This window comes from Talpa europaea, assembly GCF_964194135.1.
Source record: "Talpa europaea genome assembly, chromosome: 14".
NCBI classification, from domain to species: domain Eukaryota; kingdom Metazoa; phylum Chordata; class Mammalia; order Eulipotyphla; family Talpidae; genus Talpa; species Talpa europaea.
This window is the reverse complement of record NC_140082.1, coordinates 14,678,780-14,821,467: the sequence shown is the minus strand read 5'-3', so window position 1 is coordinate 14,821,467 and position 142,688 is coordinate 14,678,780. Positions and strand designations below refer to the sequence as shown.

At 49.3% G+C, this 142,688-nt stretch overlaps 3 protein-coding genes across 7 annotated transcripts in view; 2 read left to right on the top strand and 1 right to left on the bottom strand.

Annotated features, from left to right (window-relative positions):
• The window catches only part of SLC35E4 (solute carrier family 35 member E4), a gene marked incomplete at both ends in the record, with an annotated part of 5,645 nt that extends 2,296 nt beyond the window's left edge, over positions 1–3,349 (top strand). The window contains one exon of the mRNA XM_084253394.1: positions 2,916–3,349. Within this exon, the coding sequence (XP_084109520.1) occupies positions 2,916–3,349 (434 nt within the window). The remainder of the gene's footprint in view (positions 1–2,915) is intronic.
• Positions 3,350–17,001: 13,652 nt separating this feature from the next.
• On the bottom strand, positions 17,002–17,568 carry DUSP18 (dual specificity phosphatase 18; the record flags this gene model as incomplete). Of its 2 annotated transcripts, XM_084253268.1 has the most annotated exons (2): positions 17,105–17,293; positions 17,404–17,568. In XM_084253268.1, the coding sequence occupies 2 exons, from the start codon at positions 17,566–17,568 to the stop codon at positions 17,105–17,107; spliced, it is 354 nt and encodes a 117-aa protein (XP_084109394.1). The 2 variants fall into 2 exon arrangements, with proteins under 2 accessions (XP_084109393.1, XP_084109394.1); XM_084253267.1 differs by having other exon boundaries at positions 17,002–17,568.
• A 16,663-nt stretch (positions 17,569–34,231) lies between these two features.
• OSBP2 (oxysterol binding protein 2) lies at positions 34,232–139,973 on the top strand (the record flags this gene model as incomplete). Of its 4 annotated transcripts, none has more annotated exons than XM_084253866.1 (14): positions 34,232–34,860; positions 56,095–56,303; positions 120,211–120,464; positions 124,185–124,377; positions 124,952–125,069; positions 126,984–127,038; positions 127,272–127,418; positions 128,568–128,813; positions 131,296–131,416; positions 131,696–131,799; positions 131,871–131,966; positions 132,042–132,226; positions 139,317–139,546; positions 139,718–139,973. In XM_084253866.1, the coding sequence occupies 14 exons, from the start codon at positions 34,232–34,234 to the stop codon at positions 139,858–139,860; spliced, it is 2,730 nt and encodes a 909-aa protein (XP_084109992.1). In that variant the 3' UTR covers positions 139,861–139,973. The 4 variants fall into 4 exon arrangements, with proteins under 4 accessions (XP_084109992.1, XP_084109991.1, XP_084109990.1 ...); XM_084253865.1 differs by having other exon boundaries at positions 139,715–139,973; XM_084253864.1 differs by having other exon boundaries at positions 126,984–127,047.
• Between the last annotated feature and the right edge of the window lie 2,715 nt (positions 139,974–142,688).

The following is a 142,688-nucleotide window of genomic DNA, read 5'->3' as shown; positions in this document are numbered from 1 at the left end:
TGGCAGACTGGCTAGGCGACATGATTAGGGTGCTAAGGGAGCTTAAGAGGCAACAGAGTTACAGAGAAACAGACTGGAGCTAAGTAGAGAGATGGGTTTTGGATAAGAGGAGGCTTCTATTTCTAAATGCCCTAGAGGGAAGGCACCAGGCAGATTTAGACTAGAGTGTTACTGACTGATATAAGCTTCTTTCCTGAGAGTAGACTTCATGTGAGTAGGAGATGAGAGTCTAGGAAGAGGAACACCCAGGCTACCCTCCTACTTGGGTCAATTTTAGGCCAAGGGAGCCTATTTGGGGAGAAGGGTGATGGTACCTTCCCACTCACAAAAAGGCTTAGAATTAGGGTGCTGTTTTGCTGAGCTTATTCTCAGCTGGACTTACCTGTATCAGGGAACAACCTGACCTGATCCATCTACTCTGAGATTTCAGTATGGTGGGGGACACATCAGAAGCAGAGATCACAATAGCAGGAGACAAGCTCTGGACCCAAAATGCACACAGGCATGGTGTGGGTACTTCTTCTAAAGACCAGAGAAGACTGCCTAGGAGTGGAGGCTTGCACAGAGAAGTGAACGATCATGCAATAAAAGTAACAACAGTTACTGAACCCTCTCCATGGGCACGCACCATGCCCAGCTCTTTTTTCGGCCAGAGCAGGAAAGAGCATTGTGGGAACAGGAAGTCTGCTTTGTCAGGGCATGGGGTATCAGCCAGCAGGAGCAGAGTGTGGGAGGCCAAAACAGCCACTGTGGTGAGCAGTTAACTGGGCACCATGGCTGTGCTCAGCACTGCACACACCACTGTGAGGGGACTCTGGTCACCTTCTCCATGCCACACACAAGGAGACAGATAGAAAGAGAGGGTGACTTGCCTGATATCACACAGCTAGTGAAGAACAGAGATGGGGTATGCCAGTAGCAAGCTGAACAGGGTCCAGAGAACAGGCAGAAGCTCGGATGTGTTCAGATGCTGGAAAAAAAAAAATGCCTTTGGAGAAGGAAAGATTGAAATGGAGAGCTGGGGTGGGGAATGGAGGCCCTGGCACGGGAGAGGTCGCTGAAGAGGCAGGACAACAGGCTGGAATTTGAGGGGCCTTATGTGGGCTGAGTCCTCTCTGGCAGAGCATCATTGCAATTTCCTGGGGTGCAGGGAGGGTGGGGTACAGGGCTGGTGGGGGAGCTGGAACCTTCCTGTCTGACTATCTCACAGAGGGGGGAATTTTCCAAAGGTGAAGTTCACCTGAAATTTAAACTCCTTCCAGTGATTGTACCATTAACACGCAGGCCACAGGCAGGTTGTAACAATGCTAAATTTGGAGTGGAAGAGCAGGAGGCATTCTAATTATCTGCTCATTTCTAGAAATGCTAGAGCTGGAAGGACTGTTGCCTAGAGAACAAAGCCAAACATCAGAATGAAACTGAGAGAAAGAAGATTTCCTATTCTAAGCATAGCTTATGAGTAAGCATCTCTGTGACACTTTGGAAAGTGTGTGTCAGAAAATGCATAGTGCCTCAGAGAGCCCTGGGAGGGGGCCTGCATTCATTACTCATCTCTGCACTAAAACTTGGAGAAGGCCCCACGTCTTCATTGCCCTCCTGCCAACACTCACTATACCTGAGCTGCGGCTTTAATGATGGCACTATTTTTTTTGTGAACCATTTGGGCAGTATTGTGTACACACACACACACGCACACTCACACATGTGCAAGGAGGTGATAGGATCCCTGCTTTTCTTGCAAAGCTAAAAGGTTTCCTTTTTTTTTTTAAATTAATTAATTTTTTTTTCTGGGATCAACTTAAAAAATTTGTTTTTTTTATTTTTATTTAAATTTTATTTTTATATTCCCCATACAATTACAACCCCCTTATTTTGACCCCAAGCCCTTCTTTCCCCGCCCCCCCCCACCCCCATGGAGTGTCTCTAGTTCATAGTTGTTTGTTGATTTTGATTTTCACTTTCTTATAGTTATTCATTTTCCTGGTCCCTTATTTAAGTTTTCTAGATTCCTGCTATGAGTGAGACCATCCGGTATTTTTCTTTTTCTTTTTGGCTTATTTCGCTGAGCATGATCCCTTCCAGCACCATCCATGTTGCTGCAAATTGCATGTGTTTGTCTAAAAGGTTTCCTTTTCCACCTGGATTCATCTCCATAAGCCCCAGTCTTGACAGCCAAAGATGTGAAACTTATAAAGAGTGACAGCCAAGTGCAATCAATGGCTTCCTTGTTCCCTTATCATCTCAACCGTCATAAGTAAATGAAGCAATGAATGGACCCACCATTCTAACACCAACAAGTTATTATTTTAAAACTTTTTTTTTAATGTAAAGGCCATATTGCTTGTAAGTGGCAGAGCTGGGACCCTCTGCCAGCCTGTCCCTGCTATGGGGGTGGGAACTGCCCTGTGGGGTCCTGATGGGTACAGTCAGGGCTGACCCCAAGAAAGGTGGGAGAGTGCCGGTTGGCACAGGGTCTTCATAGCTGGTTAGGAACCTAAGACTTTTTCTCCAGGCAGAGCCTGGGGAGCCCTTGAAGGTTATTTTGTGGGGGAGGAGTTCTTGTTTCAATCTGTGGGAAGTGGGTGACACCTGCTTTATTTACTTTTAGTATACTCATTATTTTATCGCTTTACATTACTGAGCACTTATCTTAGAAAGGCTTCATGCAAATGATCTATTTTATTAGCATCCAACTTTGCATATAAAGGAAACTGGGGCTCACCGAGGTTAAGTGCTAGGTCACAGCTAATTCGAAGTGGACTGAGGTCACAACTCAGGTGGCCTGACTCTGGATTTCTGACCTCCGTGTAACCAAGTGGGGGAGTGGGGAGGATGGGCAGTGGAGGTTATCCTGGACTCTCAAGGCGGGGGGTTGTCTCCCCACCCGGTGCTGACAGCCGCTGTCCTGGTTGCAGGTGCCCTGCTGCAGGAGGAGAGGCTGGATGCGGTGACCCTGCTGTACGCCACCTCGCTGCCCAGCTTCTGCCTGCTGGCGGGCGCAACTCTGGTGCTGGAGGCTGGCGTGGCGCTGCCGCCAGCTCCCACTGACTCTCGCCTCTGGGCCTGTATCCTGCTCAGCTGCCTCCTATCCATCCTCTACAACCTGGCCAGCTTCTCCCTGCTGGCCCTCACCTCTGCCCTCACCGTCCACGTCCTGGGCAACCTCACTGTCGTGGGCAACCTCATCCTGTCCCGGCTTCTGTTTGGCAGCCGCCTCAGCGCCCTCAGCTATGTGGGTATTGCACTCACCCTTTCAGGAATGTTCCTTTATCACAACTGTGAGGTTGTGACCTCCTGGGCTGCCCGCCGGGGCTTGTGGCGGAGGGACCAGCCTGCCAAGGGTCTCTGAGACCTGAGGGAAGTTCACGGGCCACCTGGTACAGCCCCAGCCTGAGTCTGGCCTTGGCCAGTGACTGTGAGAAAAGTGGAGAGCTGGCAGCCGCCACCTCTGGGCCATGGTGGGGGACGCCCTTCCGGAAGGGTCACGCTGGAGGCTGGAATGGGGACTCCCAGAGACCCACCCCCGTCTCTGCCTGCCTCTCCTTGTCATAGGGCTTACTCACCACTGGATGGTGGGTCCAAGGCTGGCACATCACTGCACTTGTCAGGGTAATCATCACAATTAGGATCGACACCACTGCAAGTTGTTGGCCAAATTTTGAAAACTCACCAAGTTCGGAGGAGGCCGATGATGATGCTTGGTGGTTGCACAATCCTTCCAGGAAGCGGGGAGGCAGCTAGGGGGCCCAGGGATGGGCTTCTTTGCTGTGGGCTTCCCCGGGGAATGGGGTCATCTGTTCCAATTCCAGGTAGCTGCTGTGGCCTCACCCCTGGGCCCCCCAGTTTTGGGTCTTCCATCCTCAAATAAACTATTTTTGCTTGTACTCTTGTGTCATTCCTCAGGGTTACAGCCAAGGAAGTAAGAGAAACAGCAATGGCCCACTGACCTCTGGCCACCCACAACAACTAGGGCATTCTGCTTTACCCATTGTGGTCTGTGCAGGCCCCCAGCTTAGACCTGTTCCCTAAAATCTTCCCACTGGCCAGGCTGCCATTGCCCACCTTCTGGGTAGCGGCGCCTTCCTCTTTGATCTGGCCCCTCCCCTTCCTCTTTGATCTGATCCATTCTCCATCTGGAAGACTCCATCTTCCAGCCAGCCCCAAGGAGTCTTTCCAAATCACACATCTTCTATGGCTCCACTGCTTTTAGGACAAAGTCAAAGCTTCCTGCTGTGGACCACACGGCCCTCAGGCTCCTGTCTTGTTTCTCCCACCTTTGGCTCCACCATCCAGGCTCACCAGCTTCCTTCTTGTCCCCCAGGCCTGCACAGTGGAGCCTCCATACATGCTTGTTCCCCCTGTCTGGTATGCAGTTCCCTCTGTCTGGTATGCTGTTCCTTCGATCTGGCATCCTTTACTCTTCTCATGGTCAAAGCCTTGTCTGGGGGAGAAAACCCAAATATGGAACTTTCCTTTAAAAGAAAAGCCAAAAAAAGGAAGCCTGATGAAGGAAGGCTCCTGACAAGGGGCAGTGTCCAGGGCAAGGAGTTGGGTGACCTCACAGAGGAAGAAGTACCCAGCAGGGAGGGCCTGGAGACCTGGCCTTGCAGGGGAAGAGGGCTGCCATGTAAAGGGCCTGGGTCAGGTGTGCTAACCCCTAGAGCTAGCCCAGAGTCTCCCTAAACAGCTGGCCAAAACTCAACCTTTCCTGGGGTATGTGTACTTAACTCCTCCACCTGGTTGCCCATTAAAATGATAAGTCCCCAGCCATCCTGAAGTGGGGAGACCTGGGATCTAACTCTGCCCACCTCACTGTGCACCTCGGGTAGGTAGCCTGCCCTCTCTGAACCCCAGTTCCCTTATCTGAAAAATGGGGCTTTTGATGCCTATAGAGAGGATCCGAATGAGGAGCCTGGTGGTCAGGGCGAGGGGTGAGGAGGGCATGACAGTGCCAGCTAACTTGGTTTCTCTCTTTGGCTTGGTTTCTCTTTTCGGCTAGTTATCCACCCACTCTGAGGTTCTAGGCTGATCTGGAAAATGGCCATGGTCTTGGTCTTCCCTCTCTGCATGACTATGGGAGGTAGACCAGGCTGGGGCTGGGGCTCAGGGTCCTCAGCCCTTCCTTCATGTAGCCAGCATTTGTGGAGGGTTCCTGTGCTCCCCAGTGGGAGGCGGGACTGCATGGAGGCTCATCCCAAGCCTGGGGGAGGGGACAGTGATGGCCTGGGAGGCACCTGGCCTAGGGAAAACAGACACAGGGTTTTTGGGCACCAGCCTAGCCCAGACTGGGCTTGCGGAGGGGAAGTGGGCCCAGGCTGACTCACTCACTACCCACCCTCCCTGTGACTCAGAGATGCCTCTGGCCCAGTCCCAGCACCTCTCGACTCCACTCTGATGTTTGGTCAGGCAGAACAGAGGGACAGATGGTTTTGGGTGTGCAGACTGTCCTGGTGACTCAGGACGCTTCCCCATTCAAGGGGGCCCACGGCTGTAACAGGAGCCTCCCTATAGTACCTCACCCAGACCCCTGGACCCCATGGAATGCTTGGCTCCATAGTGAGCCTCCTGGGAGATCAAAGCCTGCCCTGGTGGTTGTGGCAGGGGACAGGGGCTCATTGGAGCTGTGCTTGGCTTTGGGGTTGGTTTGTCATCTGACATTGGGGTGACTACCTCAGGGTCAATGTTAAAGCCCTCCCTGTCACTCCTTGCAGCAGAGGGCACAGAGAGCACTGGACTGGGAGTCAGAAATCTGACCTGTCTCTCCTGGCCTGAGAGTATAGTTGGGGAGTATAGTGGGGATCACCAGGATAACTAGTGGGAAGGGCTTGCTGGGTGATTCCTATGAACCTGCCACTGTCCCTCCAGGCTCTCCTCCTGCCACAGGCAAGTCACCTCCCCCCCCTTCGGAACTTCACTTTTTGCATCAGTCCTTGCTGGGGACTTAGAGCACCAGTAGTGACCTTCCTTGCTTCAAATAATGCCCCACAGCAAGCTGAGTTTAGAGTCGGGTGACCCCAGCTCCCTCCACTTTCCCAGTCAGGACCTGAGCATTTTCCAGAACTGGTTTACAGATTCCCACAGGACTGGGCTCCAGGAGGGCTGGGACCACTGTCCTGCTCACAGCTGCCTCCCTGCACTGGCACAGCGCTTCGTGTGGACAAAGCAGAAGAGAATACTAGTCAAGAGTAGGCCGTCTGGAGTAAGATGTTGATTCAGATCCCCGCTCTGATATATGTACGCCGAGAAACCCTGGGCAAGGACCATCCCGGGTTCAAGTGAGACCCTAACCCAGTATAGCTCCTGGAGGCTGCAGGAGGTTAATGTGCCCTGAGTGCTGAGCAATAACGCCTGCAAGATATGTTAGCAAACTGACAAGCGCTGCAGACTGACCTATTACAGACGTCTCCCCATTCCCTCCCCAAAGCTTTAATGCTATACTGGCCACCCCCATTTCCCTAGCCTTCTACATCACAGTGAGAGCCCCCAGGGCATGCTCCTGCTGGGAGAGATGGAACAAAGCAGGACGGACACCCCAGCTCCCCACCCCCTTGCCCTGCCTTGGAGGAAGCCAGGGATGCTGGGTCTGTGCTGGGCATCCTGCCATCGTGGGCTCAGAACAAAGCTGCTGCCTTGTCTCAGCCCCAGCTGCCAGGGCACCCCTCCCATCCTCCCCAGGGGCCCTTGGATTGTCATTCCAGGGGGCCTAAGCAAACAAGGACTCTTCTTGCTCCCTAATCTGCTCCTAAATCAGTCTTGGAATGCCCAAGGCTCCACCATTACACGGTTTCTGCTCAGTTGTAAATACTTCCTGGAAATAACCCAAAATACTTAATGAAGGGCAATGGAGAGCTGCTATAGAGGGTTTGGAGCAAACAAGGGTCATGATGTGCAATAAACATGCTTGATAATGGACCTGCAGTTTGGCTGGGACATTATGTGGAGGAGACACAAGAGGGGCCTGAGCCAGGCGGCAGAGAGATGAGGGAAAAGCTATTATTGCCGCCCAGGTGAGCAGGTGACCACCCAGGTCAGCAGGAGACCATGGAGATGGTGTCTCCAGCATGCTCACCACAGAGTGGCATCGATTGTATTGATTTGGGGTAACAAATTACCCCCCAATATTATGGTTTAAAGCAATAGATATGAATTACCTTACAGTTTCTGTGGAACGGTAATTTGGGGATGACTGAGTGGAGTGACCCTGGTTCATGGTTTCCCATGAGGCTGCACCCAGTGTTGGCAGGTGCTGTGGGGCTATAGCTATATGAAGGCAGAATAGGGCTGTGTGCTTTAGGGTCAAGACCTACCTGGGGTTTGTAATGACATCTGCATCTCAACAGAGATCTTTGAGGGAAATTTCAGGAGCCTCCAATATACCCCAAATTTACCTTCTTCCTAGGTTTGCTGAGTGAAAAGCCACTCTAGTCTGAGCCTGAAATAAACTGAGAAAAGGACTTGGACCCTCTCAAGAGTCCCCAACCTCAACCTCCCCCACTTAGAATATGAAACCCTGGTCCTACCTACCACATCCCATTCTGAATATTAAATATATTTTAAAGGAGAATCCAACACCTTATTTTCTCAACTATGAAAGAAAAAAAAAACTTCTAAGGAATATACCACAATACCAAAATGTTGACTTGGTTACTGCTTGAAAATAGAAATACTGTGGTTGGATAGGATTTGCTTTCCTTTTTCCACAAATGAGCATGTATTTTTTTAAAAATAAATTTCTTAGCGCTCTAGTTCTGAGTAAGATAGGATAAATATAGTCTGTCTTTCCTCCTGAATGCAACTGAAAACCTGAGCAGAATGCATGAAGCAGCAATCTGAGGACTCTGAAACAGAAACGGTAGCAGGTAGATTGGGAAAGAATCAGAACTTGAGGTATAAATACTCTGGTGGCTGGTTTCCTGTTTGGCTTATTATTCCTGTGTCTCCTGGCCTAGTCTCAAAAGCAGTGTGAATCCTGAACTGTACAATGGCCACAGAAAGCCAGGCCTCCAAGGGAGCCCTGGCTTTATGGTCTGAGGAGTAAGGAGGAGGGCCCTTTCACATAGAGGGTGAGGGAAATCCTACTTAACCCTAACCCTACTGCTTTTCTCTGGCCCTGCCCCCAGGCAAGCCTCTTAAAGAAGGCGAAACTGCGCAGCCGCAGTGGCAGCTGGGAAAGCACCTGAAATTCTGTGGGGACTCCTTGTCTCTGAACCAAAGAATTGTGGCTTATAAGTGTGTATGTGTTGGGACAGGGTTGGGGGTTATGGGGTGTGTGGGTGATGGGGGGAAGGTCCATTGACTTTTTTCCATCACTTGAACTCAGAGCAGCCTAGTCACAGAACATATATGGCAGATCATGGAGACTAAAGGATCTGATTTTCCAGGAGGAGGATGTGGGGGTGCGCTGGGATGGGAAGAAGAAAGGTGATCTTGAAAACTGGATAGGCTGGAGGAGATAGTGAAGAGGAGGGAGCTTGAGAAATGGATTCCACAAAGTTGCTCGTGAACTTCTCTGCTAATATGCCTGGATGCCTAAGCAGTATTCCAGTGACTCTGAGAATTAGACTGTGTTAGGTAGAACACCCAGATTTCAGATTGGCCCCCGAGTGGCCAAAGTTTAGGATGGTTCTGTAAAAGTTTTGGAAACTGAATTGATATTGGAACTATGGCCCTGTTAAAAAATAAAATTCAACTGAGTAAAATTTAAAGATCTCATTGGCTTTATTCAATAATTCATGAATTGGGCACCGTTCAATCTAACAGGTATAAAAGAGCTCTGAGGAGCTGTACAAAAATGACTTTTATGGGCAGAAAGGAGCAAGAGTAAAGACATTAATTACACTAGGCAAAAATAAGTGGATTGGTTATTGCAGGTAACTTTCCTTCAGGGGATGGCTGGGGACTAGCAGGCAGATGACCTCACTAATGCCGGTCAGGTGATTCCTGACTGACTGGTTTAAGACCACATTTCTGGGAGAGCCAAAACTATAGTTATTTCTCAGTGTGATGATGTGGGCTTAGCATAAGTGACTTCTTTGGAGCCCTCTTATCTTGTTTTTCACAGACCCCAGGAGGCAGATCCAAACCTTATGTAAATGAGTCAATTGCCTCCTAAAACAAAACCTCAACATTTTCCATAGTATTTAAGACCTAGGGCCTTATAATATTCAAAATGTCCAGGATACAATTCAAAATTACATACAGAAAATCAAGAGTCTGAATACTGAGATGACCCAAGATGTTGGAAATACCAGAAAGACATTAGAACTAAAAGAAAATCTCAGCAGAGAAATAAAAGATACAGAATATAATCAAATAGAAATATGGGAATTGAGAACATGTAATAATCAAAATTTGAAAATATACTGGATGCCCTCATTAGCAGAATAGAACAGTGTGTGAATTGGAGACAAATCAATAGAAATTATCTGTGCCAGACAGAATGCTCACCCTTGCCAAAGATACCCATGCCCTATTCCCTGGAAAATATGAGCGTTACTTCACATGACAAAAGGCACTTTGCAGTTGCAATTGAGGTTATGGACTTTAAAATTAGAATTATCTGAATTATTGGGTAGGTTCAGTCTAATCACATGAATCCTTAAAAGCAGGGATTATTTTCTGGCTCAATTCAGAGAGATGCAGTGAAGGAAAATCAGAATATTCAAAAAATGGGAGGGACTCAGCCTGTCATTGCTGGAGGAGCCACAAGAACAACATTAGGAGGAATGTGGGCAGCTGCTCAGAGAAAAGACCGCTCCTAGTTGGCAGTAGAAAGTTGGGGTCCTCTGTCCTACAACTACAAGGAACTCAATCTGGTCAACAACCTGAATGAGTTAGAAAGGAGACTCTTGCCCAGCACCTCCAGTAAAAAATGCACTTGGGGGCCTCCCTGGTGGCACAAGGGGTTGAGTACAGTGCTGTGAAACTGTCCGTAGCCTCTGCAGTGCAAGTTCAATCCCCGGCCATGGAGCTGCCCACATGGCGCAAGAGACCTCTACTGACTTGCCCGCTGCACCCCTCAACCGTGTACTTCGGTCTACCTGCCTGTTCTGCTCCCCATTCTGTCTCTGGTGAATCCTCTCACCTCCCACACCTCTGGCCTGTACCCCAGTTCTTGTAATCATAAATAAATAAATCTTTTTAAAAAATGCACTTGACATCAGCCTTAGAAACACCTTGATTTTTGTCTTGTGAGACCTTTAGCAGAGAACCCAGTCAAGCCCAACCAGATCTCTGACCTACAAAAATTGTGAAATAATACACAGGTATTGTTTTAAGCCACTAACTTTGTGGTAATTTCTTACAGCAAAATGAGAATATTAAGATATCAAATATGAACTACAGAGAGGAATTTAAAAAGAAATTGGGCCATGAGAGTTTGTGGAACAATAAGATAAAGTGTAGAGTTCATGTTTTCAGACACAGAATTAGAAAATCTGGTACAAAAAACTCTGTTACATACCAGCTGAAAATGTCTCAAGTCTGTTGAAAGAGGATCAGTGAACCCCAGGCGGATTAACATAAAGAAATCCACGCCTAGGTATATCATAATCAAACTGCTGGAAATCAAAGACGAGAAAATCTTGAAAGCAGGAAGAGAAAAATGTGGTATTAACAATTGGGAAACAACCATTGTAATGACTGTGGGGTTCTAATAAGAAACCGTGGAGGCCAGAAGGAAATGACACATTTTTTAAGTGCTAAAGGAAAGAAGATCATCAATCAAGAAGTCCACACTGGTTAAAAGAATCACCAGGAAGAAAACAAAACAAATTCTCAAATGAAGAAAAGCTAAGAATATTCACTTCCAGCAGATCTCCTCTAAAAGAAATGTTAAAGGAATTTCTTCAGATGAAAAATAAGTGGTACCAAAGAGAAACTTAGAATTTAGAAGTAAAGAGAAATAAAAATCACAACTATTCTCTTACATTTTTTAATATGCATGTGACAGCTGAAAGCAAAAATTATAGTAGTATGATAGCATTTGTAACATATGCAGATATCCTGTATTTCACAACTATGACTCAACGGGATGGTAAAAGGATCGACATGGTGATATGGTTTTTACATTCAATGTGAAGTGGTAAGATATTAATTCTAAGAAATTATGAAAAGTTAAATATATATATATGTTATACTCTCTAGTATAACCTCTAAAAAACACATACAAAATTAAAATGGAATACTTTAAAATAATAATAGTGTAAAAGAAGGCAAGAAAAGGGAAACAGAGGAATGAAAAACAGAGCAGAATAACAGAGAACAACGGTAGACCTAAACCCAAATATCTGTGGTTATGGTCTGAAAATATCATTTAAAAAAAAAACTGGAGATATCTATATACACACACATGTATATATGTGTATGTATGTATCAAACTAGATCCAAGAGATCACAAAGGCAAACAACCAACACTCTATAGCATACAGTTAATACAAGAAATGCACTTATAATGATACAAGTAGGCTAAAACTAAAAGAATGTAAGAAGATATATCATGTAAGAAGTAAGAAGTGTCTATATACAGACACTAGTCAAAATAAAACTGGAGTGACTGATAATATTTCATGAAAGGGTCAGCACAACATGAAAAGACAACAATTCTAAATATGATGTGCCTAAGAACCAAGCTTCAAAATGCAGGAAGCAAAAAAGCAAAACTGAAAGGAGATGTAGATAAATTTGCTCAATATTAGTTGGACACTCAATACTCTTCTCTTAGTAATCCGTAGAAGAAGTAAACAGGAAAGCAGAATAATATACAAGAATTGAAACCACTGCAAATCAACTGGTCCTAATTAACAACTATGAGACACTCCATATGAGACACTCCACCTAAAATAATGTTTTTTTTCCCCTAAAGAAGACTTCACCAAGATAGAACTACATGATAAACTAAACATTAGCAAATGAAAAACAAATGAAATATGTATGTTCTCTGGCCATGAACTAGAAATCAATAACATAAAGATGGTTGTAAAATTTCCAATTACTTAGAAATTAAACTACACAGTTCTAAGGAGGTCATCTCCAGGGAAATTAGAATATATATATTGGTGGCAGCTTACAATGATTTGACTTATTATTTTTTCGACTTTACCATCATGCAACAGCAATAGTATACAGTTGAAACTAAACATTGAATTCTGTTCTTTTCCAGGCTGGTAATATGAGTACAATATCTCTTACAATACCAGACAGAAGCAGTGAACTGCAGCTCCTAGTTGGGCATGAGATCAAGAGGACAGACAGCCGATACTTGACAGTGTACTGGAATCTAAGTGTTCTGAGCACGAATAATGTAGGCCAGGCTAAGCCATGGTGTTCAGTGGGTTAGGTGAATTAACTACATTTTCCAATTATATTTTCAATTTATGATAGGTTTTTTGGGACATAACCCCACCATAATTTGAGGAAGATCTGTATTTTGAAAAGAATAAGAAGGAAGATGCAGCAAATCAGACATATATGCAATGCAGGTCTCAAATAAATAATCTAAATTGTCACCTTATAAAATTAGGGTGGGGGGAAGCAAGGGAAAAAAAGAAACATAAACTAGAAGAAAGCAAAACTATGCAAATCAATCAAATATAAAAGGGAAGAACAATAGAGAAGTGAAATAGTACACAAGGTTAAGTACTTGTTTAAAAAGATTTAAAAAGGGCCTCCCCAGTGGAGCAGCGGTTGAGTGCTGGGTTGAGAAGTTGCCCGCAGCCTCTCAGTGCCGGTTCGATTCCCGGCTGCTCCCCGGCCACCAGAGGAGGTTCCCACATGGCGCGCAGACCTCTCCTGCCGCCCGCTGCTCCCCTCAGCAGTGTGCTTCGGTCCTTCTGCCTGCTCTGCTCCCCGCTCTGGCTCTGGTGAATTCTCTCACCCTCCCGCGCTTCTGACTGTACCCAGTGCTTGTATAAATTAATTAATTAATTAAAAAAATTAAAAAGTGATAAACCTCTAGCCAGACTAAGAAGTAGACAAATAATCAGAATGAAGAATGAAAAGTAATACCACTACAGATCCTGGAGGCAATAAAAGATAAGGAAATACTACAAACAAGTCTACATGTATAATTTGACAATAGGTGAAATGGACTTATTCCTTAAAATGACAAACTGTTCAAAACTAACCCAAGATGAAATAGTCTTTAGCTATTAAATAAATTAAATTCATTGTTAAAGTCTTCTAAAAAAAAAAAAAGAAAGAAAGAAAAAGAAATTTTAAGGTCCAGATGGTTATACTGGTGAATTCTACCACTTCAAGAAGAAATAACACCAAATTCACACATCTCTTCCAGAAAACAGGAGACAATGCTTTCTAATTCTTCCTTAACTTAATAAAGGACATATACAAACAACCCATAGCTAGCATCATAGTTAATGGTAAAAACTGATGACTTTCTAAGATCAGGAAGAAGGCAAGAATGTCTATCCCATTACTCATATTCATCATCATACTGGAAGTCCTAGCCAGTGTAATAAAAAAATAAAAAAAAGAAATCAAGGGCATTCAGATTGGAAAAGAAAAAAATAAAACTATTTCTATTTGTAGATAACCTGGTTGTCTACATGCAGATAGCCAAGAAATTTACAAAAAATATTCTGAGAGTAAGTGAACTTAGCAAGATCACAGGATACAAGGTCAACGCACAATCAAGTGCATTTCTATATACTAACCATGAACAATTGGAAACTCGAATTAAAAAATATTTTTGCAATGCTTGCCTTCAAATGAAATCTAAATGAAATCTTTATTAGATTTCATTTGATAAAATATATTAGATTTGTATAATGAAAACTACAAAACATTGATGAAAGACATCAAAGATCTAAACCAATGGGGAAGCAAACTATGTTCATGAATCAGAAGATACAACAAGAGTGAAGATGTCGATTCTCCCCTAAATTGGCCACTGAATTTAACATAATTTCAGTTGAAATCACAGCCAGATTTTTGGGATGTTGTTGCCATTGACATGTTGATTCTAAAATTTACATGCAAAGGCAAAGAAACTAGAATAACCAAAACAATTTTTCTTAAAGGGAGAAAATTGGAGGCGTCACACTATCTGATTATAAGACTTACTATAAAGCTACAGTAATCAAGACAGTGTCAAAAAAAGAAAAAAAAACATAAAAAGACAGTGTTGTATTAGTGAACAGAAAGATACATATATCAAACAGAATAGAGTAGAAAAATAGACCTTCACAAAGGTGCAAAGGCAGTTCAGTGGAGAATAGTTTTCAACAAATTGAGCTGAAATCATTAAACAACCACATGAAAAAAACAAGAACTTCAACTTAAACCTCACACCCTATCTAAAAGGATCAGAGAAATAAGTGAAAATCTTAAACTTAAAAATATCCAGGAAAATCTTTGTGACCTGGGGTTAGGCAAAGTGTTCTTAACACATGGCACCAAACCAATGCATAAAAGGAAAAACTGGGAAGTAGCACTTCATCAAAATTTTTTAAATTTGCTTTGCAAAAGACAATTGTAAGAGACTAGAAAGACAAGCTAGACTGGAAAAAAATCTAACAGTAGACTTGTATCCAGAATATATGGAGAATTTTCAACATTCAACAGTAAGCTGAATTCAACAGTTTAAGTAAAACATTGATTTTAAAATGGGCAAAAGAATTGAATGGACTTCACCAAAGAGGGTAGGTAAAAAAGCAGTTAAATACACAAGAAGATACTCCACATCCTGATGATTAGGGAAATGCAAATTAAAACCACAGTGAGGTAATACCACACACCAAGTAGAATAGCATTGACATTACTAAAAATACTGCCAGATCCAGAGAAATTGGATCTCTTATAGTGGAATAGCCACTATGGAAGCATGGTAGTGTTTACAAAGTTAAGTTTATCTTTACCATCTGCAATTCTACTTCTCTATATAAACTCTAGATGAATGGAAATTTATGTTCACACAAAAACCTACACACAAATATTCACAGCAGTTTTATTCAAAATCACCAAAAAACTGGAAACAACCCAAAATATCCATCAACAGGTTAATATAAAACAAACTGTAGGGCATCCATCTAATGGAATACTACTTAGCCACGAAAAGCAACATGTATGAATCTCAAAAGCATAGAGTTTATATCCTCTATGAATCCGTGTCTACGACATTCTGGAAAAGGCAAATCCATAAAGATGGAGAACATTTTCTACCAGATGGTAGAAGTGATAGTTTGACTATACAGGGATATATATATGGGAATTGTTGGGGTGATGGAACTGCTGAGTCTTAACTATGGAAGTAGTTCTACAAATGTGTTACAACACATAGAATTATACCTATGAGGAACTTAATGGTATGTCAATTAAACAATTTTTTAAATGGAAACAAAATATACTCAAATAACTTTTTCCTTAAAACTGCTTTAAAAGAAAGCTTCCGTGTGGGTTTGTTCCAGGAAGGCTGTTTTGTGGTGGCTCTTCCACACCAGCCCTGGTGTTTGTGGATCTGTACATTCATCTGTAATATGAGAGGCTCAGTCACAGCAGTGATTTGCCTTCTCCCTCTACCCTAAAAGTGTATCCTTTTGTGGAAGAGGGGGTGAGGTTTTTATTTGGAGAGAGGGCATTTGGCCTCCACTGGACTCTGGACCCACAAACAGTTGTGCTTTTGTGTGTTTCATGTATTATCTGGAATAGAACGGGTCTTCAACCAGATCCTGAGACACCTGGGGGGTGTGAACAATCCTGGATTCAGGGCCTGCTAGTGGCACCCACGTACTTGTCCCTTTGGCACATGCCCCTCCCCAGTGGTGAGTCAGCCGGGGCGGGCAGGCTGGCTCTAACGGTCAGCTATCTAAAGGAGGCCTTTTGTGGGAAGCTATAATTGTGCTCCTGGGGAAACACTGCAAAAATACAATGGGGATTCCAGAAAGGCTTTGAAGTTTAGGCCCCCCTCTGAGGTAGGGTCTGAAAGAACTGAAACCATTTTTTTTCCCACGGATGCCTTTTTGGAAGAGCACTTTGTAAAGAACAAAAGGCTGTGCATGGGTGGGGAAAATACTGTTATGAGGAAGACTATGCTGACCTGGACCAACGGGGCTACGCCTCATTCATGAGCTGCCTGCCCCATGCCAGTCACCCTGCTAAGGCATCGCTGATCTTCACGACAATGCTGTGAGAAAAGGGCCTCGTTGCTTGGACAGATGAGGGAACTGAGGCTCCAGGAGGGATCAGAGACAGGGTGACAAGCCTAGGCTCCAGTCCACAGCTCCAATCTTCCAAGTCAAGGTCTGTGAGACGACCTCCAGGCCTGCTTGTAGGCCTGTTCCCCATATGTGCCCGGAAGAGACAACAGAAGCCACCCTTCATCAGACTGCTAGGGAAATGGCAGTGGTGCTTTGAGCCTTACCATGTAGAACAACACTCGAAAAAGGAGTTTTAAAAAAATTTTATACAGTGGAATGTTTTCTTTGAAAACTATTTTATGCCTAAATTCATTGTAGAAAACCAGAGTTGGGACCCTGTGGTTGAAAATGGAACCAGGCTGGCCTGTGCCACCCCAGCTCCTGGAGCACCGCTTGAAGGCTACTTATCCAGTAGGCTGGCACTTACTGTGAGGACCACAGGAGATGCCATGACACTTAAGGCTCCGGCTCTGGGTTCGGAAAGAATAAGTAGAGATTGAGGCAGACTTGTTCCTGGGTTAGCCGGCCGAGGGGAGGGCGGCAGGGGTGCTGGGCCTCTTGACCCGGGGAACCACCTGCCTCACCCTCCTCTCTAGCCAGCAGTCATAACCTGTCATTGATAACACAGGAAGCTGCTGTCTTCACCATCTTACATTTAGAAAGTTTAATCTTCAAAAATATGGATTACAAGGTTAAACCCTGTAGTGCTCTTCCTTCTTTCTTCCCCTTATGAAAGGCATAATCTGTTTTTTCTGCATCAACAAAAGCAGAATGCTCAAGTTAAGATCTAGGTGTGGGGTCAAGGGCAGATCTGTCCCTCTGACTCCAGTGCAGGAGGCGGCAGGAGGGTTCACAGTGGAATCATCAAACGGACCTCCTTCTCATAGATGTCGGGGATCACTCCCACAGGGGAGTTGACCATGTGCACGGTGTTCTTGCCAAACAGCTGGAACTCATAGTGGATGAGCTGCTCCCAAAAGCCACTGTTGGGCCGGATGATGGGCCGGCATGACTTGGTCCACGTATGGGCATCTAGCAGGGACATGGCATGGTACTTCATGAGGTAGGCGAGGCAGAGGGCGGCCGAGCGGCTCACCCCAGCAGCACAGTGCAGCAGTGTGCGGCCCTGCTTCATCTCCACACTGTGGATGTGGTCGGCGATGGGGTCAAAGAAGTCACAGAGACGCGAGATGGGCGTGTCAGCCACAGGCACCTGCAAATACTGGATGTCCTCATATAAGGTGTTCACCACCTCCACCGAGACGTTAATAACAGTGGTGATGTGGTTACTGGAGAGCATAAGCTTGTTGTTGGCAGCTATCCCATTGCTGATATACAGGCTGCCGGTGATCTTGGAGAGGCCACTGACCGAAGGCTGCCGGAACTGGACCGGGAAGGCACACGTGGCTGATGTCATCAGGCCAGTGGGTCAGCAGCCAGTGAGGCATAAAGACGGCATCTTTCTGCTAGGTTGTGTCCACGGAAAAACTGCAAGGAAGAAGAGGATGTTTAGTGGGAGGAGCCCAGTTGGTCCAGAAGGCCAACTCCCAGGGATTTCAGAGAAATGGATGGATAGGTCTATAGTGGGATTTCCCAATGGTCCTTTGACCATCACAGTGGAATCACCCAGGGAACTTACTAATTAAAAATGCAGATCCCCTAACCCACTGACTCAGACTCAGGGTAAGGTGCACAAATCTGCATTTTCAGCATACTTCTCAGGAAGTCTAACATGTGCTGACCTATAGTACAAAGGACAAGCCTCAAGCCTGGCACTCAAGGCCCCTTTGAGGGGGCCCCATATTTCTTGTTGGACAGGCTGAGTTGTGTCCCTCAGGCATGCCCTGGCCTGACTCTCCATCTAGGCTCACTCAGCCCTGTTCTCCTGGCTTTTCAAAATCTTCTCCTTCCTCCAGTCCCTCTATAGTGGGAACAACTTGCAGTGTTTCTCTCCTCAGTCTTTTGACTTTATGCTCAAATCATGAGACTAGAACCAGTGAAGTAGAATCTGAACCCACTGAGCTGGGAGACTCTGGGGATCTAAGTGAGAGAAGGGTCCCAGTGTCTGCTCTCCAAGAACTATCTCTTTGAAGACACAGATGTGCCCATGTGGAACTGACAGGCCATTACAGAGTGTGACAGCACTAACCTTGCTTCTGCACCTTGATGGGGAAGGGGGTGGTTGAAAGCTTCCTGGAAACCAGCTGGCATAATGGCAGACCCCAGACATAAAAACAGAGGTAGAGGAACCTCAGATGGGAGAGCCACAATAGCATGATGTGCGTGCAGAAGGGCAGTGCCTGAAGTCAGAGAGGGGCAGACCCCTGTCTTCTCCTAAAAAATCTCAGCACCCTCAGTCTCTCAAGCTTGAACACATCTTCGTGAATTTCACTGAAATAGGAGCATCTGGATTTAGATAAACCTCTCCAGGCCAACTGGCAGTCTGCATCAGGCACAGAGAAATGAGGTTGAAGTTATCTTCCTCTGTTTAACATATTTCACTGGCTACTCACTGCCAAGATGAGAGGGAGCACCTTATCTTGAATGTCAAGGCCATTAGTGGCCTGGCTCCTGTCCAGTGCTCCAGTCTACTATTAGCCTTCCCTACATTCTGAAGCGCTTCAACTAGACAGAGCCACTTGCAGTTCCTTATAGACATTTGGTCCTTAAAGACATTTGGAGCCTTTGCTTTTGCTGTTTTTTCAGCTTAGCACCCCCTTTCCTTCAGCAAAGGTCAGGTGAGCTTTGTCTTTCTGAGGGAAACCTCCTCCCTTGATAAGCTCCACCCTTGGATGCTGAGGGACAGGACAATACCCTTCCCCACATTTGATCAAGACCCTGCTCCAGGTTTTCTAATCCCTATGTGCTCTCCTTCCTAACACATGGAAGATGTGGTTTTTGCCTTGATCTGTATCAGCAGTGCCAAGCTCCACATCCCTACAAGTAGGTGCTTAAATATTTGTTGAATGAAAAGATAACTCCAACCACCACTACTGTGTCTTCTGATAGGTTTTCTGGGAAGGATGTTTCTCTAGAATTTTAGGGAGGGTCTGGGTGGAGGTGAAGGTGGTATATAGGCTGCTGGAGAGGAAGGATTTGCATAGGAAAATCCAATCTTTCAATGCCCCAGCGTCAAAAACATGAGGGTCACCACAGGTAGGGCGTGTGTGTCTGGCTTGCTCTAAAAAGTCATGTGAGGGCAAAGAAAAAGCGCCCCTTTCCCCCAAGCTGTAAGTCTAAATGCTGAGGGAGGCTCTGGAGCCTCATCAGAAAACCCACAGAAGTTGAGGGAGGTGCCCCGACACCAGTGCCCAGTGGGAAACAGCAATAAAGGGGACTGATGCTTCTCACAGCAACACACACTTTGTAGAGGAGATACTCCTCTTGAAGATGAGGGTAGTGATGAGAGTTATTTTCATGCTAGTCAAGAAATACTCAAGACACCATGGCCCCTCTCACAGAGCTTAAAGTCTAGTGGGAGAGTCAGATACCACACAGGCAGTTGCAGGCGCAGCAGAGTTGGGAAACAGGGATAACAGTGCCCACCTTCTAAGCATCTTCTGAGGATTTAAAGAGTAACCCAGGTAAAGTATTTAACACAGGGCCTGGCAAAGAAAGTCCTCTATAAATGATAAGCACTGTCCCTGCAGTTAGGGAAGTTAAAAGGCGGGGCATCATGGGAATAAATGGTAAAGGGATTTTGCTCTGCTAGGTGAGGAGGGAGGGAGTCAAGGAGATTGCCTGAAGAAATAATACAAAAATCTGAAGAACTTTTAGTAGGAAGGGGAAGGAGAAAAAAATAGCTACCCCAATTTCCCTATTTTACAGCCTATAAAGCCCTTGGCTTCTCTCACATCTGGTCCGATTTTCAGAGCTACAAATAGGGCGCGGTCTGGAGCTATTGTCTCCATTTCATACACGGGGAAATGAAGCAGAGAGGGGAAAGGACCCGTCTAGGGTCACCAAGCAAGCAAGGCCAGACAGCTGGTAGGGGAAGCCGGCAAACACTGCGGGGTGCTCGCTAATACCGACTTACAAACGTGGAGCAAAGTCCACGGATTGACGGGAGCGAGACGCCACCTCCAGGGGGAGAGCCAGGTAGGTTTTCTGGGGGAGCTGGCGTTAGACGACCGGGATTCTTCGCCAGCTGGGTGTCATGATCCCAAGGTCTCACCCGTCTCGCGCGGGCGGGCGGGCAGGTTCGTTCAAGAAGCAACCACGACCGAAGCCTCGGACGAGGGTCTCACGGAGAAAAGACCGGTCACGACCCGGGAGCCTCCTTCCCTGCCAGGGCGGAGCTCTGGTTTCCCCAGCTCTGGTCCCACATGGCTGGGACCACTCGGCCACCCGGGTCTTCGGGGGAAAAAAACCCAAAAAAACAAAACCGGGTTTCGACTACGCGCCCCGGAGCGGCCCCCCACGGACGCCCCCAGTTACCTGCCCTGCGGTCGCGCCCGGGCGCAGCATTCCGGGCGGGAAGGTCGGGTAGGCTGCGCGCTCCGCCGCCCGAGCCCGCCGGCCCGGCCCGGCCCGTCTCCAAGGCAACGCGCGCGCCGCACCATGGCGACCGCCGAGGGACAATCCTGCGGCGGCCGCGGCCTTCCGGGCTCCGCGCGGAGCCGCCTCCGGGCCCCGCCCCCGCGCGTCTTCCGGCCGCGAGCCGCGCCCGAGTCGGCGCCCGAGTCGGCCCCCGCGCGCCGCGCGCCCCCGGGCGTGGCTTCCGTCCTGGCGCGCGGCCCGGAGCTGCTCGCGGCCGCGGAGGACGCGGGGCCCCCGCCGCGCGAGCCCTGGGCCTCCGGGAAGCGGAGTTTCCCTGTGGCGTTTGCCGCCCAGGCGACCTCCAGTGCCGCCACCAACCCGCCCTCGGGCTTCTTGTCGCGCGACAGCGTCGCGAGTCGCCGTGATACCGAGTTAGGGGTTCAGCCCAAGATCCTCTTCCTGCGGCCGCGGGCCATGTACCCGCCGGTGCTGTTCAGGTGCGGCCCGGGGGCCCCCGCTCGTGCCCTGGGGGAGCCCGAACTTCCTCAGCGCCCCGCTCCCCCAGGCGGGCCCTGGACCCAGGTTCTTTGTAGACCCCTGGAGAGTCCGGACTTCCAGACCCGGCCCTGGCTTCTTCTCAGTCCAGCCCTTCCGGCCCGCGGGAGCCCGGGGGCCCTCGTATCCTCAGCCCAGACGCTCGGGAGTAGCTGGAATTCCCACCCCCAGCACACACACACCCCGAATCGCCCCCCTCCGCACTTTAGTCTCCTAGGCTTGGCATCGCCCGGGTCCTCGGGGCCCTTTGGGAGCCCTGAGGTTCCTTGGAACCAGGCCAGGCCCGGGTATCCTCACACCCGTCTCCAAATCGTCTGTGTTCCCCTAATTCTCTCAGCCTGGCTCCTGTCCCCACAAACCCCACCTCACCCACATTTTCTCCTTAAGTGACCACAGCTGTGCACAGTTGAGTCCCCAGTGACAGTTGTGAACTGCTCTGGGGCTTTTTTATACCTCTCAGGATGACTTTTCCTCTCAGCATCCAAGAAACACCTCCCTTAGTGTACATTTTCCCTGAGAAGAAACTACTCCCGTGCTCCTGAGACGGTTGTGAGAGAGCTCTGCCTCTCCTGAGAAACCTGGGGAAGTTCGTCCACTTTCCTAGAACCCCATTAAATTAGAGCCTGGCCTGGGCTGCCTCAACTGGTACCACTTTCCCCTCTCTCCTGCAGCTTAATGAATTCCAGAGAAGTAGCAGTGAAGAGGTTTTTACCCAGGAGCCAGTTATCTCGAGTGATTATTCACGACAACGTCAATGTACAGCGAATCTATGAGATGCAGGTAAAGCTGTACACATTTTTGCATTAGTGGGTGTCTGTGTCTTGATCCCTGTTCATGTTACTCTCCCATGCCCTGGAGGGGAGATCACAGATCTCAGAGGTGATCAAGAACCACTAGGTCCTCTATCTAACTCATGACCCGTTTTCCAGAGGAGACTGGGGTTATTAATTTGTCCACAGCTGTTCCTGGACAAAGGGAGCCAGAGAGAATGATTCCATGTCTCTTAGCTCTTGTGGTGGCATTTTTCCCCTCAAAACCCATTGCCTTCCTGTTCAGGGAATGGATTCCTCCCATCATCCTTAAAAAAAAAAAAAGTCTTGGGTACTAGAGTCTGAATTGGCATCAACACTTTTTTTTCCCCCTTCAGGGATTTCTCCCCATTTTCCAGAGGAGAACTGAGGCTCTTCCCCCATTTTTTGCTTATGGACATGGGGGTTTTGACCTTATCCAGAAGCCTTCAGAAGAAGGGGTGGGAAACTTCTGTGCTGTCACCCCATAGACCCTGATGGGTGAATTCATCGAATGTCTCTTGAGGGGCTTCTTGGAAGAGACTGAGAACCCTTTTCTTCCAGCAGAGCAGGCAGCTTAGAGTTGGGCTGAGGCCCCCTCTTGATGTTGTTCAACTTCCCTCCATATTCCAGAGCCAAATCTGGTTGGTCACATGGGATTCTGGCATTGAAGAGTGGAGGAGCCTTAAGAGGTAGTGCCAGATCCTTTTAAGGGACACAGGGGCCAAAAAGAAGAGCTGGGGCCTGGGTGTTTCTCCGTCTGTAAAATGTCCACTAGTGTGGTGTATGGCAATAGGACGGACTTGGAGGTGGGCAAGCCAGCTTTGTGTAACCTTGGCACTACTGACATTTGAGGCCAGGTAACTGTGGTGGGGGGCAGTCCTGTGCCTCGTAGGATGTGTAGATGTCCTGTAATTTCCTACAGGACCGTCTCATTTGTAAAATAGGATCTATCAGGACCCTCTCAGTTGCTGGTGACATTAACTGAACTTTAACTACTTTAAGCAAAATTGAGAGCGGTGAGTCTATACAGAGTCAGGACAGGTCCCCAACATTTGGGATGAGAGAAGCCATGGGATCCAGTCTTCTGCTCTTCCTCATCATTCCATTTCCACTCCTTTGTGCATGCTGGCATCATCATCATCAGGCTGACTGTCCCTGCGGAGCATGGCCACAGGGGGCCCTGGACTGTAGCCCAGAAAGGAATTGGCATGCTTCCACTGTTGCCCACGTGATACAAATCCTGGAGCAGGACTCCAGTTGACCCAAGTTGGGTCATGGGCCTTTCCCTGTGGCCAAATAATGAGGGGTATTATGACCGGCCCAGGATGGGCCGATCTCTGAGATACTATAACTGGAAACTCTTGAGTTGGCTTTAGATGTACCAGACGGTTATGCCATCCCTCAGCCTTCCAGAAGGTATTAAGCCCTGTGTTTTATGTACTCAGTGTTCATATTGTTATCCCATTTAATAGTTCAGGAAACAGACTCAGAGAGGTGGAGTAACTTCACTAAGATGACATGTACATTATTGCAGACTTGTAAATTTGGGTTTGACTGACCTAGATGGATGGGATGGGTCTATAGCACAGAATGTTCTCCCTCAAGGACAGAAACGATCTCCCCATTGTTTGTAGACTGAGCGACTTGCTGAGGGCCCAGTTTGTAGGGACTTGTGCATGTGAGGCTTGAATGGCAGCCTGGCAGTGCTTTGTGTCCCCCAAAAGTGCTCATTTAGGAAAGAGGCAGCTTTGACTGGCCACTGATTTCTAAGGATCTCAATGAGAATAGCTAAAATCTAACATCTTGGCAACCCTCTGAGCAGGCTCTAAGAACAATGGATTAACTGACATTCCTTTATTTGTTTATGGCTGTGGTTCTTAACTGGGGACAGTTTTGCCCATGAGGGACATTAGCAATACCTGGAGACAGTTTGGTGTCCCATGTGAGTGTGGGGTGATGCTACTGGCATCTGGTAATATAGGCCAGGGAAGCAGCTACACATCCTACGAGGCACAGGACTGCCCCCCACCACGGAGTTACTGGGCCTCAAATGTCAGTAGTGCCAAGATTGAGAATCCCTGATCTGCGATCAGTTCAGGCTTGAGGTGCAATCACTAGCTTCGGGAGCCAAAAAAGCCTGCTCTCCTGGGATGGCCCAGGACATGGCAAGTCACAGCCGCCACTCCTTGGTGGCTGTGTTGGAATCATTCAGGTCTGTGATAAAAACGTAGATTCCTTTCCACCACACAAGTGCTACTAGGCCAGAATCTCTGGGGTCTGTATTTTTATCAAGCCACTGAAATGTTTCTGATGCTTAGCCACATTTAAAAAGAACTGATTTGACCTGTGTGTTTTAGTGACAATATTCTCCATCACCTCCTCCCTCTTCATCCTTGTTCCCAAGATCCACCCAGGATCCACTTTTAACTCTGTGTCACCTAATCACGGTCTTGGTGGAGCTCTCCTTGGCTCATGTGTGCTGATTTTTGAGATAGCGCCCCATCTTCCTGACCCATATGGAAAGAGAGATGTTAGGGGCAAAATTAGGCTCCTAGGCTACAGACTGTCAAAAGGAACCAACCATAGGAATTATCTAACTCAATGTCCACACTTTACAAACAGGGAAACTGAGACACCCTGTGAATCAAATTGTTTATGGAGTTCAACTGGTACATTTTCCAGCACAGATGCCTCTTTTACTCTGAAGTAACACTTTCTGTTAACCTCGCCTCTGTTTTTGTAAGATAAGAGCGACAGACAAGAGCAAGAAAAAGATGTGCCACTTGCATGACCATCTGAAAAAAAAGTTCATCATAGACCAGCTCAGAAAGCTGGGGCTCTGGAGACGGGAATCCATAGGCATGCAGCCGTACCTGGATAGCATCCGGCTTTACATTTTACAGCACCAACGTCACCCTAAGAAGAAAAAGTGGTCGAGCTAGTCCAGGCAGAATGATCTGCCCCAGGCCACGATGGCGCTGGACTGACAGGAGAACTCAAACCTGACACTAGCTGGCCTACGTGGTGGTAGAACAATAATAAATGGCGACCAGCGGACTATGGAGCATACAAACCCTTCGCAATTTTAATGTTCCTTGCCTTATCCTGTCCCCTCTGGGTGACAGAGATCCCAATAGTTCCCTAGTTATCCCAGGGAGGAAGCCGAATCAAGCCCTCTTCCCAGCCACGTGTTTAGGATAGTGGTGCCTTAGATGGAAAGGGCTCAGGAGTGCCACTGCCTGGCATTCCAGGGGTGAGGTCAGACAGACCTGGGTTAAGTGCTCTTTCTGCCACCCATCAACTCATCAACCAGGTGACCTTGTAACTATGGAAGCTGTTTACTTCTCTGAAAGAATGGCAGGAGTGAGGGGCCCTGCCTCCCAGACCTGGCATGAGGATGGCAGTGTGACAGGCCGGGCCTGTCATTTCCAATGGCTCTTCTTATAACAGCTCCAGTTGGCTTCCAGCCCTGCCAGTCCCCACTCCCCTGCCCGCCCGCCCTCTCCACTACACCCCACCAGCCTCCGTGTGCCTTCACTTGTGCGGGCCCCTCCCAGGACTCTCACAAAAACTCTTCATCCTTCAAGGCTAATCTCAGTGCTGTTTCCCCTAAAGCTTTTCTTTTTTTTTCTTTTTTTTTTTTTTTAAAGATTTATTTATTTATTTATTTATCTATGCAAGCACTGGGTACAGTCAGAAGCGCGGGAGGGTGAGAGAATTCACCAGAGCCAGAGCGGGGAGCAGAGCAGGCAGAAGGACCGAAGTATACTGCTGAGGGGAGCAGCGGGCGGCAGGAGAGGTCTGCGCGCCATGCGGGACCCTCCTCCGGTGGCCGGGGAGCAGCCGGGGATCGAACCGGCGCTGCAAAGGCTGCAGGCAGCTTCGCAACCCAGCGCTCAACCGCTGCGCCACCAGGGAGGCCCTAAAGCTTTTCTTACCTCCTCTGCCTCCCGCCCACCCCTTTCCTGGCCCTGCCTGAGCCACATGGGTTTCCTCTCCACTCTGAACTCGGCTCATCTGTGCTCTGCCTGGTGTGTTTGGTTATTTGTCCCAACCCCTGATTAGACTGTACCATCTAGCAGGGACCAAGGATCTTCCAAGGTACAGTTCAGCCATCTGTGCTGCTGCCCCTTCCTGGCTCCAATAGAAAAGGCCACTCCTTGTACCCATGCCCCTTTCTGCACTGAGTGTGCTTAGTCATTTCTTATTTGTTCACACCCTTCTGACCAGGTTGTGAATGTCTTGGCAGATGCTGACAGATTCATCTCTGTAGCCACAATGCCTAGTAAACGGAGTAGTCACTCAATGTTTTTTGAATAACTGAGTGTCTTACTCATTATATTACTCACAGCTGCACAGTGCACACAGTAAGCACAGTGCACAGAGTAAACATCTGATACATATTTTTTGAGTTTAACAAAGCCCCTCATTTTACAGATGAAAGTAAGTAGACTGAGGCCCGGAGAGTGACCTGGTTGCCCAAGGTCATACTGCAAGTTAGTGGCAGAGAACTGGAAGCAGGTTTCCTGGCTGCCATGGAGTGGTCATTCGAGCACCGCAGCTCCTGGTGCGGGCCTCCTCTTCCTGCTGGCTTTCAGAAGTCCTCCCCAGGAAGGCCTCAGTCCTCCTTGACCTCGTCACGCCCCGCCAGCACTGCTGTCTGGTGCCACTTGGCAGGCTTTCTTCTAAGCTGGCTCAGTGAGCCCCAAGGTGCCTGGGGTGGGAGCCATACATTCAGGAAGTTTCCCTTTGAGAATGGGGCCTGCTACTTTTCAGTGGGGGCCACAACAGTCTGTTTCTAGATTCAGGTCTGTTTTCTTGGTGGAGTACAAGAGATTAATGATTTTAAACATGCAAATTTTATATGAGCAATATGACCACATTATCCAAAAAAAAAAAAAGTGAAAACCCTCTTACTTGATCAACTGCTGCCAGAGTTGGCCATATGGTCAATGACATGGCAGGGACGGGGGACTCTTTCCTCTCTTGGTGAGTCCCAGCTCCAGGCTGTTAGGCAGTGCCTTTGGAAGCCCGATTAGCAGACATGATCTGCAAGGGGCTCAGGCAGCTGGAGTTACAGGGAGCAGGGAGGGATGGGGAACGGCAGGGAGCTGGTCCAGTTGCTGCTAAAAGTGATCGCAAAGTTTTAAGATACCCAACCCATTTGTCCACTTATCCATTTATCCACTCACCTCTCCATCTGTTCATGTGGTTTGCAGCACACAAACAAAACACAGCAGTAGAAGAACTGGTTTTTTGGTTTGCTGTGACAACTCTCACTTTTCCTAGCCATCGTGGGGAAGTGGGGTGACCTGCCAGCTGGGAGAGTCTTTGCCCTGATTTGCTCTGACCTCCGGCAAGGCAACTCTCTACGCTGAGAGTTTGGTGAGTCTGAAATCTTAGAGCTGCCTTGTATGGTCTCCTCTCCTATTTTATCAATGAGTAGCTGAAGCAGAGAGTAGGGGATTGACTGGCAAGGTCAGAAAAGAACTAGCACTGGATCTGGGGCTGGATCCCAGGCACTGCTGCTCACTTGTAAAAGTGGAATGGGAGTAGGAATCCCGGCTCTGCTCACCACCTGGGATTGTGGGGAGGCCCCCACAAGGTAAATGTTGCAGAAGTGCTTTGAGAAATGAAGTCAGAGTCAGCATGTCTCAGAGGTGCAACCACAGTCCTGGCTGCTGGTCCTGGTCGGACCCCGCAGTGACCACAAGGGGTCAGCAGATGCTCGTGTGATCAGCTGGGATCTGTGAAGGCTCACGCAGTCCTTTGCTGAGTCTGGAGGTTTACCCCAGGTATTACAATGCAGAGTCTGGTCCAGCTGCGGACTTGGGACTCTGAAGAGCTGTGAAGACTCAGGGTGCAGAAGCAGGAGCTGTTGAGCCCCCCTATTTTCCCCAGTAACCTTTTTCTGGACTTAGGCCCACTTAGAATGTTTTGGAAGGACAGGTTCGTAAGATGAAGTTTATAGCGTTCATAAATCGTAAAAGTTCGGGTATAAGAGTCTATTTTTAAGTTTCATCATAAGCTTCACAGAATTTGCAATACCCCACACTTTCAGAACCACAGACTTTGAGACATTTGCTTAGTGCTCTTATTTGCTTCCCATCTTTTATGACACCACTGAAATAAGTGTCAAAATAAAAGACACTCAACAACAAGAACAATAAAGAGGATTTTATTTAATAAATACTCATTGACTTAATATTGTATGTCAAGTCTCCTAATATGACTGGGTGATGGAGCTGTGAAAGAAATCTGACAAAAATATCTGCCATCCTGGACTTAACATTCAACCAAGAGAAGATAGAAACAAGCCAAATAAATCATTTAGAAAATGGCCAGTGCTGTGGAGAAGAATAAAACAGTGAAGGGAGCTTGGGAGAGCCATTGGTGTATTAAGGGTATTTCAACTTTAAATAAATGTGGGTCACTGATAAATGAGAGATTTCAACAAGTGCTTGGAATATGGAAAAAAGATGAGAAGCCTTGAGGAATGAAACAGGTCAAAGATGCAGCCGAGAACATTCTCTTGCCCAACTAAAGAGGAGGTGGGGCCAGATTGTCTTTCTAATTGAAAGAACCCAGGGAGACTTTGGGCTCAAAGTCAACAGGTCACAACAGAGGTCAGAGGGAGAACAGAGGACTAAAATGGAGGATTTTATACTTTAAACTGGGTAGCGGGTCCATGTGTGTCTTGTATTCGTCACTTGCCTACTTTGATTTTTACAAGACTCTTTGGTATCCTACTCAGTAGTAAACATAGGCTCACACACCACCTGGGGAAGGGAGGAAGCAATAACTGCTGGAGCGCACTGCCCTACCTCTCTTGAGACTCAGGCTTCCAATGTGCGGGTAACATCACCTAGGAAGAAAGCAGTCTGACTCTTCTCTAAGGATACTGAATTAAATATCTGAGATCAGCTGGGGCTTGCAGTGTGGACACTGGCACCGCAGGACAGAGCCCTCCTTATCCTACTATTTGGAATTCTGCTCCACATGGAGCTTCCAGCTAGATGTTCTCACTTAGCAAAGGGAACGGAGGGAAGGCAGACCTAATTGTGTAATAGCAGGGGAAACCTGCATTCAACTCACTTTACAAAGTGCTTGCTAATGGGCACTATGGCCAGAAGGTGGCAGACCCAGGACTGGGGGGGGGGGGGTACGGATGGATGGAGGGGAGGCTCCTTCTGCATTCTGGGTAAAATGAGACACAAACCAGTGTCAACATTTGTATCCGTGTGGACAAACTTAAAAGAGAATTGACGTGGATTTTGAATGGAAGCCAGATGGCAGCTGGAAGGCTTGGTTCTTGTCCAGTTGGAGGTTGGAGGTGTGACCTGGGCTCAGATACTTGGGGACAGCAGTCCCTGCAGGGCTGACTCAGGCAGAGGGGATGGTTGGTACCAACTGTGCAGAGTGAGATTGGATTAACTGTCCCAGAACCTTCCATCCCACAAAGGCATGGGCTGCTTATTTTACCTTTTCTTGCTTCTGAGTCCCTCAGGGGCAAACTGGGAGGGCTTCTTTTGGGGGTGAGAGACTGGCATTTGGCTCAGGGTTCTATTGTTTCTATGCTCTTACTGCACAGGTGGACAGACGTTGGCCTTGAAAAACTTCTGTTTGAATCTTGGCTTCCATTTGTCAATGGTGTGACTCTGGGCAGAGGCCATTTTAGCTCTCTGAGCCTTGATTTCCTCTTGTGCAAACACGGGGGTGTCATACCTGGGCCTTACGGAGTTGTTGAAAAGGTAGGAGGTGAGATATGTAAAAGACCCAACATTTGTAAAACAAGAACATTTTATGGTCATTTTCAATCACACCCCCAAACAGAAAACAGTATCATCTATGCACATGTTCCAGCTACAACCATGTCAATAAGTGGCCATTATTCTTTGATCTGCTCCCTAGACCCCTATATTTTTTTTTAAAGCTGTATTATTTTAAAGCAAATCCAAAATCTCATACATTTCACCCATAAGTACTTCGGAATGTGTCTCTACAGATAACACAGGTAACAAAATTAACAATAATTTCTTTATAGTGCCTAAAACCCGTTCTGTATTGAATATTGTCCAATTGTCCCTGAAATGTGGGTTTTGTGGCTGGTTTGCTTGAATCGGGGCCCAAACAAGATTCACATATTGCATCTGGTTGATATGTCTCTTATTTCTTTTAAAAATTTATAACATTTTCCTATCCCCATCTTCTTCCTCCAGATCATATGTTTACTGAGTAAAAGAAATCATTTGAATATAGTTTCCTATTTTATGGATTTAACTAATTGACTCCCCTGTGACATTTAACATTTTTTCCTTTGCCCTGCATTTCTTCTATACTGATCAAGCTAGAAGCTTAGATTCAACTTTAGGTCCTTTTGGGGACTGGGAGAAGAAGTGAAAATACTTCACAGGCAATGTTACGTGTTTATTATTGGGTCACATCCAGAGGTACACAACATCCTGTTGTTGCATTTTGGGGGATGCTGGAATCAATCAGTACATTTAGCTGGTGTCAGCTCGACCTGTCCTTTATGTTGTTTCCCGTCAACCCCACCAACCACAGAGAGGCTGAGGATCATTGCCTAAATCCAGTCTTTCATTACGAGTTAGTTGCCAAATGGCCAAAAGGCATATGAAAAAATGTCCAACATCCATCATAATCAGGGAAATGCAAATTAAAACCACAATGAGATACCACCTTACACCAGTAAAAATGGCACATATTAAAAAAAACTAGCAGCTACAAATGTTGGCAAGGATATGGTGAAAAAGGAACTCTCCTACACTGCTGGTGGGAGTGCAAACTGGTCCAACCACTATGGAAAGCTCTATGCAGGTTGCTCTGTCTACTAAAAATGGAGCTACTGTATGACCCAGCAATTCCACTCCTAGGGATCTACCCAAAGGACACAAAAACATTAATACAAAAGAATACATGTACCCCTATGTTTATTGCAGCACTACTTATAATAAGTAAGACTTGGAATCAACCCAAATGCCCAAAAATAGATGACAGGGTCAAGAAGATGTGGTACATATACACACTGGAATACTATTTAGCAATCAAAAAAGATAAACTAAGGGCCTCCCCGGTGGCGCAGCGGTTGAGCGCTGGGTTGCGAAGCTGCCCGCGGCCTCTGCAGCACCGGTTCGATCCCCGGCTGCTCCCCGGCCACTGGAGGAGGGTCCTGCATGTCGCGCAGACCTCTCCTGCCGCTCGCTGCTCCCCTCAGCAGTGTACTTCAGTCCTTCTGCCTGCTCTGCTCCCTGCTCTGGCTCTGGTGAATTCTCTCACCCTCCCGCGCTTCTGACTATACCCAGTGCTTGTATAAATAAATAAATAAATCTTAAAAAAAAAAAAAAAGATAAACTAATACCATTCACAGCAACATGGATGGAGCTGGAAGGGATTATGCTCAGTGAAATAAGTCAGAAGGAAAAAGAAAAATACCGGATGGTTTCACTTATAGGAGGAATACAGGTGATCAGAGGGAAAAAAAATAATTGAAAAATCACAACAAAACAAAACAAAAATAAACAGACAACTATAAATCAGAGACATTCTGCAGGGGAGGAGGAGGGAAAAGGATCAAAATAAGGGTGGGAAGAGCACAAGGGACTATGGTGATGGTGCACAGGTGAATTGGTGGTGGAAATTCTATGGGGACTACACCTGAGAAAAGAAAGCAAACATCGTAAGAAAAAAATAGATTAATAAAAAAAAGTTGCCAAAAGATGATGCTTTCTTCTAACTGTGTTAGTCCACCTGTATTATTAGCGAATTCTTCCATAAATATTTTTCTCTTGTAAACTCTTGGGTTGTTCTGAGATAGTTTGGATAAGAATGACAGGATGCAGACATAATTCTTTCCCTTAATTATCAGTTTTCAGAATAATGAATTGGTGCTATAGTAACCTCCAAAGGTGACCAATAAAGTTTAAAATTTTTTGCCTTTCCCTTTTTGTAACTTTAGGAGCTTGTGGGTTTAACTTCTGGATCTGTATAAAGCTGATGTTTCAGCCCATTGCAATCATTATTCTTTTTGATGCTCAAATTAGTCAGTGGGAGGTTTTTAAGTTTCCCCTTAGTCATTTTGACATGCGGAGGTCTTGAATAGCCTCTTTACTTCCTGGCATGACAAAATGTCCCAGGGAGGCTCATTCTGCAAGTCTCCTACCCCAAACTGGGAGTTAGTCATTTCTCCCATGGGTAGAGTCAGCACTTGAAAAGCGAAAATCTCCCTGTGACTAGGAAGCCCGTTTTCTGTAGTTGATGGGCATTCCTGATAGTGCCTACCCAGCTCTCCTTCCATCTCCTGCCCCACTCTTTGTCATTATCCAGACAAAGTGTTCTCTCCTGATTTAGGACTTTGTGCATGCTGGTTCCTTTCCCTTCAGCACCCTTCTACCCACTGTCCTTTTTACTTAGCACAAACCTTGCCTGTCAATGATGTCTTCTTCATCTACGCTGACAGATGACTTATGCTCTGTCATCAATTTATTGCAGTCATCAGAACCTATCACTAAGTATTTCGCTAGTTGATTTCACTAGTTGATTTTCCCTAAATGCATGCTCCTGGTTCTACCTCAGACCTATGGAGTGAGAATCCTAGGGAGATAGAGATGGTAAACTGAAGTTCTAATAAACTTCCCTCAGGTGATTTGAAGTATTATTTTTTAAAAGCCACATAGTGAAGACATTCACAAGGGTGTAAGTGAAAAGCAAACATTCCACTCCATTCCCAAGTTGCCCAGTTCTCTACCCACCACTACCCACTACTCTTTACAATTACTTTTCCTTGGGGTGATTCAGCAAACTGAAGTTTGAGAAGTATCTCTACATTTATGAGATAGACCAAGATGGCGAGGTCTCTGCATTTTGGAGCCCACAAAATATTTCAGGTAACACCACCATTCAGGGGCCAGAGCACCAGGAAGGGGTCCCTGGGTCACCAGCAAATATGACAGGGACTTCTGCTTAGGGAAGTGTCTGTACCTCCTGTTTCTAGGGCCTTCCCGCCTGCTCTCCAGTTATCACTTCCTGTAGAAGGGTGGCTGGCCCCTGGTCTTGTCACCAGCAAAGATCAGGAACGGACTGTGGGTATAGGGAGAGTAGGATACTTTGGGATGAGCAGAGGAGAGCCTGCAGTGAGCTCTCTGCAACTGGAGAGGTCTGGGCAGATGCCCAATAGCCAACCTTTCAAACTGAATTTCCAATTATTTGTAGCGATCATCAACTTTTTCCTTTAAAACAGATTCCTTAAAATCAATGATGCTTAACCTTTCTGGAATCAGACTCCTTTGGGAAGCCCATGGAAACTTTGAACCTTCTCCCGAGAAAAATGCAGAGAGGCATAAAACTCCACAGACTATAGCTGAAGCTTCCCAGAAGATCACCAGCCATGAGTACCCAGGGACATCCAGCAGGTTCAAGTTAAGAACTCCACTTTTAGATGTGTTCCTTGTATTAAAACACCCGGCTTACAAAAGTTCTTTCCATATTCCCTTAGAGACCTTGAAGTATGTCACCACTTGCTGCGGAGTGCCCTGGCATGAGGCAGAGGCCAGCTGGACCCGGCCGTGAAGCATCACCGACCCACTGGGGTCGCCACGGAATCCCAGACAGGTAATGGTTGCTATTGGGGTTTGGTAAGCGGCCTGGCCTTTAGCGCCATCCCGCAGGGTCCCTGTCCTTTGGGCGCATGGTGGCTTCTGAGCACTCCATCTGCCCACTCGGGCCCCCTGCTTGCCAGCGTTTCAGAACGAACCCACCGCTGACGGGATGGGTCTCCGCCCCGCTTGCTGACCAGGGAGGGGTGCGTCGAGACAGGGACTGGCAGACAGCTGGGCCGGGAGCCGCAGGACTCAGCATTCATCATTGTTCCCCCAGCGCCTGGCACCGGCTGGGGGGCAGGCGGAGACGGTGCCCGAAGCATCCTCCTTGCGCCTGGCACGCCCGTCAAGCTCTCGCCCCAACAGGTGTTTCTAGGGCGCCTTCCGAGGGTCAGACCCTGAGCAGGGCGCTGGCGACGCACGACCGGGAAGGGGTCCAAGCCCCTCCGGCCGCGCGCCGGGAAGACCCACCCAGCCAGCGGGCACAGGCGGTGCCGGGCGCACCGGGCGCGGAGGGACCTGCGCGCCCCGCCTCGCGCCGCGCGCTCGGCTCGTGACGGCTCCCGGGGCCCCGCCCCTGGGCTCCCCCGCCCAACTACCCCCCTCCGCGAACTCGGCCGCGCTCTGGTCGACGGGTTCTATGGGGAAAGCGGCCGCTCTGTGCCGAGGCAGCGGCTGCGGCGGCCGCGCCCGCGGGCTCTCGTCGCTGTTCACGGTGGTCCCCTGCCTGTCCTGCCACACGGCGGCGCCCAGCATGAGCGCCTCCACGCCCGGCTCCCGGCCGGAGCCCAAGCCGCAGCCGCAGCCGGTGCCCGGACCGGAGCGGGAACCGGGATCGGAACAGGTGCCGGAGCCGGTCTCGGAGCTGATGGCAAGATCCGAGCCAGAGTCCCAGAAGAAGTCTGAGCCAAGACTGGGGTCCAAACTGGCACCGGAACTGTCGCTGGCCTTGGGGACGGGGGCAACACCCCGGCAAGAGCTGGGGACAAGTGTAGGGTCTGGGATCTTCACCAAGGCCTTATCAGATCAGCCACCAGCGCCACCAGTGGGGAGCGTCCCCTTGACCAAATCTGAGACAAAGCCCCCGCGACCGGGACAGAAGGTATCTCTTGGAGTTCCAGTGTCCATGACTGCCATGACCTCCACTGCCCCGATGGCCCTACTGCCTCTGGACAGCTTCAGGGGCTGGCTCCTCAAGTGGACCAACTACCTGAAGGGCTACCAGCGCCGCTGGTTTGTGCTCAGCAATGGCCTGCTGTCTTACTACAGGTAGGGAGTGCCGGCCCGGGGTTCTGAGGTCTGGAGGCAGATGATGCTGCAGCGATGGTGACACGGGACATCCAGGCTTGGAGGACTCAACCAACCTGTGGGTGTCTGGAAACATGCACTCAAGCAGGAGAAATGACACCTCTGGCCAACCTCCGAGGACTGGGGCTTGAGACCCTGCCAGGGGAGCCCCCTGTGGACTTGACCAGTGGCAAACTTGGGTTTAGGGAGTGAGTGGGAGGTAGAGTGAGGGAGTAATATGAGGCCTCATAGTCCCTTGGGGCTTTCTAGTTGTGGGATCTGGGGCAGCCAGCCAGACTTAGGGCATCTTTTAGGCTTTCTGGTTTAGGAGCTAAGATTATTGTGTTAAGGCTTGAGGGGACAGTCATCTTGTTCAGTCCTTGGGACCTACTCATGGAAAGGGCTGCCTGATCCTTCCTCAGTGGGTCACTAAGTTTGTGCCCATTTTTCCTGATAACCGCTGATTGCCGGGTCTAGGACTAGGTACAACAGGCCCGCAGTATCAGACATAGCTCCCATCCTGCAGGGGCCCATTTGGACATTCTGTGGAGGAAGAGGAAGCATCCGTAGTGACCTTTCTTATTTCAGAAACAATATGGGGGTTCAGAATTGAAGTTCGGTAGTGAGGTTGCTAATGCTCTCTTCCTGAAAAATTTGAAAGGGGCTTTCTCTCCATTCTTACTGGAATGGAGTAATTGAAATGGAATGGACTATTATCTCAGTATATTTCCTGGTAATGGTTGATTTAAGCTTTGAGGTCCCAGATCACTCTGTACCATTGATTCTTAAATCCGGGATATAGGGGTGGAGGGGTGCATCAGAATTCTTGAAGTGTTTATTGAAACAAAGTGCTACTGAGTGTCTGATGCAATGAGTTGGGGATTAGGCATTTTCTAAACAAGTCCCCAGGTGATGCTGTTCCTGATCAGTGTGAGAAGCTCTGCCCCATTGTCTTTGCAATTGGGAGGGCCCTGCCTCACTTGACTCAGCCAGGCAGCATCCTTCCAGGTTGCCGTCGTGCTCCCAGACTTTTGGGAACATGGCTTCTAGAGGGTGGTTGTCTGTGAAGCCCCTGAGACTTTGGGAGCTCCACTGAATTTGAATGATGGTTCCCACTCCCAGATGGGAATCACTGTCTTTCCTTCTTGATGGGAAGAAGCTAATGAGTTGCTAATGCATCCTTCTCCTAGGGTGTCTTGGTGCCCCTGAGTGGGCTGAGCAGAAATTTCCCAAACAATGTTTCTATCTCACTTCCATGGTCTGTCAGGGGTGTGGGATCGTCAGTGGTTTGCTGTGCCACTCTGTCTTCCTGAAGGCACGGGACATAACATGACATTGTTGGCTACGGACCACACACTCCATTTTACCTTACTCATTTCTTTCATCCTCATAACCACACTGTAGGGGGGTTCTGGGATCGTCTTGTACAAATGAGGGGTTCTGAGGTTTGACAGAGAGATGCAGCTGGTTTGAAGTCACTGGCCCAGTAGTTGATGTAGAAAGATTCTGGCCTGGGTCTTTTATTAGACTCCAAAGTCTGTCCTTGTCCCAGATGTGTCCTACTGCCCACTCATCCTTGAGTTTGGCATTTCTGAGTGATGCTGTATTTTATCAGGTACCACTGATCTGTAGGAGCCGGGGTAATATTTATGCGTATTAGGTCCCAGAGTCGCAAGAAGGCCTAGTTCTAGTGGAGGTAAAATCTGACCTCATGCATGTTTGTTTTCATTGGAAGAGCAAAGCAGTCTCACCTTGCTTGTATATAGACAGTTGGCATTTTAAGGTAATCTCAAATGTGCAGATTTCCAGGATAACTAAGAAAATTTCTTATTGCTTGCTGATAAACTTGTGGGAACAAGTTTATCCTCTCCCTGTCTGGGAGAGGAGGGATAGAAGCAAGTTTCTTGTGTGGGTGTTTGCATAGTCTAGCTCTGTAGTTTTGTTTTTGCATATTTCTAGATTCCAAGGTCAGTAGAAGTATTGCTTAACTTGCCTGAATGGAATGAATGATTCCTGGCATTTGTACAGCCCCGTGCTCCCCTGCGAGGCTCGCCACAAAGATGTCCTCATTCCCGTTTTATAGGGAGAGAAGCTGAGTCCAGTTTAACAAGCTTCAGTGTCTTACCCAGAGACACCCAGCTTGTGGGCTGGGCATAAATGCCACGAGAGATGAGTAAGTCACCATGTGCAGAAAAGGTCCTTCTGAGGCAGAGCCAAAATTGACTCTTTTGCCCTGCATTCCAGTTCTGCCTTCTGGAAAACACTGGTCTGTCTCCTGGGGCCTCTTATTACCTCAGTTGTTTGATGCCACTCTCCTGTCCCCAATTCTGTCTGAACCCCACCATTTAGAGCACTGGTTGGAGCTATGGACTGAGCATCCTCCAGGCCTGTCGCTCATAATCCTGCTACTGCAGGCTGGGTTATCCAGCGCTGTGTATGCCTCACCTCAGCCCCCTCCCCAGCTCTCAGTTCTCTGAGTGTGCTTGACTGGATGGAATAGAGATGAGAACCAGGTGCTTAGAAGCATAAAACAGAGGGAAAGAATTTTGAATCATCATCTTCTTTTCCTAGGGGACATGTAGAGTCAGGTTTCCCTGCTGCGTTGTTGTGGCTGATGGGGAAGGAATCAGCCATTTTTCTTGCTAACTTCCCTTTTGGAGAGGCCACTTTCTAATTAAATAGATAAACTAACAACTAAGTGAAACCTGGCATTTGGAGTGTGTATGTCACATTATTTCTTGTGCTCCCCCCACCATTTCACATACTGGTCCACATCCCCTTTTTATTTAGGTTTCTCTCATTGAGATGCGATTAAAAAGCTTGCTTTTCATTTCAACCATTTTAAACTTTTTTTTTCCATAAAGGATAGTATACAGTAAATTATTCTTTTGGGATTTATTTTCCCTGCATTATAACAGTCTAGGATGTGAGTGTACCTTTTTATCCATCCATTCTCCTCTTGATGGTGGCTACAAACCTCCATGTACAGGTGTTCTCTTGGGTGAAATCACTGGGTTGTAGAAAATATGCACGTTCACTTTACATAATGCTAAACTGTTTTCCAGAACAGGTGTATCAATTATGCTCCCACCTGCAGGGAGTAAGAGATTTTGTGGATGGACAGCCTTTGCAGTATTTCCAGCATTGTTTTGCTAATCAAATGGGTGTCTCATTGTAATCTCAACCTGTATTTCAATCCTCGTTATTTTTACCTCACAGAAAAACAGTGGGAGTTTGGATTTGAATTTTTTCTTTAAGCAAGGCTTCCTCAGGTACTTCCAAGCAAGTGCTGAGAAGCTGGATTTTGCTTGAGAAACTTATTGGACAGTTCTAGCTTATTCTTTTTTTTTTTTTTTATTCTAAGTGAGGAAGAAAGTATATGGTGCCAACACCTGGGCTTAGCAACTTTCCCATTATCGGGAATAAAAAAATGTTCTTGATAAAGACTGTCATGTATAGAAAGTATTTCTAGAAGGTGTCAGCAATTGTTGGCAGGTTTTTACCTCTTTCCAACAATGGGCTGGGAACATAAATGAATACAGGTGATGAGGCTCTGATGTCACTGCTTGCTGCTCTGGATCACATGTCCTGACACCAATAATATGGTGTTGTGCTCGAAATTTTTGGGGGGAGGTTCTGAGTTCCATTAAAAAATTATCTCCAGTTCTCATCTCATAGGGAATATGTAATTACGTGATACTAGGGAAGAATTCACAAATGACGTAGAATTTTCAAATGTGTTGGCCTCATTGTGTCCTGCAGCATACACTTTAGCCATGCTAGCAAAGTCCTGTCTGTCTTGTATGCCAGTTGCTGCTTTGGTGACATTATAAATGATATTTTTTTCCAGGAAGCAATTTCAAACAGAAGCTTTTGTTTTAATTTTTGTTTTGACTGATCTCTAGGTAGGAACGCTAAGCCAGTTAGCTAGGAAGGTCACAAAGAAATTAGTCTGGGTCTATAAGAAGGAAGTTGTAGCCCAGTCAAAGTGAATTTTGAAAGTCTTCCAGCTGAGGAAGACCCCCAAATAGTTGGTGAGCTGGAACATTTTGGGGTGGTGGCCAAATAACAGAACATAGTACACCAGAATGGATCCAGCACTCAATCCTCCAGCCACATCAACTCAAGGAGACAGCCCATGGCATGCTTGTGTTTTCCATGTCAGTTTGCTCCGAGTGTTACAAGGCAGGGAGAGGGGGACTCCAGAGCCCCCAAACGGGCCTGCTCTAAATAGGTTCTGCCATCCGCCGTATCAACACAGAAACATATGAGACTTTAATGAAAAGGAACTTTAATACAATTAGTAAACAATACAGGAAAGGAAAAGAATATAGTTTCTAAATCAAGTACCCAAAGTTACCTGTCCCCTCGTGGGTAAAAGTCCACCCAAGCAGGATTGGCCAGAGCAAGGCCCCAAAGCCTGCCACAAGTCTAAAGCACCTTTCAGTGGGGACCCGTAGAAAAGGATCAGAAACAACCAGACAAGTCTGGGAGGAAAAGAGCAAAATCAAAATCAAGATAAAAGCTGCCATTGTCACCTCCCCATGGGTCTCTCACCCACATCTGTTTCAACCAGTCCACGACCAAAAGGCAAGCGCAGTTTCTTCACATGTCTCTCTGCTCCATGTGCCTCCTCCAGGTCTCCTGGCTCCATCCTTCTTCCTCCCTTCTCAGTCAGAGGAGACTCCACCCTCCTTTGGGTGGGGCAGGGAACCTGGAACTTCCCCCTTTTCCTGGGGACCACCCTGTTACAAAAGGATGGAGACAGAAAAGGCCATCCCCTCGCAAAGTATCCTTGAAAACGTGAAGGGGGGAGGGCACGTCTGCAGGTTAAGCCATAGGGGCTCCATCCCATCAGGCAGCCTTATTCCATTTTAATTTGAAATGTCACTCAGTGTTTTCTACTCAGACAATAAGGAGGCTTCAGAGGAACATGCACGTGGGTCATTTGTGATCATTTGTTTGAAGTATATTTCCTTAACGTTTAGCGCAAGGATTTTGCGAGTTGGTCCTGAGGGTCCAGCAGCACTATAGCGGAGCCCGCGACACCAGCGTTCCCAGCAAGGTCTAGTGACACGAATTGTAATTTTCCTTACAAAATCTGCTCCTCCTCCTGACTCTCCTCTTTCTATGAATAGCTGAACACCTCTGAGTCATGCTGGCTGCCTCCTCACTCCCCTCCACATCAGTTGGAACTGCCAGTCTTTGCCTGTCTCGCTCTTCACATCCCTCCTCTCCATTCCTACGGCGGCATCAGGGTTCGGTTTGCCTTCTGTCAACGGGTCAGCCTCCAGCTCTGCCCTGGACGGCGCCTCCCCACCCGATCACCCTGGAGTGTCCAACCCTTCCCCAGGAGTGTTTTTCAACGGAGACTCCCCAGTGTCAGTAGTTCCCGGTGTTGTGTTTCTGCTGTTTGAAATACCCACGGTGGCCCCTGACTTATCCCGGACCACATCTTCCTCCTCTGGGAGTTTCCAGGTTATGTCTGTGGGCACCCTCGCCAAGGTGTACCCTGGCCAAGTTTGGCAATGACTTTGCTTGGTCACTCTGAATGGATGAGTAAATGAATGAGAATTGCCTGCTATTTTGCGAGATCTCAGAAAGCCGAGTGTAGTCATTCTTGTAGGGGCGAACCAAGAGCAGAATGGGCACCTTCATTGTGGATTCGGGCAGATGGAAGAGTCTTGGGGCCCTTGGTAGATCTGACAGGTGTTTAATGCTGAGTTCAGGGACCAGGTACAGGCAGACCAGCAAGCTGGGAGGCAGGCATGGGGGAGGCAGGGGAAGCTGGGAGGCAGGCAGCAACTGAGCTCCCCCAGCTGTGTGTCTCTCCCTCTCTCTGGCTTCTCTCTGGCATTCTCTCTCTCAGTCTCCCTTTTGCTTAATGATCTCTCCTGGGGTGTCCCTATTTATAGGTTCTCACACCCTGTGCTTGCTGGATTTTTAACCCAGGTGTCTGCAATTATAGTTGTGCATGCCCCGTGCGCATGCCTCTTGCCCCGGGTATCCATGTGTGCCCCATGCTCACACTTCCAAGCACTTTTTGCACCAACACGATAGTGCACCCAGGCAATGTACCCTGGAGGAAAGCAAGGCTGCAAGTGGTGGCCTAGAGGCTGGTGGTGGGAGGCGGGAAAAAGCCTGTCTTACTCCATTTTCCCTACAATACTAAACTTGACTTTTTCTTAATTTGTTTCAGTTTCAAAAACTTCATTGAAATAAAATTGGGAAGATAAATTGGAGATTGTCACTTAAGCCAGGAGTGGCAGAAAAGCAACAGTTATAAAATGTGGATTACCTGGATATATTTTGTTGACGGATTTGAATGTGTTGGAATAGTTTCCTTGGTGAACCAGTAGCCTGTTTCTGCGGCCCTAGTTGCAAGTATTTGTGCTTGTGGGCTGTATACACCTGACATGATACATGATACTTTGTAAAGTGGGGCAGGGGCTGGAGGGAAGGGGAGCAAAGATAAGCTTTTTAAAGAACTTTTCATGACTGCACAGATCTTTTGATTAGCTTCATGTGTGCCCTTGCTTGTGTTACACGCACAAGACCCTATGGGAAGCAGGCCATGGGTCAGAGGTAAGGCTTCCATCCTAGAATGTCAGAGCCACTTAGATAATGAGCCCTCGCCACTGTAGGTAGCCTGCGGTTGTAGAATAATTTCCCGTTCACAGACTTCGTGAGGCGTGCAGGCCTGTCGTCCTCCTATAAACAGGAAGAACTGGGAGCCCAGGGACAGAGCCGGGACTCAAACAGCCTTTGATTCAGCCCTCGCTAAGGTGTCCGCCCACCTCCCTTCCCGGTGGCTCCTCTCTGGGTCTCTGTGTCAGGGTTTTAGAACTAAGCCTGGGTCCAAGGATGAGCTGGGAGGCCTCACAGGACTTGGCATTGAGTTGTGCTCACAGTTGTGCTTTATTACAGCAAAAGGAGGCAAAGCACGACCAGCAAGGGGAAGAAGAATGTGGTGGGACAAGCAGGCACCAGCTCAAGTTCCCGTCCTTGGAGTCAAACAGGACACACTCATTCCCCCAGCAGGAATGTGTGAAATGTTCCCCACCCAGGGCGCTTGTTAAAGATTCAGAGCCCAGGGTTCGCACTGAGGGCTGGTCCTTCTCTGCCTGGCATTTACCCAAAGTCCAGACTCCCAGAAGGAACGCAGGTGTTCAGCACAGACTGCATTGTTTATATACAAGAATTTCAGGTGCAGTAATCACCCTTACCAGTTGGGTGGGGGGAGCCCTCTCCAAATCTAAGCTCCCAGATGCCAGCCAAGGACAAGCTTGGACTCACACCTTTCAAAGGATGAGTAATCTCAGTCCTGCTGTGTGAGTTCTTTTCTGCAGAGACCTGACCTTCTTTCTGCAGGCTTTAGTGATGTCAGTCAGGGGTAAGGGCTGGCACTCCCTCTGGTTCAAGGAACCTCACACCTTAACACCTGCTTTTGGCTTTGAGTGGCAGGGTGTGCCCCCTGTTTCCTCTCCCAGGGGAGGCGCGTGCCAGTCTCCCAGGCTGTCTAGCACACCATGGGGTCTGCTGTTCCATGTGCTGAGAGCCTGCTCTGTGGAGCCTCTAGCTACTCAGTTGCCCCTTTGTCACTCACAGATACTTGTGATCTGGATCTTTCCCAAGGTCTTGATGACTCAGGCTTTATGTATGACCTGGGTGCTTGGACCTTGTCTCTTGCCACACGGACCTCCTTTCTCCACAGGTACTTTTGTGTCTTTGGTAGAATGTCCAGTGTGAATTCATCAGCTGTTACTTACCTGTGTGCCTTCTCCAGGAAGGGTGTTACAGCAAACACACACCACTTCTGGTTGTGTCATTTGTTTATTTATTTATTTTAAATAACTGCCCATTTTATTTTATTTTTAAAAAAGATTTATTTTTATTTATGTATACAAGAACTGGAGTACAGGCCAGGGGTTAAGAGGATTCACCAGAGACAGAGTGGGGAACAGAACAGGCAGATCCACTGAAATCCACTGCTGAGGGGAGCAGCGGGTAAGACAGGAGAGTTCTGCTGTGCCATGTGGGTCAGCTCCCTGGCAGGGATTGAACTCATGCCACAGTGGCTGGCGATCGCTTGATAGCACTGAGACTTTAACACCTGCGCTACCAGGGGTTATGATTATGTCATTTATTAAGAGCCAACAATGAACAAAGCAGTGTGGGAGACAGACCTGGGTAGCATCTTCAAACCACTGGGTGGAGAAGGTGGCAGAAGTCTGCAGGAGTCCTGGCCTTGCAGGAAGAGGCCAGTAGGTGGGGGAATTACCAGGGGGAGCAGCTCCCACAGAACTGGGGATTCACATACTTGGCGCCATCACTTCTCTGGGATGTAGTTGGCAAACTATGTCAGCAGGGAAAGACAGGTCTGTGAGAAGGAAGTGAGGTCCCTTAAACCAAGGTTTAGATCTGCTTCTACCAAGGGGAAAGAAAGGTGGAAGAAATGGGCCCAGTTCCTGGGTGACTGCACTGAATGATGACTCATGGGAAGAAACACCTGCACGGGATTGAAATTGGCAATGTGATGTGTGGTGAGTCACATCCAGTCACCCCAGCGAGATGTGGCTTTAAGAGGCTCCTTTTGCAGTCTTACACACGAAGCGAGCTGTCGATGAGTCTTGGATTATGCCGGAGCTGCCTGCTTTTTTCTTTCACGTGTGACTCTTTCCAGCGTCTGTTTCTGTTTTTAAGAGTTCTCAGAGTCTGAGCACTTAGCTTCGCTCCTCCGGCACCTCATTACACGCTCAGCCACAGCTTTGTACATTAGATGCCAGTATAACAACCTTGGCATGTCGTTTGATCTGCATCCTGGGCCACTGCCTATAAAGCATGCAGAGGGCAGATGGCATTGCCGAGCTGGCACGGGAAACCACCAGATTGTGTTGTCCTCTGAAACAGCAGTGGGCGCTGTCTTCCTAAAATTATAGCATGCGACTTCCCTGGGTCCTACCCAGCCAGAGCCCTGCCTCTCTCATCTCTCCTTCCCCATGGCCTTGGCCCTTCTTTCGCCCAATTTGCCTGTTTTCCTCCATCTGCATACCACATGCCTTTAGTCTTCCCCTGTGGAGCTTGTACCCGCCACCCCCTTGCCCAACAGAGCCCTGCCCCTGCTATAACAATACGCGCTGGGCATCTTAATTCCAGCTGATCTCAGCACGCACCTGCCCGCGTTCCCTGTGGTGGACGGGACATACCCTCTGGACACCCTTCTGTCAACTCTGTCACTGGGCCCTGAACCTCTGTTAGTGGTGTTGGTCAGTCTCCCCCAACTAGACTGCGACATCCCTCTTTCCACCAGAGCACGGCCTCATCTCACTGGAGTGTTCCCGGGGTTGCTGGGCATAATGATTCTGCACACATCTGTGAAGAATCACATATCAGTGAAGTTGTTTTATAGAAAACACGCTTTGTCATTTTCATCTTTTTTTCCCCCCAAGATTTATTATGCATACAAGAGCTGGGGTACAGGCCAGAGATGTGGGGGGTGAGAGGACTCACCAGAGACAGAGTGGGGAACAGAACAGGCAGATTGACTGAGGTACACTGCTGAGGGGAGCAGCGGACAAAACAGGAGAGGTCTGCTTCGCTATGTGGGATTCTTGCTGGCCGGCCGGGATTGAACCCGCACTGCAGAGGCAGCGGACAGCTTCACAGTGCGGCGCTCAACTGCCTGCGCCACCAGGGAGGCCCCTGGTGATGAAAAATTTTCATCATTTTTGTGTGTTGTAAAAACCCCACACGCAGCCTGAACCACTGCTGTGGGTGGGCGCCGCTGGAGCTGGTGGAGAATGGAGGAAGGTATCTGTATGCCCTGGAGCTGTACGCCAGCTGGAAGGCACAGAGCCCAGCTTGTGGCGATGAAACATACTTGAGCCTTCCCAGCGTCCTTGTTTGCCCTGGAAAAAGGGGTCCTGATGGATGTTTGCTAGTGGTGTCCTTTAAAAAATATTAAGAAAGATTGTAGACAGCTGCTCTGAGAGGTCAAGGTGTCCCTGCTAAAGAACCCCAGCGTCCTTTTTCACCCTTCTATGTTTCGCATGGAAAGAAAAGAAAGCCAACTGGTTAGGAGTAGAACAGTGCAGAGTTATATATATATATATATATATATATATATATATATATATATATAATATCCAAAAGGGCAGGTTTATTAAAAGGAAAGCAGAGGACACTTGCAAAGACACAAGTGGGCAGACAGCTGCCCCCGAAAGGGACAGGTTTGTTAAAAGAGACGCCTGCATAGACACAGGCAGCAGCCTTGGGAGGAGCCGCTGCTCCTGTTTTGCAAAGGGAAAGGTTGGTAAGAGAAACACCCGCGTAGTCACAGGCAGGCAGGAGAGCTGCCAGAGCTTATATGTTTACGTTTCCTACAGGTCCGGACCTGTGTAGTCCACCAGCTGCCTTCCCACACTTTCTCTCGCCTCCAGTCAGCAGCCCTGTGAGGGGAACTAGAGTTGGCCCGAGCGCCCCCATTTTACAGATGGGGAAGCCAAGGTACAGAAAGCATAGTTGCTTTGGGTAAGACCTAACATGTCGCAAGCCTTCCCCTTCCAACATACGGGATAAATCTTGGAGTCTTTGTTGACGTGACCCCATCTTTCTTTTCTTTCACTAACTCACCCAGAAGCTTGTGTCCCAAGTACTGTCGCTGTGGCAGGCCCTGAATTGGGGTTGGATGTTGGGCTGTGAGGGAAGAAAGGAGCCCTTGGTTTTTACCTCAGTCAGGACCAACAGATATTTTCAGCAAGTATAGAGAAAGTCAGTGTTTCCTGTACTGTTAAGAAGGCTTCCTGCGAAACCCCAGCTTCAAGCAGTCTGGTAGCTCATGCTGACAGATTTGGTGGCCCATGTTGGGGGGGGGGGTGTCCCCCAATTAGTATATCCAGCATCTGTCTGATTCCAGGGAAGAGAGGTTGTAATAGCCATTTCTTGTGGCTTCGCCCCAGAATGACAGACAGAAATCCAGGGTCACGGGCCCTTCAAATTGGTTCTGTAGCCCCACTGAATGGTTGTTATACTCTAAGCTTTTTACATTCATTATCTCATGCAACACTTTTTTTTTTTTTTTCCAAATTCTCCTGTACTGAGCTGAGAAAAGTGAGGCTTGGGATGTTAAATGGGTTATCCAGGATGACACAGGGGTGGAGAGCTAGCTGGGCCCATGCTCCTTCTGCCACACCTGTACCTCCCGCTGTTAATTATGGCCCTAAGAGGAGGTCCCCTTCTCTGCCCATTTTCTTCTCTGTTGTTTTGTTCTCTCTTTGCGCCTTGGGCCATGAGTCAGAGAACTGCTGTTCACAGCTCCTGAGTTCATGGCTTACAGGTCCTACCTAAAGAGGCTGCCAAACTCTTCCTGAACCCAATTTCTATGAAGGAACATTTGATTGACACTGTTTGAGTCAACTGTCAACTTTGGATCAATCCATGGAGTCTGAGATTTGGGTCTGGGTTAAAAATGACTACCTAGGTCACCGAGTGGCCAATGCGCTTGTTAGGTTTAACACAAAAATATAGGATACCCAGTTAAATTCGAATTTCAGATAACAATCAAATGGATTTCAGTATAGAAAAATAAAATCTCAATATATTTGCATTCCATGCAATATTTGGAAGACATGTAGACTAAAAATTATTTATCTAGAATTTACATTTAACCGGACCGCCTTAATTTTTTCCCTTGTACTATATAATTTAGTTCAGGATTTTTTTTTTTTTTGCATCTGTATTTTATATTGAAATCTATTTCCAAGAGAAGGACTAGGCCAGTCTCACATAGTATCTGCTACTAAATAGGTAGCCCTTTCTTGCCTCTTCAGAAACTATCAAAAATATAGTGTTGAATATGTATCCTCAGAGGACTTTATTTACCATAGTAACACTTGTATTTAATGTGCCAGGCCCTGTCCTAAGCACTTACTTAGATGGGTGATTTAATTTCATCCTCTGCATACACCTTAGCAATGAAAGGACCTATTATTATTGTTCCTGTTTTACAAATGGAGAAGTGGGTCTGGAGAGGTGAAAAAGACTTGCTATTATTATTGTTCCTGTTTTACAAATGAAGAAGTGGGTTGGAGAGGTGAAAAAGACTTGCTCTTTCACAGCTAGTAAGTCGCATAGCCAGTTTCAAGCCCCAGCCAAGGGGAGTGCAGAGTTGCTGTTCTTAGGTACTACACAGTCAAGAACCGCTTTCCCTCCCCAAAACTATGAAAATAAATGTTTGAGTTAGAGGGTCATCTAATTTACCTTTTGCCTGTTTTAAGGTTCTGGTTGTCTAGCTACTGGATAAAAGTGAGAGAAACACATGAAAATACCCTCTAGGAAGAACAGTATTACTGTGTCCCAGTATTTCTTTCTCTCAGTCCCAAACTGTCCAATTTTTATTTATTTATTTATTTATTTATTTATTTATTTAAATCCTTTTGTTTTTAAAAGATTTATTTATTTATACAAGCACTGGGTACAGTCAGAAGCACTGGAGGGTGAGAGAATTCACCAGAGCCAGAGTGGGGAACAGAACAGGCAGACTGACAAAATACACTGCTGAGGGGAGCAGCGGGCAGCAGGAGAGGTCTGCGCATGATGTGGGACCCTCTCTGGGGATTGAACTGGCGCTGCAGAGGCTGTGGGCAGCTTCGCAGCCCAGTGCTCAACCACTGTGCCACCAGGGGAGGCCCTGTCCAATATTTAAGTATTATATTAAGATGTTTCCATCAAATCATATATATAAAGTCATGTCCTTAATAATCAGGGTCTAGCCATTGTTGGATTTTTATATCCTCTAGGCTGTAAAGATACTGGAAAAATAAAGCTCCCTCCCTCCACTGCCTTCTTTGGTCATTAATCCATAGTGTATCTTTTAAAATAAGATTAAAAATACATAACAAAATTTATCACCTTAACTATTTAAAAATGCAGAGTTCGGTCCTGTAAAATATATTTACATTGTTGTGACACAGACCTTCAGATTTTTTCATCTTGCAAATCTGGAACTCATTAAACAGCTCTCTCGTTCCTCCTGTCTCCCCCCATTCTACTGCCTGTTTCTATGAATTCAACTACTTTAAACACTTCATAAAGATGGAATGATACAGGGTTTGTGACTGACTTATTTCTCTTAGCATAATGACCTCAAGGTTTATTCATGTTGTAGTAGTGACAGGATTTCCTTTTTATTTCTTTTAAATATTTATTTATCTTTATACAAGAGCTGGGGTACAGGCCAGAGGCGCGGGAGGGTGAGAGGATTCACCAGAATGGACAGATGACCAAAATACACCGCTGAGGGGAGCAGCGGGCGCAACAGGAGAGGTCTGCCACGCCATGTGCGAATCTCCCTGGCCAGCCGGGAATCGAACCCGGCTGCAGAGGCTGCGGACAGCTGCACATTGCAGTGCTCAACCCGCTGCACTACCAGGGAGGCCCAGAATTTCCTTTTTATAAGATTGAATAATATCCCACTGTATGGCTAGACCACATTTTGTTTATCCATTTATCTACTAACGGAGACTTGGGTAGCCTCCACCTCTTGACAATTATGAATAGAACATGTACATGGAAGTCTCTCTTTGAGACCCTGACGCCATTTCTGCCTCGATTGAAGAAGCTTGGTGGGAGTCACTTTACGTAAGATTATTCCTCTAATATTAACGTCGGCGTGTATAACTCTGGAGACTCTGAAGGGAAGGAGGAGAATTCCTGAATAAATTACATGTGTCACTATCAGATCTGAGGGGGCTGCAATCCGTGTATTTAAGTTTGTAATTTCCTTTGGTGTGTTAAATTTCGACTGGAGCTCTGGTTTCCTTAACTGACCTCTAATTTGTGGCATTTCCATCTTTCACTTGGTAGCTGATTTTCTTTCTTGGAATCTACTTTGCTTAGTGTAATATTTTGGGGGGTATGTTTTGATGCCTCTGCATTTTTAAGCAAACCCACCACTTGTAAAAGTCTCTAAATTGTTGTAACATCCTGTGAACTATGGCTGCAGCAACAGAGATTGTGTGATGACTTAAAAAAAAAAAAAAAAAACCTGTTTCAGTACACTGAATTGTTCTATGTAGGAAGAATGTGGGTTTACAGGCCTACAACTGCACTGGAAATAGATCCAGTCCAGTGCCCCAGGGACAAGGTCTCATCTCTCTTCTCCTGAGACCCTCAGCTCGTGCCTCAGTCCCCTGGTGGCTTCCGGGGCTCTCAAAGGCCCCTTGGTCACTGAGCTCACTCAGCTCCACTGTTGCTCATCACTGCACACAGGGAAGAGTTTAAAATGCACTACTGATGGATTTTCTTTTTCTTTTTTTTGAGATTTATTTTTATTTATTTGTGTATACAAGAACTGGGGTGTAGGCCAGAGGTACTGGGTGGGAGGGTGAGAGGATTCACCAGAGACAGAGTGGGGAGCAGAACAGGTGGATCCACTTAAATACACTGCTGAGAGTAACAGTGGGTGAGACAGGAGAGGTCTGCTGCGCCATGTTGGTCGCTGCCTGGCCAGGGATTGAACTCATGCTTCTGTGGCTGGTGATAACTTGATAGCACTGACACTTTAACCCCTGCCCTACCAGGGAGGCCCCAGATTTTATTTTTCATTGTGGAAATTTTCAAACACATACAAAAGTTGAGATGTTCATACAATGATCCCGTGTCCCCATCACGTAGTATGACAAGTCTCACCCTCAGTCAGCCTGTGGCCTCCTCACTCTCACTTAATGAAGCCAATCCCAGATAGCTTTTATTTAGGTCTAATCATTCAGTGACACAACTTGGGATTCCTAGTGTTTCCTTATATTTAGATACAGGCCCTGCATTTGGTCAGGAATAACCACAGGCTGCACTACTGTGTCCTTCGCAATGCATGCTATCAAGAAGCATGTGATGTCCATTTGTCCTATTATGCGTGATGTGACTTTCACCATTTACTTATGATGATGTTTGTCAGATAGCTTCACTGTAAAACTAATAAATGTTACCATTATTAATTAATAAATAAATGTAATTATCATTGGGAAAGATACTTTACGCCTATTAAAACCCTGTTCCTTAGCAAACCTCCACTCACTGGTTTCTGCATTCTTCAGTGTTTCTTCCTTGAATCAGTTATTAACTTTGATGACTGCCATCATGTCTTCTACATTTATTAGTAGCTTTGTAATGCAAATGAGAGCTTTTTATTTGTTTATATTAGTATTAACTCATGGATTTTTATCTTAGCCAATGGATTCTTTTTTATAGCTATCTTTTTTTTTTTTTTGGATGCTCAAATTGTCCCCACCTTGGCTAAGAGGTGTTCTTTTAAACTGGTTCCTGTGGCTTTATGATATCACCCATCACTCTTTGAATACCTCTTTACTTTTTGGTACACAAATATATAATTTTTGTAAATCACAGCATTATATGTTCTTAGCCTAATGCTTAAGGGCCATCCAAGTTGTAGCTTATATCATTACTTAATTCCTTTTTATGACTGAATAATATTCCATTCTATGAATATTATTCCATTATATAAATATAACAAAAATTTTTTGGTCCATTAATCCATTGATGGATAGTTGGGCCATTTCTACTTTTTAGTTATATGTATAATGTTGTTACAAACATTAATGTACAAGTTTTTGTGTGGACTTATGTTTTGATTTCTCTTGGGTCTTATCTGGAATTGGAATTACATAAACATGGTAACTGTTTAGTCATTGTCTAGTGTTTTGAGTATGTCTCTTTGGATAATGTTTTTTCAATGGTTTATGTATTACATATGTAATATATATATGCACACACATAAACATATACACAACTTGTAATCTACTGCTTCTGCTGGTGATATTTCATTGTTTTTAGTGAAATATAGAAACTTTACCTGCCTTCAAGTTCCTTACCTTCTCCTAGTTATAGTATAATTGTCTTAAAAATTTCCTATACATACATGTTTAAACTCTATCAGTGCTTTCGTTTTTGCTTGTTATTGGATGGAGGCTAGGACTAAATCAACTCCCTGGATTTGCTCTGCTGCTTGTGTAATACTTACACGTGAATCCACTCAGCCAGCTCATCATCTCTAAGATCTCACTGAGTGCCAGATTAGAGCTGGAAGGGAGAAACAGGGCAGGTCCGTGTCTCATGGAACTTATGTTCTAGGTTGCAAGTAGTAATCACAATGACCAAGTAGCAAAGCATTTCTTCTGGGTGGATATTCCAGCATTTTCCGTGGAAAGAGCCCCTTGCTGGTGGCAGAAAAAAACTTGTTCGTTTTGGCTTTGTTGTTTACCAATTCTATGACCTGGAGCACATGATTTACCTTTTCTTGACCTCTTTCCCTTGCTTGACTGTAAAACGAGGCAACTACTCCCTCCTACAGATGCCAGCCATATAGAATATACTTGATAAATATTTGCTAAATGAATTAATGTCTGCTTTGCCTACTTTATTGGCCCTTATGAGGATTAAAAGTCATGTTTGTAACAGTCTCTCTTAGGAGGTGAAGTGCTATCTAGCTGCAAGTTGTACTGGTAAATTTGTTATGCTTTATAAATTACTGTCAACCTCTGTTTGTATAAAAATGTAGTGGCATGAATTTCAGTATCAAGAGAATGACCCCTGAGTCTCCTTTATTTCTAAATATTACATTAGAAATTTCCTTCCTGTAGAATTTGTAGCAGCATTTATTTAACATTTCTCAAGGGAAACTTTAAATGGCAAAGAATGAGGCCAGAAGCAAAACGAAATGGTGTCACATCTCATAGCGACAGTTTCATCTCCAGAGTCAAAAGTGCACCGTAGATACTTCTGTCTGATGGAATATTTCAGACATTTACAATGTTGAGTATTTTTGAATGGCACCGGCCAACTTTAATGACTTTTGATAGTACACATGTGAATCTGTCTAGGGTCCAAGGCAAGGCTGTGGTTGGTGGGGGTTGAGGGTGGGCCTGGTTCTAGTTAGTGATGCAGTTCCCTTTGGGACCTCCAGTGAAATGCCCACATCTCTGGGCCTCAGCCTCTGCATCTGCAACAGGGAGATGACCCTTTTACCTTTCTTAACACATCTTAGCTGGCCATCTAATTGAAATATACTCAGATAAGCCCTTAGGGTATGGTAGTAAGGACAAATAAACCAAGCTTGTTTCTTAGATTCTGGAAGGATCCTAACAGCAACCCCTTTGTCTGAGTTGAAGAACCAAAAACTACTGAGGCTCTAACTCTTCCAACTAATGGACGGTATAATCCAGCCTCTTGGTGACCACTCAGGAAGCCAGACCTCATACTCTGAGATTTGTCATCTCTTCTAAATCAAGAAGTGGAGGGGTAACTCAGGCTAGATGGAGCACCAAGAGCGGGAACCAAGGGGGTGGTGAGGGACTCTGAGCTTGTGCTCTAGATATTTCCTAGTTCAGTTAATCACAAGCTATATGGCATAGGAAGTGCTGCATTAACTGTTACAGGCATCTAAGTTCTGATTAATGTCCTTTCCAGAGACAAGAATGTGTCTGTGGTCACTGCTGAATATTATTTGACAGTCAATGTGGCTCACTTAGAAAATTTTGTTGTTGGGCCTCCCCGGTGGCGCAGCGGTTGAGCGCTGGGTTGCGAAGCTGCCCGCGGCCTCTGCGACGCCGGTTCGATCCCCGGCTGCTCCCCGGCCACCGGAGGAGGATCCCACATGGTGCGCAGACCTCTCCTGCCGCCCGCTGCTCCCCTCAGCAGTGTACTTCGGTCCTTCTGCCTGCTCTGCTCCCCACTCTGGCTCTGGTGAATTCTCTCACCCTCCCGCGCTTCTGACTGTACCCAGTGCATGTATAAACAAAACAAACAAACAAATATAATAAATAAATAAAAAAAAATGCCTCTATAAAAAAATATAAAAAAAAATAAAAAAAAATAAAAAGAAAATTTTGTTGTTGTCACCTCTCTTACTGTTAAGCTTTACTACAGGTGTTCCATATTTTGTCACTACTTGTTCTTAACACCTACCAAGTGTAAAGAAATGCCTTAAAACATGTCCTTGGAAAATGGCACAAGATATATGATTGTTTATTTATGCTGAATATGAACTCTGATATAAGTGGGAGGCCCTAGGACATGGCTTGGTTTGTCTGGCATCAGTGAGGCCACTGAAATTGCCCAAGGCTGAATGACAATAGGTGGTCTGGCTTGTTACACCCTCACCAGAGGCTTGCTACTGCCTCTTTGCAAGGCCCGGGTCTGTAGTGTGCTGTGAATGGAGTTTTAATTTTTCTACCATTTGGTCTGTTGAGCATATTTGGAAGGTCAACTTTCATAGAGAGGGCCACCTCAGTCACAGCTCACAGTGGGAGTGAAACCTTTTATATACAACATGAGAATTGTTATACTCTCCCAAAAAACTGAATTTTCAGGTATATTTCTAAATTGTAAGCGTTTTCAGAACTAACTTTAGTCCTTTTTCAGGACTAAACCGACTAAGCAGGACAAAAAGCGGTACTCTGCCTACTGGTGGAGAGTGGACTGTCCTCAGCACATTTACATAAAGAGCAAAGCAAATGTACTGGACCTTGATAATTTTAAGGAGTCTTTAATGCTCGGATACACACCCATCACTCTGTGAGTTCTTCCAAATGATGCAGAAAAGTAAAACTGGAAAATTAATCTCCTCCAGTCTTAGTGAAAAGTAACTCTAGTTATAATGAGTTATGGCTAAATTTAGATCTGGGTCTAAGTGACTAGTAAAATTTATCTGCTGTATTTTTATTTTCTGAAACTCTTTGGTTATTTCTCATAGCTTCCTGTTCTTGTTTCATTTTTACCTGCTGTTATTTCACAAATGATTGTTCCTTTTATTGAGGCTTTTCCTTCATCTTTGAGAACCCGAAGCCTATTTATATTCATTTTTTATATTGTCCTATAGTTCTATTTTGTCTGAAATGATTCATCTTTTGAGCACTGAAGTTACTGACTTCTTAATTAACAGTGGTTTTTTTCATGGATTTTGAATTTTAATTTTCAGGTTCCTCTGGAATGGGAGGGTCTCCCTTAGCCTGTACTCTTCTTGGTCTAGTGATTTCTAGCCCAGTACAGAGCCAGGCTTTATGATGTGTGCTTGAGGCTCTTGTCTTCCACAATGTCTGTAACACTGGGAATATCTCCAACTCAGTCATTGAGCCTGAGGGCAGGTGAGTTCAGGTTCTGGCCCCACAAGACATCATAGCAGCTATGACCCTGGGCAGAAGAAAGAAATGGCAGCATTATTATTATTTTTTAATTTTAAGAAGTGACTTCAACTTGCAGAGAAGTTGAAAAATAGTGCAGTTTCCATACTCTCCACTAAGCTTCCTTTAATGTTACTGACATCTTACATCACCAAATTTCATTTATCAAAACCAGGAAATTAACAGTTATAATACTATTAACTAAACCTCAGACTTTATTTCATAAGGTTTTCCATTGTCTTTTTTCTATTTTATAATCCAATTTAGAGTCCCACACTGCATTTAGTGATTTTCTATTTCCATAATTCCATTTACTTTTATTAAGATCTATCCCTTCTTCCCCATTTATTTATACCTTCAGTTATTTCCTTATATCGGAATGGACTCACGGTTGTTTCAGTCGATGGGTTGACTCCAACACAGTAGCTGCTGGATGGCTTCCAATTCAGCCCTGATTTCACACAGTGAAATCAGAAGCCAGTGGACTGGCTTCTGTCTTCCACCTTGTGCAAAGCACTTTCATCCCCCATTTTCCAAAGTGACTTATGGCCCCCTCTGCTTTTTTTCCTGACCTTAGATTCAGGAGGCCCGCTATTTCAGTTTTGGAATAAAAGTCTAAACCCTTAATGTAGCCTACAAGGCATTACATCTGGTCCCTGCCTGATTTTCTGGCTTTATTTTTCTCTTGTTTATTCTCTTGTTCTCAGCACTGTAGCCACGTGGGAACTTTCTCTGTTCTTTGAACGTTGTGAACTCTCTTTGCCTCTAGTCTTTACCCCTGCTGTTCCCTCTGCCTGGCACGCTGTTATCCTTCTCCCCTTTGTGAGCTAATCCATAGTGTCATTTTTAGTGAGTTGCTTGCGCTACTGAACACCTCAACAATCTCTAATCTGAAATGTCCTTAAAGTCAGAAGCAGCGAGCTTCATACTGACCCACCAGCCTACGTGCCAGTTTTGCAAATTAGAATGTTTTTCCTCCAAGTGTGAGATGTTAGCACCTGACAGCTGGGCATTTCTTCAGATGTAAAAACTATGTCATCTTGAAGGACTGTCACGAAGGCAGAAAGGAACCCATAAAGGTAGCAGCTATTCAGATGAAAAATGAATGTGCAATTGAATGTCGAGTCATTTGACTTTTGAACTGGTAGAATAAAAAGAAAAAAATTTCTTGAACAGCCACGGAAAATAAATGAGCATTAAAGGGCAGCAGAATTACCAGATGAACTCCTGCCCCTGCCGTGTTCAATGCTGACCAGTTGTTCTTCCTTTCCCAACATCTTCTGCAGACAGAGATTTGACATGTTGTGGAGGATTCTGAATTTTTTTTTTTGAGTGTCTTAGAACAGTGAGTTAAGTGGATCCAGTCATGATCGCTGGATCTCCATTTTCAGACACTGGTCACAGTTGGAAATGACCCACATTTCAGTCACTTTCTAGTCCCTTTAGTTTGATACCATTAACTCCACAATCTTGCCACCAGCGAATGGTCAGTCCCATGTTGAGGTAGCACTGTGTTCGCCCAGCCATCACTCCCATCTCATTCACTGTGGGACAGCAGAGAGTGTGGACCTTGCTCAGTTCTCAGGAACTCCTGGAAGTGGGTGCCTGTGAGTCTCTCCTCTGAAACGCCAATCTCAGTTTTAGTCACAGGCTCCTATACTATCCAACTCTGTGCTTCTAATACTTAGTTCAAAGCCTGGGATGGAGATAGATGTTCTCACTGCCTAGCAGGGCTGTCACCCCTGTCTATTTCCTGGTGTCTGCAAGGGCTCAGACCACAGCGAACCTGCCCTGCTCATGGCTCTGATCAGGCTCTTCTCCCTCTGAGGACAGACACAGCTTCAGAGTGCCCCTGACAACACACCCACCAGTCAGTCCCAATAAGCATCACCTCCCAGCTCTGATTCCAGGGTCTCTCCCGGCCCTGAGGGTCTGAGATTCTGAGGATTTGGCTTCAGGCTTTCTTCAGTGTAGAGCTACTGAGTTTGGAGCCTCACCCCATACTTTCTCTTGCATCCTACAGAAATCAGGATGAAATGGCCCACACCTGCCGTGGCACCATCAACCTGTCTACCACACATTTTGACACGGAGGACTCTTGCGGTATCGTACTGACAAGTGGGGCCAGGACCTACCACCTCAAGGCCAACTCGGAGGTGGAGCGGCAGCAGTGGATCACCGCCCTGGAGCTGGCCAAGGCCAAGGCTGTCCGCATGATGAGCAGCAACTCAGGTAGTGAACGCTTGGCACAGCGGGGGTATATGCGGTGTCGTGAGTCTGGAGAGAGTGGGAATTGAACGCACTTGGCAGGCAATGATGACCAGGAGATGTAGGGCTAGTCTAAAGGTCTGCATTCACCTTTCCTGCTCCTCACCTTGCAGTGAGATGCTCAGGTGTCACTTGGCTGGCTAGGCTTGGGGTGGAAATCTTTGTCTTGGGTAGGATGGTGTGTGCCTTTGTTTGGATAAATCTATGTTCCTGCACTTGGGCAGACCCTTCAGCTGCTCCAATGTTGCTCCAGAAGCAACAGTCAAGACCAGAAGTCCAGGACTGTGGCCTATGCCTCGGACCAGACTTTTCCAGGCCTGTTGTGGAGATTGAAAATCATTCAAGCAGAGATCCTGTCTCTGTCGAGGTGGAAGTCAGCTCATATATCCTGAGGCAGATGGTTTTTTTGTTTTACTTTAATAATTTTTTTGGGATGTAAGTTCTTTATATGATTAGTAAAGCAATGGTTTTAAAAATATATCCAGTATACTCTGCCCTTGACTCTTGTCCCCGGCTGCTTACTGTTCCCCCACCCAGAGGCAACCAAAGCTACCAGTGTCTCGTGTCTGTACATATATATTCAACAAGGTACTTATCTCAAAACAAATGCAGTCCTCCACCTTGCTTTTTCCCCCACTTAGCAATATATCTTGGATTTTTTTCTTTGTCAGTACACAGAAAGCTTCCTTTTCCTTTTACCGAAGTACAGTATTTCACTGTATGCATGTTCTACAGTTTCTTTAACCTATAGTTTGTTGGTGCACATATAGGTTGTTGCTTATTTTGCTCTGACACCGTGCTGCTGTGAATAACTTTGCACTTCATTTCACATGCGTACAAGTGTAGATGAAGTGTGTGTTCCCGGGAAGGGGGCTGCTCCGTCAATGGAATATGCATGTGCCATTCTGAAAGGTTGCCCGCCAAACTGCCTTCCACCCCATTGTGCATTGGATGCCCTCAGCAGTGTGGGAAAATGCCTGCTTCCCCACAGGTGGCAGGATGTTCTGTGGCTATTGAGACAAGAGTCATTTCTGACCCTGAGAAAGTTGCTATGTCTCTATGGGCCTCAGTCTCTTCATCTGTAAAGAGAAGGGTGGGCCAGACCTCTCCCTATGCTTCCATCCAGCTCTTGGCTTTGGTCAAATCAGCGAACATTTCTGCTCCCCAGCTTCCTCATCACTGGCACCCTTGCACAGCTGCTTGGGAGGTTACATGACGATGATGTAAGGAAAGAGTGCCCCCTGTAGGTGTCCCCGATGCCATTCATCCATTGCAGTTGGGGAGTGTTCCCCAGCGCTCATACACCATCCTGCTCTTAGCCAAGGGCAGGCAGCGCGACAGAATCATCCATGGGAGGCCAACGACAAGGTGTTTTAAAGGGAAAAATTCTTTCACTACCTTACGATGCCCTACCAACCACACGAATGTCCCTGATGTGTGGTGCAGCCCTCGAGGGCTGTGTCTGGGAAGGCAACGCCCCTCCCTCCAGTTGGGGTTGTGCCTGGTGGGTGTAGAGGGACGCACCCTCTGAAGCAGTGTCTGTGCAGCTGGCTGCTGAGGCAGTGGCCCTCTTCCGGCCTGCCCCGTCCAGCTGGGGGCCACTCGGTGCTCCCAAGACCCTGCAGCACTCCCGGAGCTCACCCCTCAGCTCCCCTCTGCCTCTGCTCGCTGCAGAAGAGCCTGTTCCCTTGGGCTCTGAAATTTGGCCTTTTGAGGTTTGTGAGTTTTATATTTGTAGCCTTCACTTGCCAGTTGCCTAAAATGAACAGAAGGAGGAACACCTATTTCTAGGCCACAACATTTTCATTATATAAAAAATAACCCCTAACAGACCTCTGTGCCGTATGTGCTGTTGTACATTAACCTTCTGGAGGGAGTAGATGTAATGCACAAGGCGCAGTCCTGCATGAACTCAAACTTTTATGAACGAGGCACAGTTGCTCCGCAGAGGTCAGAGCACCTGGCAGGTGAACTCGCACAGTGTAAGGAAGCACTCAGTGCTGGGCAGGTGGGCAGAAAGGAAGGATTTCAGGGAAGGCTACTTGCAGGAAGTGAAAACTGAACTGGGTTTTGAGGGATGGAGAAGACTTTAAAATGGAGGTGAGGTGGGCAGGGAGAAGGGAGGCTGTCCAGGCAGTGGCAGCAGCTAGAGCAAGGGGTCGCTGTGTTCCCAGACTGGGGGTTCCTCTGAGCCTGGGACATTGTGTTGAGTTGGAGGCAGCTTCCCTCCCCCTGACAGTCAGCAGGGGAGGTTTGGGATCAGCCTGGTGGGGGTGGCTTCCTTGCTTGCTTCCTCCCTCAGGGCCGAGGGGGTGGAGCTCCCCAGGATCTGGCAGCACAGAGCACAGAGCTCCAGCCAGATGGTGGTAGATGGGAGGGCTGAGCAGGAGGGGGGAGGGGGAGCCCAGAGCACAGACGCTGCCTACCTGTCCTGGAGGCCAGACCTCCTTTGGTCATAGCTGCAGATGCCTCTCCCCCCAGCAGAATCACCTGCTTTTGCCCCAAGACTTTGCATCTGGGTGGTTTGAATACCTGGGTTATTTGGGTCCATTTGCAAAGGGATTTGGTTAACAGCTGCTGCTGGGCTCATCCCCAGGGAAAGGGCACATTTGCCCCTCCCCCCACTGCAAAACAATTATTTTACACATATTTCAAATTGCTACAAGGATTTGAAAGCCGTGAAACATTATTTCTGTTAGATGCCCCATGATTCAACAGCCTGTTGTTGAATTTTGTATTCCTTTGTGCACTGGGGAAAGTGTTCCCGCTCCTTCTCACCTGTGTATTTGAGATCCGGATGCTCTACTTCTCCTTGCCTGCAGTTTATTTGTCCTTAATTGTGATGCCTCAATATTATGTCACATTGCCCAGCACCCGAGAAGTCAGAAGCCCACAGCCCTTGCAAAACTGACATTGCCAAAGTTGTTGAAATTTTCTTTCTGCTATGTGGAAAAGAAAGTTTTCTTTTAATCTTTTCATAAAAATCACTAAAAGAAAGGGACTTTCATCAAAAATGTCTCCTCTTGGGCCTCCCCGGTGGCGCAGCGGTTGAGCGCTGGGTTGCGAAGCTGCCCGCAGCCTCTGTGGCGCCGGTTCGATCCCCGGCTGCTCCCCGGCCACTGGAGGAGGGTCCCACGTGGCGCGCAGACCTCTCCTGCCGCCCGCTGCTCCCCTCAGCAGTGTACTTCGGTCCTTCTGCCTGCTCTGCTTCCCGCTCTGGCTCTGGTGAATTCTCTCACCCTCCCACGCTTCTGACTGTACCCAGTGCATGTATAAACAAACAAACAAACAAGCAAACAAATAAATAAATAAACATGCCTCTATAAAAAAAAAAAAAAAATGTCTCCTCTTACTCCACTTACAGGTTTGTCCTTCATTGAGAAGTTAGGGCCTACTTACTTGACATGGTGTTAAAACCCTATTTTTATTTATGAAATAACAATACTTTTTGTTTTTAATTTGTATGGAAGAATAAACTGCAGGCAACCCTCTGTTGGAGCATTTCATCAATGCACTTGCTATTCCAGCTCGGGAAGAGCTGGATACTAAGTCCTGCAAAGGTGGTTGGTCATGACCAAGGCATGAGATAGAGATTGGCCCTGGGAATTGCCATCCTCCATCCGTGTGCCTTGCCTCTGAGAAGAACCATCTGGACTGCCCCAGGCAGGGCCCCGCCCTGGCATTTGGGCAGCAGGCAGGAAGTTCAGGCTTCCACCCTCTGGCCATTTCTACCTGGTCCCTCTCCCTCTAATCCAAGGATCATATTGGATTCCTGTGGTGCTTCCAGTTTCTCCTTCCATGTTTTCCTTAGGAAAGGCAGGCGGGCGCCTCAAATCATTTGCCGTGCTCATGTTTTTTAGATTCAAAGGTCAAAGAGTCAAATGTCTTTTTATTCTTTTCACAGTTGAAGTCTCTGTCAAGAGGGTTAATTCTCCTCCCTTCCAGATTCTGGGAATATGTGTGTGCTGTAATTAGGAACACACTCGATTAATATGCAGCCATTGATAGGCCACGTTTGCTTGCCTGTGGTGAGACCTTCTGGCCCAGACTATATGCAGGGAAACTAGGAGACCCTTCTGAGTCTCTGAAAGAGGCCACTGGGCTGGCCCCCTGAGTCAGTCTCATACCGCCACAGTGAGAGGTCTCTGCTTTAGATCAAGGGGGCGCTGGGTCTGAGTCACAGGGCCATGGGCACTCTTGTCCTCTGTGCCTGCACAACCATGATGGCCAGCAGAGGCTTGAATGAGGGCTGTGCTTGTTTTGATAATTACCCTGCTTTTGTTGGTTGATTCTAGATGGAATTTTCTCTTTTCCTTATTGCTGCTGCTTAGAAAAAAAATGAACCCTGCTATCCTTAGCCACTGTTTCATGGGGCCAGCTTGTCCTCTGTTCTGTGCCCAAAGCCTCCTTCCTTCTTAACCTTCTACCTGCTCCCCTCACTCACACTGTACCTTGTCATGTGGCAAGCCTCCTTCCCCACCCCAATTCCTTTGTTCTTTCTCCATGGTTCTTCCTCGGCCCAGGGAACTCTTTCCCCTCTGCCGGCCTGCCCCATGGTGCCTGTCCCCTCTGCTGGAGCTGTTCTGCTGGACTCTGGCTGCTCACCTCTGATCTCCTGGTACTGTGCTGAGGTGAGGGGACCTGACTAGCTCCTGGTGGCCAGTTTGGCCATCTGCTAGGACTAACCCTGCCCCATCTCAAGGCCTAACGCCCTCCCCTGCCATGTTGCCATTTGCAGACCCTCACTTCTTGTCTCCATTGCTGATATTTCCTACATCTGTCTTCAAGCATGAAGACCCTCATCCCTTGAACCCTCTTTCCTCTTCCTGTCTACTCATCCCTCCTGCCAGGCACCCCCACTCATGTGCCCTCCATGTAGCTCCTGTTTTGCTGGCACTCCTGCCATTCCTGGCCTCTTGACCTTTCAGTATATCCACCTGCCAAACCCTAAGCCAGGGTCATCCCACTGTGTCCTTTGGCGGGCTTCTGCTGAGACGTGGTGGAGCACTGGAGACAATGTCTGCATCCGAGTAGGCCCTGCCCACTAAATGATCATGTTCCCCACCCCCATGCCCACCCTCAGTATGCCAGGCTTAGGGAGTTTGGGGGCAGCAAGTGTGCAGAGCTATGAGTGGCTGATGACTGGGGCCTCAAGTGATGTTTGGGCAGCTGATCAGGGGCCCCTGTTGCTAGGCTGCAGATGGGCAGGACGCCAAGACAATGGAGAGACCAGACCTCATAACAAGATCCAGACTTTCAAGATAGTCCTTTCTTATTCTCAGATTCGCAAGCCCTTCCTTGTGTGCTCCTAGGAGAAACTGTGTGAGGAAGGGCATGGAGTTTTCTGATATTCTGATGAGGAGTCAGGCACACCCTTGATTTGCTATTTAAATACCTTCTGAAGTGTGGGTGTACTTAGAGAATGGAAAACTTGATTTGGTGTCTGCCGCTGCCCTCTGGTGGCTGGATCCAGGTCCTTCTGAGGGAGTGCTGGCCCTGGCAGGGCTGGCTTGTGCGCATGTTGCTCATTGACAGTCTTTAAAGTCCCTCTGGGGCCATCAGAATGTGGCATCTTTGGGGGGAAGAAAGTATCAGGAGATGAGCTTCCTTCTAGGCAGCCTCCTCCGTCTGAGAGGCACAGGGAACCAAGACCAGGGCTGTGCCCACTACCAGCATTCCCCTCTCCATGCCACTCACTCACCCAAATCTGGGCATCTTCCTGCCCCTGCTGGGATTTGCCCTCCTCGTTTCAGTCCTCAGCTTCAGCAGAGCACTTGGTCATGGAGCTTGTCCTCAACCCTGGGCCTTGTTCCCTGTCACACCCCTTTTGCCTTCAGCTGTGCCTGGACACAACACTTGGTCCGTGTGGCGCGCCGTCACCAGACCCTGCTTTCTCTCCCCACAGCCTCCTCCAGACCCTGTGGCTCTGGCTCAGTGATCTGAAAGTCAGAAGCTGGACTTTACTGGCTGCCACAGCAATGGCCTTCTTTCTTAGCCTTTCCCACCTGGCCTGGCCCTGGGGTTTATCCCTCTGTCCAGCCTGGAGCAGGCTCTTCCTCTCTCACTTGATTGTCTGGCTTCCACCACACCTACATGTCCTCCCCCTATGAGGCCACCCTTCCAACGGTGGGACATCCCAGGAACCAGGCAACCCTGGGCTTGAATCCTGCCTGTGTCATCTACTAATTGGGTCACTTTGGCAAAGTTACTTGACTTTGAAAACGTCTAAATCTGATTAGCAGCATCTTCGAAAAACTTATCTGCAATGGTAAAAGCAAACTTTATAATTAGTGGTGAAAGACTGAATGTTTCCCCATAGGATGGTTGTCCATCCTCACAACACATAATCTTCTTCACACTGGAAGTCCTAACCAGTATAATAAAGCAAGAAAAAGGAATCAAAGATATTCAGATTAGAAAGGAAGAAACAAAACCATCCCTATTTACAAATAACATAATGGCTATGTAGAAGTTCCTACTCTTCTACATAATACTCTTAGAATAAGTGAGTTTAGCAAGGTCACAGAATATGAGACCAACACACAAAGACTAATCACTTTTCTATATGTGAGCAGTGAGCAATTGGAAATCAAAGTTTAAAAAATCATTTACAAAGCATCCCATGAAAGACTCAGCTATAAATATCACAAAACTTTTATAGCATTTGCATGCTGAAAACTGTGAGATGCTAATGAAAGAAAAGACTGAAATAAATCAAGAAACATACCATGTTCATGAATCAGAAGATTCAACAGAGTAAAGATGTCAGTTGTCCCCAAACTGATCATAGATTTATTACAATTCCAAAAGAAATCCCAATGATACTTTTTTTCAATACAAGCAAGCTTATTGCTTATACTTCTAGTTTATATGTTTTTACCAAAGGGCAAATGACTAGAATAGCTAACACAATTTTGAAAATGAGGAATAAAGTTTGAGTTAATATCCAATTTTAATACTTATTACAAGAAGCAATAGTCAAGACAGTATGGTACTAGAATTGGAAGACATGTAGCCTAATGGAAAAGAATAGAGAATTTAGAAATGAGCCCACACAAATATGGTCAGTTGAATTTTGACAAAGGTACAACAGCAATTCAATGAGAAATGTTAGCTTTTAAAACAAGTAATGTTGGAACAGTTGAAAATGATTGACCAAACTCTTGTGCCTCCATACAATGGAGTGCTACTCAGCAGGAACAATGAATAACTATTGCTAGATACAGCAACTCTGATGAAATTCAGAGACATTTTACTGAGTGAAAGAAGTCATTCTCAAAGGGTTGTGTGATTCCATTTATATGGTGTTCTGGAAAGGCAAAGGCTAAAGGGATAAAGAACAGATCAGTGGTTGTCAGGTGTTGGGGTGGAGGGAGGGTGTGATAAAAAGTTATAGTATGAGGAAGTATTTTTTGGAGGGAAGGGTGACAGAACTGCTCTATCCTGACTGTGGAGGTTGTGTCATGAGTCTGTGCATATGTTAAAATAAATAGAACTGTGCAACAAAAAAGTAAAATTTACTATATGGTAACTTGAAAATAAAATGCAGTTTTGACTTACATCCCTACCCTCTGGATTTGTCCAACTTTCCTTCCACTTATTGGTACCTCATCTTGCTACCGGGCCAGCATGCAGGCTGTACCTCTTGCCTGCCAACCCTCTTTCCTAGTAACTAGTGGCTTCCCATAGCCAGCTTCCCTTTAGGTCTGCTTACCCTGTAGGGAGAAGCCAGCCCCCTCCTGGGCTGATGCTTGCTCTCTGCTATCCAGCTCAGCCTCCTCTCAGGTCCCAGGGTCCCAGGACCTCCCTGGTGGTATAGGGGTTATGTCAGTGCTGTCACACTATCACCACTGCAACCTGAATTCAATCCTTGGCGAGGGAGCTGATCCACATGGTGCAGCAGACCTCTCCTGTCTCCCCCGCTGCTCCCTTCATCAGTGTATTTCCATAGATCTGCCTGTTTCTGCTCCCCACTGTGTCTCTAGTGAATCCTCTCACCCCCTGCTCCTCTGGCCTATACCCTAGTTCTTCTTCTTCTTTAAATATTTATTTATTTATTTATTTATTTATTTATTTATTTATTTATTTATACAAGAACCAGGGTACAGGCCAGATGCGAGGGAGGGTGAGAGGATTCACCAGAGACACAGCGGGGAACAGAACAGGCAGACTGATAAAATACACTGCTGAGGGGAGCAGCGGGCGCGACAGGAGAGGTCTGCTGCACCATGTGGGACCCTTGCTGGCTGGCTGGGATCGAACCGGTGCTGCAGAGGCTGCAGACAGTTTCACAGCGAGGTGCTCAACCACCTGCACTTCCAGGGGAGGCCCCTACCCTATTTCTTCTATGCGTAAATAAATAAATAAATCTTTAAACAAATTTTCTAAGACAATGGACACTAGCCTGCTTGGTTCAAAAGGTGGCTCCCTTAGCAGTCTAGGGGCCTAGGACAAGTTGCTTGCTGTCTTTTTGCCTCAGTCTCCCTGTAAAACGGATTTAGCAATAGAACCACCTCTTAGAGGTGCTGTGAGGATTAATTTAGGAAATTCATGAAAAGACCTCAGTGCAGGTCTTGGCAAGTGCTCTTCAAAAGTTATAGTTACTGATAATAGTCACTTTGACAACTTTAAGACAATATAGGCTCACAGGACCCTCTGCCATGATGAATCTGAATAAGAAGTGTTGGGGCATAGCTGCATTTTATTTTCAAAGTTCCTTGGGTAAGATTGCCAGATTTAGCAAATAAAAATATAGGTCACCCAGTTGAATTTGAACTTCCAATACACGACACATATGTTTTATTATTTAAGTATGTGCCATGTAATAAATGGGACATATTTAAACTAAAATTTATATATTGCATATCTGAAATTCAAATACAACAGGGCTTCCTGCGTTTTATCTACCTGCATTTACCCCTGTGCTGCCTGGGCGAGTTTGACAACCAGCACACCTGGGGATTCTGTTTCTGACTCCCTAGGTTGGATCTCCCTGTTGGAAAATGGCAAGTATTCTTTCACTCAATACAGGGGGCACCCGAGGATGGTTTGTTCTTGGTCTTTGCTTCTAAATTGATATCTAAGGAAACGCTGGCAGATTGGCCACGTTGTGATATTCCTCTTGGTACTTGTGAGTCATTTTCAGATCTCCGGGTCCTTCTCCCAGAGAAAGAACAGAATACAGAGAGGCGACCTGACCGCTCTCTCTTGGACCTTCTTCTGGGGCAGCTAATCCAGCTCCTCAGGGATTCCCTCTCTCTTGCCCTGCTCTCCCAGGCTGTCTTGCCCCCACATTGATGTCATAGCTCTATTCTGATATCACAGCCCAGCTTGGATTGACCTCAGGTAGCCCATATTCTTCCCTTAGTGGAGCACCCAAGGCTTGCATTTGAGCAGGAAGCACGGGGCTTGGGTGACCGGTGGCCCTAGAGGCTGACCCCAAAGAACAGCTGGGCACCCTGCCATCCTGTTGGTCCAACATGAAAACCCTCTAGAAGGTAGGACTTTGAAGGCCTTCATCCTCCTTATTGGTTGTAGTCTCCCACATTGGAAATAAATTCCTGAGCAATGTGGAGTTGTTCTGGCTCTGTAAACAGCTTCCAGAAAGCTCTCTGCCTTTGTGCCTCGGTATGCAAGTGGCCTGCAGAAATGGTGGTCTCCCCTCGTCCACTCAACCGACTTCACTTTCTAAAATGTTGAGGGACATTTTTCCTTAGTGCTTGGAGCACCCCAAGCATGTACTCGGCTCTGGTGGGCTCTTCTGTGGCCACCTTCTGTTCCTCACTTTCTGAGAGGCTGGTGCACACAGGGGTATGCTCCTCTCAGGAAAAAGCAATTAATTCTGATCCCTCGTTCCCAAAGAGGAGAAGCCCCTCTTCCAGCCCATTAGAAGATGTAATGAAGTGTCATGTGAGTTTATTAAGTCAGCAAAATAGTGACTGACATGCATCAAATAACCTAAAACCACATCTCTACCTTTGGTGGCCATGGGGTGAGCATAATAACATCTTTAGGGTAGCCCCACCAAGATTCTGATCTCATGGTCAAATGACACCCAGAAACTCCCATTTTTAATAACCATTCCCATTCAGGCTCATGATGGCTCCCCACTTGGGGTGCCCCCCATGGATCTCACTTTGATGAGATTGCTTATTGCTGCTGACTTGATTCCCCATTTCCATATTTTCCATGGAATGGGTGTCTAATTCCTTTTTGCTCACAAATATTTATTTAATGTGCTAATCTACAGAGACAATAGGGGTGGTGTCAGGCATTCACTAGGCATGTTGCTATCCAGCTCCTAGTCCGCATCGTCCAGGTGCAGGTGCAGCCTTTTTCTCTACCAAGGAAGAGGGACTGCATGTGTTTAGGGAGAGCTCGCTCCTGTCCTCATTAGAGTCTCTCTTCACGGAACCTCGCCTGAACGGAGAGAGTGGGAATACGGTGTGCAGTATTGGTCATTGAAACTGATGATGGTAAAGGGTATAGCTGATCAAAGGGATGGGATTCTGTTTCCGGGGTGGCCCCATGGTGAACTTTTAGTGGGACCCATTGAATGGGAGGACAGCCATTGTTGCTCAGTGGGGCAGCAGCACAAGGTGGGTATTCCTTGGCTGTGAATTCAGGCTTCTCTGAAAATGTCAAACAGCCTTTCCGACGAGGAAATGTGGGTTTTTGGTTTTGCGCCCTTAGCATTCGCCAGTGCCCAGTGTCCCTGGAGCCCCAAACAGTCTCCGTATTTCCCTGCATGCTCCGGTCCAGGTGGGAGATAGGACACATCCTAGCCCTTGGTCCTCAGGTTTGTGCTCACCCACACCCTCCAAAATGTGGGTGGGTCACCTCATCTCCCCTTCTCTGCCTTAATGCCTTTATGCTGGTATCTTGGTCCTCAGGTCAGGACGCATCCTGAGGGCTCATTGCAGGCGGGGCCAGCTGCTTTACTTGGCAGCTTCAGAGCACCTCGCCTGCAGTCATTGCTCAGTAACGTGCGTCAGTTGAAAGAGGTGCAGGGGAAAGACTCGGGAAGGACTTTGGATTCAAGGGTGCTGCAAAACCCTGGGGATGTTGTGGCGGTGGAAATTGAAGACATAAGCAGAAGTGGGCAAAAGAGTCTGGGAACCTTTGCGTGCCTGCCACCCACGGCAGTGGTTCCCACCTCAACAGCGCCTCCGCCTCCGCCTTCCGCCCCTGCCCTGTAGCCAGTTGCAGATGTCCTATCACTTCACCAGTCATTGTTTCGATGGGATCTTTAAGAGAGCATTCCTTTTAAAATTTTTTACATAACCAGAGTACTGTTATCACATCTCCAGCACTCACCGTGCATTGGAATGAGGTTTATTTAAAGGGGTCACTACTGTTCCTGGTGTCCTCCAGAGTGTGGGGACTAGAGAAGTGACTTCGGACTGACAGAGGGGCACACATGTGCTTTCAGCAGAGGCTTTATTCAGAGCCTGAAGAACTAAAGGGGACTTTAACAGCCCTCAGCTGTGGAGAATTCAGGCTCTTCTCAAGGAAGTAGGGCTTGGCTTGAAACAGGACGTTTGGAAAGATGGAGACTGGCTTGGCCTTGCCAGGGGGCCCTGCAAGGGGAAGGTGGGCCCTGAATGGACGTCAGTTCCCAGCTATCTACATTAGCAAAGGCAAGCGCCTCCAGCAAGAAACTTAGCAAAGCGATGATGGCGTTTTGTTCTCTAAGAGATGTTGACATTTGGGATGATACGATCTTTTGATCCTTACCCTATGGCAGGGGCTTACCCCCAGCAGACTCATGTCACCTCGAGCTGGTCCATGGGCCACCAGCAAGCTTGAACTATGTGCAGAGTTCAAGGAGACTGATGTTTTTTCCTCAGAGAACCGAGTTGCAGTGTTTCTTATACAAAATCTTCCCATAGTCCTCTCTGCCTGCCAGTGAAACCCGAGAGCCAGTCCAGAGATGACCCATTATTTCAGTAGAAAAATAAGCATTCTGAAATTGGGCCAGGGCGGGGGGCGGGGGGGAGGGGGGAGGCATGGGCTTCACAAAAGGATTATGACAGAATAATTTGACCAAAAAAAGTTACTGTCAGAGTTGGTACAGTCTTACCTTCACAGTGGCTTAAAGCACCATTTTTCTGCCAGGGCAATTGCCGGGATTATAATTGCTTCCTTTGTAACTAAAGGGCACAATAGCACGTTCCTGGATAATTAACAGATTCTGAAGCCTTGTGCCCTGTTGCTATTTAGTGTTAACATGCTCGTGGCTCTGTGGGCACAAACATGGAGGGGGGTGGGGAGGCCAGAACTTGTGACCTAAACCAAGGCAAGCAGGGCTGTGACATCTTCCTGGGTTGTTCCTGCCCTTCATTGGCCAGCCTGAACTCTGATTTGGAAATAAACTCTGAAAGGTGAGGGTAAGGTAGATGTTGAGTCTCGGCTGCATGGTGGTGTGAGGAATTAGGCTCAGTGACAGGGGTGCTGTATTTGGGGTCCCGGCTTTGCTCTGTAACAGTGTGACTCTGGATGAGGCCTTCAACCTTTCTACGTCTCCATTTCTTTGCCTGGCAGAGGGAGGATAATGTCTGTATCAAGGGGTGTTTGTGAGGGCAAAGGGTAGCGATAATAAAAGAGTGCAGAACAGCTCTAGGTGAAAGGGAACTGGGTAGCAGGGGCCTACCAGACACTGGCTGTGACCACCACTTGCTCGCCCTGGTTCTTCAACCCAGATCCAGAGAGGACAGTCCATCTGTGTGTGATGTCCTCTTGTGGGGATGTCAACTCATTGCCCTGGAATCTCCTTTATAGATAGGGGCCTGTATACTGATGAAGATGATGATGATGATGATGATGATTATTTTGTGAGGCACTCCATTCAGGGTCTGTTGGTGGCAGGGAACAAAACCCCACTTAACCTGTCTTAAATAAAAGTAGGAGCTTATTATGCTCAGATGGAGGGGTACAGAGTCCTGGAGGGATTGGGGTGTCAACTGCCCCTGGACACTCTCAGTCTGGGTCTCTCCGTGTCTAGCTGTTTGCTTCCCCTTGCTCACTGGCCTCTTCATTTCTCTGTGACATCGTTCTGCTGCCCTGCCTGGAGGTACATGGTCTTGTGGCTGCTGCCTCTAGGCCCAGCTTCACATTCTTGGACAGGAGGCCCTGGCACAACTTGAAGTGGGCACCCGGCCCTGGTCCTATCAGATGTGACCAGAAGGATCAGGCTCTTGCCTGAGGGGTGAATGTGTTTAGTGAGGGAATTTGAAATCCTACCCCCTCTTCTGGGTGCTTCTGAGATGCAGCCTCCTCCCCGGACTCTTTCTGGACCTCCTCCAGTCTTCATCTATTGGCCTCTCACTTCACACCCGGGAGCAAGAGCTGAAAAGAGAACAGGGGGGAGGGCAGCCTCTGTGTGGGCCCCCTGTGCCCTGCGACTGCCCCTTGCCTGTGTCCAGATCAGACCAGGGCATTGTGGTGAGACCAGTTCTGGAGGGAGGTCAGACCAGCAGGCAGGTCTGACCATCAGTTGTGGAAGAAGTTCCTTGGAGGACAAGATAAATTCCTTCAAAGTAGGGGCGAGAGGCAGGAAAGTTCCAGACACCCCTCATAATCAGACATAGGGTGGCTGTGAGCCTGGCTGAGTGTGTATAGGAGGAGGAGCTCCCGGAGGTCATTGCTGACCTCCTTGTCACTGGCAGGGATGTCTAATGATGAAGGTGGGCCCCTCATCAACCCCTCTGTGGGGTTACTGCCATTGCGGGGCCATCGCCATTGGAGTAAGTGCTCAGGCATCATGAGCCAGGGGCTCTCATTAGAAAGCAGCATTACCCAGGACTGTTCAGGCAGAATGTAGGGTGTCCTGAAACATCTCTGCCTTTTAAGAAAAAAGCTTTACTGTTTTGTAAAAATAGAAAAAGAAAAGTGCACACCATAATGAAAAGGGGGAAAAATAATCTCCTGAATACTAGGAAGCCAGATGCAAATACTCTTAAATCTTTACTGAGCTGCATGCCAAATATTCTTTATGCATATGTTGTACATTTAGACCAGGTATATAATTTATACCAGTAGGAGAATTTCTCATATTCAGTTTTGTAACTGGTTAAACTCAACATGTGTTGGGTATTTCGTGCTAATAAGTGTATATAAGTATATATAGCTGTATATAAGTATATATAACTGTACATTTGTATATACTTAGATACGTATATATGTAATAGCACATTTTCTAAGTTTGTATTATGGAAACTTTCTAACAAATTGTGTATATGCACATACGCACACTTATATAAGTGGTTCCATGTTCTTACCACTCACCTTTCAATAATTATCAATTTATGGCCCATATTATTTCATCTCAGCCCCATCTTTTATTCCTCAATTGTTATGTTTTTATTGTGATAAATACACATAACATAGAATTTACCATGAGGGACATTTAATCCATTTACAAAACTGCAGCCACCACCTCTGTCTAGTTCTAGAACATTTCATCACTCCCAGAGGAAACCCCTCACCCACTAAGCAAGCATGTACTCCCTATATCCCATCCCCCTTTGCTCCTGGCAATCAGAAATCTGCTTTTTTCATTATTTTAAAGCAGATTCCATCTGCAGACATTTTATCGTATCTCTCTAAAATCAAGGACTCTTAAAAGCATAACACCTGAAATAACCCTTGTTTACTATCATCACCTGTTGAAGTAGCTAATTATAAATCATTTTAAATAGTGTACAATGTTCTATGGACTGAATAAAGCATCACTTAGTTAAACATTTTGTAGTCATTCGGGTTGTTGGCAGGGTTTTCCTATTGTCAAAGAGAGCTCTGGGATAAGCTCCCCCCCCCCCCGCCCCCCAGGTGTGATTATTTCCTAAAGGTAAAGAAAAGGGGTTGCTAGGTCAAGTGCATGCCTCCTCTTTTGATAGTGTTGCTGATTTTAACTCCCCTTAGCAGAAGATGAATGGCGTGGTTCAGGGAAGGTACTCCCTGGAAATATTTGCAAGTCAATCCTTTCCCATAGCTCGTGGAAAAGTGCCACTACCCTGTCATTTATTCAGAAATGCCCGGTGGCACTGGGCTCAGGGTCTCCCAGATGCCATCACAGCTCAGGACCATCCATTGGTAACTGAACGAACGAGGGGTGGGTGGGGAGTCGCCATCGTGCCCACAGTGACAGCCCACGCCGCCCTTCAGCTGAGGGAGGCCGCCAAGCTGTCGGGGAGAGTGATGGCAGCGCGCGGAGAGCAGGAAGACAGACAGCCCTGTTAGGGGAGCCGGGCTGGTTCGAAGACATGCTCATCAGTCTGGAAGCCAGGGATGCTGGTGGGAGGAAATCGATACTCTGTCTTTTGGAGGAGAGGAAGGAAGAGGGAACTGGTGAGAAAAATCATCCTCCGCTATTCACTTAAACTTGATTTCCTAGGCTATTAAAAACATTATAGTGACATGAAAGGGAATTTAAAAGAAGAAATGAAAACATTGACATTCCTTCAGGGCCCCTTCACAGCACACACATACCCACACACAGCTGAAACTGGGGCGACCAAGAAGGGTTCTCTTCTCACCCGCTCCACAGCATCAGTATTCTGGGCTGTTCTGCAGCCTTGCTTGTCACTTTCCATGCTCGCTTCTATTCTGCTGAGAGCCTGGGCTGTCCTTTGGACACTTGAGCAGCTTTCTGTTCCAGCCTGTTCTAAATATAACACCCCACTGAACACCCCCACGCGGCAGCTCCCCTCTCTTCTGTGATCCTTTCCTGGGAGAGTTGTATTGGGGTAGGGATGTGGGTGGTATTGTGGCTCTTGATTCTACTGTATTCTAGCTTAGGTGTTTTCAAGAAGGGGACGAGTGTCCCATAGGAGGGCATAAAACCACGCAGGTGTAAAGGGATACAGCATGAGGATAATTTAGACAAACAAAATCATGGTTTTTTCAGATGGGGCATCTAATCATAACAGTTTGGGGTCTGGCTTGTGGGGTCTCTGAGGACCCAGAACTATCTTCCACTCACTGTCTGTGCTCCATCCAGGACACCTGCCTCACAGATGCTTCCCAAGGCTGCACTGCCCCCCACGTGCTCCTGGAGCATCCCCAGGAGCCAGGCCTTCCTGCTCTGTGGCCTTGGCCTCCCTGCAACTCCTGGGTGCACTTTTGCTATGGGAGCTGGACAGAAATGACTCAACTTGACAGGAGTCACATCTTGCCCTGCCCTGGGAGAGCTGTAGAAAGCAAGGAAGTGCTTTGGGGGGACATATCCCCAGATTCTTTCCAGAATATGGTAGAAATAGAGTCCAGCCCTGCCCTCAGCTCCTCTCTTATCCTACATAGTCCCCCCCCCACTCCTCAATGACACAGAAATCCAGTCCATCCCCACCCTTCAAGCCACCCTTACTCTTTAGTTCCTTTGCTCATCATTTTTCCCTTTGGATGTGCATTTCGTGTGTGCCAGCCAGATATCTCCTTCACGGTAAAGCAAGACCTGCTCATCTGTTGGTAGTCTGTTTAAAACCAAGTGAAGATGCTGGAGCTGAACGATCCTTCAGGCTGTTTTCAGCCCTTAAGGAGCTCACAGCTCCAGGTGAGCAGAAAGGGGGGTGGTTGTGTAGTGTTACAGAAAAATTGCCAGTCACCCAATTTTGCTTTCTGTTGCCAATGCTTTTGCAATAAATATGCCCCGTGATCTGTCTCCTTTAGACGGATGGCAAAGTGCTTGTACAGAAGTAGGCCCCAGGGGAAATTCAGAGCCGAAAGTCTCCCCAGTGAGCTGTATAGACCCTGCTATGTGAGCATGACGTGGGGGATTGCACAGGGTCGCAAGTCTGGCGTCTTCCACATTCTGCTGTGATGCACCAGAGCACAAAGTGCCATTGAACCCTTGACATTTAGTCCCTTTAGCATTTGAGGGTATAACTTCCGAGTCCCCTCATTTAAAGCAATCACAGTTAATTCCACATATGAATTTTATTATAATGTTTAAAATGCTTTTTTTCCCACTAATACGTGCACACAGGAGAGTAGCTTGGGAGCATTTGCAGCATCTGCTGCTGCTCCTGGAGGCCGCCATTCCTGCATTTGGTTGATGCTGTGGATGTGGAGAGGTCATTGCCGGAGCCTGGGGTCCCTTGGCCAGGGCACTCCCCAGCCACCTCCCAGCTCTCCCTTGGAGCCTGCCTCTGCTGGAGACATGCCGGCCTTTGGTTTCTTTGTGTAGGCTGCCCCTGACATGGGTTGAAGCGTTCTGGCCTTGGAGGGAAGGGGACCCACTAAGGTTCCCCATTTCCTCTCCCTACACCCAGGTGCCGTGGCTGGCAGTGGCAGTGCTGAGTGGTGTGCAGGCCTTGGGTGAGGCACCATCTCAGTGAGTCAAGCCCTCTCCAAGAGGGAGGGGCATATTCCTAGTCCTCGAACCTGGTCCGAGCTCAGTGTGAGGAAGGGGTGATGCTGTGATGGGTGTCTGTCAGCCCGGGTGCAGGGCCTGCCACACGGGCGGTCTCAGCACATGCTGGCTGAGTGCAGGGGCTGCAATCTGAAAGCAGACTCTTGCAGCTTCAGAGCCCTCCCTTGCTGCACCCTGGGTAGGAACACAGTGAAGCTTAGGAACAGGGTCGGTGAGTTGTTATTAGGCAGGAACACCCAGGAATAGGGAGCTTCACTCAGAAGCTAGCCCAGGAATTCTCCAGGCCATGCTTGAAAAAAGTTAATGCAGCTTTCCAGGAGCCCAAGTGCTCTCCTGTTCCCTGGAATAGCAACCATTTTATTACATTGAGCCTGAGGGAGAGGGAAATAAAACATGTGAGTTGGATTTTTATTCACTTTGGTGCTATAGTAGCCTTCTGTTGAGAAGCTTGAGAAGGTGCTCTGCAGTCACAGATTGAATCTTGGCAGAAGAAACTCTGCCTCATGCAAAGGGCCTCACCATGTGCGGTGGGATTCTCCAGGGAACAGAGAGGTGGCCCTGCCTGCATGGTGGACCCTGCATAGGCCTTGTACTCACTCGGGGAGCAGGTCTCCCCAGTGGGGGAGCATGGGGGTTGCTGCCCGGAGGTCTGCCCACGGAAGGAGCCCCATCATCTTGGTGACTTGCAGAGGCTGTCCCAGCTAGAGGGCATGTGCAACATAGGATGTCTTGATGGACAACCACCTTTTATCTTCAATGCATACCTTTAAAAAAAAAAAAGTACTGAGGTTTAATTGGGATGTGATAAACTGCCTATATTTAAAGTGTACAATTTAGGGCCTCCCTGCTGATGCAGGGGTTAACATCTCAGCACTATCAAGGCATCACCAATCACTGCAGCATGAGTTCGATCCCCAGCCAGCCAGGGAGCTGACACACATGGCGCAGCAGACCTCTCCTGTCTTGCCCGCTGCTCCCCTCAGCAGTGTATTTCTTCAGTCTGCCTGTTCTCTTCCCCACTCTGTCTCTGGTGGATCCTCGCACCCCCTGCATCTCTGGCCTGTACCCCGGTTCTTGTATAAAAATAAATAAATCTTAAAAAAAGTAAATATGGCACCTTGATGCAGTGCCCTTCCTCAGCCTGGTGCTCTTCCCCAGTGTTGCCCTTGGCCCCTGGAAACTTGCCTCATGGGCCAGCCAGCAGGTGGCAGAGAGGACAGCTTGAGTCTCAGCTGTGATCACTTGGGACTGTGTCAATGAAAGTTGTCTTCTGTAGAAAACTGACTTTCTGTAGAATGACTGTCCTCCCACAAAGACGCCTTGGAAGCAGGGACAGCATTTTCCGAATTAGCTTTAGGTGTTCACAGTGCAATCCAGGGCCTGGTCTCCCAGAGCTACATCTGGGGTTGCTTGTTAAAGTGCTGGAGGCGAACATCTTTGGTTTTCATTCTTAAAAACCAGAATGGGGCCTCCCCGGTGGCGCAGTGGTTGAGCGCTGGGTTGCGAAGCTGCCTGCAGCCTCTGCAGCGCCGGTTCGATCCCCGGCCGCCAGGTGAGGGATAAATAAATCTAAAAAAAAAAACAGAATGGCATCTCCAGAAACTGACATGTATTTCTGGGGATTTACTTAATGAGAAAGGTGTCTTTCAAACACTTGAGAATGAAGGAACCATTCAACAAGTGTATTTTAAATTCTGTCCTTCTGGAATTTATTTTTGTGCAAGATATGATTTTATGTTTTCCAGAAGTTTATCTCATTTTCCCAACAGAATTCATTTTGTTTTGAACACGCTCCTCTCCTCTGAACTTTTTCAGTTCCTGCACTGGTTTCTTGAATTCTTGTCAACGTACACCACATTAGAGTGTAGTTTGACAGCTGGTAGGAAGCTCCCCCGCTTAGTCTTTCAAAGATTTATTGGGATCTTTCTGTTCTTTGTAAATTTTAGAATCAGCTTGCATCTTATTTATAACATCCCATTGGGATTTTGTTTGGGCTTGGACTATAATAGTAGTTTAATTTTTCCTCTCTGTGTAATGAATGGACTGTGTGTAATCCCTTGAATAATTTTAAGCATACACCTGGAACAGCCAGTTTCTTACACATATTACTGCTTAGTATTTCTGAGTTGAAAACGTGCTTTCTTCCCAAATTTTTAGAGGTTAGTATATTTTAAGTTAGTATACAATAAATTTCCACAGCACACTCCCCTGTACCAGATAGTGCTAGAGGGGGAGGATTCAGTGTGAATAAAACCAATTCCTGTTGCCAGGGACCTCACTGCCTGCAGTGGGGAGGTAGATGGATCAATAAGAAATTGTGGAATGTGCCTGATGCTTTACCCTGGCAAAGGAAGCACAAGGAGAGGCACCTGGTCCAGTTTGGAGCATCAGGGAAGTCTTCCTGGAGGAGGTGGTGTATAAGCTAAGACCTGAAAGGCAAGGAGGAATTATCCTGGTGAAAGTGAGTGGAGGACCAGTGAAAACAAGGCCCAGAGGTTGACAGGCCCATGGAGGTCCAGAGAACCAAAAGACAGTTTAAAGTTGGCAGGGTAAGGAGAGGAGGGATGTCCCAAGATGTGGGTGGAGAGACCAGAAGGGGTTGAATCATACATAATGAAATCCCTTCCCAGTCAGAGTTTCTGCTGGATACCAGTGGTTGCCAGTGGAACCTGCCACTCATCTTTGCTCCTCTGACTGTGTCAGATTGAGGCAAAAGACAGTGTCTGTGGGGCCAGTGGACCAAGGTGACCAGTGGGGAAAGAGCGTTCAGTCTCCGTGTCCTGTTTGTTTTTCATGGTGTCTGCCTGGATCTCAGCAGTGTCGTCTTCCAGCCCCATCACCTGGGACAGTAGAGCTAAGCCAACTCCCCACCCTCTTAACCCCAGATCTCCTTTTTTTTTTTTAATTTTACATTTTTTTTAATTGACTTAACATTGGTTTACAGTGTGATGCAGAGGTATAGGGCGACACCTCTTCAGATGTATGTTACCACACTGCCCCCCACCCCTTGGTGGGAAGAAGTGCACTGTTAGTGAGGAGGTTTAAAGGGTGCCTCTCCCATATAGCATCAATACAAGTGGCAGTGATGGCAGTGGCGGGTGGGGACAGTTTGATCAGCTAGCTGCAGAGTGTCCTTGCCTACCAAGTGGGGAAGTGTATGGTAATCTCTTCTTATCTCCTATTAATTCCAAAATTCACTAGATGCAGAATGCCACCCATTTCCCAGGGAAGGTCATCCTGTGCAGCGTGGAGAATCGGTGGCAGATGGTGAGCACAGAACTGGCCTCTATTGCACTGTCTCCTTCCACTTGGGCCCTCAGTCAAAGGACTGAATGTGCTCTGGGGTGACTGACAAACCAGCGGAGACCTTTTGAATGATTCAGTCTGACAGATTTAGAGAGGAGCGTAAAGTGATTTTGCTGAGCATTTCTGGCTCAGAGCTGCAGAGCTCCTGCAAATTACACATCTCCTTTAATGCAAAATTAGATTAGCACTGTAGCTCCCATGTAATGAGTCTGTAATGCCAGGAACCATGTTAATTAATAAGTTGTAAATGTTGACTTTTGATTCAGGGCTTCTTGGAGAGTGAATAATTAATTTTTAATAACTTTGGACGAGTCTTGATACTATGTGCCGTATCATGGAAGGTCAAAAATCATTGTGCCGTTAGCCTACGCAGGGGTGTGCTTGAGTTATCTCAGAGGCTAGGCATCTCCCAGACTGTGCCCATAAGGACATGCTCAGTCCTCGTGTCGAGAGATCAAGCACCAGCTTTTGACATTGCACCCTCTTGGAAAGAACTTCACTATTTTTAAGCTTAAACGGAGGCTCTTGAATGGTTTACGGTGCCAGCTCTGAGATGTGTCCTGGAGGTTGTGGGAGAAGTTCTGGAAGGAAACCATGACCAGAGCGGGCAGGCCTGAGGCTGGCAGGCAGGTGGCCTGTGCCCCTGTGCATGTTGAAGATGGGATTTGGGAGCCATGAAATCAGCTTCTCTTAGAAACAGGGTCTAGTGCGGGTTGCACATCTCCCACTGTTTCCGGGAGGCACTTGCTAACACAAGTGAGTGGGGTTTACTCTGCATTGACTTTACCGACTCAGCTTAGATACTTGGCAGAGAGAAAATCAAATTATAGAGCACATGAAAATTAGAGGGAAAAAAGTAAGAGCCCCAGTACAACCCAGTGCAGCCTGTGGGGTTCACCACATAGAACAGGCCTTTGCTTAGGCTCCTGAGTCCTCTGGAGGACCCTATGGTTTGATCGGTGGTGGTTTGGGTACAACCTTTCTAGAAGGCAGCACCACCATCCAGAAGGTGGACCAGAGCACAAGGCAGGGTGAAATTTCTCTAAGAATAGGGCCTGCCTTTGAGATTTTTTTTCTCTGTAACAGCTTTCCCTCCTCCTCCAGTGGAAACTCTGTTCCCATTTGAGAGTACAGCTTAATTTTATTTTGTGCCATGTTATTTGGGGATAGGAGGGATTATGTGGGAGATCATGTGTTGTCTCTTGTGCACCTCTCTGTGCATGTGATGATGGGTGGCATTACAAAGAACCAGGGCAGCGGGGGTGACAAGTCTCCATGTTACAAAATGACTGGACTGCAGAAGGAGGCCCCTGGCCATGTGCTTTGTTACAGTGGCCCATTGGGTGGGGTGGGGCCCTTGGCCTGTAGGCAGCGGTTGTCTGCAGGACACATGGGCTTATCCCTGTGTCCTCTCAAGTTCACAACCTGCATGCAGACATTTCCAGATTCAGTTAAGACTTAGGTTATGTAGCCCAACAAAAATGGGTGGCACTCCTGTTGGTCCCTTTTTTAAGGAGAGAGAGAAGAGATAAAACAAGTCAACACGTTGAAACTGTCCCCCATCTTGCAGTGGTTTTAGCTGCTTCTCCAGTTTCCACACACACATGATCCATAATGGCTTTGGAAGAAGGGGAAAAGGACATGGTCAGGTTGGTCTTGAGAATTAGGATCTCCAGGTGGGCGGGGAGGGGTTAGGGGAGAGAGAATGCTCCAAGCAGCTCCTGCCACTGCTATGTCACGTACTCTCATAACCTGTGTGCCCATAGCTTCAGGCAGTATTTCAGGAAAGTATAAACCGGAACTCCAAAGGAATGTAGCAACTTGCATTTTAAGAAAAAGTGAATGAGAGGGGATGGGATGGACTAGGGTGGGGGATTGTTGTCATTTGAGATGTAGCTTGCTGAGAATCTGCCGGCAAATGTGGTTAAGAGTCATTTCCAGACCGAAAAGCTTTTGCATCAATTGAAAAATCAGGTAAGGGATGTTTCTACTGTTATTGCTGTGCTTGCTTCGTTGTATCATGTGGCTACCCTGAAACCAAGAGGAATAGGCTCTGTTGAACTGGTTTTTAAATTCCATTGCGTGGAAGGACTTTGATGGTCAAAGTCATGACAATCTCTGTTTAAGCACCGCCCTTTTCCTGGTTGCAAGAGCTTGTATATATTGGGGGACTTTGGATGAGAGCAATTCTGTCTCTTTACCATGTCCATGCCACAGTCTTGTGAAATATGTTGTCAATCTTCATTCTACTTTTCGAAGAGGGAAGAACAACTTGTGGGATGACAGAGCCTCAGCTAGTGCAGAGGCTCAGGGCTGAGAGGTTCACAGCCATCTCCTGGGATAGGGCCCTGGCCAGTGGGGTTTCAGGAATCTTTGTAGTAAATGTTTTAAGAGCCCAGCTGGTCTTTCCTGTCTCCAGATTAATGGGTAGACAGCTTGAAATGACCAAAAATACAGCAGTTGAGTCAGAGGACTGATGGATAGCAAAAATTCATAAGCATTTATGAAAACACCAAAATAAAAACCTTAGGAACCACATGCAGGAGCTGCAAATCACTGTGGTTTACATGATAAGGAAATAGTTTTTGAATGCAAATACTTTTTTTTTAATCTGCCATCAGCAGTATTGTTTATGGAAGAAACTGAGGTTATAAACCTTCCTGCAAATGCTTCCTGCAAACACCTACTTATAGGCCCATGGGTAAAAAGTTTGCACTTACTTATTTTTTTAATGAATAGTCCCTTTAGGGTTTAATTAGTCTTTGTGTGTATGCATGAATCATTCATAATCTGGGTACACCAGTACCTGGCAGTTAAAGTTAGATGAATAGAAACAGTATTTTCAACCAAAAATGTAAAATACTCCTTGGCCAATTATCACAGGTTGGCAACATGTTTTATAGTGATAAAAGTTGATTGGCAGCTGTTTTAAGTTTTGGTTTGTCTTCTTGCCTGTTATGGAAAGGTAGGATGCCTGCGCATGGAGCCAGGTGGGTAGCAGTGTGGATGCTTGGAATGACTAAGTGATGTATGGTACTGGCAAGGAGTGCTCTGTGGGCTCAAGGAGGTGGAGACAGAGGTGGAGGCAGCAGGCAAAGTGAAGAGCTGTGTCCTGGATGGTAAGTTTCTGCTTCATATCCATCCCATATCACCTGCCCAACACTGGCCACTGTGGCATTTGGGAGCATTTCTGGATTAAGGATTCTGCAGATCCAGTGGATGGGCAGGAAATCGAACACCAGGTAGAGGGTAGTAGAGCAGAGGCTCAGAGTCCATTAGGGACAGTGAGGGTCATGGGGCAAATACTTGAGACATCATGACCAGAGGGTAGAGCTGTCTCTAGAGGGGCTGGGAGATGGAATGAGGGGTGGGAGATGCCTACCTGGGATGTCCCAGGCTTGGAAGTTGAACCTTACTTGATCAGTTGCTGGGTGGTAGCAACTTAGGTTCATAACAGGGACAATGACAGGCTCTACCAGGTATTTTAGGAGAGCTGTGGCCAGAGAGCAGGTTAACAGAATAGGAAGAGGCTGCCCTGGCTAACCAGGGAGAAAGGAAGAGAGCCTGGTCCAGTCCCCAGCAGGAAGGAAAGAATGGCTAAGGAAGTGCTTATGGAACTGGGCTAGCTGGTTGTGAGGAGGAGGAGGGGACAGGACAGACATGCTGGTGTTTTCAGGGCACAACAGGGAGCGAAATGCTGCTGGGATGGAGGACAGTGTGCATTTGGTTAGGATTTAACAGCACATTGATGGTAAAGGCCATGTCCAGGAAGCCTGGGGTGTGTTACTAGTTGTGAACAGCAGTGCAGTCATAGTCTGCCCACAGCAGGAGTGTGTCGTGAGAAGGTCAGAGTGAGGGCTCTGGGCCCTGGGGCAGCACTTCCTCCAAGACCTGGAAGAAGTGTCTTCTAACCTTTGTGAATGAGAATCAGTAGAATGTGTTTTAGTTTTCAGGTTTCTCCAGAACCTGGAAAATAACTGAATAATTGATCTGAAATTTTAGATATTGCTATATGGCTTGGATTGTTTCTGTTAGTTCCAAATCCTTTTAGGGTCTTCAGTATAAATGGGGATATACCATGTCAGTGGGTATGATGGGTGTGTGTGTGTGTGTGTGTGTACACTTCACTGGGTCCCTCACTGGTTTCCTGAAAGGTGAGAATGCAAGCAAACTGGTGATTGCTGAATATGACAATTAAAATAATTAAATTGAGCAATAGTTTGTCAAAATATTCTCAAGAAATTCCACTCCAAATGAGGGAATGCACAAAGAAAGACTTGAGAATCCCCTCATAAGTATCAGCATGTCTGCTTGGCAAAGACAGGGTGTTTGGAAAGAGGTTGGGCACCCTGCCCCCAACCTGATGCCTAGGACCTTTGCAGAAAGAAGCCCATGGTGCCTGGTGCTACTGGCTCCTGCTGACTTGCTTCTTCTCTTTGCATTTTGATGGCATACTACTTAAAAAAAAAAAAAAAACAGAACAAAACAAAAATACAAAAACTCTTGGAAATAATTTTCAAAGGAGAAAAAGAAAGGTAAGTCAAAAGATTGTGGAGGTAATGGTTTTGTTTTTTCTGAAGCAATCACGTGAATAGTGGCACTTCCTGATATGAAAACTGCAGGATCCCTTGCCCCACCCCCCTCCCCATGCCTGCCACACCTCCTGAACTGGAATGCTCACCCCTGTGCCTGCTGTGCCCTTCATGAGTGTTTCAGTTCTGCACTCTGTGTAGCAACCATCACCCGTGAATGTTTAAGCAGAACCCCCATGCCTGCCCGGATAGCACTTATTAACATTGACTGGAACTTATTCCAAAGTGTAAAAACAAAGATGTCTTTGGACTTGAATTAGTGAGGCAGAAAAATTTGTGGTTTTTAAAAGAAGAATTAGGCAATAGTTGCCCATATAGTCCAGTGTAGGAGGATTCCACTCCTACACTTCAGAAAGGCCTGGGGGAGGCCATGAAATGGGCAGGGATTGGGGTGATTGTCTAGTCTGTAGATTCCCTCTGCTGGACTAGACCTGGGCAGTTATCTCAGACTTGGAACCAGAGGGCGCCCCAATCACTCCCCAGTCCCAGAGGAGAAGGGGAGATTCTCAAAGGGCAGGGGTGAGAGTGGCTCAGGTCATGTGGCTGAGCTGTGGCAGAGGCAGTCAGAACCTGGGCCCCCAATCAGCCCCGGGCTTACCTGGGTGGGGGCAAAGAGCAGTGGGAGGGATTTGAACAGAAATGAAAAAACATGGCAGAAAGGCATTCTGCATGATGTCACCTGGCTCCAGTCTGTTGGTTGATTGATGTGCTGGCACCAAAGATGTGCAGGGAATTGGATTCCAGGTGGGAACGGACTCCACAGTCCTCTCTCCGCTACTTTCCTGAGACATGCTGGTCTCCAGCTGGTTAACTCTTTGCTGCCTCAGAGCTGTGACAGTGGAGGAATGAGCACTTGCGCCAAGGGCCCCTCCCTCTCCCGGCGCAGGTGAAGGGCCAACCCTCTTTGGCCTTGATTGGGCCCGCGATAGTGCCCTAAGTGGCGGCTCGGGTTGCGGGCCGTGCTCGTGCATTTTAAGAAGCTAAGCTGCGTCTTCCGACGTTCGCCAGGGTCCCGCCACGGAGAACTCGCCTTTGTGTAGCCGGCTGGGCGGGAGGAGAGCGCGGATCCCTGCTGGGGACCGGGCTGGAGGCGCGCGTCCGGGCCTCCGGGGACGGGCGGGTGGCCTCGCACGGCGCGCTGCGCTCTTGGAGAGGATCCTTGGGGGCGGAGGCAGCCTCGCGCGGGCAGGGTGGAGGCTGGAGGGATGGGGGCGCGGCGCCGCGCCCCGGCCGTGCTCTAGCGGACCCCCCCGCGGGCCGCGCGGGGCGCGAGCGCCCGGCCCGGGCTGGCCGCTGTCCGCGGTGCTGAAAGGGCGGCCGCGGCGGGGAGGCGGCCCCGGGGCCGCGGGGCTGCACACGCCCAATCCGGGGACCGCCCTCCGCCGCCCGGGCTCGGCGCGGCGGTGGCTGCCGGCACTGCACCCGGCGGGACCCGGAGCGCGGCGGCGGGAAGGCGGCGGCTGCAAGAGCGCCCACAGCCTCGGGACCAGCCCCGCGTCCACACCCCGGAGCCCCTCGCTGGTGTGAGTTGGAACAGGGGGAGCAGGGATGCGGCATGGGATCTTTTGGGCTTTGAATTTTTCCTCCTTTGTAAATTTCTTGAGCAGCTTAGATACTGAGCAGCCCGCAGGGCTCAGGGCTCAGGGCTCAGATCTCTGCCCCGGTGCTTCCTAGTCCTGGGATAGGGGCAGGCCCCTCTGCCCTCACGAGCCAGGGAACAAAGGCTTTCACCAGGAGTCCGAGAGCAGTCACGAGGCATGTTCTCCCCCCACCCTAGCTGCAGCCCATTGCATGGCACCGGGAAGGCTGTTGCCCGGGGTTGGTGTCTCGGGTGATCCCTTCCTTCTATGTAGGGAGATGGCCCTGGGCAGCCCAACTACTGGAATTCAGTCCAGACAGAAGCCAGCCATCTTTTAGCAGGTATGGTAAGTTTCAGCCTTCCCTGGGCTTGCAAGTGAAAGGTGAAGCCCTTTCCCTGCTTTCCTTAGTCTCCGTAGGCACCCGAGCTGCCATGACCAGGACTTCAGGGATGATGGTCACTTCAGTGCACCAGCTGTCATGAGTGAGCTGGACTCAGGCAGAAGAGCTCTGAACAGGCACTCCCTGCCTGTGTGTGTGTGTGTGTGTGTCCTGTGTGTGTGTGTGTGTGTGTGTGTTTTCCCAGCACGCAAAGGGGAGCTTAAACTCCGGTGGTGCTTGTCACAGGAAAAGCCTTTCTCCAGCTGGCCTGTACCTCTGAGTAAGCAGTTTGGGGTCACGCTGAGAAACAACCCAGCAAGAGGAGGCTTGGGCTTCCTTGGTCCCTAAAACTGTCCCCCTCCTGCCTTGAGCCATCTGCTGAATGGGGAGATGTGTTTAAACTTGATGGGTCACCTCTGCCTTCGAGCCTACCAGCATTCCGTTCCCATCTCCATCACCTGGCAAGGTCAGACAGAGAGACCTCTTGGCGCCTAAAACCTGAGGGGTGGGCTCTTGGGGGAGAGGGGCTTTACTACCTAGACTGTTGGTGTATTGGGGGAGGTGAGTGGGTAGTTGAGAAGTGGAGGTAAAGAGACCATCCTTTAGGTCCTTGTGCTAGATTGCAAGCCATGGGAGGCTCCTGTTCTAACTTGATAGATATAAATGAAGCTTTGAATCTTGACAGACTCATACTGGAGGGCTGGGATGTGTATTTTGTTCCATCTGTCTAGCCTAAGTTGTGTGCATCAGAAATGTCTCTGGTGGGCAGCTTCCTTGGTCACTGAGTGCCTGATGGTACCGATGAAATGAAAGAGAGGAGGAAAAGATATATGAGATGATGTGCTTGTTTTAGGGTCAGTGTGAGCTGCAATGGTGCTGCAGTGCTGATGGAAATGCATGCCAAGAATGTGCTAGCATTACTTGTATAAAGCAGACCGCTTGGAACCCAGGTGCCATTTGTCTGTCACCTAGTGTTCTATAGAGAGGAAAGGTCAAAAGGGGGAGAGTATAATAACTGCACGTCTGACACATACTTGATTTACGTTATTCTACCTAAAAGTATTTTTGTACTAGCTAGGTAAGCTTTTTCCTACCACATAAACACTTTGTGTTTTGGCCAGATGAATGAACCTCTTTAGAAAGTAACTATCTGGAAGGATGGTTGACTCTTAACTGTACTTTGACACCCTTGCTAGTTTGTTCCATTAAAATATGAAGTTCAGAAGGTGGAATGACAGCTAAGCTGGTCAGCTAAGCAGTGGGTACTTGCTTTTGTTTTGAGAAAACGTATATTTGAGCTTTGCCTGCTTGTTTGGAAAATATATTTGTAGCCCCAAAGTTTTCCGTAACTTGATCAAGTTGGGGTATATATGTGTGTGTGTGTGTATGTGTATGTGTATGTATATATACATATGTATATGTATTTAACATGTTCTAGACCTGTAATGCAATCAGGCTACCTATTTTTATTCATAGTCTGAGCAACTTAAAACCTACTCAATAATTAAGGTGGGCTCAAGTTCTCCTCTCTAACCAAGGAAGATCGCATTTGGGAGTTGACCTAGGTGATAACACAGTCCTAGATCTAGCTCATGGTCTCTATTCAGGAGTTCTGTACTGGTTGTATCACACACAAATTTGCATTTATGCATAATTATAAAATGTGTGTGAAAAATGTGAACAAAACCTTTCTGACTGGATTTCTCAAGGTCAAAGCAGAAAATAAAGATATTGTGATGAATATTTAACAATAGAACAGATTTCATTTTCACAGAAGCAATTGCTCTTGGGCTCCTGCTAGAACAGTGTTAAGGATGGCGGCAACAGCTGTGTTAGGTAAAGGAGTGAAAAGGGAGACCTGGGTTTGAATTCCCATGTTAGGCCTCATTTAGCCTCTCAGAGCCTCAGTTATATCATTAGTAAAGTGAAGAATGTAATACCTCTCCAGTATGTAAGCTCTTAGCCAGCACTGTAGGTGTGCAGTGCTCCTCTTAATGTCTCCACCACTGCCTACCTCCCCTGGCTATCGGAGGAATGTAATAAGCATGTTGAGACCAAATTCCCACACATTGGTGTTTATACTCATGAGGGTTGAAAAGGACTCAATAGTTTGCCTTAGGATAGCCTGGCTGTGCTAGATGTGGTGTTCCCAAGTTGGGGTCCCTGCCTGGCCAGTGGCATGGCTTGGGCACAAGGACAAGGGAACTGTTCCCTCCAGCAGGAATGAGGCCTAATTGTCAAAGGCCATGAGGGGTCTCTGGTCAGAGAAACCCCTCCCAGGGAAGGATTTGTGGCAGGGGAGGTTTTATTCAGGGGAGAGGCTGCTGCTGTCACTCCTGAGGTTTCTCCCTCTTATACGGTGTTTCCCTCCGATGATGTATGTCTTCTCCTCCTGCTTATGTCCCACATTCCCCATGGTGATAGCAGCTAGCATTGGGGGGTGGGGGTGGGGAGGAGGAGCTTACTTCAGGCCAGGCTTCCCGGTAGTAACTCAGTCATCACAAGCCTGTGATGACAACCATTACCATCCCCACTGCACAAATGAAACTGAGGCTCAGAGAGGTTAATCACAGGTGCCGAAGGTCTGACTGCAGCACCTAGTGCTCCAGCACAAGTATGAGCCTCACAGATGAGCTGATGGAACAGAAAGGGGGAGCAGCACACCCACAGTCACCCTGACTGCCAGGCTCACTGTCCAGTGTTCCTTCCTGAACTGAGATGACAGCACCCGTTGCTGAGTGGCAAGAGGAAGAAGCAGCAGCAGATGTTAGGTAGCAGGTAGATGGTGGCAAGAGACATTAGGGATGACATTGAACACCTGCAGTCTTGTGCTAAGAGTTTACATACCAGATGGGTGTTACACTCTCCTTTTCACAAAAGCTAAAACTGACGCTCAAAGAGGCTAAATGAGACTTAACGTGGGATCTCAAATCCAGGCAGGCAGAGACACATGGAGAGGAGTTAGTGTCCAGGGCTTGCTCTTCCTGGCCTGCCAGACCATGCCATCTTCACCCAGGTCTTGTGAGCCTGCCACAGGCACAGCAGCCACAGTGATAAGTGGAGCTGGAAGGCGGAAGGGCCTTGGAAATGAACAAGGACAAGGTCTCATTATATGAAGCGCCTGTGACTCAGAGAGGGGGAATGACTTGCCCATGAAGGGGAAGAAGGGTCTTTATTCCTTTCCTTTACTCCTCCCAGGGCAAGAACCCCCTGATGCACAGCACTAGCAGTGCCTCTCTGGGGGAGCATGGGGTGTCAGAAAGGGTTTCCTAAGTCCAGGGACTTGAGCGGATCTAGAGAGTCCCAAAGGTGGACAGCGCCCTCTGTCCCTGGCTCCCCTGCTGGGGATGCAGCTCCATCTGGCCTTTGCTGGCACAGGGTTGTCATTTACAGATTGCATTGATTTCCATTTTCCCGGGTGATGTAATTTAAAGGTTATGAGGTTGAGTTTCTTGTCCCTTGGCTTGAGACCTTTCCTCAAAAATGCCTGCTGATAGCAGTCTGGGTACGAGGCATTGATAGAAAAAGACATGCTTGTTGCCCATAAACTTGAATTATTTACGAAGCTTGTGGATCTCTTCTAGCTGCCCTGCACACACATCCCGCCTCCGTGGTGACTTAATGAGCGTACCCATGAGCTTGCTTTTTTAATTGAACGGCATTTCATGATGCTAAACCAGTCATTGCTCCTGTAGGCACGCTGCTCCCCCTGGGCTGCCATTTTCAGTTACTGGCCCCATCTTCTTCTGTCTCCCTCCCCGAACCCCAGCCCCTGCAAGTCTCAACTCCTTCCTCTCCTTGCCCCCTGAGGCCATGCCCTGTCCATTTTCATGCCACATTTTCTCTGGATCTTGTTCCTTCCCCCAGGCATGTTGCCACTGCCCTGATTCAGTTTCTCATTATTGACTTTTTGCAATATCCTTTGACCCAGCTGCCTCCCTGCCTTGAGCGAGCTATTTAGACTTGCCCCTGCTATATGCCTCAAGCAGATTCATCTCTCCGTGATGCTGGTTCTACTCTTGTCATTGCTGTCCTAATGAACCTTCGCGGGCTCCCTGCTGCCACCAGCATGAGGGCAGACGCCTCGGCCCAGCCCGGGAAGGCTTTGTAGGCTAACCCAGTTCTCTGCACTGCAAAACACAGAGCCGGAGCCTCTCACGGCCTGCACACCCTGCGCTCCCTTGAAGCGCTCTTCCGTGTCCATCTCTTCATGCCACTTCCCTTCTTCACCTCCTTCCAGGACCAGCTCCAGACCTGCCTCCTCCAAACTGCTTTCCTCCTCTGGCTTTTCCTTCCCCGCCTGGACCCCGGCACCCCAACTCAGTCATCCATTCACAGTGATCGGCTGATGCTCACTGCCCATCAGCTTCAGTGCTTGGCACCAGTAATGCCAAAGGGAGCATCTGGGTTATATTGTGTCCCCTCCCCTCCCCCCAAAAAAAGAGCTGTTGATGTCCTAACCTTCATTACCTGTGAATGTGACTTTATTTGGAAACAGGGTCTTTGTAGATGTTAGCAAATTAGGATGAGCTAGTGAGGGGGTCCTTCACCCACTATGACTTATACGATAGGGACACACAGAGGAGAAGGCCTTGTACAGGCCACAGGAGAGAGTTATGCTGCACGAGCTCAAATGCTCCTGGGCTGGAGGCTAGAAGAGGCAAGGAAAGATTCCTCCCCTGGCCTTCAGAGGGAGCATTGCCCTACTCACACCTTCACTGTGGACTTCCAGCACTCAGGACTGTGGGAATAGATTTCTGTTGTTTGAAGCAATTTGTGGCAGCCCTTCCCAGCCCTCAAGGTGCTGACGTTTTGCGGAGAGACAGAGAAGATCATGAGTCAGTGTGGTGAATGCAGAAGAGATGTGTGAGCATGTAGTGAGAACCCGGAGGAAGGGCCCTCTTCTGAGTAACCTTTCATTCCCTCCTTGGGGTGACACCTGTCAAATATGGTTCCTTTGGGGAGAGGATGCCCACTGCCAGGCCCAGAGGTGAGGAGGCAGCCATGGGAAAGAAAGGCAGGCATCTCAGGCCAGGTGAGCAAAGACATGGGAGGGAGGGAACAGTGGGGCGTGCTGAGGCCCACAAGGCATTGGTGGGCTGTAGTTTGCCAAGGAGTTTGACTTGAACTGGCTGCTGTAGATATCAGGGAACAATGCAGGAGAAGTGACAGGGAACAGATGGTATTTTTAGTAAGTTATCCCCATGGTGGCGTGAAGGATGGATTAGAACAGGTAAATGTGGAAGCTGAGAGCTTGGAAATGAGCTAGGGGGTTGGGGTGGGGGTGACTCACCCCCCATGTAGAGAAGAGAATATAGATTTGCAAACTGTTGTGAAGTTAACATCACCGGAACTTGGAAATTCAGGGTATGTAGGGGTTCAAGGAGAGGCAGATAGCACAGGGGCTGACCCTCAGGTTCCCAGGCTGGTGCCTGGGCACAGAAGAAAGTTTCTAGAGGGGAAGGTTGTTGTGAGGAAGCAGAGGAGAGAGGCTGGACTTGGTGGGAGACAGGAGGGTGGGGGCCATCCAGGAGCCAGCGGAGGCCTGGAGCTGGGAGAGGGCTGCCGGGGATGCTGACGGCGCAGGTGGGGACTGGGAACAGGGAGATAGGACAGGGAGCCATGGGCGTGGGGGACATTGCTTGGGATCCAACATGGGATGGAAAGAGTGGGGGTGACGCCTGGCTCCTGCCTGGGAACAAGGACAGAGGAAGTTAGAGGAAATTGGGGGTGTGGCAACAGGAACAGGAAGCAGGGGCTTTCAAAGAGGGACAGCTGGTGTGACTCAGGCCTCTTACAATAGTAAGAGGCATCAGGCAGGGCCTCTGCACTGGGACGACCCTTCTGAGCAGGAGTGTGCCCTGCGCTTCTTGTCTTGCCTGCATCTTCTGTCTGCGCTTGCCTGGGAAACCCTCTCTTCCCCTCTGGCTCCTCCTCTCATGCCTCCCTGGGCCATGCAGCTTGGAGCAGACCTGGGGAGGTGAGCACAGGTGAATGCCTGGGCACCCACGTAGGCGGCTTCTCCTGGGCCCACCCTGAGCCACAGCCGTTATTCTCCTGGTCGCTGGCGTGCGTGGCTGCGAGCCTCTGCCTGCAGCCCAGCGACCGAGGGTGGAGTGAGACCCGCAGCCTGCCAGGATGATAGGTGCTGCATCTCCTGCCCCCTACATCTGGTTGTCTCTGTGTCCACTCTTTGCAGGGCCCATCACCATGGGCGGCTCTGCTCCTCCGCCTCGTGGGGATTGTGCCACGGGTGCGCCAAATGATCCAGCCCCTGTCTGATTGCTGCCTGCCAGGTTGGTCTGTGTGCACTGATGTGGTGGCTTCTCTCATGTGACTCCTGGGCCCTCCTGGGCCCAAACTCACCCGTGATGCACCCCCCTTCTTACCTGACCTTTCTTTCACCAGTAGAGTCTTTTGCAGTGTCTCATAGGTTGCAGCACAAACAGGAGTTGATTCTGGTACATCCTTCCCAATTGCAATTCATTGTTTTATTTAGGAAATAGAAGGTTATAAAATGGTTAAGTGGCTCTAAAATATGTAACATAAAATTTGGTCACTTGTCATCATCTCCCTCTGGCTCATTACTTATCACCCAAGAGAGATACAAACTCATTTTATTGACAGTGCTTTTCCAGATCTTTTCACCTAGACTTACACACACCCGTGCACACATACTCTCATGTATATAAATGAGATCGTGTCATGCATATTGATAAGTAGCTTGCTTCTTCCTTTATCAATACATTTTGGAGATCTTTACATGTCGCTGTAGGAAGACCAATCTAATTTTTAAAGTAACCGCATGTAATTTCACGGTGTATCAAAATTTATTGAATCATTTCCCTCCTGATGGACAGTTGGTTCTTTACATTTTATTACTATTCCAAAGAGTGCGGTGGTGACCCTTCTTTTGTGTGTTTCTTTGTGCATGTGTGTAAGCTTTTCCTGGGAGTGGAATTGGTAGGTTATAAGAGCATGCACGTGATAAATATCAACAGTCACTATCAAATTGCCAGCCCCAAAGAATGCATAAATCTAGATTGCCAGCAGAAGCTACCCCATCATTTTTACTCTCTGTTACTCTGATGGGTAAATATCTCCTTGTTCTGTTTTGTATTTCTCTTATTACCCGTGAGACTGAGTGTCCTTATATCCGTTTACTGACCAATCACAGGCATTTTGTGACTTGTCTGTTCATATCCAGTGCCATTTTACTATTTAGAAATTTGTGGGGTTTTTTATGTTGATTTATAGAGCTCATTCTAAGTTATGGTTATTTCTCTGTTGCTCTAAGTATTTTGCAAGTATTCTCTTTGTTACTTATCTTTTATGGTGGCTGTGGTACTACGGTACTTCCAGACATTTATGTTGTGAAATCTATCAATCAGGGCTTATTTTTTTAGTAGTAAGAAAAAACTGGAGCTTGGAGTTTTAAAGTGTCACATTCTTTTTTTTTTTTTCTTCACTTTTGAAATCACCTTTATTTTGATTGCAACCACACAGTTTTCTTAGTTACTTAATATTTTATTTGTTCCCATTTGAAATTTCATAGTTTTCTGCATAGAACATTGCTGCCACTGTCACCCTGCTACATAAGAATATTATAAAATTCAAACTAGGCCTCTCTGATATCCTAAGCCCTAGAGCTATCACTGCCATGGCCTGAGTTCGATCCCAACTAGGGAACTGACCCACATGGCACAGCAGACCTCACCTGTCTTTTCTGCTGCTCCCCTTAGCAGTGTATTTCAGTAAATCTACCTATTCTGCTCCCATTCTGTCTATGATTAATCCTCTCACCCCCCACACCTCTGGCATACACCCCAGTTCTTCTATGCAAAAAAAAAAAATCAAACTATACACTAAGATAATCCCCTTTCTCATATTCAGTTTCGTGCATTAAAACAACATTGATTTAGAAAAGCAAGTGAGTCCGTTGGCAAATACCCAATTCCTTTTTCTAAGAAGGATGTTCCAAAACAGTATACAAACACTAAATTTTGTGTTAATGCTCAAAAACAGTCATGCAGGAAAGGTACTTCCCCAAAATAATTTTGACCAAAGGATGCATATGTAACCATCATTTTATTGGACATAAAGGAAGGTAATTAAATTTTCCATCCTAATGGCTATGCAAACACACGGCAGAATAACAAGTTGGAATCTTTAGAACTCTCACGCAACAGGTATTGGCCTGTCATACTCTTCTTCCAAATTACATTAAACATTAACAGCAGATATATTAACTTCCTTTAAGTTATTGAGAATATACCCTCTGCTGGCTCAAATCAAAATTAGAGATTTTTTTTAACTGAGGTAACACAAACCAGGGGGCATGTTAATGTTACACTGTGATAGAAAGACAGCTGCACACGCAACACAGATGCCTTTAATTGGCTAATTCCAAAACCAAAGTCAACAGGGTAAGCAAATTACAAATGAAAGGCATTCACAATGTGGGCAAAGTTATTAGGGCATAAAGCACGGAAGCTATGCCAACAGTGATCTTAAGGAAAATTTTCATGATTAGAAAATAGCAGATTTAATCCAAAGGAAACCCCCCAAAACAAAAATAACAAAGTATAGGAACCATCCTCTATGTAACAGCTTTAATAATTTTAAAGACTGATTCCAGGAATCTTCCTGCATAATTTAGTAGTGTATAAAAGACTCTGCTCCTTCATAATTTTAGCTGCTTTTCTAAAGTGTTGTCTACTTAACCCTTCTCCAGCCTGTGCTTGCTCTTTGACTTTGAACAAACCCATTAACTTCACTGAACTTCAGTTTTGCCAGCTGGGTAACAGCAGACCCTCCTGCCCAACCTCACCCCTGCTGCTCTGTGGTCCACGAGAGAAGCTGCCATTGGCAGGGCCTCACAGCTGTTCTGAACTTCACCGTTCAACTCATTCTCCCATGGACATTGAGACCCCTCTCCAACACAGGCCTGGGCCAGGTCCTTAGATGTCGCCCCCGATGTAGTCCACCTGTCATGTTTTGTTTTGTTTTGTTTTGTTTGTTTGTTTCCACCTGTCATGTTAAACCTGGCGTTTCATGCTCTACCTTTCTACCCCACATTATAACTAAGTTTTCCTATCCTTCAGTGATGCTTTCAATGGCTGCATAATATTCCAGCATTGATGTAATCTAATGTCTTGAATCACCAGCCAACTATTGAGCATTTGGGTTTCCCATTTGTGCTATGATAATGATGCAATGACTGTCTTTGTACTAAAAAGCTTTTGATTCTCTTGAATTACTTCCTGAGGAAACAGTCCTAGGAGTTGAATAGTGAATTAGGGCAGCAGAGGCATTACGATGCCTTGACAAGCTGTAATATCGCTTTATAGAATGAGTGTGTAGCTGTTCCATGCCACCAACAATAAATGAGTGGGCATGGCAGCTTCACGGGAATTGACTGGCATTAGGTATTAATAATTAAATACATTTTGAGCATTTTGATATCCTTGAGAGAGTACCCACCTTAAGGCTGCTTTCATTTGTACTTCTTGAATAACCTACAAAGTCTGCAATAGATTTGTATTTTTGATTCCTTTTGTTGTCACTTTTTTTTTTTTAAAGGGAACAACTGAAGACTAAACAAATGAATAGTAATTCCTTGGGAATGAAACCCAGCTCTTTGTCTCTGTGGATTTGTTAGTGAAAGTGATATTTAGACTTCAACAAGTGAAAGGCCTTGACCAATAACTGACATTATGGGACCATTTGGGCCAACCAGCTCTTGGAGCTGAGGGACGGAGAAGAGGCCAGTATCCTCAGAGCTGCCTACTTGGTAGGATCTGACCCTGTTCTCTACAGGGTCCTCCAAGTAACCTGATTCTCGGGCAAGCCGTCACTTCCAAATGCATGCATAAGGGTGCCATGCAGACTCTGGCTCACTGTGGGGTGAAGTCTGCCAGGCTCAGTTCTCAGAGAAGTGATCTTTACCTCTTCTGAACAGGGCACATGTAGGCAGAGTCAGGCCTAGGCATCATCCCTACAAAAATCTGTCTCACTCTTGCCTTTTAAAACTGATTCAAATGATGTGCTCTCCCCCATTCCATTTTTCTGATCTAAAATAATGACAAGTTGAAAATTTTTTCCCTCGGAAGTTTATTTTAATTGCCTAGCAACACATTATCATAAATTGCACTCAAATTAATTCTTTGGCTTCAGTGCAGAATCATTTATTAATGATGACGGCAGTCAGCATCTATGCAGAGCTATTTTTAGAACACTGCTGTTTAAAAGGGCTTCATTCTTAAGATATCCCCATAAGGGACTTGTGTGCAACAGACCCTTGGAGAACTTATTCTCCAGAGAACACAGAAAAGGTCAGTGCCTCTTCTCCGTGGCCCTAGCCCCTCATTACTGATGAGCCTGAGCCTAGTCCCTAAGTGCCCTAACCCCCTAAGTCCCACAGTGGTTGAAGGTTATGACCAACCCAGGCCAGGAAGCCCCCATCTGATCATGCTCCTGTGGTGCTCCCAACCCTGTGCTCACCTCCTTGAGATTCCATCAAGTTCCGGTCAAGGGCAGACGTACAGAGTGGAAGGGGCTGTCTAGTGGTTGGGACTATGGGGAGGGAGCAGTGGAAGGCTCGGGAAGGTAAGAAGGTGTGAGTGTGTAGGCTGGACCAAGTAGGGCTCCTAATGAATGATAAAGTTGTTTTCACCAGGCAGCTCATTGGTTGATTAATTGATCTGTTTATTCCCATCCTCATTCATTTAGCACACACCTGCCATGTGCTGGGTGAGGCTGCAGACTGAGAATAATGAGAAAAGGCACAATCTCTGCCCTCAAGGACTTCACAGTCTGGTGTGGAAGATAGCCAAGTTAGTAGGGACCCACAGCAGGCCCCCCTAGATCTTGGGCTGAAAAGAAGTCCAGGGCATCCCAAGAGCAACTCGAGGAGATTCACCTGTGGTCCTGTCATCGCCCTCTCTGCGTGTGCAGAGTTTTCATACAGTTACAAATATGTTGCGTGATTTGCCTTTTTCCCCTTGGCCTTCCTTTTTTAAGCAGTTTCTTATTTCTACAGTCCACACGTCTGTAAGCGGCAGGTAGTTTGAGCGGCTCCCGGCTACTCCATCAGCTGGTGAAATAAACATTCGTCTGCTCTTAGACTCTAGGCTGTGTCCAGGTGTAATACATGGCATTGCATGCAGGGCTTGTGCTCCTTTGCCATTGTTCACTTGTGGTAAGTCCCAGAGGATTCTTCATACACCCCGTGGGCTGCAGGGTATGGGTGCCCTGGAGGATGGGTATGGAGATGCTGCCCTGTGTCTCCCCCGCCCCCAGGCTTCTCTAGTTTCCAGGGACTTGCTTCTCTATCGCCTCCTGTACTGGGATGCTCAGCAGATCCACCCACCCCACCATTCTCTCTCTCTCTCTCTCTCTCACACACACACACACACACACACACACACACACACACGAATTTGAGTTGAGTGTATGTATGTCATATTAGGGAGCAAAAGAGGGAACATATCGGAAACCCAGTCCGATTAACAGTGTTCTAGAAGCCAGTGGAAGTGGGGAGGCCGGCCTGTAGGAGGCTATTGTAGCATCAGCAGCCCCGGTGGGACGTGACTAGGGAAGTGGTGCCAAGGACTCTGAGGTGACCACACTAGTCCTGATGTGGGGTCAGATAGGAGTTGAGAAGGCAGACTGCAGCGGCCTCCAGGGGGCCCATGCGGGGTGTCTGGGGTGATGGGTCTCAGAAAGGCGCAGAATTAGTGCCCTCGGTTTTAGGAGGTCACGTTTAGGACATTGGGGCCTGTCCAGCTGGGGCTGTTTGGCAGACAGTGTCAGACAGGAGTGCCTATGGGGGACAGGAGCAGGGTGGGGGTTCAGTTTCCCATCAGTGGATGGGAGGGAAACTTGTGACGACGCCCAGGACAGCCGGCAGAACCGCTGGAATTACCCACCTGTCAGGCCTCTTGGCTGTCTCACTGTTGGGTCTACTAAGACTTCTCTCTGGTGTATCATCACCTTTAAGGACAAATTGGCACCTTGGGTTCAGGTTAAGCTTTGGGCTCCTGGGTTATAGATTTTACGTATGAGCAGAATCTGGTCATTGTTTCTCATGACTTACAGTGTAAAATTATTATGTGGAGAGGAGAAATAATGCGTGGTCTTAGCAGGACTGCATGATTTTTTATTTTTATTTTTGTATGTGTCTCTACTGTTTTAGTTTCCTCCCTGAATGTGTCTTGTTCTCTGTCACTCTGGGGATCAATGTTGTGCTTAAGGGACCCCACAGTGCATGGTTCAGAGCGTGGCCTCCCAGGTCAGCCAGAACAGGCTAGTTATAAGCCCGGTGACTCTTGGCAGGTCACTTTACTTCAGTGAAGTGCTCATTAGTGAGAGAGGATGCTGGTGGAGCGACCAAAGAAGGCTCCTCTCTGGGGGCCAAATGAGGAAATGCAGGAGCCGCTCAACCCAGGGGTTGGCACTTGTCAGCCTTTCGTCACTGGTAGCATTTGCATCATTATTATGCTCTTCCTGTTGTAGCCAAAACACCAAGGCCCGGGATAGTTAAATGCTTTCTAGCTCCTGGGCCAGTGAATCTGACATAATTGCTAACACGTTTGCTAAGGAAGGATTAATTCTCTAAGTGAAAGAAGTATTCAGTTGTTTCAAGGGCCCAAAAGGGAATTATTGACCCAGGACCACCCTCCCGGCGCCTATTTCATGTTACAACAGGAGCTTTGTTATATATTTGAAAACCTTTAAATTGGGGGCAATTTATTCGGTCTCAATAAATTACATTTGATAAATTCTGTTGGCTGAGCCCACGCGAGGACGGTGCTGGGGAGTGTTTTGTCTGAGATGGGGCAATGTTGAAAGCCCAGCCCCAGGGCTGTGATTCTGTAGCCAAGTGGGAAAGACAAGTCAGATAAGAGAGTGAGGTGGGCTGGGGCCAGTGAGTGGGGTCCCTGCAGGCGTGGACTGCCCTGCAGAGACTCTGTGTTCAAGCCAAGGCGGCAGTGTGGCCAGAGCAGCGGGAGGGGAAGGGCGTGGGGCTGACTGGGGAGTCTCAGAGGACAAGAGGGCAGAGTGTGACGTAACTGTAACTGGAGCAGGGTCACTTGGGCTATTATAATGAGGGTAGGTCATGAGGGGGCTCAGGGGGGTGGTGAGGTGGGGATTGAATTCCGAAGAACTGCTGGGAGGTTCTGCAAGAGACCCCTGACAAGGTGAAGGTGTGTCAGGCCCAGGGGCCGCAGTGGGCGTGGAGGCAAGGGCTGGAGGTCCTGGCAGAGCTGTCAGGCGTGCTGATGAGCTGGGGGTGACTCTCAGGGTCCAAGGAGGCAAGGATCACAGCAGGGTTTCTGTCCAGAGCCAAGGGGAGGATGTCAGGGCAACCGCAGAGCTCGGGAGGGCTAAAGGAAGGTGGAGCACAGGGCGGTGGCAGGGGCGTCAGGAGCTGGGGTAGGGGCAGCTGGGTGTTGCATGCCCGCCGGGCATCCGTGGAGAAGTCCTGCAGGCCGCTGGGCAGGCACGTGGCGCTCACAGGGGGATCATCGGACACAGTTGTCCCCACGTACCCCCGCCCTGTGGTGGCAGCGCCAAGGGCGCCAGGCGCCCCAGGCCCCGCCTGTTGCCTTCCCGAGGAGCAGTGTCCAGGCGGCCGCAGGTGGCCAGACACAGGTGCCGCAGCTGCGTCAGCAGAGCCTGCGAGAGCCGGTCCCAGAGGTGACCCTGGTTTCCCGGAATCACGGCGGGCTCGGGGCCACCCCCTCCCACGTGCTGCGGCTCTCAAGGGCACCCTCCCTGGGCAGCGAGGCGGCGCCGGGCCCGCTGCTGCAGGGGGCGGCCCCTTGGCTCGGAGTTTCGCGGGAGAACGTGACGTTGCAACGGGGAGCCCGGCCGGCGCGCGCGGCCCAGCGCCCGGGGGTGCGCTCCGGAGCGCGGGCGACGCGCAGGCCGAGGCCGCGCGCCCGGGGGATGCGCGGGGGGGGGGGGGCGGCGGCTCGCGCGGCTCGGCCCCCGCGGCGGCCACGGGGTTAACGGGCTCGCGCGCCGGGCGGCGGGCGGGCGCAGAGGCGCATTGTGGACCCGCGCGCCGGGCCCCGCGAGCGCCCGGCGCCTCCGCCGGGAGGCCCGCCGAGCTGCTGCGCGCGCGCGAGCCCCGGGGCCCGGCGCCATGTAGCGCCCCGCGGCCCGGAGGCCGCCCCGCCGCGGGGATGAAGGGACGCGGCTGCTGGGAGACGGCCTCCGTGCGCGCCTTCTGCAGCTCCGGCTGCCTGAATAAATTTAAGAAGGGTTAGTGCTGCCCGGCTTCCACCCGGGGCCCGACCCCCGGGCGCGCCGCCGGGCTGGCCGCATGAGCAGCCCACGCGCGCCTCCGGGTCACGCCTCGCGCCGTGGGGGGCGCGGGAGCCGCGGGGACCCCCTGGCCAGGGCCCGCCGGCGGGCGCTCGGGAGGCGCTTTGCGGGCGGGGCGCGCGGGCGAGTGGGCTGCGTCTTGCCGAATAATCTCTGCAGAAATGAATGGAAATAGAATCCAGAGTTTTCTGGAGAGAAGGGGGGACTGGAGAGCGGCGGTACGTGCGCAATCCACCCACCTGCCCCTCCTCCCCCGGTGTCTGCTCGGGCGCCGGCCCCCTGGAGCTGGGGCAGAATTGTCTGGCCCACCTTTCTGGGGCCACCCCTGGAGGGGCTGTGTTCCAGGCATGGCCCAGGCCTCTGTCTGCGGCGGAGCACGAGTCCGTGTAAGCGACCGCCTGGGTTTGTGCAAGGGCCAAGGGCCGAGCAGCCCTGTGGATGCTGCCCAGGGTGGGGGGCCTGAGTGACACCTTGGGGTTTGCAGGCATTTCCCAAGAACCCTTTGTCAGCCCTGGGAGGTAAGGGGGGAACTTTGGCTGTTTTAGGGTTGCCTGCCCCCTAAGCTCTTGCCTTGGTGCTTGAAACCCTGATCAATGAAGATTTTGCATGAGTGAAACTGTGTTTACCTTAATGAGTGTTTCTAATTTGAAACCAGGTGGGGTGGGGTGGGGGATGTGTAATAGGATTCTTTGGCCCTGTAGACCTAAGGGACACAGAGGCAGTTAATTGCACTGAAGAGCAATTTACTAGAAGCAACTCCTTTTACAAATGAAAGCCCGCTGACCAGTGTTACGCCTTGTCATTAACTTTGCCTGCTGACTGGCCACGCTAATGGCTCTGTAGACCCCGGCCCAGGGCAGACAGACATCCTTGAAGCTGCAGATTCCAAGCCCAAGCCCCAGCCCCAGCCACACTGAACCTAGACACCATCCAGGGTCCTAGGGCATTTGTGATGTCAACATATAAGGTTTATTTCATGAGGAACTGACACTACAGTTGTCTTAACCATCTTTTAAAGAAACTTGCGAGTGAATTTTGTTCAAAGTAAGTCATCTGGTTTTAAAAGATTGGTCTTCATTTCCAGATTTTATTTTGGATACGGTGTCGTTTCTAATGACGTTTTCTTCTTTATGCAGAAGCTTAAATGATGTTCCCATTGTTGATTTGGATGGATGTTGGAGTTGGTTTTTAAAAAAAGTGAAGAAAGTTTATGCATCAGATGTAAAATTATTTTTCTTCTACTGGTCTTCCTGAGGATTTTCTTGGTTGCTGTGCTCTCAATTTGCTTCTCACAGGGAACACCAGGCCTAGTATTCCCTTGTTTTTTTCTTGGTTATTGGCAGGAGGGAAGCTTTGCCTGGAAGTGAGTGTGGCCAGAGAAACTGACCTCAGGAGGGGTGACTGGCTTGCCAGGCCCCTCCCCCCAGGCCTTGCTTCTTACTGCCCCTGTCACTGCCCCACACTGCTCAGTGGAGTGAGGATGAGGAGCTCAGGAGCTGGTGTTGGGCTCAGGGTCTGGAGCAGGGCTGACAGTGCTGGCAGGGGGAGGCCCAGCAGCCGGCACTGGGCCTCAGGGTAGGAGAACTCATGGACAAACTGCGGAATGTGTCCTTCACGTGCCCTGTGTGAACCAAGCCAGAGGGAGTTTTTAGGAGAAACTGGGATCTCCCAGTTTTTAAATGTTGGCCAAAAGACGTTTTAAACATCCTGCAAGACCAAACAGACGCATCTGCTGGCAGATCATGTCTCTGAACTTGGCCAGTTGGAGAGAGAGGTGCCAGAGTGGCTGAGGTGGGGCCTTCAGAGGCCTGCTTAGCAATCAGTTTTGGAAGGTGGCTGCCTCCCAGACCTTCACACTGTGGACATGGCAGATGCTGACCTGCGCCCTTGTCCCCAGCATGCAAGCAGGGGGAAACTGGCCTCCTCTTCAGACACAATGAAGGGTGTTGGAAGAAGGCCACCCCATGCAAACTTCCCCTTAGAAAAGGATGCCAGTGAAATTAGGCCCACAACCCTGGACCTAACTTTGTGCAAGTCGAAGGGGGAGCTGGGTTGTAGCCTGCCCAGGGTGGGGGAGGGATGTGTGACTAGGGCCAGGGTCCAGGCAGTATCATTTCCATGGCCAGATAGCATTGAGCTTACGAGCTGTTGCTCTGGGGGGGGTCCCACAGAATAGCCAGGGTATCAGGGGAGTTGAGTTCTTGTCATGGCACTGCTGCCGGGCTCATTACCATGGTCAAGTTCCTATTCCTCTGTGGCCTCAGGTACTAGCCCCCTCCCCACCCGTCCACCCTTCCCACTTCCATTCCCCCTTAAATGAGGGGAGGAGGGGGCCATACAGGGTGGACATCCAGGGTTAGGCAGATAGAGCATCTTTGCACCGGCTTCCAGCAACTCAGTGGTAAGCATGCACTGGCCGCTGGCCAGGTACTTGAACGTTCTGAGGGCCTGTTGTTTTTTGATGAGGGAGTGCTTGGCTGGTTTGGCATCTTTGAGACCTATGACAGATACCATTCTCTGAGAAGGAGCCTCGCAGAACATCCACTGAGAATTGCAAAAGGTTGTAGAGCCCTTCAAACTCACAGGTGGGGTTCTTCGGGGGGTGGCTGGTCAAGGTGTCTGACCTCGTGTCCCTGCTTTTGGCCTCTGCTGGAGTCCTTGGGAAGAAGGACCTCGGTCTGAAGGAAGGGACTGGCTCTCTGCGCTGGTCACTCTGTGTGAGGCGTGGCCTCCTAGTGCCCAGGGCTTAGCATCTGCCACCTCGCCGGCCCTGGCATCGCACATGCCTGGTCTAGCCTCATTCTTCCTGCTTAGTTAAAAGTCCCTGCTCATCCTTCACATTTTAATCAAAGTCATCGTTGCGCTCCCTGTACCCATTCCAGTTCATTCTGAAGTTCTTCCAACAAAGGATTCTGGGTTTCACCTGCATCTGTGATGTGGTCCCCACCCCAGCACTCATGCGCTGTGCATAACTGACATTCCATAAGCAGCCCCCTGGCATAGACGTGACAGGAGGGAAGCACCATCTGAGGCTAAAGTGCCATCTGAGGCTGGTGTTTTCTCAGGCGGGGGTCCTCAGTCGCCCATTTTTCCCCTGGGGAGCTCTCCTGGTTCACCTGGAAGTCTCCTGACTCAGGATTGAAGCAACCTGTGAGTCTGGCCTGCCTCCTGCCTTCTCTCTGCTGGTCTTGCTATAGCAAGTGGTTCTTCTGGAATACTGGGGAGCTCAGGTGTATGTGTGGGGGAGCCTCCTTGGTGAAGCTGGAAGGTCAGGAAGAGCTTCCTAGAGGGGGTGAGCCCAGCTGGGCATTGAAGGGTGAGGGGCAGCAGGTGCTCTTAGGTTTGAGCGAGGCATCAGGACTTCATGACAAGGGCAAGAGTTGGGAGTGGCCCCTTGAGTGGGCTGGATCAGAAAGACAGGTGGGCAGGAAGGGGAGTGAACCCTCCTGGCTCTGGAGTGTGGCCTGTGGGAAAGAAGGCTTCAGGGAGGCACTGACCTTACTTATGGCCCAGGGAAGGGAAGGACATTTTGCCTCATGAGTGGTCACAGTTACTTGGTTTGGCGCATGTTTGATGGCGGCAGGTGAGACGACTATCATCTGTATCATTGTACAGATGGGGAAACTGAGGCTAAAGGAGGAAAGGTGGTTTCCCAGGATCATTCTGGCAGGAATGGGAGCAGAGCCTGTACCCTCTGCCAGCAGTCACCACGTGTGAGTGGGTGGAGGGTCAAGGGGCAGAGGAAGGCGGCAGGGAAGGCAGTGACTGAGGATCTGCTGGACTCTCGAGGCGCTGGCCTGCGTCAAGGCCACAGTGGGTGGGACCAGGCTCAATTTATGGGAAAGAACCTGGTCTGGTAATATGGGGCATTCCTTATTGAAAGAGACAGGAAGTTTCATTTATTTTCATGCTTTTGAGTCAGGGTAAGAGCCATAAATGGTTAAGAGAATTTATCTTTTCCCTTTAGTAGAAAATCGGAACAGTATTCTCTCTGCTGAGAACTGTCCCAGCCACTGTGTGGAGCCCATCATGTCCACAACCAGTCCAGAGGGGCTGAGGGCGCTACAGTCTGGCTCACTTCATTCTCAGCACAGCATCCTTCTGACCCCCCCCCCCCCCACCAGGAAGAGCCCGTGGACTGTGGCGCTGGAGGCCTGACTCAGAGCCCAGGTGGTGCAGACATGCCCTGTAGAGAACATTTGAGAATATTCACAAAGCTTGAGGCACACGGGAGCCTCTGAGGTTTGAAGAAAGGTGCTGCCCAGGGGCAGAGATGAGGGGTGGCTTGGGTGGACAAGGGTGTCCCAGATTAAGGGAGCAGAATATTAGGGTATGGAGGAGGAATTCCCACATGCCTCCAGGCGGATATCACTGTGTGGGGCACAGGCGGACAGGTGAGGAGAATGGAAAGCTAGAGGCTGGAGGCAGGGATGCGGAAGGTGGGCGGAGCAGGCTTCCCCTGCACCGGGACTGGCTGCAGAAACCAGCTGTGGCCCGCAGGTTTCATGCAGGCCAAGGCTGAGCCTTCAGTCACCACTGAGGGGACCTCTGTGCTAGATTGGGAGAACTGGGAGAGAAGAGAGGGTCATGCTCGGAGTGATATCTGCCTCGGGACAGCAGAGAACAGGAGGCAGGCCATACTTGGCCATTCCCCCAAGCAGAGTGACAGCAAGAAGGGGAGGCGCAGCACAGGGGTAATGAGGCTGTGACGGGCGCTGGGCTGCCCTAGAGAGGGTTCTGTTGTCATGGGTGACCCCAAGGAGCCTGGAAACTGTAGTGCACTCTCCAGAGAGCTGGTTCCCTTGCCATTCACAGGTTGGTGTACAGGGTTGCGATGGTGCCCATCTTTGGAAAGTGCACCCCTTCCTTAAGACTCTTACACTTATCCTGAAGCTGTTGTAATAGGCTGATTTTGTCAGAGTGATATACTCTTTGTTCCCACTTGCTGGATGTGTGTTACAATAAAAATAAATCTCCAGTGTCTGCTGTAAAAGGGGTGGGTGCCACTCAGGTTGTACAGTGCACAACCTGCTCAACCGAACACAGCAGCCCTGTTAACATGAACGTTTATCATGCTCCACATTTGGCTGGCCCTGAGGATAGCATAATAACCTCTTCTTCACCCAGGTGCTAAGCCAAGGTGGGTTAAGCTGCATGGGGCGTGACACAGACCAGAGTGGGGGCAGGACTCACAGTAGCCCTGGACAGCTGGGTGGAGAGACCTCAGAGTGGCCAGTAAAATGGGGAGAAAGGGCAACCTGAGTCTGGCTGTATAAGAGCCCAGAAGCACCACCCCCTGCCCTGGACTGAGAGGTTTGCTCCAGTACATCTTCCTCTGACCTCATCAGGGAGCTGTCTGCGCACAGCCCCACCCCTGCGGACGACAGTCCCTCCCCTGGCTCCTGGCTTCCCGTGAAGCCGTCAGCTCAGACCTGCCGCAGCATCTGACCAACTAGATGAACAGTACGAATAAAGATGAAGTGATGGGCTTCAGGCTGCCAAAGAGAGATTTCCTCTTTCCTGTTTCCCTCTGACGGCGTGCTGACTGATGGCACCTGATGCATGCCTTCAGAAACAGTGCCCGCGCAGACTCGGAAGGAGGCCAGGGCCTCAGGAAGCCAAACCCCTCCCGGGCAGCTCACCAGCTGCATGCCTGTGGCCCGGTAGGAGGAAACTGGCCAGAGTGTTTCTCCTTAGAGGCTGGAGCCCACGGCTGGCCGAGCCCCACCCCGCCCCATATCCCTGCCCCCGGGATATTTTTATATCCAAAGCTGTGCAGTTACGTGGGGTGCGGCCCCTGGAGAATGACTCTCAGCCCCTTAACCGTTGGGCAGCTGCTCTCTCTGCCTGATGAAATCCCACCTCCAAACCCACTCCTCTCTCCTCCCTGGCCCCCGGGGTCAGTTCTGGGCCAAACTCTAGGCCCATCTGGGCCAATTCTCTGTGCCCTGTGCCTTCATTATTTCAAAGGTTACTTGGTGTTATGACAACAAATCCAGATGTTCCAAATCATGATGTTTCCGTGACTGCACTGCCCCTCATGTTGCTGTTTTTAGGTCTCTATTTTGGGGGTCAGTATTTTTCCTTACATGAACATCCTTTTTTACATCATTGAGATACAAAAAAAAAAAAAAAAACAACCATTTTGACTGGTCAGACATCATGAGCACATCCCCACAGCTTACCCTGAGCCCGCTGGATGGCTGTGGGACGCGTTAGGCGTCCAGTTTCTTCCCAGATTGTCACCAGAGCCAAACTGCAGCCAGAGTGTCTTTGCCACATGACATTTTTCCTTGATGTTTCTTGCTGAGAGAAATTCCCCAGAGTGTGATTGCTGGTCCAAAGGGGGGACGGCCTCCCTCTCGCACCCCCGTCACCCTACGCAAAAGTGGCCTGGTCCACGGTGCTCTCGCCGCTTTGGACATCTACTCCCCCCTCCCCACATGAGGCTCACAGCATTCCGCGTGGTTTTTTTTAACCCGGCATGAAATTGTGCCTTGTTAGCCTTTTAATTGGCAGTTGACTCACCAAAAAGGAATCATTTCCTTGGCAAGTTTGGTTATGATTTGCAGCTACCCTTGTGTGAGTCATCAGCTGCATCTCCTGCTCTTGTGCGGACACCCAAAGGGAAGCATTACACATGGCGCCTGCTTATGCCAGAAGTGGCTGGACCCCAGCTGGGCAGGACTTGTTGGGACCAGTACTACTCTGCTTTTCCTTGGTAGGTGGGGTTTGTGGAAATCGTCCCTGGAACTGTTAATCCCTGCATCACTCTTGGGGCCCCTTATTAAAAAATTATTTAGCATTTCAGGACGGAGACAGCTGAGCATTAAACCAAGCTGGGAACCCTCTGGCTTGGGCCCTGCGTGACTGCACAGCTCCAGAGCCGTGATGGCCGCCCTCTCCTCGTGGCCTGGAGTCATCTATTTACAAGCCGGCAGTGTTGGGAAGTGGCTTGCTCACTGTGCTGAATCCACCCTTTTGCCTCCCCCAGGGCCACTCCAAATGTAGAGTCAGGTCCAGGGGTGGGTGGCTTCTGTAGCTGGTGACCAGCTGCCCGGGGCCCTGCTTCTGCTCTTGCCTGACGTTGGCGATGCGCTTCTCCTCCTCAGCCCCGGAGTTAGTTGTCCTTTCTCCATGGCCGTTTCTGTGGCCCCTTGTACCTCGCTCATCCCCTAGACACGCTAGCGGGCGGAGAGCTGGCACTTTGGCTGATCTTTGCCTGCTTTGTCCAAGCAGAACAGGAAGCCTCTCATCACCCTGCTGATTTTCAGTGTGAGCTTCCATCTTCACCCACATCTCTCTCACCTTCCCTCTGCCCGCCCCTCCTCCCTGGCCGCCTGTTGCTTGTATTGTGAGAAGTTGGCAAACCAAGTGGCAAATAACTGTCATGGCTCTCGGGGTTAACTGGACACCTCAGGCCTGTCTTCCTGGTCTCGGTGCCGATGCCTCCTCTCAGACTGCAGAGGCATCTGGGGGGTGGGGGTGTTAACTTCACAGGGGGCTCTGAAACATGGTAGTTTTCTGAAAGGACCTCGTGGCTTTGCTTAGGAGGCAAGGTGACCCCCAGCGCCAGTTCCGGCCTGTGGCATTCTCTAGGGCACCCGGCTGACTGGCCAGCCACCTGCAGTAGCAGAAACTGCATTCCAGGAGTTTCTCTCCAATAATTGCAGAGTTTGGAAATTTCTTAAATGGTCCTTGGCTTGATTCAGTTTTACTCTCCTGGGAAATGAGATCTTACACTCGTGGTTTTCCTCACATTTTTCAAAGCTTGTATCAGGAAGGTGTCGATGTGTGAGTTCTCACATTGAACTGAAAAGGGTTTCTTTACCCACAGAAAGCAAAAGCACATGGTCATAGAATCCTTGACTGTCACAGTTGGATGGGATCGGTACCGACTCCTCTGGTACAGACAGGCAGCCCGCAGCCTGGGAACACACAGTGCACGGTCAGGAAGCCACGGAATCGGCCGTCCACTGCCAGAGATGGAGATGACAGTTCACAGTCCCACAGTGCCATGTAGCTGTTAAAATGATCTTTGACTTTTTTTTTCCTTTTCTTTCGTACGTCAGCTGTTTTCCTGGTGCTGGTACCATGCTGCCTTCAGTCCTTACTAATACATGTTGGTATCTGTAGGTCAAGTCCCCCAGCTTATCAGGGTGTTATTATATTTATTTCCATTTTACATATGAAAACACTGAGACAAAGGAAGTTCCACGGCACAGCATACTGCTCGTGACCCCCAGGTCTGGGGCTGTTTGAACGTGGGCAGTTAGAATGATAGCTCAGTCTCAGCCTCTGACTCTGCATCCTGGACCAGCGGTGGCATCCAAGGTTCTTCTCTGTTGACTCACATTTGCTCCACCAGCTGGTAGTTTTAAAATTTTACCCCATTCTCTTTCTTTGCCTGGCAAACAAAAGGCAAATACATTTTAAGTGTAACCTCCAAACAAGGTTGGCTCATTTAAGATTTTATCCTCTCTTGCCAAACTTGAAATATTTCAAGGAGAGTTTCCAGTGGATAGTTACCACCAGCTTGATGTCTTTGGGCAACCCATTCAGGTAGAGATGCAGAGGTGGTCAGGGGACCAGCTGCCTGGGAACAGGTGGGACACGGCAGGGCAGGTAGCCAGGGCCAGCAGCCAGAGCAGACAGGACAGGACAGCCCAGAAGCCCCACGAAGTGGTGATGATGGGAGTTCCCGGTTGATGTTGGCCAGAGGATGAGAGTTGAGGACTTAGTGACCCCGAGGACCTGCTGTGTCCCCAGGGCTTGATATCATAACTGGCACACGGTGGGTTCACTTGTTGAGTGCCTGTGACTAAGGAAACAGCAGATCAAAAATGCTAAATTGAGCTGTTGTGAAGTCAGACTGTCATCAGTATTTTGAGCAATGCTGTATGGAGGGTCAGGGACAAAGTCCCACTGTGTATGTTTGAGACCTGGTCTGTTCCATCTTGGAGTGTGGTTATTTGTGCCCAGGCCGTGATGCAGAAGTGTGGAAATCACTGAAACCAGAATTGCTGCTCTTGCAAACAGTGCTGAAATGTATATTACCACACATCAGTCTTTAGTGGTCACATCTGCACATGTGCATCTGCTTGAATATAGAATAAATGACTAAAAACTGGATCAGTCGGTAAATATCCTTTTTTTCTTTTAAAATCAACTTACTGATATATTATTTAAATACTATAAAATGAGCTCATAAATGAATAAAATGTGCACTCCTGGGTAGTCACCACTCCAAACAAGATTTAGAAGCACACATCTGCATCAGGTAGAGCCAGTCTGCCAACTTTGTTCTTCTTTTTGATTACTGTTGTGGCCATTCGTAGTCCTTCTCTATATAAATTTTAGATTTGGCTTGTTTATACAAAAAAAAAATCTGCTGGGATATTAATTGGGATTGCATTGAATCTATAGATGGTTTGTGGAGAATTTATATTTAATAGTATTGAAATTCCCAGTACATGACTAAATTTATTTAGGTTTCCTATAATTTCTCCTAGCTATGTGTTTTTCTGCATATACGTTGTTAAATTTTTAAGTCGTTTCTGGTTTTGATGCTTTTATAAATGGTATTAGCTTTTACTTTTCTAGTTGCTCATTGCTCGGATAGAAAAAGACTTAACTGTTGTATAGTGACCTCTCCTACTACCTTGCTAAATTCACATGTTCTAGTGATTTTATTTTAGATTTTTTTTTTTTTAGACAACATGTGATCATGTTGTCTTCTTTTTAACTTAGATGCTTTGGGCTTCTTTTTCTTGTCTGATGGCACTGACTGGCACCTCCGGGCAAAAGCTGAATGGAAATGGTGTACCTGATTTTCTTTTTTTATTGTGTCATTTTGGTAATTTATTCTTCAAGGAATTCCCCATTTCCTCAAAAGGGTCAAACTTATTGGCATGTTTTATATAATATTCTTTTAAAGTCAGTTAACACCTGTAGTGATGATCATTCTTTTATATTTGTATTTTATGTAATATAACTTTTTCCTTTTTTTTTTTGTTTTCTATTTCATTGATTTCTGCTTTTTGCCATTTTATTCCTTCTACACACTTTGAATATAATTTGCTCATTTTCTAGCTTAAGAATGATGCTTAGATCATTAATTTAAAACCTTTATATTTTCAGGGGGTCTCCCTGGTGGCGCAAGGGGTTAAGCACCGCACTATGAAGCCATCCGCAGCCTCTGTAACACGAGTTCGATCCCTGGCCAGCCAGGGAGACACCCACATGGCACAGCAGACCTCTCTTGGCTCTCCCGCTGCTCCCTCAGCAGTGTATTTTGGTCCATCTGCCTGTTCTGTTCCCCGCTCTGTCTCTGGTGCATCTCTGGCCTATACCCCCACTCTTGTATGCATAAATAAATAAATCTTAAAAAAAAACCTTTATGTTTTCTAAAATAGACATTTAAAGCTATGCATTTTCCTCCAAGCACAGCTTTAACTGCATTCCACATATTTTTTGATAAGTCATGTTTTCTTTATCATATATTTCTAAATATTTTCTTTCATTGTAATTTATTACTTGACCCATTAGTTACTTGCAAGTATGTAGTTTAATTTCCATATGTTTGGATATTTTCCTGATACCTTTTTGTTATTACTTTCTTTTTTTTTTTTTTTAAGATTTATTTACTTATGCATACAAGAGCTGGGGTACAGGCCAGAGATGCAGGGGGTGAGAGGATTCACCAGAGACAGAGTGGGGAGCAGAACAGGCAGACTGACTGAAATACACTGCTGAGGGGAGCAGCGGGCAAGACAGGAGAGGTCTGCTGTGCCTTGTGGGCCACCTCCCTGGCTGGGGATTGAATTCATGCTGCAGTGGCTGCCGATAGCTTCATAGTGCTGAGACTTGCCCCTCTAATTAGAGGCCCCTCTAATCTTTTACTTTTAACCCACCGTTATCTTTACACTTAAAGTGTGTTTCTTGCAGACAGTATATGGTTGGTGGTTTTATCTTTTTTTTTTAATTATTTAAGGGAGTTTTATTATACACAGCATAAAATGAGTCTTGCTTTTTTATATGACCTGATAAATTCGCGGGCTTGAAATAGTTTTGGGGGAGGTATCATGTTCCCCACCCTCATGGCAGTGATTACTGAAATGGTTTGGCTTAAATCTGCCATTTTGCTGTTTGTCTCATTTAGATTTTTATTATGTTTCCCCTTCCTGCCATCTAAGGTAGTATTTTTAGCATTCATCTTCTTTCCTTTATTAGCTCTCTTTTCTTCGTGCTTATCTGATGTTTTATATTATCCATCTTTAACTCGTTGTGGTTTCATTTAAATAATATACGGCTCCAGCTGCCACCTAAGAGCCTTCCGATAAGGTGCTTCACTGCCCACACCCATCCTTTCGGCTGCGTCCTTTTTGCTTTTGATTCTGAATTAAACCCTGCCGTTCACTTTTACCTTGCTCTACAGTTATTCTTAAGTGACATGTGAAAGTGAGAAAAGCAGCATTCTTTGTATTTTCTCACATATTTACCTTTCCTAGCACTCTTCACTCCCTTGTCTGGATCTGAGTATCCATTTCGTACCATTTTCTTTCAGCCTGAAGAACTCTGGACCTCTCTTGTCGTCACAGGTCCGCTAGCCACAAATTCTCTCAGGTTTTATTTGTCTGAAAGTATTTTTATTTCACCTTTCATTTTTGAAGGACATTTTTGTGGGCTGAATACCTTTGGGTTCTTTTCTTTCTCTACAGAAAAGGTGCTGCCCTTCGTCTGTTGGCTTGCGTGCCCGCCTCCTGGCACATCCCTTCTCAGGGCCTCGGGAGCCAAATCCCAGAATCAAAGCTGCCTACCAGAGGACCATGGGTGGGGACCCTGTCTCCCAGGGACTTCAGCACCCTGACAGTTAAGGGGTCCAAAATTGAGTCCCCAGCATGGGAGTGCAGTGCCACCAAGGGACCTGCCCGGCAGAGTCCTTAGTGGACGGTCACATGGCCTCGTGTTGTTAGAGGGCAGCGGCTGCTGCTGCTACTGCTGGGGCCTCTGCCGGAAGCCCACCTGGCTGAGAAAGGGGCCCTTTGACAAAACAGGCCATTCCAAGACCCTGCAACTGTCTGGTCCTAAATGACCTGGGATGTTCCTCAGCACAGTTCCCCAAAGGCCTCATGGCGCCCTATTGGGCCCCCCCCTTTCGGGTGGTGGGCCTGAGCAGGAGCCCAACAAGGTCTCAGGCACAGGGTGGCTGGTCTGTTTAAGGGGTGCCCCAGCAGACTACCATGGAGCTCATTCAAAATGAGTCTTGGGTGGAAACTTGGCCCAAAGTTGTTGGATCTCTGCAGACTGCCTATAACTCAAGCCCGCCTCTCCGTGGGGTTTCGCATTTACCAGATTGTGTTCTGGCGCCCTCACAGACTGCGGGGGAGCCTAAGGCGGGAGAGAGGCCCTGCTCTCAAGCCTTGCTCTGAGACAATGTTTTTTCCTCATTCTTACCTTCCCGCCACTTCCTCCTTCCATCTCTGCTGGCTTTTCCCTCCCCTGACCTCCTCGAGCCTCTCCCTTCTACCGCTGCCTCCTCCTCCTGCTCCACCCCAAGGTCCCCTGGGCACTATTTCCTGCCAGGCTACAGCTCCTGCTCACCAGGAGTTGGCAATTAGAAACCCCCCTTTCAGTTTTTAGGAACAGTTTGTCACCTTCATTTTCTTGATAAATACCATCATGGGTTAGAATTTCTAATTTCTGTTTCTTTTAGAAAAACTATTTTTTTACTAATTTAGTGATTGTTGCTTCTTCGTGCTTTCCTGTTCCCTACAGAGCTTTAAAAAATATCTTTTACCTTAAATATGGATCATTTTTATAGCTAGGTAACAGAGGCCAATGTGTGTGGCCTGACTGTGTGCCAAGTACTTGTTGAGAACTTTCCAGGCATTAAACCCATTTTACAGATGAAGAATTGAAGATTAAGATGTCAGTAACTGCAGGTATTGGGGTAACAGAGGGTCTTCCGGTCTGCCCAACTCATAAAAAGGGAGAGGTTGTCTTTCTGGGGCAGTGAAAAGGGGGCTGCTATATCCCCTCATTTAAGACATGACTGCCTGTCAGCCTTACCAGGGAGAGTATGAGATCCCGACTTAGCAGGGACTGTGGGTGTCTTCCGTGCCCTTCCCATAGAACTCAGCTGCCCCTCCCGTCGCCCCCCCCTCTCCCCTCAGTCACTCCACTGAAGCCAGAAGAGGTGGGAAAGAGGATCTTTGTAGGCACTGCAGCCAAGGCTTGACCCAGGAGGGCAGGCCCAGGGGCATCATGATGTGAGTCATTTCACACTGGATTCCTGATTAGCCCAAGAGGCAAGGACACACAAAGGAACAGCCTGGAACCAGACTCTTCTAACCCCAAAGCACCCCTCCCTCCTCCCTGCTCTTGTCTGTACCATCCCCCACCACCTCTGTGTCGTCCATCCAGCAGGTTCCATTAAGCTCCATCTGCACGCAGGGCTCTGAGGTGTGGTCATCAGGGCCCATCAGGGCCCCAGGGCTCCCAGGTGGTGGGGCCTCCCTCCCCTGCTGCCTAAAGGCAGCAGTCCCCAGGTTAGAAGCGCTTTTGTGTGCTCACATGGGCTTCGGATGAGTTCCAGAGATAAGCAGCTGTCTTCAGGCCAGGAAAATGTGAACTGATAGTTTCCAGCGGCCCCACCTACCAGTGCTGGTGCCAGCTGAGAGGGAGCAGCGGGTTCTCATGCGTGGATTGCCAGGCCTGCTTTCGAACTTAGTCCCACTTGCCTTGGCCTTGAGACAGACGCTGGCGGTGAGTGAAATGAACCAGTCACACCGGCCAGACCCCTTGTTTGTAAAGGGTCCCTCTCAAAGGTCAGAAATCATCAGCCGCAGAGCTGTTAGCTGAGTGCCCCCGGCAGCGGTCCCCACCTGTTAGCTGAGTGCCCCGGCAGCGGTCCCCACCCTCCAGCGAGCGCAGAAGCTCCTCCCGCAGTGTTGCTGCCTGGCCTCACAGCCATTGCTGCTGACATCACAGCCTTTAACTCCACAGGATACGGGACAGCTGCCCACAGGTAACAAGCCCTCGAGCCTGGAAAAGGCTTGTAGGTTGAAGGCAAGACAAGAATGTGTGTTATGGGGACAAAGGCCAGACTTCAACATGGAACTCAGGAAATTAATTTCTGAAATGTTAGGATGACTAGCACATTTTCCCCTTTTTCTGGCTACCAGAAGGCAGTGTGGACTTTGGAGAGGGGACCCCTGGATCCAGATGCCAAGGCACCATGCCCTCCTCCCTGACTCACACTCCTTGGCCTTGGTTCCCTCATCTGAAGAACTGGGGGTTCAGGGGGAGCAGGAGACAAATATGGATACTGGGGCAATGGCTGTGGCTGGAGCCTGGCATTCTGGGATGTTAAAGCTGGGGGAGGGTGGAAGGGATCTAACTCAGCAGCTCTTGCCTTGGCTGCAGAATGAAGTCTCCTGGAGAGGTTTTTTTTTTGTTTTGTTTTTAAATATTGAGGTCCCCTTCCCACTAGGCGGTTCCATCCCCAGGCCTGTGGGGACTTTCTGATTGAACCAGAAGCAGGCAGACTGATGGGTTGGGGTGTAGAACCTGCAGTGGAACCTGCAGAAGTGAGGTTGCCAGGTGGCCTCAGGACACTACTCACTTTTGTGGAGGGGGATGGACTTGGAGACACCGTCAGCTTAGAGAGCTGGTGTTGCGGGAGGTGCCTCCCAGGCTGAGAAGCAGGCAGAGTCTGGGTCTCCACAGCAAAGGGCAGAGTCAGTACTTCAGCTCCAGGGCCCGCCCCTGCGCCACCCAGGGTCGTGGGCAGCAGCATCATGGCCAACCTGAGTCCAGTAGGCACGAGGTCTGGCCTCCTGCACCTGCCTTGCCCTGGGCTGGGAGCAGCCCGCCTCTGACCTTTGGGTGAGGCTCATGCCTGGACAGGCAGGGCCAGGTGAGCAACTGCAGAAGCCCTGGGGAGGGTGCGCTCCTGTGGGGCTGGATCCAGGACACCCCCCAACCTCCTATCTCTGGTTTATGTTTATTCTCCTGGAGGTCAGCCCTTCCCCCAGAGTTGTCCACATCTTGAGGACCTTGTGGCTCCTGGTCACAACCTTCTGCTGAGGAGGGGCACCTGTGGGCATCCCAATGTCCTCACCTTCACTCACGCACACTTATTTTCACCCCTCTTCTTGGCTTTGACCTGTGCCCAGCACCTCCAGGGAGAGGAAGCAGGTGTGTTTCTTGCCTGCCAAGATTTTTGCCTTCCACTGCTTGCTGGCCTCTCCAGCTGACGAGGGGTTCTGGGGAAGAACAGAGATTCAGCCACCACAGACCCTGGTCTACAGATTCCTGCTCATGGGACGGGGCCTCTGCCCCTGCGGCTCATTAGGAAAGAAGCAAGCCCGGCTTTTCTGTCAGGCCAGGCACCCATCCCCGGGGCACCACCTTGGCCTTATTGATAGCTGCCCTGCTGAGGGTGCCATCCCTGTCCTGGGGGAGTGGCGGGGCAGCCCAGATGTGGTCCCACAGGGGCTGCCGCTGTCTTTGACACATCTGTGCTGATCGCCAGTGAGACAGGGAGGGACCACGGGCGTCAAGAGGATGCTGGCGCTCTGGCTTGTTTTTCCCATCTGCCTGCCAGGGCATCACAGTTTATTATTTATTATCTGATTTTCCAACAGATTAGATGCTTCCAGCATTGAGGCCTTCCAGCATCCTCAGGGCTGAACTCTTTAGAGCCTTCAGTCACCTGCCTCCTCGGGGGAGGGGCCTCATTCTTCATCTTTTCTAAAGTTTGTTTATAGCTGATTCCTTTCTCCGGCAACCCCTTGCAGGACTAGTATCCCCCAGACCTACTTTCCTCGTGGGTTCCCCAATCAGGAAGGACTGGCAGTGCCTTGAGGGGACTCCTGTCTGAGCCCCTTCTCTCTCAGGGGTCTCGGGCTCCCTATTCTCTCAGAAGCTCCCAAAAGACCTCTCAGCCTCCCCTCCCCTTTGTCTGAGTGAGATGGAGGTCGGCAGGCCCTCCTGTGAGGCAGGGAACCAGGGAACCCTTCGCCCCCAGGCATGGCTCACCTCCTGGCCTACCCTCTCCAGGGCAGCGGGAGGCCACCAGGTCCTCTCAGGGCCGAGTAAGGGGCTGCACTTTGTCCCACCCCCGGCTTCTGCTTCCAGCATCCAGGCCCACAGGGGCGGCCAGGGCCCCAGGCTTCTGTAAAGATACCACCAGCAACCCCAGCTCTGCCAGTGAGGAGCCTGGCTCCCCTGGGCGTGATCCTTGATCTCCGCGCCCTTCCTCTTCGGCTGTGATTCTTGCAGCACACCGTGTCATATGTGGGAGGGACAACATGTGGCAGGGACACCGAGTCACCTGCTGTCCGTCCTCAGGCCCGCCAAAGCCCCTTGACATCCCCGTGGACCTGCCTTGAGGCCTGTTTCTCTCTTCTCAGCAGCCAGCTGATTGAATTCTGTGATCAAGCTTCGGCAGCTTAACCAGTCTCCCGAAATCTAAGTAAAAATCACCCCATCTGCTGTAATTGCACCTTTGAGGTGTTTACATTGCGCCTGGGAATGGCTGGTTCTGCCTCGGGTGCTGCGCCCCTCAGTGCTCACTTGAAACCAATTCCCGCCTGTTGGCAGCTCCTCAGAGGCCCTGGGTGAGGTGTCTCTTTCCCAGCCTGACCGGGAAAAGAAAAAATAGGATGTACTCCCTGCTCAGAGTCCGTGGTGCTCACGTGGGGCGAATGCCCCCCAGAGCGGTCTGGGGGCCCCAGTGAGGTGTGGCCACCCAGGGATCAAGAGCAAAGACCGGAAAGCCCCCAGGGCCCAGGGATTAGGCCTGTCCCCTTCCTGTCCCATTTACTCAGACTCAGCAGAGGGAACGGACAGCAGTGGCCGGTGCCCAGGGGGGCACCCTGGGTCATGCATGATCCGGCTGGTGACACAGGTTCTCATCAGCCATTGATAGACATTCGGGTCTCAGTCCTGGTGCAGTGGAGTCCATGGCATTTGGCAGATGTGCAGACACCCCTTAGGGGTGGGGAGGGGGGCAGCCTTCACCACCCTCCCTGGGCCCTGAGGAGCAGCAGGAGAGCTGGGATGGGGGAAGAATGCACAGGCACGCAGACCTGGTGGTGTGGCCCATCCCGAGGGTAGGGACCCGCCTGTGGCTACCTCCTCCCCCAATTCCCAGAGATCGGCCCAGGCTCTGCTTGTCTCCCCTGCACCCACTTGCCTGGCCTGTGGCCTAGTGCCAGGCTTCTACAGGGCATGCAGAGATGAGCAAGCGATGCGCCTGTCCTCCAAGAAGCCACCATGCTCCTTGTCCATGTTTGGATATTACCCAGCTGGCTGGAAGCTGGCTGGGGGGCCCAGGGCTAGGGGGCCCATGGGAGGGACTTGAGGGCCCAGAGCAAAGCTCAGTCAAAGTGACCCTAGTACTGGGTGCAGGTGCAGAGGAAGGGGTGACCCTGTCCTGAGGTCCCTCCTCAGCCAGAGCTGCTCTCATTCATCTCCAGCCAGTGTGAAGGGGAGGGGCCCCACGTAATCCCATGTCTTGACTCCTGAGAAACAATCCAGAGAGTACAAAATGGGGTGACTACCAGGCCTCTGGCCCTAGGTTGCTTCCCACCCCCTCCCCACCCCTCATTCAAAACCAATCTGGAGAGTCTTTTGGTTTCTTAGTTTCAAAAAGCTGCTCCCTGCCGGGGCTTCCCCACCCAGAAACTTGATTCATTTCTCCAAAAGATGGAAAAAAAACCTCCACTTCTAAAAATAGCTCACCTGGTTCCACTGCACTGGCTGTTTCCACAGCAACAGCTGTTTCCACTCCTTCCCGGGAGCCTCCCGATAGGAGAGGGTGAAGCGGGCCCTGGCTATTGGGGGTGCCCGGCCCGCATCATGCTGGATTCTCACGAGTCATGGGCACCGAGACCCAGCTGGAGCTTCCCGTGCCCAGCCTGCCGACATCGCATCAGCGCTCACTTTGCTCATGACCCCGTGGGCTTCCTCTGCCTCTAGGCTCTGTGACTTGAAGGAAGCTCAGGATTGGTCATGTGCAGAGGTGAGTGGTGCCAGTGGAGGGTGATGGGGGGGCTGGTGGGATGGAGACCAGGAAGTTCCAGTTTAGTCTCAGTCCCAGGCAGGAGTCTCAGCGCTTAGAGAGGCTCCCGGGACCACTGCCCAGCACAGTGAGGCAAGCATGCTTGACGCCTTGTGAGAACACAGCTGGCGTTTCGCTCAGCCACAGCTACTCAGTGTAAGTGAATAATGATCAAAGGCATCCTAGTTCCCAGAAGCTGTGACTACATTGCTTTTATGTTTTAAAAAGATTTATTTATTTATGCATACAAGAGCTGGGGTACAGGCCAGAGGTGCAGGGGGTGAGAGGATTCATCGGAGAGAGAGAGCCGGGAACAGAACAGGCAGACTGACTGAAACACACTGCTGAGGGGAGCAGCAGGCGAGACAGGAGACGTCTGCTGTGCCATGTGAGTTAGCTCCCTGTCTGGCCGGGGATCGAACTTGTGCTGTGCTGTAGTGCCTATGGATAGCTTCATAGTGCTGTGACTTAACCCCTTGTACCACCAGGGAAGCCCCCAGAAACATTGCTTTATATGGCAAAGGGACTTGGCAGCTGCAAATAAGGAAAGGATCTTGAGCTGGAGAGAGGATTCTGGATTAGCCAGGTGCACCCAAAATAATCACAAGGGTCCTTACAGGAAGCAGGCAGGAGGGTCAGAGTAGTTGCAAGATGCTGCGAAATGCTTTTCTGCTGGCTTTGAGGGTGGGTGGGCGGGCCAGCCTGCTGGCCACAAGCCAAGGAATGTTGACAGAAGGCAAACACCTTCTCTCCTAGAACCTCGAGAAGGAACAGCCCTGCCAACACCTTGACTTTAGGATCTGTGACCTGTCGCAGCTGGGAGGTAACAGTTTTATGTGTTGTGTTACGCTACACGGTAACTTCCTAGGGCTGCCATAACAAATTACCACAAAACAGTGACTTAAAGCCACAGAAGTTTATCCTTGCACACTTCAGGAAGCCAGAAGTTTTGAAGTCAGGCCTCGGCAGGGCTGTGATCTCTGTCAGCCTAGGGGAGAATTTTTTTGATGCTTTTTTTTTAGCTTCTGGTGTTACCAGTGATCCCCCCGGCATTGCAGAGTCTGCTCACCTGTGTCTCTGCATTTTTTCTCATCTAATAATTATATTGGATGAAGGACCCGTCCTGGATATTCAGTATGACTCTATCTTAACTAATTCCGCCTGCATTAACTCTTCCAAGTTAGATCACATTCTGAAGTTCCGGGAAGGGAATGGATTTGAAGGGGGAGGGGTGCTAGCCAACCCAGTCAGCCACCCAGTCAGCTTTTTATTCTAATCAAAAAAGCAATTCATTCTTCGGTGTAGCTGGTGAGAATTGACGGGTGTCTTCTAGAAACGGTGGTACTGAGGCTAGGGTGGAGTGCTGAGCCCACGGTAACTTGTTCCTCGTGATCCTGCCATCTCAAGAACTGCTTGCACCAGCCCTCTGAGCTCCACCTGGTTAGGGGTCCGGATCAATTCTTCTTCTATGCTCCACCGGCTGGGGCTGCTGTTGGCTTTTGTCACATTAGCCAGGAAAGCCCAAGGGTGCCACTGGCTGCAGAATGCCAGGCCTGAATTCCTCAGCCACTACCCAGAAGTCATTTTCATTAGAAACTGAGGGCCCTCTTTGGCCCCCAGGTGTCTGGGGAAGGTGAAGAACAGAAGCAGCTTCTCCATCATCAGGCCCCGTGCCCTTGTTTCAGAAACTGCAGGCTTTGAAGACAGCAGAGCCACATGCTGGGCTCCTGCTTAGTAGCTTTTCTGTGAAGGTTTGATGTGAACCTTTGGAGCACACCAGAATCGGCATGCAGACAGCAGGGCAAGTCGCTGGGCGTTGGGAAAGGCAGCCCTGGCTGCCCTGCTGGGAGGCACAGCTTGGAGTAACTGGTCTTTGCAAAGCGGGCGGGAGGTGGGGGGCAGAGGAAGATGGGAAGGCAGCAGCCCTCCTGTTCCCGGCCCTCCATCTCCCGCTCCAGTTTCTCTCCCATTTGGTTCCCTGGCGCCACTGCCCTCTGAGAGGGCTCTAGACCCAGACGCCTCCTGCCCTGTGGGCACCAGGTGGTGGGGTCTGCAGCTCCCTCCCCCCTGAAAACATTCAGGCTCTCCCCTCTTCCTGGGAAAGCTAACAGACTGGGAAGGGGGAGCAGGATGGGGTAAAGCAGTGGGACGAGAGGGCCAGTAGACGAGTCTCCTCTCAGTTCCATGAAAGAGAAACCACTGTGGAGTGAGGATCGGGGCTCACTGGGAGTCGTGCACGGGCTCGTGACAACCAGGGTGTGCCCCTTCCAGGATCAGGCTTGTTCTCCGCGCCAGATGCAGTGTGGCCTGTCCTGAGAGACAGGAAGTGACCAGCATGACTGGGGGGACGACCCCAGCCCCACTAGAGCTGTTAGGGCCCATCCTGCCCAGAGCTTTGGTTTCCTCACCTGTGAAATGAGGCTGCCAAGTGTGCAAGGGTTAAATGAGCTATTTGTCCTGTTGCAAATTTTCCATAAGATGTTAGGGATGTTGGGACTGGACAGGGTGTGTGTGTGTGTGTGTGTGTGTGTGTGTGTGTCCCGCGCTGTGGATTGTTACTTAGTTCCTCTGGGGTTCTCCTTGTCTCTGGGTGTTATTCCCAGAGGGAGTAACAGAGGCAGGTGGGGACAGTACGGACATGTCCTTCCTCTGGGCTAAATGCCCTGCCCGCAGCCCAGTGCCCCATCTGCGAGAAGCGGGGCTGGAAGCCGAGGTGTCATTTTCAAGGATCTTGATGGTCAGTTTCCTCTTCAGAAAGCAGAAGCCAATTTAATGCCATTCGTCCTTTCTTCCAATTTGAGGAGTGTCACATCATCTCTTCATTTGCATCTCTAGTAGTTGAGTTTCGTCTGCCTTTCCAATGTGAGTTCACCCCTCGCCAGCCCAGCCCGCGACCCCGAGCTGAGACGTGGGGACTCAGCAAGGCCAGATTCGCCACTCTGGAGACAGGTTCTCGCTCACTGTCCAGCTCTGCTTCCCCCCAGACCCGAAGGGGTTGCCCCCACTGTGTCCCAGACCGAAGAGCCCTAGACACCGTGGGGCACGGGAGGCCGGGCTGCACGTCCGCTGAGTGACCCCTGTGCCTTCTTTGAGGACTTGTGCAGCTGTGGGGGCTGCATGGGAGCCTCTTCTCTCCTGGTTGTGCATGGCCTTGGGGCTGGCTGGGTGCGGCCATCAGCCCACCCAGGCTGGGTCCGGGGACCTCTCCAGCCCCTGACCTCCTGTGACTACCCTGGTCCTACCTGGCCTCTGGCTTCTCTGTCCACCCTGCTCAGTCACCCCACTTGCCACCTGTCCCGTCTTTCCCATGAACCTCTGTTCAAATATCCATGTATGTATTTGCCGAGGGATGGAGGCCTAGGCTCCTTGACTGTGCCAGAGGCCGTCGCCGTCTCCCCTCTCCACTAGCTCTGTCTCCCACTATTGCTCACCTCTTCTCCAGGCTCGGCCCTCCTGTGTGGGACCCGCCACCTTTGTGTGTGCCACAGGCGGTGTTGCACACAAGAGGCTTTTCATGAATGAGAATGGCCTTTTCCACAAGGGGGCTGGGTGGAGGGCTGCAGGAGGATGGCGCTGGGCAGAGGGAGATGCATGGTGTGACTTGGGCCTGGGGCTCTCCCGGCAGGTTTTGAAGATGAGGTGGCATAGGGATAGGAAGGGGCAAGACCGCTGGTGGGTGATGTGAGGAAGTTCAGGCAGTGGGGCACAGTGGGAAAATTCCCAAATGATAACGCACCCAAGTGTTCGTGAAAACAGGGCCGTTTGGCATGCCTGAGGGGTGGGCATGGGGCAGAGAACAAAGTACGCCTGGTCAGGAAGGTGGACAGCGGGGAGATTGGGCTGGGTCTGTGATGCAGGGGAAGGAGCTGGCTTCATCCACGTCTCTGTGGTCTGGCACTGCTACCCACACACAGCAGTCTCCACCCCTCCACCAAGCCCTGCCACCCCTGCCTGCATGCGGTGCTTAGGGGGCCTGGCGCCACACACCCAGGTAGGTACCTGCCAAGCCCCCTCCACAGCATAGCCCAGGCCCTGTCTTTCAAGCTGGTCGCTCCAGCTGCCATGCCGGCCCACTGTCTCGGGAGAGCTTGCTGTGCCCACCCTGGGGAGACTAGCAGGCCCCCTCACCCTGGCCAGGAGCAGAAACTGGCACCCTCTCAGACACTTTATTTTTCAGGGGTGCGGCCTCCTCCTGGGCCCTTGTGCGTGTTTTCACCACGTCAGCTCTGCTTCCCTCCACAGATGACTCTGGGGACGACGAGGAGACCGCCTCCCCCACTGACAAGAGCGAGCTGTACCACACCATCAAGAACCTCTCCCTGAAGCTAGACGACCTCAGCACGTGCAATGACCTCATCGCCAAGCACGGCGCGGCGCTCCAGCGCTCCCTGACCGAGCTGGACGGCCTCAAGATCCCAGCCGAGAGCAGCGAGAAGCTCAAGGTCGTGAACGAGCGGGCCACCCTCTTTCGGATCACGTCGAATGCTATGATCAACGTAAGTGCCCCCTGCACACGGCCCTGGCATGAGGCTCCCCAGAAGGGAAGCGGCCCCCGTCACCAACTCCGCGGTCCCTGCGCTGGGTGCGACAGACCAGGCTCCACTTCCAGCGGCCTCACGTCATTTCCCGAGCCGGCTCCCTCCCGGGCCCTCGGACCCCTCGTCTGTGGCCACGGGGGGTCAGGACGTTCCTGTTCATTGTGTATGTGGGGGGAGGGGAGCCAGAGCTGGCTGTGGCTCCGGCTGAGGCGGGTAGGTGGTTCGGCCTGGGGGAAGAAGGCCAGGGCCAAGTTGACAGCCATCCCTGCCGCACGGTAGGGACACAGCCTTCCCCCAGCCCTTCAGATGCCTGGCAGGTCCTTCTTCACCCCTCAAAGCCCCATGTGGGCATCACAGCTTCATTTTTCACACTTCCTGTCAGCAAACCATTCCTCCTGGAATCCAGGCACCGCTGCACAGCGCCGAGCCCGCGCAACTTTCTGTTACAGGGAAGGGAGAGGAAGACCCCGGAACCCCCAAACCTGCCCACTCTAAATAGGGTCTGCCATCTGCATCAAGGCAAAACCTGTAAGACCTTTAATGGAAAGGCACTGTAATACAGTCAGTGTGCCCACAGAAGACCAAAGGTAGAGCTGGTGCCAGTGTGGGCGGCAGGCAGGGCACAGCCAGCATAGAATGGCTGCCCACCCCAGAGCAGAGGAGCAGCCCCTGGTCTCTGGGTGGGTCCCCTAAGGACAGGATGTGCTTTGGTGTGTACAGGAGACCTGGCTGGGCAGGCTGGGGGGCCAGTTCTGAGGACCACGAAGGGGAGAGCCCGTGGAGGAGGGGCGGGAAGGGGAGGAGGCTGGAAGGGAAGGAGGAAGCACAGGCTGGGGGGGAGGGGGGCGTGGTGGGGTGGAGAAGGGCAGCAATGCAGGCACTCGGCCAGGGCTTCGGATTTGTGGCATCACAGAAATAAAGAGGCAGCAGAAGGAGCCCCTCGCTGCTGGAAAGGCTGTGAGGCATCTCTGAGCCCGTACGGAGAGCCTGTGGGCTCGCTGTGCCCACCCAGGAGCCGGAGCTGTCCCCCTGGTCCTGGGGCTGGTGGGCAGGCTCCTGACCAGCTGACCACCGTGCCGCTCCCGACAGCTCGCTCATTTGGAGCCTGGGAAGTTAAGTAAAAATAGATTCCAGAAATATCTAAAATCAGTTGGCAAACTGGTGTCCAGATGGTGCTGGTTCCTGTGTGCAAGAGGTAAACTATTTTGAATGTGCAAAGGGCTATTTTAAAGTTTGAATCAAAGTGAAAAGCTGCTTCCTGATGCTGTGACTCACATCAAGGAAGTCAGTACAGTCCCTTCCGTGTTTGGGGGGGCTGACCCCTGTGTGTGCCTGGGTGGGGCCTGGCCCAGCCCTGATGTAGGAGCTGCTTGGCATCGTGGGGCCAGAGGGCAGTGGATCTGCATCACGGTGGCTTGGCTGGGCCTGACCTCAGGTCCCCCTTCTCCAACTTGGAGGGCTGAGAGGGTCACCCTTCTTCCAGAATGGCAGCCTCGGAGCCAGGCCGTCCTGACCTAATTTCAGCCTTGCCCCTTCCTGCCCTTGAAGGAGTGTGCGGAGGCAGCCTGCTGCTCCTCAGTGCGAAGGGGAGGAAAGCCCCAGGCACCCCCCTCCCCACCTCGTGCACATTTCCTCCTTGTCGCCGCCTTTATGGCCCCAGATCACTGAGAGGCAGGGGCCACAGTAGTGCTGCCATGTGTGGGGGTCCATAGGCTGGGGTGAGTGTGGGGAGGTGGTCTCAGCTCCAGGTACCCAGAGAGCAAAGGGGTCTGGTTACCTGCCCATCTGGGAGCCCCAAAGTCTGAGCGCCGCTACAAGTCAGACATGTGACAGCCATACCTGGCCATCCTGGCCGGCTGCAGGTGGAAATGGAGCCCTTTGTCCACGCCAAGGCCAGGCGGCTATGGGGACGGCACTGCCTGCATGCCCTGGGAGATGTGCAGGTGGGGCCCATGGGGACTTGGACAAGGTCACCCCCTCTGCCTCGTGACCTTGGCAAGTCCCCTGGCCTACCTGGGCCTCTGTTCCCTCTTTAGCTGTGTCCACTATTGAAACTGTTCCCTCGGAGCTCCTGAGAATGTCCCAGACGGCCCTGCCCCGGGCATGAGGGGGCTGGGGTGGCATTAGCACAAGCAGGCTTGTTTGGAACTGAACCAGAAAAGGGAAGACACAGCGCCTGGTGGGCTACATGTGACAGTGGGGGGAGGGGGAGGGGTGGCGCCCCAGTAAATGATGTTGGAGAGGATTTGGGGCCATGTCTGTGAGAGGCTCTGCCACCTGAGAAAAGAAAATAGTCATTTCCAAAGTATTGGTGTCTATGAATGTCAAGGATAGGGAGGGAACCTACTTCATCTTCGAGCTATGATTATCTTTCCCTTTTTGCTTTTGCGGCTAGGAGGCCCAGAGGCCATAGAGAGCCCTGCGGGTTACGGGTACGGGTGACAAGATGGAGGACAGATGCCCAGAGAGGGGCTCGTATGAGCAGCGTGCCTGGGGCTGGCTGAGCCCTTTCGAGTCAGCCAGGCTGGCCCCCAGGTGTCTTCTCACCCTGTGGGGTACGAGAGCCAGCAAGGCCTAGGCAAGTGCCCCAACACAGAGCCACATGGAGCCCACCCCTTTAGTGAGGCGCTGGCTCAAGCCTGCTCTCCTTAGGAGGCCCGCCCTAGTAGGGTGCTGACTCAAGCAGCAAACATTCTGGAGCACCTGCACCCAGTGCCCCTGCAGATGTGGGTGGCAGCCCCCAAGGGAGTATACCAGGCACCCCTTTAGCTGGCGCACCCCATCACTTCCCTGGTTCCTCCCATAGCCCTTCACACTAGTGTCCCCATCCCCGATGAGGGCCCTGTGCCCCTCTTCCTCCAGGGAACTCATCTCTGGCCCTCAGGGTGAGGTGCGTGGCACCTGGCAGCTGGTGTGACCAGGGGCGCGAAGGGAGTGCAGGAGAGTGGGGGCGGGGTCTGTGGATGCAGGCGGGGGCCAAGGAAATGCCTCCTGGAGGCGGCCAGCAAGCGCATCCAGAGGTCCCTGCCATGGACCTCGCTGCCCTCCCCTCCGCTGTGACGACAGCCAGAATGACCACCCCCTGCTTCGTAAGAGGTAGAACCATCTATCAACCTAGGAAGTTGAAAAGAATATGGATGGCATAGGCCACAAGTTTAAAGGGGGGACCTTAAAAGCAGTTATGTGATGCCGACTTTGAGGTAACTTGGTGGAAATTTCCAGTACCAGTTCCTCTGCCAGACAAGATCCATTACCTCTCCGAGCTGACAAGTACGGCAGAAGAAGGCTTTCGTTCCTCTGGGCCGAAGCCAGCACCTAACCCGAGCTAACCTCGGTGTCAGCAGCGACAGGTTATGACAAACCTTAGTTCCCACAGCCATGACAGGGCAGCTGAAAATTCGGGCCCCAGGCAACATGCTGGGTTTGACCCCCTGCGTTAGCGTCCTGACCGGGAGGCTGGCCAAGGCGGATGCCAATCCCTAGATGGGCTCCGAGAAAGCCAGGGCCCCTGAAGAGGCCAAAGGGGACAGCAAAGATGTTTCTGAGCACCCCGCGATGAGAGGAGGGAGGGAGACAGCACCCCAGGGCCTTCCGCACTGCCCTGCACCAGCAAGTAGGGTATGGAGGGTGAGGGAACCTGGCCCAGGCCTGGTGCTCAGAGGCCACTCCTCCCTCCAGGCCTGCAGGGACTTCCTGGAACTCGCAGAGACACACAGCCGGAAATGGCAGCGAGCGCTGCAGTATGAGCAAGAGCAGCGCGTCCATCTGGAGGAGACCATCGAGCAGCTAGCCAAGCAGCACAACAGCCTCGAGCGGGCTTTCCGCAGCGCCCCTGGCCGGGCCGCCAACCCCACCAAGAGCTTCAGTGAGGGTGAGTGCACGAGGGCCACCCCCTGGGGCCTGCTGGCTCAGTCTACTGGCCTCTGTCCCTTTGACTTCCCCCGCCCCGCCCCGCCCACCTGGCCGGATATGTGCGCACCCCTTATGCTTGTCTTGGCCAACTCTGGCCTGCTTCTGTGGCTTGGTGTTCTCCATGCCCACCACCCACTGGCAACAGCCTCCCTGTGTCTAGTTCCAGTTCTCAGAAGTTCAGTGAGTTCAACCAGGCCCTTGGCAGGGCTGCCAAGGGGCCAGGTGGCTGCCCACCTAACCTGGATCGAGGGGTCTTGAGTACACTGGGAAGGGGTCTGTCAGAGAGGGAAGGTGGCCACACACAAACTGAGAGACCAGGTGAAACTTCTGGAAGGAGGGAGGTTCTGTGCCAGAGGTGAGAGGAAAGGACATTCTAGAAAAGGGACCAAGGGCAGCCACAGCCAGGCTAGTCAGGACCAGATGGACGTGGAGAGGGGCTGGACCACAGAGCGGGGCAGAGTTGGAGGTGGGGAGGGTTCCTTGGGGCTCTGGACTTCTGTAAACTGAGGCGGCATCTCTGCATGTGTCTGCAGGAAGCCTCCTGACGCCCAAAGGAGAAGACAGTGAGGAAGATGAAGATACCGAGTACTTTGACGCCATGGAAGACTCCACGTCCTTCATCACCGTGATCACCCAGGCCAAGGAGGACAGGTGCCATGGCCTGGAGCCCTCCTAGAGTCAGCCTTCCTCACCTCCTCCTTCTCATGCGCCATCTGGTCTTTGCACTTGCGTTTTTGCTTCTTTGAAACTTTGCTCCAGTTTTTGTTGTTGTTTTGAAAACAGGGCATTGGGCTGAACCCATTTCCGGGGGCTGGGGAGCAGGGGAGATCCGGAAGGCTGCCGCTTGCTCACTCTTACCTCAGGGCTGCTCAGAGCCCTCGCCACCGTGCCACCACGCCAGCACTCCAGAGCAAGCGAGATGCAGGGGACCTTTTATTTTCTATTTCTAAGCCTTTGTTTTGCTTTTCATAAAAGCCTGCTCTGTCAGGATGCTTTTAAATACAGATTGGAACACAGAGTAGCAACCAGGACATTTACTAGCCCTGAGGAAGATGCCGTCAGGTGCTCCGGGAGCCTCAGAATGTGCCCAGGGTGTGGCTGTGCTGGTGCTGAGGAGGGCGGCAGGCGGGCACACTGGTCAGAGGGAAGCGTCCGGGCTTGCATGTAGATTCAGTGTGATTAGGGATTCAAGCCTCATTAGAATCTTCTATTTTCATCAAATTGCTGAAGGTCTTTCACTACGGCAGAGTGGGTGAGTATGGCAGCCTTGGGCCAATGAGCTCTGCCGATGTCTGGAGCCTCTGCCATGCCTGGGAAGGAGCAGGGCCCCCAGGTCAGTGACAGAACTGACCGCAGCCTGTGCTGTCCCACATCACGTGCCCTGAGGAGTGTGCCCAGCCCCGGAGCTCCCCATGCTCCCACACAAGTGTGCACATCAGGTAGTGCACGCAGCCTGTCAGCAGCCTTGCACCAATGTCTGTTCTGTTGCCTTCTAGACCTGCTGAAGCCCAATCGGGGGCAGCTGGCAAAAAGCCCCTGGCCATCCTCTTTGTGCCTCTGCCGAGCAACGTCCTTTACCTCCCACTCTCCCAGTTTCTTCCAGGGAAAGGGCTGTTCAGGTCCCTCTTAGCCCCTCAGGGCGCTTCCGGTCTCGCGGTAGTGTATTTCCCACTCAGAATCATTCTTAAATTGTACTGCTCTCAAAACTGGCATGGCTTAGCTGTTCCGAAAATCTTTCCACTTTACCCCTCAGCAATATCACCCTCTTGGTTCTGCAGCCGGGAGGGTCCTGTCAGGCTGGCTCCCCTCCACTCTTCCTCCCTTGCTGGAAGAAGCCTCAGGCCTCTGCCCCCCCCACCCAGTGCAGGTGGCCCCCATGCTCCGCACTCTCCATGGGCTCCGGAGCCCAAACAGCCCCTTCCTGGAGCTGCGGCTGCAACTGGGGGTGGGCAGGTCCTCTGCTCACTGTCCGCATCTGCAGTGCCCTGCGCTGTCTCCTCTTAATGACAAGGCGATTCTTTCCCATCCCCTGAGGCCCTGTCTGCCAGGCACCTCCACCCCAGCTGGCCCAGGTCACCCCTCCTTGGGGCTCCACAGAACCTGGGCTCCTCAGCCGTAGCACATCCAGCTAGCTGCTCTGCAAGCCACCCCCGCATGTATTCAATGCACAGAGATGCATCCAGCCTGCATCCTGCCCTTTTGGAACCCCAGTTTAATGAGGGAGTCAGCAAGGATGCAATGGGGTCTCTTAGTGGGCTCTTCCAGAGGCTGTGCCTGCCCCCTGGCCACATCTGGGTCAGCCAGTTCTCTGGAGGGGGCTGTGCGCTGGCCCCAGGGGAGAGTGTCACTGCAGCAGAGCATCAGCAGGTGGGAGTTTCTAATTGCTACCCAGGACCTCTCAGCCCCCCCTAGAGAATCCTTAATTAGACACCCCCACTAGAGCAGCAGCCTTGGAGTGAGCTGCCTCTCAGACCTCACTGAGAGGGTGGACAGAAAGTGGCCAGGCCCTGAAGAGGCACCTCAGGACTTGGAAATAACTCGCCCCTCCTTTTGTGTTTCCTGCAGAAAAGCTGAGGGTGGGACAGGGACAGGTCCTGCGGACTGGACCTCGCCAGACAATGTAAGTGAGGTCGAAGCCCCAGAGGGTGGCTGAGGGGAGGGGTGACTGCCTCCGGGTTCTCACCTGCCTCCATCTGAGAGTTCCGCAGAGCTAGCCTGCCCCTTCCAACAGCAGCGTGCCAGTGGTGGCTGACTAGATCCAAGGGACTGCAGGGTCGGAGGTCACGGCGAGGTCTGGAGTCCCCAGAGAATGCTCTGGTCCTTGCTGATGTATGCACCCTGCTTCTCTGGCAGATGCTAGATGGTGCTTCATTTGTGCCCAAGGAACCCCCCAAAATCAAGAGGCGTGTCCGCATCCCTGACAAGCCCAACTACAGTCTTAATCTCTGGAGCATCATGAAGAACTGCATCGGCCGGGAGCTCTCCAAAATCCCCATGCCGGTAGGCGGCTCGGGCGGCGCGGCCTGGGTGGGTGGTCAGTGAGGGGGTTTTCCTGTGCGTGGATAGGATCCTGTGCGTGGATGGGGAGTGGCGGCCTGTGTGAAGTACAAGCAGCCCCAGGTGTCATCTTTCTAATGGCACCCGAGTGGTATGTAAGTCACTGAATCATGTTCATGTTCACTGCCACTGCAAACCCCCCACCTCAAGCAGAGGCCTCAGGCAATGAGGGAAGGAGCTGGGGAGGGAATCTACATTCATCAGAGATGTGGGGAACCCTAGGGTACCCCTGGATCTGATGTGGCCTCACGATGTCCCGGTGTCCCGACCTCACCGAAGAGCTCCAGGATGGGGCTGAGTGTGTGGCTCGGCAGGCCCTCCTCCATGCCGGGGGCCGCCCCTGGAGCCCTCCCCGGAGACATCACTCAGCAGGCTGAGGGCAGAGCTGCCCCCTCATGCTGCCAAGCCACAATGGCTTCGCCACAGAGGAAGAGTTTGGGGGCTCCAGGCCAGACCTAGTTTCACGTGTGACCCGTGTCCCTTCCTGTGTCTGGCCTGTGTCCACAAAGTGGAGAAAGTAGCAGCTCCCCTGCCAGCGTCTGGGAGGAGGAAGGAGAGAGCACATGGAGTCCTGCCTGACGGCTGGGCCCAGTGTCAGAGGGGAAAGCAGCCTGGCCCTTCTGTGCCAAAGACGGGGATCCTCCATGGAGCCCGGATAGAAGACGGGCTTAATAGCTCAGAACATGAAGGACCTACCGCGTCAGCCACGCATCCAGTCACTCACTAGTGTTAAGCTCCAGTGCTGAACAAGCCCGCGCCCTGGACCGCGTGGCGTTTCCAGCCTAGGAGAGGAGCCTGACGAGGAACGCAGTGCAGGTGGACACGATACAGCACGTCAGCAGTCATGCGGGCTGCGGAGGAAACTGAGGCAGGAGGGGCTGGGCGGCGTGGGTGGGGGGCTGTGGTTTTAGACTAGACCCCCCCACAGGAGCTTCGCCCTGAAGGGCCTTCTGATTGGTGTGTCCCTGAGCATCTGAGGAAAGCAAGGGTGCTCTGCCGACCCAGGTGTGCGGGGAGCAGCAGTCTCGGCTCGGCCTCACAGGTGGGCAGCCCGCTGACCCTGGGTCCTGACCACCTACCCACCCCCACTAGGTCAACTTTAACGAGCCCCTGTCCATGCTCCAGCGGCTGACGGAGGACCTGGAGTACCACCACCTGCTGGACAAGGCGGTGCACTGCACCAACCCGGTGGAGCAGATGTGCCTGGTGGCGGCCTTCTCCGTGTCCTCCTACTCCACCACCGTGCACCGCATCGCCAAGCCATTCAACCCCATGCTAGGGGAGACCTTTGAGCTGGACCGCCTTGATGACATGGGCCTGCGCTCCATCTGCGAGCAGGTGAGGCCCACTCACACTCCAGCCAAGCTGCTCCCGATAGGCCCAGGGACTGGAGCAAGATGGATGGGATATGGCCTCTCAAAGGGCCGCCATGCCAAGGTCCAGTCAGGGAGCTGCCGCAGGGACATGTCCAGGGGCACGCTATCCCAGGTGGCAGTGAGAGCCACTGTTGGCACCGTGGAACAGAGGTGGAGAGATGCTTATAGGGCACTACTGGGGAGTCTGGGTGGGCTGGAACTCGGGTCACCACTGAGCTAGAAGGCAGCCGGTAGGGAGGAGCTTATGCCCTGCAGGGCCCTGGTTAATGACAGCAGAGGTCAGGCGTTCGGGAGCTGGGGTCAGCTCACCTCCATTTTCTCCACCCCTTCTCCATGGCGTCCCTGCTGAGATGTGTATTCTCCCCATGGGCAGAACCAAAGCTAGGCACAGGGCCTGGGTGCCTCAGGAGTGGTCTCTGAACCCTGAATCCTGGAGTCTTTGTCTGAAAAGAAGCTGTTCTGCTGGTGCCTGACTGCTAAGGGGAGGGCTCGAGTGGGTGGCGCTGCATGAAGGTGTCCAGGATAGAATTTCAGGCTGGGCATCTGGTGTGCTGTGTGCCAGGCACTGCTCTGGATCCTGGCATTGAGCTCACCAAGCAGGTGGCTCAGAGTCTGGTGGTCAGTTTCAAAGGCAGGCACCCCTGGAAAGAGGGTGCAGTGGCCAGGCCAGGGGAGGTGGGCCGTCAGAGTGTGGGTCTGTGGAAGGTAGAGCCACTGGGTTTGCTGATGTCCTGGGTATTGGGGTGAGCAGTGGAGGGAAGGAGACAAGGGAAGATGGTAAGTGTGGCCCGGGGGTTCTCGGCCTGAACTGGGTGAATGCATGTCTTCAGTCAGCAGCGCTGACAGGTGCCATGATGGCCAGATGCGGTCGGTGCCGATGGTAAAGTCGGCCGCAAAGTGAGCAGATGAGGTGTCTGTGTCTGTGTATGGGGGGTGGGGCATGAGGGAAGATGACTGTGTATGTTGGATGTTTCTGGCTCTTTTAGAAAAGGGGTGGTCAACGAGCAGTTTGGCTGATGCAGAGAAGGAGAAAGGGGTGAGATGGACAGAAAGGCAGTGGGGGCAGCCTGTGAACTCTAGCTTTATGTGGGAGGTGGTCACAGCAGGATGAAGGAAGCATGACACCCCGGCTTGTCTTATGGGGTCCCCCGGCTACGGGGAAGAGTGGCGCACAGGGAACACAGGTGGAGCAGGGAGGCCAGGAGTGGCTTCTGTTCCCATGCACTGTGGCCTGGGGAGGTGGGGGGTGTGAGAAGGGGCTGATGCTAGGTACATCTTGAAGGAATAACAGCCAGGATCTGCTAAGGAGTTGAGGAACTTAAGAAGTGCCATGGATGACTCCAGAGCTTTTGGTGTGAGCAGTTGGGAAGATTAGATCTGCCTGAGAAAAGAACTGTGGCACAGACCTCAGAGAAAGGTCACCACTGAGTTTGCCAGTAGTGGTGGGTATGGCACTGACATTGGGCACCGCACCTATTGCTAGGAGCACTGGGTGAGTTTCTGAGATGGAGGAAGCAAGTGTGTGTGGGGGGCTACTCGTGACAATGGCAGGGACAGCATGAGCTCTGATCCAGTCAGTCTGAGAAGCCATCTGAGTAGAGGTGTTCAGTGAGCAGCTGGGGTACATGGCTACAGTTCAGGGCAGGAGGCTGAGGCAGAAGCTCAGTGGAGTCTATGAGAGAGCAACCAGGCCCCTAAGAGAGTGAGGCGGCTAGGCCCCAGGACCCTGAGACTAGAGGGGCATCGTGGAGATGAGGAAGAACAGACAATGGAAAGTTGGTGGGGGTTCCTGGCAGGTGAGACGTTGGCCAGGGAGAGGAAGTGGCTGTGAGAGGAAAGGGCAGAGGTACGGAGCTCCCAGAGTGCATGGGCAGAGCTAGCTGCATCACCATCAGAGCCCCAGACAGGGACACCCATGTGGACTTCCACCCTGGAGCCAGGCTGGTGGGGATGCAGAGCCTAATTCTGCCCTTCAGTTAAAATGGCTTCCCTAGTCTGGGCTTCCTTAGTATAACACGGCACAGAAACCTACCCCTTTGCAGGCATGTGCGAAGGTTAACTAGAAAGTGGGCACAAAAGTCCTCTGTAAAGCAGAACCCTTCACTTTATCTGCCCTCTGTGTAGCCTGTCACAGTCCATCCTTGAGGTTCAGGCTTCATGGTCACCCCCATTTCACAGTCCCAAGAGTCAGGCACAGAGACACAGTCCTCATCCCACACCCACAGCGGGTTAAGGCAGGCCCAGGAAGCCACCCAGCTGCCCCACTGCCTTCCACCTGCTTTTCTGCTGAGGACACGGCCCTCCCTGGGGCCTGCCTTGGGCCCATGGTGCCCAGAGGAGCAGCCGGGTCACTCCTAGGGACACAGAGCTGTGTGTACTGGGTACGGAATAGCAGGCCTGGGCCCGTGCCCAGCAGATACTCATGTCCTGTGGGTCTGGTCTAGGTGAGCCACCACCCACCATCAGCCGCACACTATGTGTTCTCCAAGAATGGCTGGAGCCTGTGGCAGGAGATCACCATCTCCAGCAAGTTCCGGGGGAAATACCTCTCCATCATGCCGCTAGGTGAGCTGGGGCTCTGTATTCTCCTAAAGCAAAAAGACATTCTGGGTAAGGGTCCTCTGGGTGACCAACCCAAAAGCCAGCCTGGGGCCTCCAAGAGTGACATCAGTCTCCTGGCAGGTCTGCTCCCCCACCTCCCTCGGGCTTCCTGGCTGCCTCACTGGCCTGTGCCCTGGCCTCTAGTCTGCATGAACACTGCTTCTGGCACTCTTCTGGGGCTATGGGCAGGCTGGCTGGGGCCCAACCTGGCAGACCAAAACTCACCCCATATCTGGCCTCCAGGTGCCATCCACTTAGAATTCCAGACCAGTGGGAATCACTATGTGTGGAGGAAGAGCACCTCGACTGTGCATAACATCATTGTGGGCAAGCTCTGGATTGACCAGGTCAGGGGGTGACCTCAGGGAGGGGCCTTACAGCTTAGGATTAGCCATTGACCACTGCCCTCCTCCTCCAGACAGGGGACATCGAGATCGTGAACCATAAGACCATGGACCGATGCCAGCTAAAGTTCTTGCCCTACAGCTACTTCTCCAAAGATGTAGCCCGGAAGGTAAGCAAGGCCACCTCCCAGAGACTCGGGGCCTGGAGAGGCACGCGCCTATGCCGGCCCTGCTCATGTCCACAGGTGACAGGCGTGGTGAGTGACAACCAGGGTAAGGCTCACTACGTGCTGTCAGGCTCGTGGGATGAACAGATGGAGTGCGCCAAGATTGTGCAGAGCAGCCCAAGCAGCCCCAACATGGAAGGGAAGCAGAAGACAGTGTACCAGACGCTGCCAGCCAAGCTGCTGTGGAAGAAGTACCCACTGCCGTGAGTGGGGCTATGAAGGGCGTCCATGGGCTGAGTGGGGGAAAGAGCAGGAGGGAGAGGGAAAGGAGAAGAGGAGGCAAGTGGGCAGGCAGGGGATCCTTATGGGCCAGGCAGGAGTGAGCAGCAGGTATAGGAGGTTAGGGGGCCCTAGCCCCATACAGGCGGACAAGTGTTATGTGGCTGACACCCCAGCACAGACACCTAACGGTAAAGGAGCTGTGACACTGGGAGATGGCAGAAAGTCCTATGCAGAAACTTTAGACAGGCTGACAGCTAAATGTGAAAATAACTGGAAGAAACAGAAAGCTATAAAACCAGGCCAAGCAGATTCCAAAGAGTGAAACAGAAAATATGCATAGGAAAAATAAAAGAAGAAGAAGAAATGATTTTTAAAAAAACCCCTGCAGATAAAGAGATAAAACATGGAAAAGACAAGAAGTTAGAATTTGAAAAGGCTACCCCTGCACCCCAGGGAGAGACTCGGAGCAGCCTCCCCAGCAGCCCTGCGCTCCTGCCAGAGGGCAGAATCTGGGTAAGACCCCCAACACAGCCCCTGCTCAGCAAGCATGAGGCAGGTCTAGCACAGTTCCAGGCCTGGAAAGAAAGAGACCACATCTGACAAGAAAACAAGAATTTTCCACACCTACAGTGAAACTGTTAAAGCTAACCCAAAAAGAAAATATTAAGCAGTCAGATTTTTAAAAGGCATTGCTTTCCAAGGAACAGCACACTGAGGAACTCTCTGCTCATCCACAATAATAGGAGCTTAAAAACAATCAAATGAGGGGCCTCCCCGGTGGCACAGTGGTTGAGCGCTGGGTTGCAAAGCTGCCGGCGACCGCGGCGCCGGTTCGATCCCCGGCTGCTCCCCGGCCACCGGAGGAGGGTCCCACATGGCGCGCAGACCTCTCCTGCCGCCCGCTGCTCCCCTCAGCAGTGTGCTTCGGTCTTTCTGCCTGCTCTGCTCCCCGCTCTGGCTCTGGTGAATTCTCTCACCCTCCAAACAAATAAATAAAACATGCCTCTATTAAAAAAAAAAAACATTAAAAAAAAAACCAATCAAATGAGATCTTCCATGTGCAGAAAGACTCACCACCAAGGAGGGCCTCCCTGGTGGCGCAGCGGGTAGAGCACAGCGCTGTGAAGCTGTCTGCAGCCTCTGCAGTGCCAGTCGATTCCCGGCAAGCCAGGGAGATACCCACATGGTGGGGCAGACCTCTCCTGTCTCACCCGCCCACTGCTCCCCTCAGCAGTGTATTTCAGTCCATCTGCATGTTCTGTTCCCCACTCTGTCTCTGGTGAATCCTCTTACACCCCGGACCACTGGCTTGTACCCCAGTTCTTGTATAAAAATAAATAAAACTTTAAAAAAAAGAAAAACTCACCGCCAGCCTAGAATTATACACTCAGCAAGAATATCTTTCAAGAGAAAGATATTTTCACACACCTGCACTAACAGAGGTACTCTGGTAGAAGGAAACTGATGCCAGGTGGAAAATTGGAGGTGTATGACTGAATAACAAAAACTATGTGAAGCTAAGCAAACACTGAAAAACAAGAATAATAATGTCTTTGGGGGTTTAAAATCTAAAGCACTGAGTTAAAATAGGACCCCACAATTGCAAACATCAGAAGAGGGATAAACGGGGAAAGCTGCCTCAGTGTCCTCAAGCCACCCAAAAGAAGGGTCGAGATTTGACTATATGAAGCCTGCAGATGTACTCCTAAAGAAATCACTAAAATAATACATTTAATTGGAATCCTAGAAGGAAAGGAAGGGAATAAAAGTGGAGGAGAAATAGGTAAAGAAATAAAGGAGATAAATTTCCCAAAATAAAAATGTTGAGATAAAAACCTCAGCTTGAAAGGACCTGTAGCATACCAAAGACAAGAGGTAAAGAAAAACTTTCACCTAGACCTTGCTAGGCTGAAAATTAAGAATACCAGAGAATGCTAATAGCTTCCAGGGAGGAGTAAAAGAAGATTTCAGTCAAGGATGAAGAATCAGATTGACATAAGCTTTTTCAGAGCCATCAGCCATGAAGAAAATGAAACTGGAAAGTACATATTTCTACCCAGTCAAGCTATCAAATAGGAGAGTATGATTTGGAAAAAAAAATGTCTCCAGCTTCAGAAGGTGAGCTACAGAAAAATCCAAGAAAATAGTACTTATAACACAGAGGGGAAAATCCAGCAAATGCTGTAAAAGACGCACAAAGTAAAAGGTGGTCTTAAAATAATTATTGAGACCAAAGGAAAAGAGAAAATATTCTCATAATACAGAATTTTAAATGTGGGTAATGGTAACATGACGGTATTCGGTGAGTTAGAGAAGGACACCAAGGGATATGAAGGAATGCTAAATGCTTATTAGAAGGAACAGACATATATAAGATTTTAAAAACAATTAAGATCAAAAAGAAAAATTGGAGGGCCTCCCCTGGTGGCGCAGCGGTTGAGCGCTGGGCTGCGAGGCTGCCCGCAGCCTCTGCAGCGCCTGTTCGTTCCCCGGCTGCCAGCGAGGGTCCCACAAAAAAAAAAAAAAAAGAAAAAAGAAAGAAAAATTGGAACAAATACCAACAGTAAGAGAAGAGGACCCACCACAGCCCACCCGCTGGGCACCCTGGTGTCCAGCGCCTACTTCCAGCCGTTGCCACCACACCCAGTTGAAGGGGAGGCAGAGGGAGACAGAGCCAAGGTGACGGACAAGCCACCGAAGAGATCCACAGCTTACCTGCTAACCCTGCTCCCCCACCCCCAAAGCCAGAGCGCAAGCCTAAAAACGCCTCTGCAAAGATGGGGGAGAAGGGGCCCAACAGAAGAAAGGGTAAAGCTGAAGCTGGCCGGGACAGAATAACCCTGCAGGAAATGGGAACACCAAACACCAGGCCCGGAGAGCCAAGTAGAATGCGTGCATTTTTGATAACTACTTTTGTTGACTGTTTTGAAATAACAGTTTTTATCAAGTGCCCTAAAATGCAAAAAAAAAAAAAAAAGAAGACAAACAAAAAAAACCCAGTAAATTAACACAGAAAAAGGTTCAAGCATAATAGATATATAAATATGTATTTTATACATACTACATATACATGTATAAATATGTATGCATAATACATACCTACAAATGCAATTCAACAATTAAAAAGTAAAATACTGCCTGGATTTTTAAAACTCCAGATAGATGCACTTTCTAAGATATCCAAAAGATTTGTAAAGTTTGAAAGTAAAGGACATATCATAAAAATATTAACCAAAAAGGTAAAGCTATATTTAATAACAGGTAAAACAAATTTGACAACAAATGCATTATTTAGGGCCAAAAGAATTGCTATATAATGATAAAAGGTTGAGTTCTTCAAAAAGATGTAATAGTTTCAAATACTATGCATGTAATAGAATAGCCTCAAAAATGTACAAAATACTTAATTGGTAGTAAAACACTTAAAGTGATAGTTGATACATTAATCACACACTGGCAGGTTTCCATGTATCCCTCTCACTTATTGATAGGTCAGGTGGGAGGGGGAATAAAACAGCAAGGATATAAAGGAGAGTGAAATGACACAGGATATACACATACTTATGGGTGCAACAACCACAGAACTTTTGCCCTGCTATGCCTGGAATGTATGCAAAAATCAGTGATGTACTAAACGCTAAAGAAAGCCTCAACCAAGTTACAGAATAGCAAGCAGACCCATAACCTATTTATTACAAGGTACTTAAGTTAGAAGTTAAGGACAGTGGGGAAAAGTTTTGAGTTGCTAAATAACTCATGAGTATAATAACAAATTAGAATAAAAAGTACTAGAACTGAATGATAATGAAAATACATCAAAACTGGCTGGAATGATAATGAAAAGATATTAAAACAAAGGCAATGTTTCAAAAGGAAATGTGCTGCCCTAAGTAGTATATAAGTTCATTAATTTTGTTTTTCTCTGAGTTTCCTTTCTAATAAATTAGAGAATATTCAACATACAAACCTAAACAAAGTAGAAAATATTCTTTAAAAATAAGGACAGGGGCCTCCCTGGTAGCACAAGGGGTTAAGCACAGCACTATGAAGCTGTCCACAACTACTGCAGTGCAAGTTTGATCCCTGGCCAGGGAGCTACCCACATGGTGCAGCAGACCTCTCCTGTCTCACCCGCTGCTCCCCTCAGCAGTGTATTTCAGACAGTCCGCCTGTTCTGCTCCCCACTCTGTCTCTGGTGAATCCTCTCACCCCCCTGCACCTCACCCAGCTCTTGTATGCATAAATCAATAAAATCTTAAAAATAAATAAAAATACATAAAGACCTTCAAAATCAATTAATAAATCAAAAATATTCCAGTGGGGAAAAAATGGCAAGAGTCATGAACAAGAATTTCAGAGAAGAAACTTGGCCGGTCCTCATAGAACTGACCGGTATTGTGGTGGACAGGGTAATGCAAATTAAAGCATAATGGGATACATTCATTTGATTTGGATAAAGTGAAAATATCAAGTGTTGAAGGAGATATGGGTCCACAACATCACGCACACATTGCTAGTGGGAGTGTGAAAAGTGATGCAACCAAGCTGGAGAGCAATATGGTCTTACCTCTAAAGAAGAGCATCACAGGGTACAGCCCAGGAATTCCACTTCTAAGTATACCCAAGGGAAACTCTGCAAGTGTACAATAGGAAACATGCATCAGATTATCCCAAAGCAAAGATTTGGAAACAACCCACATTTTGGGGAGGAAATCAGTGTGGTATGTTCACATAAGGACTAGTGTATGGTAGTTGAAATAAATGAACCACAGCAACATGCAACAACATAGCTAGATCTTAATGTAATACTAAGTAAAAAAACAAGTCCCAGAAGGCTATGTACATCATGAGATTCTTTTTATACAGCTAAAAACAAGTATATACACTTAAGACTAACTGTAAAGTTGCAATAAAATTATATTAAAATGGAAAGCAAGGGACTAGTGAACCCAGGAGTCTTGCTGATGGCTACCTGAGCAGGGGGTGGCTGGTGACAATGGTTAAACATGGAACTGTATTTGTTATCAGGATTCTACCTTCTGTTTAGAGTGGCACATTTGTAAATCAAAGGCAATGTAAGGACCAAAAGAGAGGGAGGCCTCCCTCGTGGCACAAGGGGTTAAGGCTCAACACCATGAAGCTATGGGCAGCCACTGCAGCACGAGTTGCATCCCTACCCCTCCCCACCAGGTGACCCAGATGGAACAGCAGACCTCTCCTGTCTCACCAGCTGCTCCCCTCAGAAGTGCATTTCAATGGATCTGCCTGTTCTGCTCCCCACTCTGTCTCTGGTGAATCCTCTTACCCTCCCATACCTCTGACCTACAACCCAGCTCTTGTATGCATAAATAAATCAATCTTAAAAAAAAAAAAAGGAACCATGGGAGAGGGTATCATGTACCAAGGATTATGACTAATCTAAAGCTGTGCACCTGAGGTCCAAACAAAGGAGCAAAACAAGAAAAAGCAAGATTCTAATCCAACATATCAATAATTATATTAAGTGTTCCTATTAAAAGAGGGATAACGTTTCAGGCAAATTTTTAAAAATCCAAATATATGTGGTTTAAAAGAGAGGCATTGAAATAAGAAAATAAAGATGGAAATTAAAAGATGGAAAGAGAGGTGTCAATAGAAATACAAGTCAAACAGAAGCTGCTGCAGCTAGATTTAAAGACATACTTTAAAATGAAAAAACTGTCCCTAGGAGGGACATGAAGATTAAGGTTTAGTTTACCAGGAGAAAGTTTGAAATTTGAACTCTATAGTAACATAGGTCCAAAATCATATACAAAGATGGTAGGAATATAAGGAGAATGGACTAATTTACAACGTAAGTGGGAAATTCTAACTTCTCTTAGTAATGAAAAGAGGCAAAAAATAAATACGTGTGCCTCCCCGGTGGCGCAGCGGTTGAGCTCTGGGTTGCGAAGCTGCCCGCGGCCTCTGCAGCGCCGGTTCGATCCCCGGCTGGCTCCCCGGCCACCGGAGGAGGGTCCCACATGGCGCGCAGACCTCTCCTGCCGCCCGCTGCTCCCCTCAGCAGTGTGCTTCGGTCCTTCTGCCTGCTCTGCTCCCCGCTCTGGCTCTGGTGAATTCTCTCACCCTCCCGCGCTTCTGACTGTACCCAGGGCTTGTATAAACAAAACAAAACAAACAAACAAACAAATAAATAAATAAATAAAACATGCCTCTATTAAAAAAAAAAAAATACGCTAAGTTTGAACAACAGGACCTACTTCCCAGGTGGGGAACTTGTTGCGCATTCTACAAATGTGGAAAGCACACTGTCTTGTTACACATGGGACATTTGCAAAAATTGACCAAATACTGGGCCATAAAGGAAATTTCAAAGAACTGAAATTTTACCAAGTCCACTGTTTACTCCAAGGCAATTATACTAGAAATAAAGTTGACAAGATATTTGCGCACTTAAATAAAATTTCCAGCTAATCCATAGGTCAAAGCAGATATGGATATTAGAAAATATAACTGTGTAATAATGAAAATAACACATCAAGATTGTGGGAGATTCAGCTACTGCAGTAGTTGGGGAAAATATGTAGCCTTAAAATGCACAAATTAGAAAAAGAAAAAAAGCTGAAAGACAGTGAGCTAAGCATCCATCTCAAGAAGTTATAAAAAGGACAGTAAACTCCAACAAAGGAGAAGGAAGGATATAAAAGCAGTATCGATAACGCAGAACCAGCTAAAAGTGACAGAATCGAGAGTTTCTTCTTCAACCAATGAAGAAAAAGGGACCACCTCTCCCAGGACTATTCAGAATCAAGAGAAAGCACGGGCCACCTCCCTCACCAGCAAAAAGGACATGCTAAAGAGGATATTATAAAATAACTTTATGCTGACGAATTTGAAAAACTGGAAGAATTATGCCAATTCCCAGACAAGTTGAAAGTGGCAAAATATGGGGTTGGTGGGGGTGAGGTGCAGGAGGTAACTGCAGGAGGGATGCCAGCAGCTAGGTTTTCCGGGGTCACTGGATGGACACAGGGAGGGACTAGGGAGCCAGGGGCGAGGAGGTGCTGGTGGCTCACAGCACCCCCTTCGCAGGGAGAACGCTGAGAACATGTACTACTTCTCGGAGCTGGCCCTGACCCTCAACGAGCAGGAGGACGGTGTGGCGCCCACCGACAGCCGCCTGCGGCCCGACCAGCGGCTCATGGAGAAGGGGCACTGGGACCAGGCCAACATGGAGAAGCAGAGGCTGGAGGAGAAGCAGCGCCTGTCGAGGCGCCGCCGGCTGGAGGCCTGCGCTCGGGGCTGCAGCGGCTCAGAGGACGGTGAGGCTGAGGAGAATTTGGGGTGCCCTCATGGAGGGGGTAGGAGAGGGACGGGGTGGGATGGGGCCAGGGAGGTGTCCCTGGGTACGAAGAATGGGTTCCAGGGGACGGGAGTGAGGCGGACAAGCGGAGGCCGATAGCCCACTGCTCGCTCGCTGTGCCCACCAGCAGAAAAGGAGGTCGATATGTACATGCCGCTGTGGTTCGAGAAGAGGCTGGACCCACTGACCGGGGAGATGGCCTGCATGTACAAGGGCGGCTACTGGGAGGCCAAGGAGAGGCAGGATTGGCACATGTGCCCCAACATCTTCTGAGTGATACCCGCTCCTGCAAATACAGGCTCCTGCACAGCCTGGTCCACCTTTTCTTTAATGCATTCAATTTAGTACTCAGTGGCCCTCCCCCCTACACTTACCTGCCCCCTCCCTTTTTAACATTTTTTTGTGGGCTCCCACCTTGGAAAGAGGAAGTGCTGACCCAGGTTCTCTCCAGCCCCCCAGGTGCCCCATGTCACCTGAGCCCCTTCATTTATAGACTTGGGCTCCATCTGGACCCTACCTCCCAGTTACAACTCAGGCAGGCTGGCAGGGCCACGGGCTGCCCATGTCACCAGCCCCCACCCAGGGAGGAACTGGCCCCTCCTAGGGAGCTGCTTTTGACTTTTTTAGAAAATAATCTCCATTTCTTTCCAGCCAAGATGTTTTAGTAAATATTTTTTAGTACAACACTTAGCAGAAAACTTTCTAAGTGTGCTTTCTTGCCACAAAAGTGTCCTGGCAAAAGCCCCTTCTTTTTAAGACATCAGGAAACCAGCCAGACCCCTTGAGTTGGGAGTATTTTCTAGCTCAACTTAGCAAGCCCCACTCCCATCCCCTTTGTATCTAAGTTGCCTGTCCCCAGGAGCCCAGAAAAGCCCACAGAAAAGGGAACAGGAGCCCCACGCTGGCCCCTGAGAGCACAAGTCAGTTGTTCCTGGAGCTGTAATCCCACCCACCACTAGGGAGGGAGGGAAGCTGAAGAGGCCCCATGTGACTTTGAGGGCAAGAGCCCCTTGCCTAGCTGGGCAGCCCCAGAGACCAGAAAGGGCAGGGGGGCAGGGCCTGCAGGTGCTCTCCACCCCGGAACCAGGCCCCAAATCAGCAATAATGAATAAACTCTTGGCTCATCCTGGGCTGGTGCAGAGACCCAGTGTTCCGCCTCAGCCGGCTCTGGGGTTCTCTATCTTAGCACCCCTTGAACTCTTTATTTGCCTGATTTATATATATGACATATAAATATATATAAAATAACTATTTTGCTTAAATTTCTATGGTCTGTGGAAGTTAAAAAATGATGAAGACAGGGTGCTCCTGTCTGAGTTTGGCCCTCCTGTCAGCTGTGCCCTGCCCTCTCCTCAGACCTTCTCCCAGTGGCTTCAGCCAACAGTGGGGGGACTGGGCTCTAAGAAATACAGTGAGGAGCAACCTCTGAGCCAGTGGATGGTACTCATAACCAACTCAGTGGTAGAAGGTGGAGCTATCCAGCCCCCGCCCCGAACCCGGCCGCCCCATATCACCTGGATATGGGGCTCAGCTAAAACTGCTGAGCTTTGGGTAGTTAAAACTGCTGGGGCTTTAGCAGTTAAAATGCTGGTGAGGAGGGATGTCTGTGGAAAAGCCACTGGCTTGCCACATACAGCCTCGGTTCGGACCCCAGTCCCTGCTCAGTGGACACTATCTGGGGTAGGGCAGACGGCATCTGGCCACATGCCAGCCTACAAATTCTGTCTCTCTTCGCCCACCTCACCACACTCCCTTCCTCCCTCTCTCTCCCTTTCTCCCTCCTCTCTCTGTGTAAATAAATCCTGTTATTGTTGTTTCTCACCATGTGTCTGCTTTTGGGTCACGGCCTAAGGGTGAGGACCCACCAACTGGGTCAACTCCAGTCACCTGGGTTTGTCCTGTTTCAGGGCCACTGTGGCCACTGTACCAGCTCCTACTCCAAACCTACTCCAGACCTATCTCCCCCAAACTTCAGTTTGGTCCTGAAAATTCATCACAGGGTTTTTCTTTCTACTCTGAACTGGTTTTGTTTTTATAAAAAAAAAAAAAAGTGAAAATACAGACATGTGAAATGCCTTAGGGTGCCCACTCAAGAAAGGGTGGGTGGGGCAGGCAGGGCTGTGCCCCAGCCTGCACCAGAGCAGTGGAATGTACCTCTTCTTAATACTGTTTGTGAGCCAGCATTTGCTGACAATAAAAAAAAAACCTGGATTTGGCGTTTCGATGGCCCTGGCCCTGGCCCTGAGGCTGATAGAGGACAGGTGACAGCCCACAAAGCAGCATGGAGGAGGAATGTGAAGCCTTATTCTGCTCAGTGCCAAGGAGGTGACAGGTTAGTCTTGACAAGGGGTGGAAGTAGAGGGCATTTGAGATGGAGTCTAGACCAGGAAGGCTACAAAGGGCTGACTCAGATCCTAGGGTTAGGGTTATAGCTTTGCCTGGGGCTGTTAGGGGCCAAGCCAATGTGCCCACCACCTTCAGAGAAGGTCCTGGTGAGTTCCATACTTGCTGGGCAGTCATCATCTAGGCTGCTTGTTTCCCTAGATTGCCAAGCAACTTGGATCACTAGCTCCCAGAACCTGGACTAGAGTGGCTGGTCTGATCCCCTGGATCACCCTTCTACTGCCAGCACTTCCAGAATTTGCCCCATACAACTCCTTCCTTCTGAGGCCTTGCATTCCATCTGTGGGGAGGCAGGCAATGGAGAGTCCAGCTGGAGGGGTAGCTCTCACTTCAGAAAAGGGGAGAGAGGCATGCCCAGGACAGACCCAGAGGGCAGTGGAAAGGGATGTGCCAGGGAAAAGAATAAGCTGCATGGAAAAAGCCTACATATGTCAAAGGCCAGTCCATTGAGGCAAAGGAAGGGATCAGAGAGCCTGAAAGAGAGCCAGGTAGAGCTCTGAACATGTAGTAACATCAGAATGACATTCAGGAAAGACCCTCTGACCAGTATGATGCAAGATCCCTCAGTGGTCTCTCATCCTCCAGCTAAGAGTTAGAAGGATGTGAAACAGAAAGAAAGATACCATGACACATGCCATAGGGGCTTCACAATACATCTAACAAAATGCCAAACTTTTTTGGGTAAAATTAAAACTGTA